General features: G+C 37.2%; 9 protein-coding genes and 1 long non-coding RNA gene across 21 annotated transcripts; 6 read left to right on the top strand and 4 right to left on the bottom strand.

Moving 5' to 3' along the window:
* Positions 1 to 1,948: 1,948 nt before the first annotated feature.
* LOC137391817 (uncharacterized) lies at positions 1,949 to 10,561 on the top strand. The gene is made up of 9 exons (XM_068078357.1): positions 1,949 to 1,957; positions 2,437 to 2,857; positions 3,207 to 3,341; positions 4,184 to 4,307; positions 4,656 to 4,722; positions 7,558 to 7,655; positions 7,815 to 7,894; positions 8,251 to 8,487; positions 10,186 to 10,561. The coding sequence occupies exons 1-9, from the start codon at positions 1,949 to 1,951 to the stop codon at positions 10,308 to 10,310; spliced, it is 1,296 nt and encodes a 431-aa protein (XP_067934458.1). The 3' UTR covers positions 10,311 to 10,561.
* Positions 10,562 to 12,112: 1,551 nt separating this feature from the next.
* On the top strand, positions 12,113 to 24,482 carry LOC137391808 (leucine-rich repeat-containing protein 74B-like). Its single transcript, XM_068078345.1, has 12 exons — positions 12,113 to 12,175; positions 12,407 to 12,553; positions 15,635 to 15,749; positions 16,179 to 16,351; positions 17,181 to 17,288; positions 18,609 to 18,752; positions 20,518 to 20,682; positions 20,989 to 21,183; positions 21,970 to 22,065; positions 22,574 to 22,849; positions 24,127 to 24,212; positions 24,306 to 24,482. Exons 1-12 carry the CDS (start codon positions 12,113 to 12,115, stop codon positions 24,349 to 24,351), a joined length of 1,614 nt encoding a protein of 537 aa, XP_067934446.1. The 3' UTR covers positions 24,352 to 24,482.
* Positions 22,127 to 22,498, top strand: LOC137385474 (uncharacterized; the record flags this gene model as incomplete). Its single annotated transcript, XM_068071942.1, has 3 exons — positions 22,127 to 22,193; positions 22,303 to 22,309; positions 22,411 to 22,498. Coding segments are annotated over 3 exons (162 nt in total), but the record flags the coding sequence as incomplete, so codon positions are not given.
* A 464-nt stretch (positions 24,483 to 24,946) lies between the features above and the next one.
* LOC137386107 (cytochrome P450 4V2-like) lies at positions 24,947 to 33,527 on the bottom strand. Of its 4 annotated transcripts, XM_068072795.1 has the most exons (9): positions 33,224 to 33,527; positions 32,012 to 32,210; positions 30,368 to 30,564; positions 29,679 to 29,875; positions 28,983 to 29,141; positions 26,460 to 26,562; positions 26,163 to 26,294; positions 25,439 to 25,618; positions 24,947 to 25,318 (listed from the first exon to the last, which is right to left on the bottom strand). In XM_068072795.1, the coding sequence occupies exons 1-9, from the start codon at positions 33,420 to 33,422 to the stop codon at positions 25,152 to 25,154; spliced, it is 1,533 nt and encodes a 510-aa protein (XP_067928896.1). In that variant the 5' UTR covers positions 33,423 to 33,527; the 3' UTR covers positions 24,947 to 25,151. The 4 variants fall into 4 exon arrangements, 3 of the variants coding, with proteins under 3 accessions (XP_067928896.1, XP_067928897.1, XP_067928899.1); XR_010977819.1 differs by lacking the exon at positions 24,947 to 25,318 and having other exon boundaries at positions 25,477 to 25,898; positions 26,017 to 26,294; XM_068072796.1 differs by lacking the exon at positions 24,947 to 25,318 and having other exon boundaries at positions 25,477 to 25,898.
* A 6,598-nt stretch (positions 33,528 to 40,125) lies between these two features.
* LOC137386108 (cytochrome P450 4V2-like) lies at positions 40,126 to 61,948 on the bottom strand. Of its 6 annotated transcripts, none has more exons than XM_068072801.1 (12): positions 61,859 to 61,948; positions 61,444 to 61,661; positions 56,176 to 56,374; positions 50,834 to 51,030; positions 50,177 to 50,373; positions 48,308 to 48,460; positions 44,791 to 44,893; positions 44,494 to 44,625; positions 44,017 to 44,196; positions 42,736 to 43,896; positions 42,553 to 42,589; positions 40,126 to 41,460 (listed from the first exon to the last, which is right to left on the bottom strand). In XM_068072801.1, the coding sequence occupies exons 2-10, from the start codon at positions 61,628 to 61,630 to the stop codon at positions 43,730 to 43,732; spliced, it is 1,515 nt and encodes a 504-aa protein (XP_067928902.1). In that variant the 5' UTR covers positions 61,631 to 61,661; positions 61,859 to 61,948; the 3' UTR covers positions 40,126 to 41,460; positions 42,553 to 42,589; positions 42,736 to 43,729. The 6 variants fall into 6 exon arrangements, with proteins under 6 accessions (XP_067928902.1, XP_067928904.1, XP_067928900.1 ...); XM_068072803.1 differs by lacking the exons at positions 40,126 to 41,460; positions 42,553 to 42,589 and adding exons at positions 42,203 to 42,279; positions 42,682 to 42,735 and having other exon boundaries at positions 42,808 to 43,896; XM_068072799.1 differs by lacking the exons at positions 40,126 to 41,460; positions 42,553 to 42,589 and adding an exon at positions 42,230 to 42,279 and having other exon boundaries at positions 42,682 to 43,896.
* A 5,216-nt stretch (positions 61,949 to 67,164) lies between these two features.
* On the bottom strand, positions 67,165 to 114,774 carry LOC137386105 (cytochrome P450 4V2-like). 4 transcript variants are annotated; one of them, XM_068072791.1, is made up of 10 exons: positions 114,732 to 114,774; positions 111,540 to 111,741; positions 110,781 to 110,979; positions 108,690 to 108,886; positions 106,849 to 107,045; positions 106,360 to 106,515; positions 101,201 to 101,303; positions 100,743 to 100,874; positions 99,813 to 99,995; positions 67,165 to 67,888 (listed from the first exon to the last, which is right to left on the bottom strand). In XM_068072791.1, the coding sequence occupies exons 1-10, from the start codon at positions 114,759 to 114,761 to the stop codon at positions 67,728 to 67,730; spliced, it is 1,560 nt and encodes a 519-aa protein (XP_067928892.1). In that variant the 5' UTR covers positions 114,762 to 114,774; the 3' UTR covers positions 67,165 to 67,727. The 4 variants fall into 4 exon arrangements, with proteins under 4 accessions (XP_067928892.1, XP_067928895.1, XP_067928891.1 ...); XM_068072794.1 differs by lacking the exons at positions 99,813 to 99,995; positions 100,743 to 100,874; positions 101,201 to 101,303; ... (4 more) ...; positions 111,540 to 111,741; positions 114,732 to 114,774 and adding exons at positions 70,015 to 70,194; positions 73,096 to 73,227; positions 73,371 to 73,473; ... (4 more) ...; positions 83,225 to 83,437; positions 84,063 to 84,128 and having other exon boundaries at positions 67,316 to 67,888; XM_068072790.1 differs by lacking the exon at positions 67,165 to 67,888 and adding an exon at positions 98,273 to 99,033.
* On the top strand, positions 89,078 to 93,960 carry LOC137386109 (uncharacterized). The gene is made up of 8 exons (XM_068072805.1): positions 89,078 to 89,132; positions 89,375 to 89,428; positions 89,667 to 89,774; positions 90,039 to 90,115; positions 90,238 to 90,382; positions 90,673 to 90,777; positions 90,954 to 90,999; positions 92,989 to 93,960. Exons 6-8 carry the CDS (start codon positions 90,727 to 90,729, stop codon positions 93,456 to 93,458), a joined length of 567 nt encoding a protein of 188 aa, XP_067928906.1. The 5' UTR covers positions 89,078 to 89,132; positions 89,375 to 89,428; positions 89,667 to 89,774; positions 90,039 to 90,115; positions 90,238 to 90,382; positions 90,673 to 90,726; the 3' UTR covers positions 93,459 to 93,960.
* A 2,680-nt stretch (positions 114,775 to 117,454) lies between the features above and the next one.
* LOC137385299 (uncharacterized) lies at positions 117,455 to 121,652 on the top strand. The gene is made up of 5 exons (XR_010977757.1): positions 117,455 to 117,591; positions 118,063 to 118,181; positions 118,747 to 118,846; positions 120,818 to 120,927; positions 121,443 to 121,652. It is a non-coding gene; the product is annotated as an uncharacterized lncRNA (long non-coding RNA).
* A 397-nt stretch (positions 121,653 to 122,049) lies between these two features.
* LOC137410562 (dnaJ homolog subfamily C member 27-like) lies at positions 122,050 to 125,295 on the bottom strand. Its single transcript, XM_068095999.1, has 6 exons — positions 125,197 to 125,295; positions 124,889 to 124,954; positions 124,320 to 124,392; positions 123,956 to 124,152; positions 123,268 to 123,338; positions 122,050 to 122,543 (listed from the first exon to the last, which is right to left on the bottom strand). The coding sequence occupies exons 1-6, from the start codon at positions 125,266 to 125,268 to the stop codon at positions 122,459 to 122,461; spliced, it is 564 nt and encodes a 187-aa protein (XP_067952100.1). The 5' UTR covers positions 125,269 to 125,295; the 3' UTR covers positions 122,050 to 122,458.
* Positions 125,296 to 140,414: 15,119 nt separating this feature from the next.
* Positions 140,415 to 142,465, top strand: LOC137405086 (tetratricopeptide repeat protein 5-like). Its single transcript, XM_068091314.1, has 2 exons — positions 140,415 to 140,499; positions 141,002 to 142,465. Exon 2 carries the CDS (start codon positions 141,036 to 141,038, stop codon positions 142,344 to 142,346), a length of 1,311 nt encoding a protein of 436 aa, XP_067947415.1. The 5' UTR covers positions 140,415 to 140,499; positions 141,002 to 141,035; the 3' UTR covers positions 142,347 to 142,465.
* The last annotated feature ends 1,714 nt before the right edge of the window (positions 142,466 to 144,179 follow it).

Genomic DNA, 144,179 nt, shown 5'->3' with positions numbered 1-144,179 from the left:
AGAACTGTACAGATGTAACTGTGATGTTTTTAGAAATTATGGATGTCATATGTTGACATTACTTCAAAAGTCAAAACAAATATTTGTTCAAATTTTATTGTGTCAAAAAGTTCACAAGAGGTTATGGTAAGCTGAGGTTTGACTGTATGTGATTTATGTATGTCTGTAATTTGGTTCAGGAAGGCAAATTTATACTACATGTAAGTTATATTGTTATATTTCACTTATAAAGGAAGGTATTAGAAAGCATACATATTATGAAAAGCTATTTTTAAACTTTCAGCGCTAGCGCAAGAAAATCATGTTCGTACGATGCTTGGACTGCTAATAGACATGCTGGTTTTAGGAGGATACAAATGGCAGAGCAAGTGGTGACATCTCCTTGAACGAAACATGCGAGATGAGACGTGACGAGCTAGTCTGTGCAGAGTTGTCTCCCCCTGATCTATCATTGACTGCCTCCCATATTATACAGGCTATCAACAGTGCTCAGCAACCTCAGCAGACTTGCTCAAGTGAAGGTTTGTGTATAATAGCAATCATATTTGCAAATAGCCCTCCAGAACAGTGAGTATATATAACTGTTTGTCCCATGCTTTATCGACTAACATTTGTGCTGTCCAAATATCAACGACATTCTATTGACTAAGATGTATATTACTATCTCCTGCAATATGCATCTATTAAACACAGACCAGGTATCATACAACAAATACTCCTCGTTTCATTGATTCATGTTGAATAGTCATACTTGCCCAGCTCAGTAATACCTACAGTTTGTTGACAGTATGCAAGATTTTAAACACATGCCTATATAGCATTAAAGCAAATGCATTATATAAAATTTTGTAAAAGAAAAACAATACCACATGTAAAAAACTAAATTTTATGTAAAAACCCAGCTATTTAAGTAGTAATCAATAAAAAGAGGTTTTTATTCTCACTTGAAAAACAGGCAAGCGGAGGAGTAGCCCCGCGATAGTAGATACAGGAAACAGCCGTGTGTAGATAGGGGTTGTGATAGAGGTGCAAACTTAGTCCAAATTAATTATGTAAACTTTAAATTAACATAGCTCACTTATTTTCATTAGCTCCCATGGGTTGGTTATTAAGTAAGAATATTCTACTCCCATGGGTTGGGTACTAAGTAAGAATATCCTACTCCCATGGGTTGGGTGCTAAGTAAGAATGTCCTACTCTCATGGGTTGGGTACTAAGTAAGAATATCTTACTTCCATGGGTTGGGTACTAAGTAAGAATATCCTACACCCATGAGTTGGGTACTAAGTAAGAATATCCTACTTCCATGGATTGGGTACTAAGTAAGAATATCCTACTCCCATGGGTTGGGTACTAAGTAAGAATATCCTACTCCCATGGGTTGGGTACTAAGTAAGAATATCCTACTCCCATGGGCTGGTTATTAAGTAAGAATATTCTACTCCCATGGGTTGGGTACTAAGTAAGAATATCCTACTCCCATGGGTTGGGTACTAAGTAAGAATATTCTACTCCCATGGGTTGGGTACTAAGTAAGAATGTCCTACTCCCATGGGTTGGGTACTAAGTAAGAATATTCTACTCCCATGGGTTGGGTACTAATTAAGAATGTTCTACTCCCATCGGTTGGGTGCTAAGTAAGAATGTCCTACTCCCATGGGTTGGGTACTAAGTAATTTGATTCATAATTAGCTACAAACATTTTAGTTGCATCTCTGTTATCTGCGGACACCTCACCACCTTCCCCAGAACTGGTTGCTAAGTGTGGCAACTCAATTAAACAGCCTTCTTTGCTATTCAATAAAAGACTCGCTGACCCAGTTGATGATCAGCCAAGAGATGCATCCCTTGTCGTCTCCTTTGACAAACTGGATGAGCAACTTCATGATTTAACTCTTAGATCCGTAGTAAGAAGCTTCTCTACTCTCTTAGTTGTACTCGTATTTCAATGGTATTTGTTTGTAGTTTTCCACACATCATAGAGTTTCCTTTGATCACTTAATTGACTTTGCAGTGTAAGATTGTTTTTAAATAGTTAGCTAGAGTTGTTTTACGTAAATTGGGTTATACAACAAAAACCTATTGTTGTTTATCAACAATGTAATGTTTGTTTGATGTGTGAGAGCTTGTTTAGCTCACATGTTTGTCTTAATTTTTGATGATTTGAAATGTATTTTGTCTTATTTTGTAAGTTTTTTTTGCTGAGCATGATCATTAGGCAGAGAAAAAAATTGTATTTACGAGCTGCATGACATGCCAAAAATTTATTTATAGATTAACCTTCACCCTCAATTTGTGGATAAAGCAGTTCACGATCATCAGTACTTATAACTCTGGGTAAAGTGAGGTTTGTCAGAGCTCACTGATGTATGCTAACATTTCTAAGGTTGTGTCAGCGGCACATTAAGGATTTGTGACAGCTCTTTGTATTTTTAGACAACTGATCTGCCAGTAGACAGTCTATGCAGCGTTGGTACTGCTCGTGAAAAGTATTCCTGGCGTGCATCTCCTCGCCCGCCTGATCAGTCCATTGATGACTACACGCAATTTCCATATGCTGATGAGAGTCTTGAGACGTCTAGAGTGTGCAGTGGTGAAGGAAGCCTTGCCCACACAACAGGTTCAACTGATCATATGCCCTCCAACTCAACACAGAAGACTGGAGGAGAGGAAGGTGGATGGAGTGAAGGATCGGTGAGCGTTAGTTATCTCGATAGTAGCGCAAGTACTGATGATATGGAGATTATAGAGGGAGGATTGGAGAAAAGGAATAATGTAGAGAAAGTGATAGTCAGCCAGTTGGACCTTGAAGATTCTGATGAGCCTCTTGCAACAGCTGAGTTTCGTCCACTTAGAGGTACTGAATGTATGTTCTTATTGATCAATGTTATATTGACTGGTACAGCACTACAATGCATGTTCTTATTGCTCAATGTTATATTGACTGGTACAGCACTACAATGTATGTTCTTATTGCTCAATGTTATATTGACTGGTACAGCACTACAATGCATGTTCTTATTGCTCAATGTTATATTGACTGGTACAGCACTACAATGTATGCTCTTATTGCTCAATGTTATATTGACTGGTACAGCACTACAATGTATGTTCTTATTGCTCAATGTTATATTGACTGGTACAGCACTACAATGCTAACTCATGGTATGTACGTGTAAGTTTTAATATGCTAATCCTTGTTTCAGGAAAGGCCAGTGAAGAAGATGATCATGTTCAGGAAGTTGAGAAACTTGCCTTTGGTGAATCAGCGGGAAGTGGGTATTCTGTTGAAGACTTAACTGTTGATGTTGACGTAGAACTTCTCTGTAGTCCAGCTGTAGGTAGGGAATCGTTCATGATGGCATTAGTTGTGTATCATCTAGTTTTATATAACCAAAGTGGGCTAAAATATATCCTATTGTACTGTGTTAGTGTTTAATAGATAACCGGGTAGCTAGACTGTTAGGAAATAGGTAGGTCTTGATTGGCTACTCACGCCTCAGCCCACCATGTCTTTAGCTGCTCAATTGACAATTGCGTGCTCAGTCAGGAGTCAGACAAGTTCAAAATAAGCGTTGCAGTCGAGGGGTTGTTTTCTTCTTGGAAAGCATGGATAACTCTTGTCATCCTATGTTGAGCAACACATCCATATTAGGTTGGCGAGAAACATAGTGCTCCCCATTTATTGTAATGGGTACCAGCGCTGATCACGAAAAATAATTAAGTGCCAAGCAGCTCCAAGCTCCAAAAATATACATATACTAGATTAAGCGCAGATGATATGTTGTGAGCCTGTTTGATTAAAACTTGTGCAGCTTGTAATTAAATTGTTTGATTGAAATCCTTGGGCTGGACTGGTTTGGTTGTTTATATTTTTAATGGTAGTAAACATACTGTAAGGAGATTGCTCAAGCAAAATGATTCTGTTGAATTACCTTCAGTTTTTATAGCCTTCGACAAAGGACAAACTAGTCCAGCCCTTTTCATTTTACAAAAACGATTTTCGTTTTTGTAAAACGATTTTCGTTTTTGTAAAACGAAAGTCGTTTACAATTTTTGTTTTACAAAAATGAAATTGATATTAGCGAACATGCTGCAGGTTGTACCTAGTCTGTACCCAGGCAACATTAGTGTTATTGACTATCATTACAAAGATATCATTTATATTTTTGTAATTTTATAGCAGAGGTTAAAAAGGACCAGAGTCAAAGTCATAATTTAAAGGTTGGAGGGAGCAGTCCTCGGTTTAAGTATAATCTCACTGCCCAGTACCAGCGCACTGACCAACGTGTTGAGGATATTCACCAGTAAGCTGTTACGCCGGCCTACTTCATATTCTTTTTACAGTCGATTAGGCAGTAGTCGTGCTGTAATGAATGTGTCAATAATTTAGTTCTCCTCGAATGTTCTTACTTTTATCATGTGCTATCAAGTAAAATTTCTAGCCATGTTCACACGGACAAGTCAAGCATCAAAACACTGTTTAACCACATGGCAGAATTTATATTTTTTCGACTGTTCCATTTCCTGGTGAAGTATCATAGCAGTCAAAGCTTTTATGATAACTTGAAGATTTTATAACATATGGCGCAAAGTTCCACTACAAATAAAAAGCGTTTGCAGTTGTTTCTTCATATACTAACCTCAATTTGTAGAATTGAGATCGTTTGCGGAAAGCAGACAACAGAGTCAGAGATGGCCAGTAATACGACAGCAATGCAGGTATTTAATGTATTCAGATTAGCATTGGTTTATTATATCCAGTAGTAGTTATTGACTATTAATACTAGTTATCAGTACTGCTAACAACAACAACTTCTCTAGCTTATAACATGAGTGCCCGCATTTGTCAGTACTACTGTTTCCCACAGTTTGTAGTGATATCGGTTGAGGTATTTCTTATACCAGGAAAGATGTATTCTGCGATAGCAATGAATAGGTATTTACTCCAAATTTGACATGGATGCAAGCTGTGGCAAATGTAATGATTTCTCTTGTAAAAAATCTAACTCATATAAAACATTTGCGAAGAGGTCTATTGCATACGCTTGTTCACAGACAAAGTGACACATATGCTTGTTCACATCATCACCAGCCATTTGTTGCTTTGTGCTGCTGTGTGCAGCTAGCCTGCTTGAGTCGGAGCTCTTGTCTTATCATTCACCATAATTTATGAGGACTTTTGCACAGATGCAGGACGATGCAGTGATTATAGTAGCTGGTTAGAAGATGCAGTCAGGTTGGAACTGAAGCTGGCAAACAGTGGTTCCCAGTCCATAGCCAAGAGACTTGGTCATTGAATGAGAGGGCTAGACAGGCTGTATTTGTTGTATAGCCAATGTAAAATGATGCAGGATTGCATAACACTGCTGTTTGTTATCTCACAGATTATCGAAAATTGAGTTTGTTCACATACCGGCAATTTCGTTTGCTCACATACAGGTTTGCTCATATACTTAAGTTACACACTGTAATGAACAAGTCAGCGGAAAGACAGGGTTGTAAGGTCATTGTTGCAAGGGAAACAGATGTAGTTAGATTCATTGAGCAGCCATGCATTTTTAATATCCACAGGCTGTTAAAATTACAACTATGCATTACACAAGCAGCTTGTTGACCTTTTTAAGATTAAAAACTTAACTTTGATTTGTGGCATTCAACAAATTATTATTTAATAATTGGATTAGAGAGATAGAAATAGTGTAGAACAAAAATTGTATGTTCCATGTTATGTAGTAAATCTACTAAATTGTCTTACACTTATGTGATGTAGCATGGCTTATGATCTTACACTTATGTGATGTAGCATGGCTTACACTTATGTGATGTAGCATGTCTTACACTTATGTGATGTAGCATGGCTTACACTTATGTGATGTAGCATGTCTTATTGTCTTACACTTATGTGATGTAGCATGTCTTATTGTCTTACACTTATGTGATGTAGCATGTCTTATTGTCTTACACTTATGTGATGTAGCATGTCTTACACTTATGTGATGTAGCATGTCTTACACTTATGTCATGGAGCATGTCTTACACTTATGTCATGTAGCATGTCTTATTGTCTTACACTTATGTGATGTAGCATGTCTTACACTTATGTCATGTAGCATGTCTTACACTTATGTCATGTAGCATGGCTTATGATATTACACTTATGTGATGTAGCATGTCTTACACTTATGTCATGTAGCATGTCTTACACTTATGTGATGTAGCATGTCTTACACTTATGTCATGTAGCATGTCTTACACTTATGTCATGTACCATGTCTTACACTTATGTGATGTAGCATGGCTTACACTTATGTCATGTAGCATGTCTTACACTTATGTCATGTAGCATGTCTTACACTTATGTGATGTATCATGGCTTACACTTATGTCATGTAGCATGTCTTACACTTATGTCATGTAGCATGTCTTACACTTATGTCATGTAGCATGTCTTACATTTATGTCATGTAGCATGGCTTATGATCTTACACTTATGTGATGTAGCATGTCTTACACTTATGTCATGTAGCATGTCTTACACTTATGTCATGTAGCATGTCTTACACTTATGTCATGTAGCATGTCTTATGATCTTACACTTATGTGATGTAGCATGTCTTACACTTATGTCATGTAGCATGTCTTACACTTATGTCATGTAGCATGTCTTACACTTATGTCATGTAGCATGTCTTACACTTATGTGATGTAGCATGTCTTACACTTATGTCATGTAGCATGTCTTACACTTATGTCATGTAGCATGTCTTACATTTATGTCATGTAGCATGTCTTATGATCTTACACTTATGTGATGTAGCATGTCTTACACTTATGTCATGTAGCATGTCTTACACTTATGTCATGTAGCATGTCTTACACTTATGTCATGTAGCATGTCTTACACTTATGTGATGTAGCATGTCTTACACTTATGTCATGTAGCATGTCTTACACTTATGTCATGTAGCATGTCTTACACTTATGTCATGTAGCATGGCTTACACTTATGTGATGTAGCATGTCTTACTCTTATGTGATGTAGCATGTCTTACACTTATGTCATGTAGCATGTCTTACACTTATGTCATGTAGCATGTCTTACACTTATGTCATGTAGCATGGCTTACACTTATGTGATGTAGCATGTCTTACACTTATGTGATGTAGCATGTCTTACACTTATGTCATGTAGCATGTCTTACACTTATGTCATGTAGCATGGCTTATGTGATGTAGCATGTCTTAGGGTCAAAATAGTTTTAATCAAGTTGGTAAAATGATCAACATATTTATAGTACATTGATTTATGTAATCAATAATTCTAGTACTCATATTAAGGGTTTGCTGCTTCAGATGGAATATTTAAAATATTACCAGGAATAGAAAAACTCTTTAATTGATCTGCAAATGCATATAGCCGACATCTTGTTTAACGACCTTCAAAATAAATGTGCTTGAAATGCTTTTCATTTTACGCGAGTGCATAACTCCTATAAGTAAGCTGAATACTTCTCATGACTCCTCTTCAATAGATCTTTACTCTCTATTTGTTAGAGTGAGTGTTCAGATGATTGCACAGATATCATCATCACAGGGGACGGTGCTCTGCCAAACTACACTGTCAAAGTTAATCGCACCCACACTACATCTTCGTGAGTTTCAGCATAAGTTCTTAGTTTTCCATAGTGTGACCATCTGCTCTTCATTTTTACACTCTGCTATTCTTTTGTTACAGCTGTTAGTGAAACAGCTTGTTGAATATAAGAGAATATTTCTTAAAGTTGTCATGTCTCCTTATTAATGCTTTGCAGCCGAGATGATGGAATTGAGATTGTGACCACCAAGCACGCCATTTCTGCTGAGTTGTCATCTGCTAGTAGTTGCTCCACAGGTAGTTAAAGATCTTGCAAATATTTATGTATGATGTGCCTGCCAATTTCCATCAGTTCAGTTTGTAGCTTTTTAAATCAAATGATTCTTCAACCTTGAAACTAGTCTATCGCATCAAATTCGCTTATAATTTACTTCTGCTTGAAGCTTCGCGTTGTGAAAATCCCAAATAAAATTGTTCACCTAGCTTGTTATATCTTTTAACTGCAGTTAATTCTATTAAATAGATATGCAGAATAATATTATGAAGTATAATATATTGTGGATACAAATATTTTCCAGATCACAGCATTTATAACAAATCCCATTCACTTCTTTAGCTTCCCAAAACATTTTTTTTTTTGTGTGCCTCTTTAGTCATAAGTGATGAAGGTGCCTTGGAGGATGTAAGCCAGGCCTCCTCTCATAGTACATCTGATAGAGTCGCAGTTGATCATCTTCCTACTATTGATGAGTTGTCAATGGAGACAGATGCTTATGATGAACAAATGAGTCCAGTTTTGCTGGTTGATGAAAATAACAACAATGAGGCCTTCTTTGATGTTGACTGTGAGCTTCCAAAAGTGGGGGCTGCTGGTTCAACAACAGTGCCAGGTATCAGTGCTTAATCTTTTCATGGCTTTTTCTTCCATATGCTTGATATCGCTGTAGCTTATTTTCTCGTGCATTATGTATTCAAAAGAAACATATTTCACTGATAAGATTTTATTCATTGAATAAAATCTTATCAGTGAAATATGTTGCAATATGAGTGAAATAAAATGTGTTGTTATAAGTGAAATATGAAATAAAATCATAGCGCCATCTTACTACACCACGTTAAACATTTACAGCTGCAACATAATTCTGCACATCATATTCGTAATATCCAGGAGTGTTAGGTTAGCGCTATATGTTTAGTGGTTGATATGTCAATCTGAAGTATGTTTAGTGGTAGCCTGTCTTGACAAACTGTTGTTTTTGCGGAGTTGTCCCCCGTCGAGCGGACGAGCAACACAACAACTTGTCACAAGACGTACTGCACCTGATGCATCAGCTGCACTTATAGGGAGTTGTTCTCTTCCGTCTATGCGGCTTAGTTGCAATGTTATATCGGTCACTCCATTGGTAATCATAACTGATTTCGCGCAAAAATTTATTTAGAAAAATAAAACGTTTAACCAAAGACTGTTGGTTGTTTACAACTCTGTTGTAAACTTTAGTAAAACTTAAGAATAAAATAAATTGAAAATAAAATCCATAAGAACAAATAAAACTGACTGATACAAAAATAGAAATTAAACTGACTGAGCGCACAAATAACGACATGTTTAGTCGCTGGTGTTGCTTAAGTTCTCAAGTTCTACTGAAGTTTACCGCAGAGACTGGTCGCTGGTTAAACGTTGTAATCTTTTTTTTTCTACATAAATTTTTGCGCGAAATCCGTTATGATTACCAATGGAGCGACCGACATAACATTGCAACCAAGCTGCATAGACGGAAGAGAACAACTCCCTATAAGTGCAGCTGATGCATCAGGTGCAGTACGTCTTGTGACAAGCTGTTGTGTTGCTCGCCCGCGCGACGGGGGACAACTCCGCAAAAACAACAGTTTGTCAAGACAGGCTAGTTTAGTGGTTGATATGTCAATCTGAAGTATGTTTAGTGGTTGATATGTCAATCTGAAGCATCAGTTCAACTAGCTCCTCATTCTATTTTACTCATGCCCTTTTCTCTTCTGATGGTATTACAATCTTGATCGTGCGCGTAAATAAAGTCTCATCTTACATTTGGATAGAACTGATCTGCCTCTTTGGAAAACATAAAACCTAAAAATAATACGCAGAGGATCCGCGTATTATCCTCGTCGATCCTCTGCGTACGCAGAGGATCGCTTGGTGTAAGGAGAAACACTATTTCATTCACTGATAGGAAATTTTCTTTGTAATGAATGAATGTAATAGTACTGAATGGGTTAGCAATGTTATATAAATTAGTCTCTGCATTGCGCTGGAATTTTGAGACAAATGCTCTGTGGTAGACAACTGAGAGTGACCAAGGTCAAGAGAGTTCCATGCATGTGTCCTTGTTGGTCACCGCAGGTCATCTTGATAAATAAAAGTGGAGACAATTCTATATGTATGGCGTAGTTGATAGTCGTGGTTATTTTAGCTGTGAAGTCATTTAACAGGTTGCAGGTAAGTTCTTGGAGACAACTTAGAGGTCCAATTATAAAGAATGCGTGTTCATTTTACGTTGCAGCTTTATTTTTGACAACCTTAATGATATAACAAATTGTTTTGTTGTTGATAGCCTTGGTACTCCCACCAATCGAAGAAACCCATCTTAGTGAAGACCAGGACTCATCCCGCTCTCGATACAGTGATGCCACTGTCTATTGTGATCTGCCATCAGTTACTCATCAGATGTCCCACTAGACATGCTATGAGCTTTAATTATGTTTTCGCCATTGTCCTTGTCACCGATATGTTTCATTGGCCTTCCACATTTTGGTGTCATTGAGCATACTTTTGTTTTTGCCAGAGTTTAATCCAAGGCTTATCCTTTTTTGGAGCAGAGATGAGCTTTTACTAGCTGTAATGATATTGCTTTCTTTTTGGTTTCGTTGCTCTGTTGTTTGTCTTCATGTTTATTTCACTAACTTTATAGTGTTGATTTTTGAATGAGAATGACCACTTTATTTTTTCCATATTTTTCCTTTAATGTGATAATACTATAGCTGCCAACAAGGATGAAATGAATAAAGGTTACAATACTGTTATTAAGGCCCTCATGTGCCTCCTCTCTCCGCGTAGTTATAGGTTGTTAGTCATCTTGTCGGTCTCTTTCTTGCACTGTTCCAATTGGCTAATGCTCAGATAGGCTATTAAGTAATATTGATTATTCTTGTAACCTAAACTAATTCAAATAAGATGTAGACAAATCTTGTTATATTAAGATGACAATCGGTTCCACTCAATGCATTGTTTCAGTCTGCAATCAAACTCTATTGTTTGTACATATTATGGCAGAACTACTTGGACATTACTAATTGTGCGGTCAGCACAGCCTTGGAGTGTACTGTACATACTGCAACTGTTTAATCAGAGTACTCATAGACCCGTTGTGTAAACTATACACTTCATTCAATGAGGTCTGTAATAACGTTTACATACCACAAAAATTAGCAATCAGTAGAGCAATTAGTATTGTGTTTAATGTTATTGCAATTCATTGCTTCTTTGTTTCACGCGTCATGTCTTGTAGCAACCCTGCCAATAGTTGCACACTATAACTTTATTGAGTCGATTCCTATAAGGTAGGTAGCAAAATATGATTGGATTTGTTTATAGTGTGTAAATGTTTCACATTGATTCACAGCGTGTGGTAAAGTAAGTTCTTGAGTGTTCATAGCCAATGATAAGTTCATTTTGATAGAAATGCAAAGCTGTATTTCTTAATGCATTGAGTTGTATTCTCTCTCGTGTTTCGCGTTGCTGTGTGCTCTTATAATATTGCTTCCAGTGTTTGATTATTTCGTTCCAATTATTCATAAATGTTGTAACTGTGAGCTCTTTTATTCTTCTCGTCTGTAATTTGTCAAGCTTTGTCTCCTGAAGATTTTTAAAACGACTGAGGGTTTGGCAAAAAAATATGAAAAGAGTAGTAAAGCATGATCCTAGATTTAGGATTAGATCCTAGATTAGGATTTATGATCCTAGGTTAGTCTGTGCATTTGTGTGTTTAGAGTTTTTGTGTTCTGATGTTCACACTAAGCTATCAAGGCAGAAGTACCGCTTATGTCCAACTGATCTATTTGGAATTTCAATATGGGGATATAATGCTGTCAAAGTTGGTGTAATAACATATACATGTATTTTGAAATATTTAATGTCAAACTGTTTTTCACACATTTCCAAAAATTGGACAGCTACTAAATCCAAATGATTCAGCACAATGTCTAGTCTGCATATCAATATGTAGTTCCAACTGAGGTTTGTGCCTTGCAGTATCATCCTTTTCACTAACTATATGCTATACTCATGGCAGCACTGATGTTATTTAAATGCTTTTAATTTGCTATGCGCAGGTAGTTCATCATCTGTCTGTCTTATCTTGGAGAATATAGGGATCCGTCTTAAGCATGACACAGACAGTCTGATAAATACATGCATATGAAAAGACAGATAAAACCGGCAGCGGGATATTTACTAGCTTGTGATCAAGCAGTGGATTGGTCATGGCTGAACAAGTAAACTCACCTAGGCCGATATCATGCGCCTCCACTCGGATTCCTTCTCAGGTAACCATGGAGAACTGATTTCGTACTGTTTATTATACTAATACATTGTATCCCGCCGCTCCTTGTTACTTATAGTATCCACGCATGATAATCTCCACTTACAATATCCAAATTTCCAAAAGCACAATGTGCAAGAATTGTGATTAATACTAGTACATGCGATGTAAGTGCATGGTGAACATGCCATATAATATATGCTACTTATTCTTGTTTGCATTGCTGATCGGGTAGACTGGATTGAGAGCCGCCTTCTCTCGGCCAGTCACTGCAGCTCTTAATAGTCCGGAGGAAGGTGACTGGGAAGAAACATCAGTTGACGAAGGCGAGACAATTGATGATGTGCTGATAACGCAGTTAAAAGAGGCGATATCTGACCCAGTAAGTGCCTGCTTGCCATGGGAAATATTGCTTATCATCATTCTGTCTCTGTTCAATGAATTCTTTTTGTAGACTTGAAGATCAATTTAATTTCTAAGGATTACCTCGTACTTAGTACCCCCACTTTTACACTAGCATTGCTGCTAATTTAAATTATGGCCTAACTGCTCATATCAAACTGAATAGTGAACAACACTATGAATTCTGTTTTATATTTTGATTTCTTGTTATGTAGTTGTTTTAGGTGATGGCGTTTCATCTGCAAACTTTTAAAAATTAATTCATTAATTTGGCGACATGAACTTTCTAAATATATCTTTGCATGAGAGTATAAGATACATAGTGTTATAGTGGCTGCTATACGAGCATCATTCTAATGGTGATGAGAGTATAAGATGCATAGTGTTATAGTGGCTGCTAGCAGAGCATCATTCTAATGGTGATGAGAGTATAAGATGCATAGTGTTATAGTGGCTGCTAGCAGAGCATCATTCTAATGGTGATGAGAGTATAAGATGCATAGTGTTATAGTGGCTGCTAGCAGAGCATCATTCTAATGGTGAAGCTTTGAAGCTAACAGACGTACTGTGTCATTGAAAATGTCCTTTAGTCACTGCACGTCACTCTTTGCAGTCCATTGGCAGCAGTTTCTCAATTTTGCCTATAATATAATGTTACATCATTACAGCAAAATAATGCGTACAGAATGTGTCATTGTTAACTCACCACTCTGTATTTTTATAGCTCACCTCTCTGTACTTTTATAGCTCACCTCTCTGTACTTTTATAGCTCACCTCTCTGTACTTTTATAGCTCACCTCTCTGTACTTTCATAACTCACCACTCTATACTTTTATAGCTCACCTCTCTGTACTTTTATAGCTCACCTCTCTGTACTTTTATAGCTCACCTCTCTGTACTTTTATAGCTCACCTCTCTGCACTTTTATAGCTCACCTCTCTGTACTTTTATAACTCACCACTCTGTACTTTTATAGCTCACCTCTCTGTACTTTTATAGCTCACCTCTCTGTACTTTTATAGCTCACCTCTCTGTACTTTTATAGCTCACCTCTCTGTACTATCATAACTCACCACTCTGTATTTTCATAACTCACCACTCTGGATTTTTGTAATTCACCACTCTGGATTTTTGTAATTCACCACTCTGTATTTTCATAACTCACCACTCTGTATTTTCATAACTCACTACTCTGTACTTTTATAGCTCACCACTCTGTACTATCATAACTCACCACTCTGTATTTTCATAATTCACCACTCTGTACTTTTATAGCTCACCACTCTGTATTTTCATAACTCACCACTCTGGATTTTTGTAATTCACCACTCTGTACTATCATAATTCACCGCTCTGTATTTTCATAACTCACCACTCTGTTTTTTCATAACTCACCACTCTGTATTTTCATAACTCACCACTCTGTACTTTCATAACTCACCACTCTGGATTTTTGTAATTCACCACTCTGTACTTTTATAGCTCACCACTCTGTATTTTCATAACTCACCACTCTGTATTTTCATAACTCACCACTCTATACTTTCATAACTCACCACTATGTACTTTCGTAGCAAATGTAAAGTTTTTGTTTCTGTATATTGACAAGATGACACTAATAACAAATCTATAGCCACAAATGACAATATGCATAGACATCGTAGATAAGAAGGACACTTGGGAAAGTTAAAGGCATTTTTTCTTTCTTGCTGTCATCACAATGTTGCTTCGAAGGAAACTGTTTCTGATGTAACAATTGATTTTGAGCAAATATCCATCGGCAATGTCATTCACTAGGATTATGGCTGCTTTGCATATCGTGCATAGGGATGCCATCAGAATCATAACTAGCGCTTTTAATTTTATTTACACTAAAAGTAAAACCTCCTATAGATTTGAAATTTTTACATTAAAATTGTGTCAGATGATCTTTGTAACAAACTTACACACAAACTCTGCTTGACATAAAATACTGAAAGATATAATAATTATAGTTTAGTTAGTACGTAGTTAGTAGTAGTTAGTAGTAGTCAGTAGTAGTTAGTAGTTAGTAGTAGTTAGTAGTAGTTAGTAGTTAGTAGTAGTAGTTAGTAGTAGTAGTTAGTAGTAGTAGTTAGTAGTTAGTAGTAGTTAGTAGTAGTTAGTAGTAGTTAGTAGTTAGTAGTTAGTAGTAGTAGTTAGTAGTTAGTAGTTAGTAGTAGTTAGTAGTTAGTAGTAGTAGTTAGTAGTAGTAGTTAGTAGTAGTTAGTAGTAGTTAGTAGTAGTTAGTAGTTGTTTAGAGTTGGATGCCTTCAGAATCAAGCATTACTAGATACATGTATATGTGTACAAATAGTTGATGGTTATTTGTAAAAAAAATAGCTAATTAAACATTGAAATAAAATAAGTTAAAAAGATCAAGGATTTCAAACCAAGATTGTCACCATAGCAACTAAATTTTTGTGTACATTTGATAAAAGTTTTTGAAAATACCATATTTGAATTACTTGTGTGGTCTATGTATACAAAAATATAACAAAATATCATGCGGCGGCTTAGTGACGCATTATTGCATTATTAATGATTTCACTCGAAGGTGCATGTCTGCTTGGTGTTGACTAAATCTATGATGATATGTAATGTGAAACAACTTGGAAAATTTAGATTTAGTCAGAAAGGGTACAACCGGTGAAATGTCTCTCATCAGCTAAACTATGTTGTATGATAATTTGTGACAATCTGTTTTTATTGTAATAACAAGAATCTAGTATCATTACCAAAACAGTTGGTATTACCACCATAATTTCTTACTAGAATTTAAACTAATTAGTTTAGTAGACAAACTAGTCGCAGTGCCTTGATCTAACTAATCAACATGTGTATACCTCTATTCGCCTTCTCATACAGTTCAGTATACCACCAAACATCTTATGTGGCATGTTAGCCACATAAGATGACAACTTCTCCCGAAATAGTTGGGAGTAAGTGCTATGTCACTTCACGTAGCACTTATAGTATAACACAACGTTGATGGATATAATATAGTTTCATCAATTAGTAGCTATAATTTTACATTTTTAGCCTCTTGAAAATCGCATAAGGTTTCGGAGATGCCAGGATAGGTTTGATGAAAGTGCCGAGGAGCCCGTAGATGTATTTGATGATGTTGGCTGGGATACAGACCTTGAGAATGATGGTAAATTATATACACGTGTCCCAAGAATTCTGTTTGTATATCACAACCCTTTGTGAGAATATTATAGCGCTTGCTGGCTGATGATCCATCAATAATGCTTGAGATAAGCACAATCTCTGTAACTTTACTAGCGGCTGAAGGAATGTATCGCTAACTACGCACTGATTGCTGTAATAAGCAATATTCAGCAAGGAAGCTGAGAGAATGTTCTCGCCATTATTAGCTGATTTCATTTGTGTAGTTTATGTAAGGAAGTTTTATTGACTGCAACTATGTGTATGATCTTATTAAGACTGGACGTTACTAGTTAAGTGGTCGCAAATATATCCATACTTATGAGCCCAATTTACTTGGATATACTTTATATACTTCTCTCTTACTTCACTGAATATTTTTAAAAGAAATACATTGGAGTTGTGTTTTTTGTAGATGAGACTGATACAACTATACAGACTTTGCCTCAGCTTTACATATCTGTTTGTCGGAAACTGAATGTTGTTCCCGTCTCTCGTTTCCTTAAACATATGGAAGACACTGTCCTAGATCTCAAACATCGTGCGCTTATTGCTGCTGAAACTGCTGCCATTGCTAAGGCGTTCAAAGTAAGCAACATTTTTACATGATACATTCACTGGGTGTCGGCGTGTAGTTTACTCAGCATATTTTGTGATTATTAGAGTTGTACCTATAGATTGTTAGAGTTGCGCCTATAGATTGTTAGTGTCGTACCTATAGAATGTTAGAGTCATACCTATAGATTGTTAGAGACGTACCTATTGATAGTTGGAGTTGTACCTATAGGATGTTAGAGTCGTACCTATAGATTGTTAGAGTTGTACCTATAGAATGTTAGATACGTACCTATAGATTGTTAAAATTGTAGCTATTGAAATCATATTATCCTACTTTTTCTATAATGTTAATTTTGACGAATCCGCTTTGGTTGAGGCTAGTTATTCTAGTCATAGTAGCGGAGCTTTATTGCTCTGTTACTAGTACGGCGTGTTTAAAAAATACAGAGACGGTTCGTCTGTAAGTAGTCACATGTCAGAGTGAACGGTAAACAACAGAAAGTAGGGGTGGAATATGAGTAGGTTGATGTAGATGATTACAGTGAGGGAAAAGACAAATGGGTGCGGAGGAAGTGGGTAAAGACTATCAGTAGGAGTGTTGGTAAATCAACAGCATCCCTTATTGTCGTTTGAGAGCTACTCATAGTCAAGTATATGATCAGTTAGCATATACATGTATGTGTGTATTTACAAATAATACAGTATGATCAAATTTATACCTGGTATAGCATATGATCAAGTCTATAACTGATATAGCAGCAACTAGTACTGGTGATGTACTATGAAGGCTAATAACGAACACGGCTAGGAAATTGTTATTTAAATGCAGTGAGAATCATAGAGGTTCCTGTTATTGCAGAGCGTGCTGTCTATAGAAAGTTTAGATCTGGGTGGAAATGATTTAGGAGACAAAGGATGTGAATACCTGTGTGAGATGCTAAAAGACAACCACATACTCCGAACACTTGTATGTTTAATACTAAGACTTTGTTATTCTGTAATAAGAGAACTTAAGACACTTTTACAAATAACGACCTTTTTGCATTATTTTCGTATTAATTAAAGTTAAGCTGGCTTTTTAGGCTTGTTATTTGTATAGTGGTGCGTTCAGACTCAGCTCGCTAGTCATTCTAGACCAGCTTTTACAATAGTTCTTCTCAGTGTTTATAACAATGGTTTGCTGTTTTTGTTTCTCCTGCTGCTACATATGGTCAATTTTACTTTTTTATAATAAGTGAGCGTGTCTAATTGAACAATTTGAATATAACATTAAAAGATTTTATGAGCTTTCAAAACATTACCGTAGCGTTACAATATAGCATAGCACATAATATATGTTTGAATTCCTTTACGATGCATGTCTATGTGTAAAAGAATTGTGTTCTTGGTCAATATTAAGTCTATATAAACTTATGTTGATATAATTGATAAGTAATAATATATTGGCGGCTTGCTGAGGTTAACCCTTGTTACATACATTGCTTTTCTGTGAAGCAATTTCTCTGAATTGCCACAAGATGTGAAAAGTTTGCTGTCGCACCATAAACCAAAAACAGCAATGCTACGGCTATGCATTTACATATTAGATCTAAAGTTATTGGCGCCGCTTATATAATATAGTAAAGAAACTTCATATCTTTGCTTGCATTTGATGAATTTTGATGAGTAGAAGAGACCTGAATCTATGCAAAAAATTTTATGTATCAGTAAACAAGTATTTTATTTCCTCCAATCAATACTTCTATGGCTACAGCTATGTATAACAAAACTCTGATGTTTTTCCTTTATACTCTCATACAATTTCCGTAGCATCTAGTCTCAAGTTACCTTAAGTCTTAAGTTACCTTAAGTCTTAAGTTACCTTAAGGCTTAAGTTCCCTTAAGTCTTATGTTTTCTTAGGTCTTAAATTTTCTCAAGTTTTAAATTTTTTTAAGTCTCAAGTTCCTTCAAGTCTTAACTTCCCTTAAACCTTAAGTTACCTTAAGTCTTAAGCTCCTTTAAGTCATAAGTTACTTTAAGTCTTAAGTTTTCTTAGGTCTCAAGTTTTTGCAAGTCTCAACTTTTCTTAAGTCTCAAGTTACCTTAAGTCTTAAGTTCCCTTAAGTCTTAAAGATTTTTAAGTCTTAACTTTCCTTAAGTCTTAACTTTCCTTAAATCTCAAGTTCCCTCAAGTTTTCTTAAGTCTTTAGTAACCTCAAGTCTTAAGTTTTCTTAAGTCTTAACTTTCCTTAAGTCTTAAGTCTTAAGTTTCTTTGAGTATTAAGTTATCTCTGTGTTATTGAGCAGAGCATTGCAGAGAATAATCTGAGCGATGCAAGTGCCTCACACATCAACAGGATGCTCGCTGAGAACGACACACTTAAGGAACTGTCCCTTGCTGGTAACCTCTTCACAGACAACTCTGCAGCAACCTTCGCTGACTTCATGGAGGTATGCATAAGCCATTTAACCCAACCTCTATGTAAAGATGTGCTGTACTGTCCATGTGTTTTAAATTTTATTTTTTGAGTTTTTCATGTTATAATAATTAATGCTTCAGAATATTATTGCACAATTGTACTTACTTATGTAAATAAAATTATATTGAGGATGTTGGAATTGAACCAAAGAAACAAACTAAGATTACCCAAATATGGTGAATATCATGGCATCATAATTAGGTGAGTCTAACTCTAAGATTTGACTTCTCATAAAAAAGTAAGATAAATTAGTAAAACTGCTAACATTAGTCAAAAATCTGTCATTGGCTAGAATGATTTGTATACTTCTATTTTAAAAATCCAAGCCAAAATTTTTTTATAAATACGATTTGAAATACCTAAGTCCATTTTCTAGTTTCATTATCCAAAACACAAATTAACTATGTGATTGGCTGGTGTTTTGTCTCAATATTGCACAGCTCTTCAAATGTTCTTTTTCACAATTGCTATATCATGACTTGCGTGAGCAATACAATTGCTATATCATGACTTGCGTGAGCAATACAATTCTGTTTGAAATGATGTCATTAAAGTTTGCATTTTAAAATTTTTTTTATACATTTAAAAAACAACCTATACAAAATTTTGGTAGATTTTATTAGACAGTATCAGACCACCTCATTAGACCTTTATTAGACCACCTCAAACATCAAACATCAAAAACAATCCAAATGATAAAAAAAAACGATATTTTCTGATAAAATCTACTAAAACGTTTGCGCAAGTTCATATTTAAAAGGGTATTATTATAGTATACAGTTAACATTTGGTAGTCATGAATTAGAGTATACAGTTAACATTTGGTAGTCATGAATGGTGTGAGGAAAGCAGAGAAGCCGATAGCAGCTTTTTAACTCTCCATGTTAGATGTAATTAAAACTGATTGATTTATAAGTGGGTCATTTGAAATACATGTAAGCAACTCTGTGACATGTTTCAGCTGTAATCTATTCACTGCCCCAGGAGGCCTCAAAAAATGCTTTTCCTGAACTATCTATAAATGGGCAAACCAACATTTTATTGACCACTCACAATATCCTTTTTTATTAAAAAATAGTCAACAGTTGGCTATGATTATCGGTTATCAACAAACCTAATGGCAAGTTTTAGCTCTCTGACAGGTAATGCGTGTTTGCTCAGAGAGCTTTAGAGTGTACTAAAATGTTGCCGCACTCACACTCCAAATGTGATGGTTTTCAAATTCGTGCATTAGAAATGTGCGGTTGTATGCAAGATAAAATCATTTGCTCATAGTCAATAGTCAATAATAGTCAATAAAACCCTTTCAAAAAATTTCCAACTTTGCCTTCTTTGTGCTAATTTTAATTGGCACAATATTTTTAAAAGCACTTTTAAGATATAAGGCAATGAAATTTGACATTTTTGATGTTATTGCGCAAGTTTTTATATTCCTTTATCATCGCCTGAGCACCTCTAATCAAGCATGCTGATATATATTTACCGTTTGCTAGCAATGTTATCTTTCTATTTTTGGTTTGTTATAGATGTCACACGTGTTTTGTTATGATAAAAGGTAAATATTTAGAATTAGGTAAGCATTTAGAATATTACAATGGTTATAATAAATGATGTTAGAATATTAAAATGGTAAGTACACATAAATAGCCCAATAGTAAGTACACATACGTGTATATAGCCTATTGAAGCTATCCTTTACCACTCTACTCCGCAGACCAGTTGAATGTGCATTTTAGGACTGCAAGTTGAAGTCACTCGACCTGAGCCACAACCGATTTGGTGCGAGAGGAGGAGTAATACTGGGGCCAGCCTTAAGCACTAATGTTTATCTCGATGAACTTGACCTTTCGTGGAACCAGATACGGGGTGCAGGCGCAGTTGCTGTTGCCACTGGCCTCAAGGTAATCTGTATTTGAGTATAAGGTTTCGCTTGCACCATCTGCCATTTGCACCAAAGTATATCTTTAAAATGTAGGCGTGTCTCTGCATTGCTATCGATGTGATACGTTACACACATTAATGTATTTTTGACAAATCAGTGAGGTTCTTGCCAAAACTTAGACCACAGTTTTAAATGAGTTCCTCTATTTCGACCAACTGTCAACTGTCATTGAACAGCTGTCAACTGTCAACTGCCGGTGACTTGTATGCTAGACCTAGAAAGTATTTTATGCTTTTCGAGTGTTCATCACCTATAACATACGCAGGAGAATGTGCACATAGCCGTATGCAATTTGGCATGGAATGGCTTCTCAGAGCTTGGAGGATTGGCTCTGGCTGATGCCCTACTCGTTAACACCAACCTGAAAGAGATTGACATCTCTTCCAACAGGCTAACCTATCCAGTGGCTGTCAAACTAGCCAAGGTTCTTGGCACAAATGAGGTGCTGGAGACACTCAAGGTAAGTTGGTTGCATTAATTTGATAGACAGTAAATGGTTAGAGTGTCTAGGATGAGTCTGTAATAGTCTATAATAGTCTATAATAGTCTATAATAGTATATCGTAGTCTGTAATAGTCTGTAATAGTCTATAATAGTATATAATAGTCTGTAATAGTCTGTAATAGTCTATAATAGTTTGTAATACTGTATAATAGTCTATAATAGTATGTAATAGTCTGTAATAGTCTGTAATAGTCTAAAATAGTCTATAATAGTCTGTAATAGTCTATAATGGTCTATAATAGTCTGTAATATTGTATAATAGTCTATAATAGTCTATAATAGTATATAATAGTCTGTAATAGTCTGTAATAGTCTAGAATAGTCTATAATAGTCTGTAATAGTCTATAATAGTCTATAATAGTTTGTAATAGCCTGTAATAGTCTGTAATAGTACCCAAGGCAGTAGATCTTTATTTCCAAATATTTCTCAGATGTCAAACTGGAATAACAAGTCAAACTATTTTCCTCAGGATGTACAACTAGTAGGCTTCATATGATCAATTGGCTAAGAATAAACCTATTTTCACAACAGCCACTTTAGTTAGGTACTTTATTTTAGACTTTTAGAGCTCAGCTTCAGAGTGTGTTTACACACACTCTGAAATTGAAGAACTGGTGCAATGTACATACGTACCATGCACCATCGGATGGAAATATTGATATCAAAATACATCTGGCTCTAATCAAAATGTACCTGACTCCAAAGTTCTTCATATTACAAATGTATATGTATAATTATAGATGGCAAATAACCCAATATCGACCAATGGCTGTCTGGTCATAGTGGAGGCTCTCTACAAAAGTACAGCAAGTGTTCTTCAGTTCCTCGACTTGAGTGTAGGTATCATCCAGCTATGTTCAAACTCAACAATCAGTGAACCGTTATTGTGCTAGTTATTGCGCTAGTTATTGCGTTAGTTATTGCGCTAGTTATTGCGTTAGTTATTGCGTTAGTTACTGCGTTAGTTATTGCACTAGTTATTGTGCTAGTTATTGCGCTAGTTATTGCACTAGTTATTGCGCTAGTTATTGCACTAGTTATTGTGCTAGTTATTGCGCTAGTTATTGCACTAGTTACTGCGTTAGTTATTGCACTAGTTATTGTGCTAGTTATTGCACTAGTTATTGCGCTAGTTATTGCACTAGTTATTGCACTAGTTATTGCACTAGTTATTGCGCTAGTTATTGCGCTAGTTATTGCACTAGTTATTGCGCTAGTTATTGCGCTAGTTATTGCGCTAGTTATTGTGCTCGGGACAGTGTAAAGTAAGTCTTACTGTACATAATTCAACATACAACTCTATAAAGCTAGTAATTATCAGAAGAACTTGAAATGTGTCTCCAGGAGAATCCCGTGGAATATGAGTTTGAAAGAATATCAGAGGCACTCGTGGAAAGGAAACCCAAATTACAGATATTCAGTGGACCAATACTACGAGCTGGCAACACAGACCAGGACATTGGCAAGCCTGCCATAGACATTGTGAGACTGCGTCAAAAGCCTGTGATGATACTCAAAGGCTCGCTCACGGTTAACAAACCACTAGTGCTTTTTAAACACCTTAAAAAGATTAGAGTCACCTCGACGTGTACAGCAGAACAGCTGACACAAGTCTTGCAGGTAATTAATTTTATTACAGATTTGTTAAGAGAGAACTCATGGCTAGCCTCCTATCATCTTGTCACAAGTTTTGCTTTAATGCTTGCCTCATCTCAATAAGACAGAGAACTTTTTGCTTCAAACCAGGCGACATGGTAGGAGTGTTTAGTTTTGACATATACAAACTAACCACTCATGAGCTTAAAATTTTGTAACCATTGGTCTGGCGCAACAAATAAATTGTGAAATATGCTGGTGGCCATTTGAAGGTTAACTTGCAACAAAATTCACATTACAGTTCTTTGATATGAAAAGATTCACCATGTCTTACTCTGTTATGTTGTAGGTGCCAAATATGTGGGAATGTGATTACAAGCTCTTAAAAGCTCAAAAACGGACAGTTAATCGCAGCCACGCGAGACCGCCGTAGTTTGGATTCTCTTTCCAAAACGGCTCAAATGTGACGTAGATGTGGTAGATGGTTTCTTTTTACACTTTCATGCAACCTTATTCATCGAAATATTTTCACAAATATACTTCACGCATTCAATAAAACCATGTCTATTGTTCTTACGCGTGTTTTATCGTCATTGTAATGCTGTCACTTTTAGCTGTGATATCTTATAACTTATCGTAAAAATTTATTTAATTTTTTAGCCTTAGCTTGAAAGAGTACATATCATTGTCTGATAATCATGACGAACCTGTTGGTCACTTGTGATAATCGAAAAGTGCTGCAGAAATTATTTGCGAAGTATTAGGCCACATGATCAGATTATGACTTGCCGATTAGACCAAACCGAAACAAAACTGTAAAGTAGCGAGCATCTATCCGAAGTGTTTGTCATAAACTAGTACTATGATAAGTTTTATATTGAGCTTTTTATTGGCCTTTCAATTCACGTGAGAACATCACGTGACAAGACAATAAATAAATTTCATGACTACGTCAGAGAAATAAAGAGATTCCAATCTACGGCGGCTTTTCGTTTTTGAGCTTTTAAGAGCTTGTAATCAAATTTCCACATATTTGGCACCTACAACACAACAGATTAAGACATGGTGAATTTTTTGATACCAAATAACTGTAATGTGAATTTTGTTGCAAGTCAACCTTCAAGTAAAACACGCGTGTTAGTAAGGTAGACTAGAATAAAAAGAATATTAAATACATGTATAAATAAATTGCCCTCTTTTTCCCTCTCTCTCCTTCCTTTTCCTCTCTCCTTTATCCTCTTCTCAAGAATTTGGCACAGAATATCAAAAATAAATTTCAAGACATTAGCCCATATTTACAGGTAATTGATGCAAGACTCACAAGCAAGCAAATCTCAGAAGCCATTGAAAAGCTGACAAGAAATGAAAAAGACAGGATTATAGTCAGGTATGCTGTATCATTGTTGATACACTCCGTAATTCCTTGAAAGGTCACGTCAAGATTTCATTTACGATATATGAACCGATCTTTTTACTTTAGTGAGATTCCTGGAGTAACGACAAGCACAAAGGCGGTTGCGAGTTGATGGATGCGCTGGATGAAGGATAAATTTAAAGTTACAGCGGCTCTACAAATTACCAAGAGATGTGCCCCGTGGTCCCCTGAAAAGGGATAATTTTTGTTCATATTATAAATCATCATGTTTGTGTTTAGTTTTTATTTTTATAGTTTATAGCAAACATAGCCTTGTGGTCATTTACTATGAACAGATAGCAAACATAGCCTTGTGATCGTTTACTATGAACAGATAACAAACATAGCCTTGTGGTCGTTTACTATGAACAGATAACAAACATAGCCTTGTGGTCATTTACTATGAACAGATAACAAACATAGCCTTGTGGTCGTTTACTATGAACAGGTAACAAACATAGCCTTGTGGTCGTTTACTATGAACAGATAACAAACATAGCCTTGTGGTCATTTGCTATGAACAGATAACAAACATAGCCTTGTGGTCATTTACTATGAACAGATAACAAACATAGCCTTGTGGTCATTTACTATGAACAGGTAACAAACATAGCCTTGTGGTCATTTACTATGAACAGATAACAAACTAAATTGTTGCAAAACTTGCTGTGGTTTGGCAAGGTGTATCCTGCGAGTGTAGACTGCAAAGTTTGACTCATCACTATTAAGTTTCTACTCCACATAACTTTTAACTTGTCAGTAGCCAGCTGAGTAAAACCTTGTGTTCTGAAGTCGCACAGCTAGTACCTTATAAGAAGTTAAGTCAATATATAAAGTAGGTAGTGAAACTAGACTCGCAACTAACAAGTTAGCTTCAATCTGACCTAGTTGATGTTTAATCATCTGTTATGACTAGTATACATTTCTGCTGGTCAGCTTGATTTTGATTCCATCACAAGGCTGAAGAACGAGAGCGTCTTCTACTCTGAGGTCAGCTTGTTTTACAACAGACTCAATGTTAAATGCTGTCAGCATCTTTGCTAATATTACCTTCAACTCCATCATAGCAAACTTCTGACCTAAAGACACACAATGAGTTGTTTAACTGAATGAAACAAAAACTTGGGTGAACAACATATTTACAAAGTATTAGAGGCTTTGTCATATTCAAAGAAGCCTATATTCCTCAAAGTACATACCGATGCAGTTTCTAGGTCCTGCACTGAATGGCACATAAGCAAATGGACTCCTTTTCAAGCAGTTTTCAGGAGAAAATCGTGTTGGATCAAACTTTTCAGGCTCAGGAAAGATTGCGGGATCTCTGTGAAGACTTGTTGTATGCAAGAAAATTGCGGTTCCTTTAGGTACGCTGTAATCCCCTGTAATAGATTGTGGTTTTTTTAGACACACTGTAATCACCTGTAATAGACTGTGGTTCCCTTAGACAACCTGTAATCACCTGTAATAGGTTGTGGTCCCTTTAGATACGCTGTAATCACCTGTAATAAATTGTGGTGCCCTTAAGTACACTGTAATCACCTGTAATAGATTGTGGTTCCCTTAGGTAAACTGTAATCACCTGTAATAGATTGCGGTTCCTTTAGGCACACTGCAATTACCTGTGATAGATTGTGGTTCCTTTAGGTACACTGTAATCACCTGTAATAGATTGCGTTTTCCTTGAGTAAACTGTAATCACCTGTAATAGACTGTGGTTCTTACAGACACACTGTAAGCACCTGCAATAGACTGGCTCCTTTAGGTACACTGTAATCACCTGTAATAAACTTTGGTTTCTTTATGTACCCTGTTCCATCAAAAAAACCAGTCATCACTTATAATTTATGTAACATATATAAAATTTTATTTCAAATAAATATTGCTTAAATGCTTCAATAATATGATTCCTGGCGTAAACCAAACCAAATGTTATTTCTTCTTTCAACTTTCTTCCGAAGAATGGTACAGTTGGAAATATTCTCAGGGCCTCCTTGATACACCAATCTAGGTAAGTCATCTTAGACAAGTCCGCATTGGAAATACTCAGAGATGAACCTGCAATAATACAATAAATATTAGTGTATCCATCACTGCTGTAAGACCTAAAGTTTAGCCTTACTTTACAGAGAATGTGTCGGCATAAGAGTCTTTAGTACAAACAGTTCATGTAATGTGTATACCTCATCCTTCAAGCTCAATGCCTTGTGAGTTTAGCCTTACCAATAATCTCATCCAACTCAGCTTGGCACTGCTTCTGGATATCCTGGTGGGCTCCGAGCAAAAAAATTGTAAATGAGATAGCTGAGGCAGTTGTATCGTGACCCTTCAAAAAGATGACCGTGATATTGTACTAAGTTTGACTTCAAGTTAGGTAAATGATTATAAAATAAAATGCTCCAACTACTTCAACCCAGAGTTCCTGCTCTTAGTAACATAGACTAACATGTCAACAACAGGCAGTTCCAGATGTGGGTTTAACACCGTAGGATGAACAATAATCTTTCAAATATCTCGTGGAAACTATCGAGTGAGAAATCATACACACAGCAAGTAGCTGATATTTGACTAGTATTACTGTTCCACTTTCAAACATACACAGGATGTAGTTGGTAGTTGACTAGTATTATTGTTATACTTTCTATCATACACACAGGATGTAGTTGGTAGTTGACTAGTATTACTGTTATACTTCCTATCATACACACAGGATGTAGCTGGTAGTTGACTAGCATTACTGTTATACTTTCTATCATATACACAGGATGTAGCTGATATTTGACTAGTATTACTGTTATACTTTCTATCATATACACAGGATGTAGTTGATAGTTTACTAGTATTACTGTTATACTTTCTATCATATACACAGGATGTAGTTGGTAGTTGACTAATATTACTGTTATACTTTCCATCATATACACAGGAGGTAGTTGGTAGTTGACTAGTATTACTGTTATACTTTCTATCATAGACACAGGATGTAGTTGGTAGTTGACTAGTATTACTGTTATACTTTCTATCATATACACAGGATGTAGCTGATATTTGACTAGTATTACTGTTATACTTTCTATCCTATACACAGAATGTAATTGGTAGTTGACTAGTATTACTGTTATACTTTCCATCATATACACAGGAGGTAGTTGGTAGTTGACTAGTATTACTGTTATACTTTCTATCATACACACAGGATGTAGTTGGTAGTAGACTAGTATTACTGTTATACTTTCTATCATACACACAGAATGTAGTTGGTAGTTGACTAGTATTACTGTTATACTTTCTATCCTATACACAGGATGTAGTTGGTAGTTGACTAGTATTACTGTTATACTTTCTATCCTATACACAGGATGTAGCTGGTAGTTGACTAGTATTACTGTTATACTTTCTATCATACACACAGGATGTAGTTGGTAGTAGACTAGTATTACTGTTATACTTTCTATCATACACAAAGAATGTAGTTGGTAGTTGACTAGTATTACTGTTATACTTTCTATCCTATACACAGGATGTAGTTGGTAGTTGACTAGTATTACTGTTATACTTTCTATCCTATACACAGGATGTAGTTGGTAGGTGACTAGTATGACTGTTATACTTTCTATCCTATACACAGGATGTAGTTGGTAGTTGACTAGTATTACTGTTATACTTTCTATCCTATACACAGGATGTAGTTGGTAGGTGACTAGTATGACTGTTATACTTTCTATCATATACACAGAATGTAATTGGTAGTAGACTAATATTACTGGTATACTTTCCATCATATACATAGGAGGTAGTTGATAGTTGACTAGTATTACTGTTATACTTTCTATCATAGACACAGGATGTAGTTGGTAGTTGACTAGTATTACTGTTATACTTTCTATCCTATACACAGGATGTAGTTGGTAGTTGACTAGTATTACTGTTATACTTTCTATCCTATACACAGGATGTAGTTGGTAGGTGACTAGTATGACTGTTATACTTTCTATCATATACACAGAATGTAATTGGTAGTAGACTAATATTACTGGTATACTTTCCATCATATACATAGGAGGTAGTTGATAGTTGACTAGTATTACGGTTGTACTTTCTATCATAGAGACAGGATGTAGTTGGTAGTTGACTAGTATTACTGTTATACTTCCTATCATACACACAGGATGTAGCTGGTAGTTGACTAGTATTACTGTTATACTTTCTATCATATACACAGGATGTAGTTGATAGTTGACTAGTATTACTGTTATACTTTCTATCATATACACAGAATGTAGTTGGTAGTTGATTAGTATTACTGTTATACTTTCTATCCTATACCCAGGATGTATAGTTGGTAGTTGACTAGTATTGCTACACTTTTAGGTGACAGCTTTGTATAAGTCAAATAATAATATCTACCTTTGGGGTGAATAAACTTCTACAATTTCACTAACATCGTCATTATATACAGTGCGTTTCGTTTACACATAGATATCACCAATGATCTGCATCTCACTAGCGTCAGTAGCTTTCTATCTTTTTCCATTGAAGATGCTCATAGATCTATGATTTAGATCGTTTGCTTATCCGTTCATATTATTCATATTAGTGTGCTGTTATGTCTGTTCTATGCCTAAAGTAACGTGTGTAATCATCTTAGTTGTAACCCACTTCAAACACCTATGAATATGCTTCATTATTGACTCTGTCATATTATATGTCATTGCATAATCAATTATTTTTCTGTACATGACCCACTTCAAACATGAAGGTGTCCACTTCCTCTCTGATCTCTTTGTCCGTTAGAGGATTTCCATGCTCATCTCGACAGTCAAGTAAAAGATCTAAAAATGGTCGCCTATTGCCTTGAGAGGGACCTTCTCCTGCCTCTTTCAAAGATCTTTTCTCTCTTATTACCTTTTCAAAGTTGAAACAATGAGACATTAAATTAGATAAGTTTCAAAAGTTATAAATCACGAAAGTTTTTAACAAAGTTGAAATTAATCAGAATAGCGTTTCTTGGAAAAGTTCTCATATTGCTCAATGATTCTTTTTAGCTTTCCAACTTACTCATTAAGTCAGCCGATTCAATGCTGGGAAATTTAGATCAATATATTTTTAGCTTCTTTTCTATAAAACTTCATTTGCACATATTTTGATTAAATATTAGCAAATAAAAATTCAAGTCCAAACACTTTCTTCAACTCACCAAACCAAACTTGGCTCAATCTCGAGTAATTCTTGCAAAACAATCAACAAAACTTTACAAATTTGTCAAACATCACACTGAGGTAAAATAAATACGAGCTAGCAATCATTTTAAAATGTTTCAATGAAAGGAAACAAACAGGATTGCCAGCAATGGATGAAAGTTCATAAAAGCGAGGAATATGTAACCATATTATGCAATTGTAGGCTTTTTGGTATACAATGGTTGACACAGAACTGTTCTACCTTGTATGCAAAATCATGAACTATTTGTATCGAGTGATTGCACTTCCTTCCATTTCTTGTGTTGTTGTAGAAGAAATCAAAGGTGTTAAGAGGGTTTCTTGTTCTCATCGCTGTGACCTCTTTGATAACAAATAAAGCTTTGATATATTCCGAGTCTCCGCGATCGAGGGCACCAATGTCTACCCCCATTGCCGTACCTTAAATATCACAATAACATCTTTAATATTTTCAGTATTGTCTGCAACATAAAGACTAAAATAACTCAACTGATTGATATATATCCAACTCAAAGAACTACTCGCATCTAGTTTCCAAACTATACAATGCTATGTATCTGTGACTACCACTCGATAGTTTACGACTTTCTATTTTGATAACTTCATTTATCTTGTTTATTGTGCTATATTAGTTTATTATGGAGTTGTCTGACGCCGCAAGATTATATCACCAATGTGATTATTATCAGGTATCTTGTCACTGGTTGTGCTGCAAATTAATTCTTTGTATAAAATGCTAATCTAAATTCACACAAAATATATTAATGGGTTCAATATATGTAGCACCAAAGCATCTAATGTCTATATCACACTAAACAGCTTTTCAATAGCCTTGAAAAATGTGATGTTAGTCATCTCAAATGGGCCAATCATGAAAGAGTATAGATATTAATCATATCTAGTGGCCCTTACTGCAAATGATGTCTAGTGTGCTGAGGGTAATAGGGCTAAATATATCAAACTGCTCTCCAGTGTCACAATGCTCTCTCCTCAATTTGTCTACTAAAAAACCTGCATGATCATTGATTGATCCCGAGAAGTCTTTGAGTATGGAGAAATGGAAACTGGGGGTGAGCATGTGCCTTCGAGCTCTCCAAGCATCTCCAGAGCTAAAAAAACATGGTAGACATTAAAACTATTAAAATATTTATAACAGTATAGTAAAGAAATGTGGCTATGCGATGACTAATCTTTCAAGCATTTTTCTAATGGTAGAGAGATAGCCTGTATATAGAGGAAATGTACTGTTAGAGTTATGAGTCTCAAATCTCAAAATGTTTGCATGTGGACATGCCACCTTGAGAGTGCAGAGACGTAACCATGGTAGCACAAATACATGCTGCTGTTATAACATGCATACATGTGTAAAGGATCCGCCGTGAACCTTTTACCGCTCCATAAGGAACCAAAGTACATGAATACATGCTTTCATAACAGCAGGAATCCATGGTGGATAGTAGACACGATCTGAGCTAAGATTCAGATTAAACAGGGTTACAGTATTATGAAAACATCAAAGTAGCACGCAATTAGGTGGTGCTGTAGCAATTATGACAGTCACTCTTTAAAAAGTAATGCTGTTGTTGTTGTTGCCAAAAGAAACTAAATACTGTAGTAACTCAGTAGAATAGTAATTAACACAAACTGTTTCTGGCAGCTATTATTGTGACATGCTGCTACGTTTATTGTGACATGCTGCCACGTTTTTCTACCTGTGATGTGGCTGCAAATCTGGTAAACTAGCAAAGTACAAACATTATTGTTAGTAGACTACTAGCTACATTATTAGTAGAGTACTAGCTATATTATTAGTAGAGTACTAGCTATATTATTAATAGACTACTAGCTATATTATTAGTAGAGTACTAGCTATATTCTTAGTAGATTACTAGCTATATTATTAGTAGACTACTAGCTATATTATTAGTAGATTACTAGCTATATTATTAATAAAGTACTAGCTATATTATTAGTAGAGTATTAGCTATATTATTAGTAGACTACTAGCTATATTATTAGTAGAGTACTAGCTATATTATTAGTAGACTACTAGCTATATTATTAGTAGAGTACTAGCTATAATATTAGTAGACTACTAGCTATATTATTAGTAGACTACTAGCTATATTATTAATAGAGTACTAGCTATATTATTAGTAGAATACTAACTATATTATTAGTAGACTGCTAGCTATATTATTAGTAGAGTACTAGCTATATTATTAGTAGAATACTAGCTGTATTACTAGTAGAGTACTAGCTATATTATTAGTAGAGTACTAACTATATTATTAGTAGATTACTAGCTATATTATTGGTAGAGTACTAGCTATATTATTAGTAGACTACTAGCTATATTATTAGTAGAGTACTAGCTATATTATTAGTAGAGTACTAGCTATATTATTAGTAGATTACTAGCTATATTATTAGTAGAGTACTAGCTAAATTATTGGTAGAGTACAGTACTAGCTATGTATATTACTACATGAAACTCTTTATCAAAAGCTTTCAACCAAGATAACCATACTTCAGAGACATTTGCGATGCGCCTACCTAGTTAGCAGCCCCCTGCCTAGCCATGGGTACAGAGGGTAATATTCCCAAGACTTTTCTATATGCTTGTTGCTGCTCAACAGCTTCTCCACATTTCCGGGCGAGAATATAAAAATCCAGGGCATCTCCAAAATTTTTAATTTGAATAACCCTTTATCTCTCACCTTCTCTGATTCAGCAATAAGCAATTTCCTCATTCCTATAAACAAATCACACAGCCATTCCATCCCATTTGACTAGTACAACTATCCCTTAGAAAACTTAATACCAGAATATTTAATCAGTGATGCTATTTGCTATTTTCATTCTCTTATATTATAATATGTGTTAAAGGAATGGTGTAGGTTCATATGCAAAAATGTCTATTAAAAGGCTCAATTAGTAAAATTATCCCAATAATTGAGCATTTGGATATTAGCAATAACTACAATTCATAACAATTTGTAACAATGACTCTACGTACCATGCAAGACAATAAATGTAAACGTCTTTGGAGCATGATCTATCGGTCAATTTTTACAAACTGGCTACAAAATATCATGCGATGCAGGCTATATATGTAAGAGGTGTCTGTCTGTTCATGCAACAAACCAGCAGCTCTAAAGTTTTACGACATTTAATGAAGATTTAGAATATCATGTATTTGAAGCGCACAAGAGCATCCAGGCATCAAGCACATCATCAGAGATTTTGAGTACCAATTGTTAAAAGACTGGCAAAGCCAGACAGTTGCTTCTTTGATATGCAGATTATGTACAGATGCTCCGAACCAGAAGGCGGTACAACTCCGGTAAGACAAAGCACTTGCAAATAGAACATTAAAACAAAGGCAATCGTGTGATCCTGACTTTCCAACTAGACACTGCTAACCGCTTGTAAGTAAGCAAGCTCTAAGCTTCTCACGCTGTTTGTAACTTTTTCTATCAGGCTGGGTGAAACACAAGACTCTACACTGAAGCCTTTTATCTTGTGTGCAATTTTTTTCTGTGTTGTCTAAATGGATTTAAAGCTTCTGGGAGCTAAATTTGCATGCAGTAAAAGTATGGCAAGCCCTGCTTAGGTTTTTCTGTAGCTCAACAGTAGAAACTGAATTTATGGTCCTGAGAGACAAGACAACTTAAAGCATCGATCATAGCACCAGTTAAAAAGCACTAAAGTTTTCTTATTTTTAAAGTGAGGAACATGACATGACTTTCACACACTCATAGATACCTTCTAGATTTGGTGGGAAATGAAGGATGTCCCCTATCAGCGGCCAATCCACATATCCAGGAATTTGGTCTATCAGCCGCTTGTTTCTAGTAGTCTTCCAGAGCAAGTAGCAAGCAATGAGGGAGGTTATTGCAGCAGTCAATGTCCAAGGAATCCAGGTGACAATATTGGGTAGCACACTCATAGTGTCTAACCTCATCTCTGTGGACAGCCCTGTTAACAATGATATGTAACAACTGATGTGTATGAATACAAACTGGATTCTAACAGGTTTAATTCCTCGTTAGTACACTGACTGTACCTCCATTTTACTACTAACACAAGTGATAACAGTAAAGGGCAGTATCTAGTGTACATATGTATATTTTTCTTTATTAGCAATAATTTCATTTCCGACAAAAATGTTTTTAAAATTATGCCATACAACAGTCATAAAACAAAATGAAAAGAGGTAAAAAAAATTAGTATTAGAACTGGATACGTTAACAGAGATTAGCCTGTAGTCTTTTAATGCAGAACAAACTGCAAAAATAGCCAAAGATCTCACAAAAGTTAAATTAGCACAACAGAACCTCACAGAGACTATATAACATCCTTATAGGCTAATATACGAGCATGGTATGATCTCACTGTAGTCTCACGCTAACACAGTAGTAATTTAATAAACTGTATGTTGGAAATGCAAAGAGCCCAAAGTACTGCAGAGGGACCTATGACTGCGCCTAAACACAGCTGTAATATATGTAATAATGCTGAAGCGCTGATCAGATGACCTTACATATTCACAGCCACTTACCAACTGTGCTGTGCCTTCTTCTGAATCAAAATGGTAATAACGGTGCATTGACATTAGCCATGGACTTGTACGTCATGCTTGCCTGCTCACGAGTGACGTAGCGCATAGTGCTGACCATATTAATCACTTTTACATGTATACAAGTATATGAGCGATCTTTATTGTGATAACCAATAGTCATATTTTACTACATGTTTTCCACAAGGTACCACAGCAAGTAAACTAACTAAAAGCTGTGTACAACAAAAAATAAAAAATAACGCAAAGAAACTATAGTCTAACTAAATAACTAATGAATAGTCTAACTAATATAATAATGTTGGAACTGAAAGCATAAAATATGTAAAAAGCAAGCTTGAGGATTGATATGAGTATTGTTTAAACAGAAAGTGGACAAATAAAAGCTCTGTGAAAATAGTTATGCATATCTATGACAACAATTTTCTAGTTATGAAAACAACCCATAATAAACAAATGTTAAAATAGGTAAGGCTATATGGTGAATGGTATTATCGATCAGAAGATAGTAGGTGTAGTTTGAGTTTTGTTTTTAAAGATTGCAGAGGAAGACTTTTTAAATGAGTGCAGAGGTTATTAAATGAATTTAGCAGGTTGCTGTTGAGTTTGTTGTGGTTTATGGCCCTAGGTAATTTAAATCTGGTTCTGGTTTTGTGACCATGGTTTACGGTTTAAAAGCTATAGCTGAGATATTTAGTGCAGTTATTGTGGAGTATTGAATGAGCAGTGAGGCAGGTAAAGTACTTTGATAGCTTAGGCAAGAACACCAGTAGTGCTTATTATTAAGATGCTAGGTGGTAAGTGATGGTTTTTATGGGGTATGTTTAGGTCTTTCCAAATAAGCCGTAAAGCTTTTTTTGTAACATAAATAGTGTGTTGGTATATTTTACAGGTGTTGTAGGGTAAAACACATGTAGGCCATATATAAAATAGGAATGGATAAAATTACATAATATAGTCTGGCAGTATCAAAGTTCATAAGATGACGAATGTTATAAAGTAAATGTAGGTTTGATAATTCAGATATGACCTGATGGTGTCAAGAAGTTTACCAGTTATTCCTATGTTTGCAAGTTTTGAAATAAGGATATTATGATTAACCGTGTCAAAAGCTTTTTTAAAGTCAAGAAAGATAATGACTAAAGTATTTTTGTTTTTGACCATGTTTGACTAAGTGGAGTAGAGATGATGAATGGTAGTGATGCAAGAGTGGTTTTTTCTAAATCCTGACTGTAAGCTGCTTATAGTTTTGTTGCTATCTAAGTGTATTTGAAGCGCAGTAAGTTTATGTCTTTCGTAAATTTTAAAAAGTATAGGAAGTACAGATATAGGTTTATAATTAAATAAATTATTTTTATCACCACCCTTGTGTAGTGGGGTAACTATAGCAGTTTTCCATAGTTCAGGGAAAGTTGCATCCTTAATAGCTCTATTATTGATATCTGTGAGCGGGATGATTATGAATGGCAGTGATATGCGAAGAATTCGAACTGAGGTATTGTCAATACCTGTAGCTTTGTCTGAACGAATGTGATGCAGTATGTTTACTACATCGGTTGTATGTATAGGTGAAATAATATCTGAAGCATGTGAATAGCTTTGCGAATTAGGAGTCCAACTGCATTCGGTTTCAATATTTAAATTTCTAGAAATGTTGACAAAATGTTTGTTAAATGCATTACCCAACGAGCGTTCAGGGGTATCAGCTTCTGATGACACATCTGGGTTAGTGTTGTTTTTGTTAGTGTTGCGCATAACTTGCCACAGCTTCCTGGTTTGCTTAGCTTTTGACTCTGAAATTAAGTTAGAAATATAAAGTTTCTTCTTTTTACGTATTAGATTTGTCGTGTAATTTTTCTGTGTTTTATATTCGTTCCATAACTGCTGACTTTTAAGTTTATCTCTCTTTTCCATGTTTTTCAGAGTTTCACTGTCCAACCAGGGAGGAAGAATTGAAGACTTGACAAATCTGGTCTTGATTTTCAAGTAATGCAAGATAATCAAGTTTAGTTTAGAAGTAAATAAGTTAAGCATAGTCTCAACGGAACGTGATTGGTAAAGAGTTGGCCAGTCAGCTCCTTTTAATTCTTCTTGAAAAGCTTGAATTGAGAAGCTTTTCCAGTCCAAATATGTTAATCTTTGACTTGTTTTAGGTCCTGTAGTTGAGGTGCCTAACTTACAAGATGCAATGATTAGATAATGGTCACTCATACCAGTTTTGAGTACACCTGATTGATGAATGTTGTCTGGTTTTGTTGTGTATATGTGGTCAATAAGTGATTGAGATTTTTTCTGGACTCGAGTGTTTTGTTTGACTAACTGAACCAGAGCCAGTTGTTTTAAAATATTACCCCATTTGAGATTGGGAGTATTTAGATTTATATTAATGTCACCTAAGATGATAAGTTCATGACAGATGTCTTTACAATTTGCTATATAATTTTCAAATGTGTCTGACCATGTAACAGGAGAATTGGGAGGCCGGTAAACAACTGAGGTGAGAAATGGTTTTGAGTATAGTTGAGAGATTTTTAAAGTAATGGGTTCAGGTAGAATGTTATCAAGATCAGGTAGCGAGATAAAGTCGATAGAAGAGTGAACATAAGTCAAAAGACCACCACCCTGCCTACCTATTCTATCTCTACGCTGTATTACATAACCAGGAATATACAACAAATTACTACTTATTGAGTTGCTTAACAGTGTTTCAGAAATATGAAAAATTTTAAAATTGTATTTATTGATTAGATATTTTACATCATCTGTTTTGTTAAGAAGTCCCCGTGTTTACGTGAGCGATGGGTAATCCGACAAATTTAACGAACATTGTTGTGTCTATTGAGGTTTGTGTTGGCATAGAGATGCTCTACTCTGAAGATCATGTTTAAGTTGAAAAGTAATAGGCTATTTTTTACTGCTTGTTTTAGCTGAAGTTCATCTTTGAATGTTATTTTCAGTGTACATAGTGGTTGCTGGTCTTTGAAAAGCCTAGAAAATGAGGCACCGGAATAAAGGTTTTGTATGGCATCAAATATTTCTGAGTCAGGTATCTCCATAGGAACTCCTTTTACCATACCAATATGTTCCAATGAGTCTTTGGGGTCGATAGTCATTCTAATAACAGAGCCACCAAAATTATCGGCTTTCCAGTCTCTGGTGATCTTAGCTGCTGTCTCTGCAGATTCGAGTTGTACTATAAATCTCGGATTTGACGAGTTAAATTTGTATCTGCTGACCATGTCTATTACGAGAGGACCATGGTTAACACATAACGTACGCCGTATCGTGTCTTGTTTAGTGTGTTTGAATAGATTTTTGTCGACGTTTTCTTCACCGGGGCTTATGACAATACAATTTTTAAGTTTAAATACTGTAGTAGATATGTTACTTCATTTGAGTTTACTTCATTGGCTTCAAGCTCTTTTAGTTTTGTACACCTAGATCACGGTAGAATATTGTTTCGTGGTGGTAGCTGATTTTCTACTTTATAGATTATTTTAGTCAGCTGACTGACTACCTTTTCCAGCTTTGAGTCATTAGGGGAGAGTGGGGTAATATGAACCATTGGGTAATATGGACCACTTGTTGATTGGCTAAATTTTGTGCCGAGTCAACTTTCTGTCTTTTTTACTTTAAAAGACTTCCTTCTTCACCTGCTTCCATGTGCAATTATACTTCACACTGTAAGTATATTAAAGTTTTCTCATTTAAAAATAAATATTTTTAATGTGCTAATATCAGTGATAACTTTGGTGCTATTTGGAATATTCAATTTTGCTTGATAAACCCCTTTAGTGCTCAGTGAAAAGAATAAGTGTCAAAGAATGAACAGACAACTCTTAAACTTTTTCAATAATTGGAGTTTCATTGAGTCTACATCCTATGGGGTAATATGGACCATCATAAAATGGGGTAAAATAGACCGACGGTCCATAATACCCTAATTTGTACCGGTTGAGTATGATGTTGGGTATAAGCAATTTAGAGGTCAGTTTCGTCGTGTTAATGTATTTTGACAAGTTTCAGACACTCATATACTCAATTTGTTGGTGTATCCAGATTTTAAATAAGCTGACATGCCAAGAAATTACAAAAGAAAGACCAAGCAATCATCGTTTACGTCAGAGAGACTTCAATCAGCTATAACTGATATGAAAGATGGTTTGAGCCGGCGAGAAGCTGCTGTAAAGTTTGGGATACCATGCACTACCTTACTGAGGTATCTAGAGCTGACATAGTTCAAAAGTCCAGCTTGGGATGTAAAGCTATACTTTCAATGGAAGAAGAGTCGAAACTGTTAAGCTACATTTTGGACTGTTCTAAAATGTTCCATGGATTAAGTCTGACCAGAACAAGACAGTTGGCGTACAGCTATGCTACAAACCTTAAGAAAGCAAACATTCCTGAAGCATGGCGTGTTGAAAAAATGGCAGGGAATGATTGGTTGGAAGGTTTTAGAAAACGCAACAGTTCCGTGAATCTTCGCTCACCAGAACCAACTAGCCTTGGGAGAGCATCTGCGTTTAACCGAACCACAGTGACAGTGTTTTTCGATAACCTAGAGAGTGTTATAAAAAATTATAAATTTACCCCTGACTCTATCTACAATTAAGATGAGACGGGGAACTCTACAGTCCAAAAAGTGTTAGCGCAAAAAGGTGTCAAACAGCTTGGACAGATAACCAGTGCCGAGCTTGGTATGACAATAACAATGGTGTCGTGTATGTATCAGTGCCTCGGGACAGAGCTTACCACCAGCATACATCTTCCCAAGAGTAAATTTCAAAGACGCTATGCTGGTCGGCGCACCAGTTGGTTCTAAGGGCTTTGCAAACCCTAGCGGCTGGATGAATAATGATCTCTTCCCAGACGTTCCGACACATTTCATTAGCCATTTTTCTGGGTCTAAAGAAAAGCAGAAACTTTTAATATTAGACAATCATTCTAGCCATTTGTCCATTGAAGTGGTGCAGCTCGCAAGAGATAATAATCTAACAGTTTTGACTTTCCCACCACATTGTAGCCATACACTTTGCCCACTTGATGTCAGTGTATTTGGCTCATTCAAGAAGTTTTATAATACTTTTCTTGACTCCTGGATGCTCCCTAATCCATGTAAAACCTTCTCCATGTACATGTATAATGTAGCAGAATGTAGCGGGAAAGCATGTATGAAAGCCATGACACCTTCTAATATTACTAATGGTTTTATGGCAACAGGCATTTCACCTTTCAATCATGAGATATTTGATGATGAAGATTTTATGTCTTGCTACGTGACTGATCGGCCAAATCCAGAGAGCACTCCCTCAAACCCAGTAGAGATACTTCCACCGTTACCCAAAGCTTCCCCAAGGAAAACTGGCTCTACCGGAAGGAAAAGGGTAAAAACTACTATACTTACGACAACACCTCAAAAACCTGATGATGTTTCTACTAGACCTGTGGATGAATTTGACAATGACCAACCTTCTACGTCTGGGCTAGTGGAGACGAGAAAACCGAGAGCCAAACGTCGACTTGACCCACACAGTGACGACGAGAGCGAAGATAGCACTGTTACCCCAGTTTCATCTGATTCTGAAGAGCCCGATGAAGAGTTAGATGACAATGTGTCGGTTGGGAGGTTTTGCCCTAATTGTTTTCCCACAAAAGAAGACATCAATATTTTATGTTAGCAAAGTTGTGGAGGTGACTGAGGATGAATTGAAAGTTGATTGCTATAGACATGTCAATGGAAGATTCACTAAGCTCGAAATACAAGATTGCAAATACGTCGATAGGGAGCAGCTGACCATGATGCTTCCTCCGCCAATTAGGAACGGAAACACCAATCGACAATTGGGAGGAATAACATTCCCACTTCAGCTTGCTACATACAATGTGAGATGAAGAATGACACTAAAATATGTGATTGAAATTCAATCAATACATGTGATATGCTAAGCACCGTTTTATTCCCTTATTATAATTAGTTATTGCAAAATATAATATGAAAAACGCAATACAAGTTTTTTCTGGAATTTCAATCTTTAACACACAAATTCCTATGTCCATATTACCCCACTATGTGGAGGAAGACGGACCACTGGTACAAATCATAATTTATGTCATAACTAGAAAAATAATTATTTGTCAAAAAATCCCAATTAGCAAGCAATAGATGTATTTATGATAAAACTGCATGACTAATGTCAGATCTCTAGGTATAAAATTCATATAAGTTGGGGTCAAACATGTTCGTATTCCTCGCTCTCCCCTACTACAGCAGTCAGCATCAGTAGGTTTTGTAGTAGTGGAACTATCTGGTAAACTAAAGCTGTTCATTGTAGAGTTGAGAGTGAGAATAGAATTGATCTTAATATAATAGCTTTCTGCTAACTAGAAGTGCAGGCGTGGTTCAATGTTCACAAATTCCAGATCATTATATTATTCTGCAAAAGTTTGTACAGTACAAACATTGTACTGTTTGAAGTAGAGTGAATCCTGATAAATACTTGTGAATTAAAACTAGGGCTAACTTAGCTAAGTATATCAACATGTTTGTCATTAGTGATGTGTCAAAGATGACAGGTACGAACAGGTTAGCAAATTATAAAAATTCATAACACAGGATGCTCGAGCATTCTTATTCATAAAATGGTCCAGCCTTAAACTATTGTGTTTGTAGATCTGTGATGGGCGCACAAGTTGTCAAAATATTGTTGGCCTGTTGAAAAGGCTGACTTGTGAAAAATGTTGAAATGTGTAAGTCTACAAATTACATGCGCGATGTGAATATGATCATTTGCAAAAGCTTTTGTTTCTTCAATAATGCTTGCATTCATCGGGCTAGCATGCCTGTTTGAAAAGCGTCTAATAGCACTTGTTTAAAGACAATCTACTCTAATATGCCATGGCTAGCATTGCCTGTCTAACCAATTACCATCACAGCACTCTCTTCAAGCTAGAGATGGTCATAAAGGCAACTGGTGCTGCGGAGGTATATGAAGTCCGCATCGTTTACAAAACATTTTAAAATTTTACAGCAAGCCAATCACATCGCTGATGAGATTTCCATTCTAATTTTTTAGCCCTGGATGCTCTTGTCTTTAAAGTCTGTGTATTTTCTTCAGTAAAAGAAATAAAAAGGTTTGTATATATGCTCATAAAAAACTGATGCTGACTAAAAAATACATAAATATAAATAAAAATGTGAAACCATAAAAATCATATTACTTGGTAAAATTTAATAAAGATACTAAATACATTTAGATCTACAACAGTGTTTGCGTAGTTGCACTCTAAATTTTATTGTGGATAGACGTTCTGAGGTTATTTTTGTCAAAACTATGATTACCAACATTATGTTGATTGAACTTGCAAGATGATCGGGGTGAGAAGCATAAGTGTTGTATTTGGTGTGAAACCAGACCATGTCCACCTGCGAGTCTTGATGCCACCAGTGTTACATGTTCACCTTCGAGACTTGATGTCACCTGTTGTTACATGTTCACCTACGAGTCTTGATGCCACCAGTGTTACATGTTCACCTGCGAGTCTTGATGTCACCAGTGTTACATGTCCACCTTCGAGACTTGATGTCACCAGTGTTACATGTTTACCTTCGAGACTTGATGTCACCAGTGTTACATGTTCACCTGCGAGTCTTGATGTCACCTGTTGTTACATGTTCACCTACGAGTCTTGATGTCACCAGTGTTACATGTTCACCTTCGAGACTTGATGTCACCTGTTGTTACATGTTCACCTGCGAGTCTTGATGCCACCAGTGTTACATGTTCACCTTCGAGACTTGATGTCACCAGTGTTACATGTTCACCTACGAGTCTTGATGTCACCAGTGTTACATGTTCACCTTCGAGACTTGATGTCACCTGTTGTTACATGTTCACCTACGAGTCTTGATGTCACCAGTGTTACATGTTCACCTTCGAGACTTGATGTCACCTGTTGTTACATGTTCACCTGCGAGTCTTGATGCCACCAGTGTTACATGTTCACCTTCGAGACTTGATGTCACCTGTTGTTACATGTTCACCTACGAGTCTTGATGTCACCAGCGTTACATGTTCACCTTCGAGACTTGATGTCACCTGTTGTTACATGTTCACCTACGAGTCTTGATGTCACCAGTGTTACATGTTCACCTTCGAGACTTGATGTCACCTGTTGTTACATGTTCACCTACGAGTCTTGATGTCACCAGTGTTACATGTTCACCTTCGAGACTTGATGTCACCTGTTATTACATGTTCACCTACGAGTCTTGAGGTCACCAGCGTTACATGTCCACCTGCGAGTCTTGATGCCACCTGTTGTTACATGTTCACCTTCGAGACTTGATGTCACCAGTGTTACATGTTCACCTTCGAGACTTGATGCCACCTGTTGTTACATGTTCACCTTCGAGAGTTGATGTCACCAGTGTTACATGTTCACCTTTGAGACTTGATGTCACCTGTTGTTACATGTTCACCTACGAGTCTTGATGTCACCAGCGTTACATGTCCACCTGCGAGTCTTGATGCCACCTGTTGTTACATGTTCACCTTCGAGACTTGATGTCACCAGTGTTACATGTTCCCCTTCGAGACTTGATGCCACCTGTTGTTACATGTTCACCTTCGAGACTTGATGTCACCAGTGTTACATGTTCACCTTCGAGACTTGATGTCACCTGTTGTTACATGTTCACCTACGAGTCTTGATGTCACCAGTGTTACATGTTCACCTGCGAGTTTTGATGTCACCAGTGTTACATGTTCACCTTCGAGACTTGATGTCACCTGTTGTTACATGTTCACCTGCGAGTCTTGATGTCACATGCTGCTACATGTCAGTGTTACATGCAAGTAAATACTTATTATTCCACAAGAGCTTTGAATCTTTTGAAGATTGAAGATCTCTTCTAGGAAAATGTGTGCTTGTGCGAGTCTCCAAAGACCTGGTAGGAAATATCCATACTTACAAATAATCAGTGGACCAATACTACGAGCTGGCAACACGGATCAGGAGATTGGCAAGACTGCCATAGACATTGTGAGACTGTGTCAGAAGCTTGTCATAGACATCGTGAGACTGTGTCAGAAGCCTGCCATAGACATCGTGAGACTGTGTCAGAAGCCTGCCATAGCCACCGTGAGACTGCGCCAAAAGCCTGCCATAGACATCGTGAGACTGTCAGAGGCCTGCCATAGACATCATGAGACTGTGTCAGAAGCCTGCCATAGCTACCGTGAGACTGCGCCAAAAGCCTGCCATAGACATCGTGAGACTGTGTCAGAAGCCTGCCATAGACATCGTGAGACTGTGTCAGAAGCCTGTCATGATACTCAACTAGTGACTGTCCTATCAACTTGTCATAAGTTTTAGTTTGTTGCTTGCCTCCATCTCAAGGCGATAAAGAAATTTTTTCCTTTAATTAGGGCAACATGGTAGGACTGTTTAGTTTCGACATATACAAAGCTAACCGCCGAGAGTTAATCATCTATATTTATTATTTGTGTATAATAAATAAATAAATCATGAAAAGGTTTGCAGCCAGCTGAGTAAAACCTTCTGTTCTGAAGTCGCACAGCTAGTACCTTATAAGAAGTTAAGTCAATATATAAAGTAGGTAGTGAAACTAGACTCGCAACTAACAAGTTAGCTTCAATCTGACCTAGTTGATGTTTAATCATCTGTTATGACTAGTATACATTTCTGCTGGTCAGCTTGATTTTGATTCCATCACAAGGCTGAAGAACGAGAGCGCCTTCTACTCTGAGGTCAGCTTGTTTTACAACAGACTCAATGTTAAATGCTGTCAGCATCTTTGCTAATATTACCTTCAACTCCATCATAGCAAACTTCTGACCTAAAGACATACAATGAGTTGTTTAACTGAATGAAACAAAAACTTAGGTGAACAACATATTTACAAAGTATTAGAGGCTTTGTCATATTCAAAGAAGCCTATATTCCTCAAAGTACATACCGATGCAGTTTCTAGGTCCTGCACTGAATGGCACATAAGCAAATGGACTCCTTTTCAAGCAGTTTTCAGGAGAAAATCGTGTTGGATCAAACTTTTCAGGCTCAGGAAAGACTGCGGGATCTCTGTGAAGACTCATTGAAAACAAGAAGACTGCAGTCCCTTTAGGTACAGTGTAATCCCCTGTAATAGACTGTGGTCCCTTTAGACACATTGTAATCACCTGTAATAGACTGTGGTCCCTTTGGACACACTGTAATCACCTGTAATAGACTGTGGTCCCTTTAGACACACTGTAATCACCTGTAATAGACTGTGGTCCCTTTAGACACACTGTAATCACCTGTAATAGACTGTGGTCCCTTTAGACACACTGTAATCACCTGCAATCACCTGTAATATCTGTACAATATATAGTTTTAGGTCAAAATAATTATTGCATCGATGCTTCAATAGTATGATTCCTGGCAGAAAACTAACCAAACGCCATTTCTTCACACAGATCCCTTCCAAAGAATGGTACAGTTGGAAATATTCTCAGGGCCTCCTTGATACACCAATCTAGGTAAGTCATCTTAGACAAGTCTGCATTGGAAATACTCAGAGATGAACCTGCAATAATACAATAAATATTAGTGTATCCATCCCTGCTGTAAGACCTAAAGTTTAGCCTTACTTTACTGAGAATGTGTTGGCATACAAGTCTTTAGTACAAACAGTTAATGTAATGTGTATACCTCATCCTTCAAGCTCATTGCTCTGTGAGTTTAGCCTTACCAATAATCTCATCCAACTCAGCTTGGCACCTCTTCTGGATACCCTGGTGGGCTCCGAGCAAAAAAATTGTAAATGAGATAGCTGAGGCGGTTGTATCGTGACCCTGAAAGAAAATGACCCGTGATATTGTACTAAGTTTGACTTCAAGTGAGCTAAATGATTATCCCTCGACCAAACAAGCGGAGCGAAGTTTGAGAGTTTTTATGATAAATGCATGTGCACACAACTTACGAAAATTATTCATCAACAACGTTGCAAACCCTTGCACCGAAATCTCATCAACAGATTTAACCATTTTTTGTAAAGCCCTTAAAGTATAATAACGATACAAAACACATAAACCTGTTTAAATATGTTACCAAGTCTTTGAAAGGTTACCGCAATATCTTAAAACTAACCCATCTGATCAGATTATACATAAATAGACGGATTAATTTGGCCAAAAATCTATATTAAAACTGGCTAAGCCTTACTTTTATCAAAATTAAGACCGGAAAACGAAACGCCGAGCGACAGAGAATAGAATCATTAAGTCGTGCGCATTTCACGAAAAAATAACGTGCACATTTCACCAGTCTATAGCATTGTCGAATTGCCGAAGGTTTCTGTAATTAACGTAGAAGTACAGAAATCATTTCTTTTTTGCCGATTTCAAAGTAACTGACCTTTTGGAAACTTTTGAGTACTTTGGTATTCTAATTGATGTCCAAAGCAGTGAAAGTAAAGGAAATGACGATGATACTTTTTTCTAACGATTCTTATGAGATTATTACAATATTTAATTATAAGTTTGGATGACTATTGAAGTCTTATAGTCACACTAACAACATCGATGATGGGTGATATGTTACTGTTATTATTTTTTCTAAATAGTTTTGTTAAATAGATTTTTTTTAAATCTATATAAATATCACAACTTCTTGATATTGTTACCTATTACGTTTTGAATTTTAAACAAAATTGTGCATTGGTTTTCTATTATTACTGTATTACTATATTAATAATATTGGTTATTCTAATAATATCAGTGCATTTTACTTCTAATATTGCATTTCTCCTATTGCAGGGGGAGAGATATAAACATATAATCTTTTCCTTTCATTATTGCTGTTTGTCATGACCAAACACTTTTTTAAATAAATTTTCTAAAAATCTATATAAATATCACAAATTCTTGATATTGTTAGCTATGACATTTGGAATTGTAAACAAAATTGCGCATTGGTTTTCTATTATTACTATAATAATAATATTGGTTATTCTAATAATATCAGTGCATTTACTTCTAATATTGGCCAATATTGCATTTCTCCTATTGCAGGGGGAGAGATATAAACATATAATCTTTTCCTTTCATTATTGCTGTTTGTTGTATATAATAACACCCACACACAGTACATTACAGCTACCACTGCAGTTATCCTATTGCACTGCAGTGCCATTTGACTGCTAATATTGCATTTCTCAACCATCAGTACCCTTTCTTTTTTCTAATATCACTTTGGTCGTGGACTGTATGACAGGGGAATTTCTAGTAAAGTAAAATGCTCCAATCACAACAACCCAGAGTTCCTGCTCTTAATAGCATAGTCTAACATGTCAACAACAGGCAGTTCCAGATGTGGGTTTAACATCGTAGGATGAACAATAATCTTTCAAATATCTCGTGGAAACTATCAAGTGAGAAATCATGCACACAGCAAGTAGCTGATATTTGACTAGTATTACTGTTATACTTTCTATCATACACACAGTATGCAGTTGGTAGTTGACTAGTATTACTGTTATACTTTCTATCATATACACAGGATGTAGTTGGTAGTTGACTAGTATTACTGTTATACTTTCTATCATATACACAGGATGTAGCTGATATTTGACTAGTATTACTGTTATACTTTCTATCATATACACAGGATGTAGTTGATAGTAGACTAGTATTACTGTTATACTTTCTATCATAAACACAGGATGTAGCTGGTAGTTGACTAGTATTACTGTTATACTTTCTATCATATACACAGGTTGTAGTTGGTAGTTGACTAGTATTACTGTTATACTTTCTATCATATACACAGGTTGTAGTTGGTAGTTGACTAGTATTACTGTTATACTTTCTATCATATACACAGGTTGTAGTTGGTAGTTGACTAGTATTACTGTTATACTTTCTATCATATACACAGGATGTAGCTGATATTTGACTAGTATTACTGTTATACTTTCTATCATAGAGACAGGATGTGGTTGGTAGTTGACTAGTATTACTGTTATACTTTCTATCATATACACAGGTTGTAGTTGGTAGTTGACTAGTATTACTGTTATACTTTCTATCATAGAGACAGGATGTGGTTGGTAGTTGACTAGTATTACTGTTATACTTTCTATCATATACACAGGATGTAGTTGATAGTTGACTAGTATTACTGTTATACTTTCTATCATATACACAGGATGTAGTTGGTAGTTGACTAGTATTACTGTTATACTTTCTATCATATACACAGGTTGTAGTTGGTAGTTGACTAGTATTACTGTTATACTTTCTATCATATACACAGGATGTAGCTGATATTTGACTAGTATTACCATTATACTTTCTATCATACACACAGTATGCAGTTGGTAGTTGACTAGTATTACTGTTATACTTTCTATCATATACACAGGATGTAGTTGGTAGTTGACTAGTATTACTGTTATACTTTCTATCATATACACAGGATGTAGCTGATATTTGACTAGTATTACTGTTATACTTTCTATCATATACACAGGATGTAGTTGATAGTTGACTAGTATTACTGTCATACTTTCTATCATATACACAGGATGTAGTTGGTAGTTGACTAGTATTATTACACTTTTATGTTACAACTTTGTATAAGTCAAATAATAATATCTACCTTGAAGTGATAGACTTCCACCACTTCACTAACATCATAGCTAATGTATACATAGTGCATGTCATTTACGCATAGATATCAAAATGATTTGCATATCAATAGCGTCAGTGGCTTTCTATGTTATTCTAATGAAGAAGCTCTAAGATCTATGATTAAGATTATTTACCTGTTTGTTCATACTATTCTTATTAGTACGCTGGAAGTCATGTGCCCCATGAGAGATCGTCATGTGTAATAAGTATGTACACAAATATTCTTAGATATATCAAGGTGATTGGGTGATGCAGCGGTAGCAGTGGTGCTTCAAATACGAATATCTGGGTTTGATTCCCTTGCGGTGCAATCATTTTTTTCTAACGCTCTCAGCGTGGACAGACGAACATACCTCTTATTATAGTAAGGATTTGTGTGATTACAGTATGTTTCTTCAATGCCTAAACTAACATAATGTATAACTATGTTAGGTGTAAACAGCTTCAAAACTGTATGGATATGCTCCTCCTGTGATCTTTTCTTGATATTATATTTCTACTGTCAAAAAGTGATTACTTATTCTCTATCTAAGAATCAGTAATAGTGACCCACATAGTGGTACAGATGTGACTGACCTCAAACATAAATGTGTCCACTTCCTCTCTGATCTCTTTGTCCGTTAGAGGATTTCCATGCTCATCTCGACAGTTAAGTAAAAGGTTTAAAAATGGACGTCGTTTGCCTTGAGATACTCCTTCTTCCTTCAAGGATCTCTTTTCCCTTATTACCTTTGGAAAGTTGGAAAAGATAATTGAAGTAATTTATGTGGTTTTCATGTATATCAAAAAATTAAAAAAGATCAGTTATTCATGGTTTTGAAGTAAATAATGGGAGCCTATTTTGCAAGAGTTTGTAGGGTTTTTATATGTTTTCAACTCACTTCTATTCAGCAGAGCAAATGCTAGTTAGACTCGAACACTGATCTTCCCACCAACTCTATACAGTTTCACTTAGACTTGTTTTGCCTATATCAATACAAATGTGGATTCCAATCAAAATATTTTCTCAATTTACCAGACCAAACTCAGCGCAATCAGAATTAATTTTTCAAAACAATCAACAGAATTTAATGAGCATCAACGCTGTTAAATATCATTCAGAGATAAACTGAATATATCTTTCCAAAATCTTGAATAAGAACTCGATGCGAACAGATGTAGGTAGGTTTCATGATAAGTGATTTAAAAAACTATGACACAGTCTTGTGTCTTTGTAATAAAATAACTTAAAATTAATTTCAAAGCTTCGGGTACGTAAACTGATTGTAGGACAGATTATCAGCTAGCTTAGATTCACATTCTCAAGCCTCGCAATCAAGCAACGCTGCATTCAAGTATCAACCCCAAAACTTCCTGCTGCCTATGCAATTAGCATGCCTGAAAAAAGCATTTAGTTGCTTCAAAAGTTGCTACTTTCTTTTCACTTAGAAAAAAATTCAAATTGGCAAAAAAATAATAAGTTCTACGCTTTGTCAATATCCAAAATGCTACAACAGCAATTCAACAAGCTTTGTAATAGTAGCAGGCTTGATTGACTGAAACATTGCAATATGCTACTAAGGGAGTTGAGTCAGTGACTGATCAGTTGCATTCAAATCAGTATTGAATGTTGAGTAATTTCCTAATATGTAGTAACCAGTCAAACACGCTGTTAGCATGTTAGTTCTTGATAATTTAGAAGACAAATCACAACTGGTAGAGTTGACAGAAGTAAAGTTAATACAAGTAGAGTCGATAGAAGTAAAGTCGATAGAAGTAGAGTCGATAGAAGTAGAGTCGATAGAAGTAAAGTCGATAGAAGTAGAGTCGATAGAAGTAGAGTCGATAGAAGTAGAGTCGATAGAAGTAGAGTCGATAGAAGTAGAGTCGATAGAAGTAAAGTCGATAGAAGTAAAGTTGATAGAAGTAGAGTCGATAGAAGTAGAGTCGATAGAAGTAGAGTCGCTAAAAGTAGAGTCGATAGAAGTAAAGTCGATAGAAGTAAAGTCGATAGAAGTAGAGTCGATAGAAGTAGAGTCGATAGAAGTAGAGTCGATAGAAGTAGTCGATAGAAGTAAAGTCGATAGAAGTAGAGTCGATAGAAGTAACCAGTTTGTTCCACAATGACACTGATGAAGCCTTCTAAATTAATTGGTGCTATTTCGAGTCTTGTCTGACTGAAAGTTATGTTTGAGTGGTGCCCAAGTTTTAATTTAAGACACATAATCTTTTAGTTATTATGTTTTCTATCGCAACATTTGATAATCGTCCGCCCTACACACAAATTGGAACATACTGCTCTCAAATTGATTAAGATTTTTCAACATTTGACAGTGAAAATAATTTTGTGATGAAACCAATTAAGCATTGTGATAATAATATTAAGCATTGTAATGTGACAGAAGAAATCGGTGTAACCTTTAAAAATTATTTTATTTTTCCAAAGTCTGCGCAGAATTGCTTTACCTTGTATGCGAAATCATGAACTATTTTTATAGACTTATTGCACTCCCTTCCAGCTTTCGTGTTGTTATAGTAGAAGTCAAAGGCGTTGAGAGGGTTTCTTGTCCTTATTGCTGTGGCCTTTTTAATAACAAATAAAGCCTTGATATATTCCGAGTCTCCGCTATCGAGGGCACCAATATCCACCCCCATTGCTGTACCTTCAATAGCGTAATGAAATGTTCAAATTTAACAATATTTAATACATCTAATAATGTCTTCAACCTCGAAACTAAAACAACTCACCTCCTACATATGCATGCAAATGACAAAACAGTTGCACATGCGATGAACCTGTCACTAATAGATGACGCTGACATACCACTATGGTTTTTGGTTTGCTTATTATGGAGTTGTCTGATGCTGGAAGAATATATTACTGATGTGATTATTATCAGGTATCTTGTCACTGGTTGCGCTGCAGTTCCATTCTATGTATAAAACACTAATCTACATTCAGACAAAATGCATTGATGTGTACAATATATGTAGCACAAAGGCACCTTGTGTCTATATCACGCTAAATGGGTGTCCAAAAGCCTTGGAATCTGTGCTTTTAATCAATCCAAATGGGCCAACCATGAGAGAGCATAGATGTTAATCATACATAATGACCCTTACTGCATATGATGTCTAGCGTGCTGAGGGTGATAGGGTTAAATATATCAAACTGCTCTCCGGTGTCACAATGCTCTCTTCTCAACTTCTCCACTAAAAGACCAGCATGATCGTTAATTGGCTCTAAGAAATCTTTGAGTATGGAGAAATGAAAGCTGGGAGTGAGCATGTGCCTTCGAGCTCTCCAAGCATCTCCAGAACTAAAAACATGAGAGATTAAAACTATCAACATACTGATAACAATATTGGAAAGAAATGTGCCTTTGCAACGATTAGTTTCCCAAGCATATTTTAAATAGGTCAAGATATAGCCTGTAGATGGAGAGAGTGAGCTGATAGAGTTATGTATCTCAACTTCTCAACAAGGCAGATACTTTATGCTTACATGATAACACAAGTGCATGGTGGCTATTCAACAACCTGGTATATGATAATGTAACAAACATAGGAATGGTAATTCTAAAATCAGGAGTGAACAATTCCCAAATGTAAACACCTCCCTTCTAAGATTATACCGCTCAGTATGCCGATTATAGGTTAACCAAAACACAAATATAAGTAAGCATTACTCAGCAAAGAAAAAGGAATGGTGTAAAAAACTAACACTTTTCAATTAAATGTCAAGGTGGTCAAGCCTCTCTGTCAACTGCTGTTAAGCAAATTATTGACAACGGGTGCCATTTTGCTGCCTGTTGGAGAAAACTCCAACTTCCATTAGACTCAGTTGATGCTCTCACTAACCTGAATTGATTACAATGAAAATCTCAAGCTGCATCAACTAAATTGTTTCTATTGGCAACACTTCTTTCACAATACCATAACATTTTAATAAATGAAGACGTCGATAACTTTGCATAGGGCAGGTAACTGTTTAATGCTTTTATGATTATGGCGGTCCCTCATTCTAACTTTATAGAGGTCTACCTATAAGCAACTCAACAGGAGACAACCCTTTATGTATGGGTGATAAACAATATGCTAGCGTTCTTGAGGGTCTGCCAATTTTTTCAAAACACTCTTAATTGTCTTGACCATTTGCTCAGCAGCACCATTAGCTCTCGAACACTTTGGTGATAATGTTGCACTCTGAAAATTGTATACGCGGGCAAATTCTTTTTATTCTTCTGATGAATATTGCGGACCATTATCGGATAGCACAAATAATTCTGGTAAACCATGATGTGCGAATATATACTCTTCGTTTTATCAATCACACAACAACTGGTTTCACTTGACGGTAGAGCAAACTCGGATAACGAGAATAATAGTCAGTTACCAGCGGAGAATTTTTTTCCCTGTAGACAAACAAGCCTGTGCTAAACATTTGCCATGGTCATGTATGTTTAGCTGTTGGTAACAACGGTTCCTTCACAGTTGGTGCATTTCTTCTACACTTGCTACAGTTCATGACCATCTCATGCATGTCTTGTAGCACGTGAGGCCACCATAATGAGCGTCTTTCTTGCCTTCTTCGTACACTATGCCATACCTAAGTGACCCTCATGTGAGTTTGGAAAGTTTCTGAATGCTCGGTATATGGTAAACTTATGCAATTCTGAAAAGTGAGCAAATCCCTACACAATGTGATATAACCACGACTCTCGAAATATGGATTCAAAATGGTATTAAGCTTGACAGATAGTGTGGTCACCCAGTATAACCTATCTTTTGACTTGTGAAAGCACCTCGAACATCTACATGAATGTCAGTACATGGTATCAACATCGCATGCTTGGTAAAATCTTCTACTTTGTCCACTAACATAACATTCTGTCCCGACAGAACATTGTGCGGATATCGCGACATCAAATTTGCCGAACAATTCTTCTTGCCTGGAATATGAAGGATAGAATACTAGAAGCGTCTAAGCGTTAGATGGAATCTTTGTATTCGTGGGATAATTTGCTAATCTCTTGGTCACATAGCAATGGTACAAGTGGTTTGAGGTCTGTTTCTACCACCTGATTTGGTACCCCAATAAGGTACCTGGCGAACCTACACATTGCCGAAGTCACCAAAGAGCCTCCTCAATAACAACATACTTGCACTTGGCTACAGATAAGGATTTACCTGCTGCTGTGACTAACCTGTGAGCCATCAGACTGTCCTTGGCTTAAAACTGCTTCTAGACCATGCTATGAGATACTATGTCTTTCTCTTAGGACCATAAGAGCTAAGAACTGCATGAATTCACAGTTTAAATTAATAAATTTAAATCCATGTCGACTAGTTACCAAGAAGATCTCTTAATGGTGGACTAAGGGAATTACTCAAGAACGCAAGTTTTTGTACTGATTCACAATAACCTATGAAGCTGCATACGTACCGGAAACATGTAGTTGAAAAATCTAACAGTGCAGTTATGCGCTCAACTGCGTGTATGCCCTCAGCGTCAATTCTGTGTCCCAAATACATGTACTCTATAGACGTTCACATGAAAGTTTGGTTGCCTAGAGTACTAATATTATTGACGCTTGAGCTAGAAGACCTGTCGCTTGAGCGTTGGTTTTTGTGTTGGGTGGCTTTAGTATTAGCAAGAACATCTACAGCTGCTCACCCTCTAACTGCTGCTAGTGCTTGTTTAGCCGACTGTTTCCTGTCTGGCTATTGTCACTGCTTCATCCAGCGTGGATCAGCGTCTGCTTGTAGCTTCTTGATTACTTGTCATCTGCCACCCAACTACTAGCCTATCTCTGATTAACTCCTTCCTCAAATCTTAATACAGTGCACCCTCGAGATACGATGTTAATTCGTTCCAGGGTTGGCATCGTATGGTGAAAAAATCGTATGTAGGGGTATAGAGACCATTGTAATTATACAATGCAAACACCCCCTGGTAGAAATCGTCAGATTTTTTATAAAAATGTGTACATATCGAAAATTAGCAACAAAATAGTATGTTAACTTTAGTAATTATAGTTACCTACAGTAACTGTATTGTATTTAGTGTATTTTAATGGTTATGATCTGCAATAAAATGCAAAATTATAATGTGTGTACCAAATGCAGTACGTACAGTAAGGAGTTCTTACCTTCAAAAGGTACGCATAACATAAACTCTGAATTCACTTCAAATAAGTTTAGCTTGCTAAACCTACACTTAAAACTAAGTTTTAGTATGTATTTTGAACTATTTTACTGAATTTCAACTTTTTATTATGAAATTTTATCCTTCAGCAGTTCCTATCTTCACTTTCGCTATAAACTTTAGTGTATCCGGTTGAAACCTTTTTCAACCTAAATCAATAAGGCTGAGCGATGCAGTTATAAAAAGCGGCTCCTCGCACACTTGACCATTTAATGGCTACCGAAAAGAAAAAGAAAATTTTATTTTCTATACAGAACGTACATACCTTTGGAGTAACGTGGCTTTAGCTGGTATATGTAGCGAGTAAAGCAGAGAGGAGGCAAAAATGTATCATTGCTAATTATGGTGCTGTACACTTGAAAATAAATTTAAAACGTAATGAATTGGAATTTTTTAGCAGGTTAAAAGAAGTTGTCCATTCCTGTCCAATTTTTCTACTGGTTTAAAAGAAAAAATTGATGGTGCAATGCAAAAAATTGCTAGCTAGCTAACGCTTGTAAAAGGATCCAGAAGGAGGTACAGTAGTTTTTCTTGTATGAAATGTGCACAAGAATCAATGTAACCATACATACAAAGTTTGTACGTACTTATACTCTAGAGGGGACAGGGCTTTAGCAAGTTTCAGAAAGTAATGTGGATGCGTCAACTATCTTGAGTAGCTAGTTATATATGAGTTACATACATACGATGAATTGTATTTACGTAGTAGAGAACAGGCCGGACTGCAAAGACATAGTTGAACAAGAAAATAAAACATAAAATCAAATGAAATAAATAAAACATAAAATGAAATGAATAAAACATGCCACACAAAGATAAATAATGATATATATTCCACACGCATTGTTTTCATGTATCAGTCCACATCAGTAAATTAAACACTTGAAATATTTCTGCCGATGTAGGTTTTTCTGTATCTTCTAGTTCCTCGGCCCTCGCCCATACTTAAGGGTTGCTCCTCTTGAATGCTGATCGCATGCATGGCCTTCCAACTACTTCGAATCGTCAGTCGTAAGCTCCTCCTTGTGCTTGCTTTAATGGAGTTCTTGCTTCAATAATAACTGCAAATGTTGATTGGTTGTAACCATATTCCTTGACAATTATTATTTTTATTTTTATTTATTATTATTTGACGATTATTTATTTATGTCCTCCAGCTTAGTTGACATGGAAATCATTTTTCCTTCGTTTTGTAACGTTTGTATCGGTCTCAGACTCCATAGCTAACGAATTAAATATAAATACTTGTAGTTATATACGTATGCTGACTAAAAGGTTATAGTAAAAGAGAGTGTAACGTTAGAAATGAATATTTGCTCTCGCTTGTCTATTTTCCACAAAATTCCCACGCGGAATGCTGTCCTGAGAGAAGTCGGTCATCGTGTCTCTTCTGAACGTTCTGAAAATGTTTTCGACAAACTGTATTTCGGTTTCTTTGTTATTTCGACGTGCGTTATGAGCACACCGACCGCCAAATTTTAACTCGGGCGAAACTTTTCTCAAATTCGTATCGTGAAATAAAATTTGTATAGCGAGGTGAAGATCTCACAATGTTCAACTTCGTAAGGTGAAAAAATCGTATATCAGGGTAATCGTATCCCGAGGGTGCACTGTACTCACAATTATGAATAGGTTATGAATAAAAACATCCATAGCCTCACTGCCCTGTGTGGGTTTTTTTGAATTTGGCCCTTTCTGCTACCAAATTCCTCCTGATGCCAGCGTAGTTATCAAAGGCATCTATAACGCTCTGGTAATTGGTCTCCTTAATACCTCTGCTACAAACAAAATTCTTCAGCTTGCTCTCCTGGGGTGTTCATCAGGATATTTATTTGTTCCTTCTCAGGTCTATGTCTAATCCATTAGCTGCTCTAAACCTACCCACCTACTATGCCATCTAATCCATCTTCCCGAGTCCGCAAAGTCAAAATTGTCAGATGAGTTTAAAGTGGAAAGCGAATAAGGAACGACTCCCAGCTCTTTATCATCTTTATCTACTTATTCTCCCAAATCTTACCACATCGCTGCCACCACTGTGCTAGATGGGTTTTAATTTATATTTGATTTGTAACGAACAGGGAGATAAAGAAACGACAATTTTTTACCATCGGTCAAGCGAATCCCATTTATTCATGAGCGGATAATTCTCAAATGTAATCCCTTGCACAACTACATTATATTATTAGCGCACATAACGCTTTATGAGGTGGTATTAACCAAGACAACCATACCTCAGAGATCTTTGAGATGTACCTACCTCGTTAGCAATCCCCTGCCTAGCCATGGGTACAGGGGGTAATACTCTGAGGACTTTTCTATATGCTTGTTGCTGCTCAGCAGCTTCTCCGCATTTCTGTCAGAGAATATAAAAATCCAGGGCATCTCCAAAATTTTTAATTTGAATAAGCCTTCATCTCTCACCTTCTCTGTTTCAGCGATGAGCAACTTCCTCATTTCTATAAAAAAGTCACATTGCCATTCCATCTCATTTGACTAGTACAACACAAGTACACAACTATCCCTTACAAAACTTAATACCAAAATATTTAACTAGTGATGCTATTTATTATCTTTATTCTCTAGTATTAGAAACAGTCAATTAAAAAATTCAATTAGTAGAAATACCCCAATAGTTAGGCATTTGGCTATAAATGATAACTAGCTCAACTTTGCATGCAGTAGAAATATCGCAAGCGATTTTTGGGTTCTTCTGTAGCTTAACAGCAAAAAAAGAGCTTGTTGTCCAACAAGACGCGACAACAAAGCATAGCTCATAGTGTGAAAAGTTGCCCTGCAACAATTAGCAGAGAGGGCGTATTAATACAATACTGGTAGTAGTGTGTGATTGTGACGCCAGCTAAGCCCAAAGCTATCGAGTCAACACACGCTGGTAGAATGGTATCGAAGGAAAAGCTAACAAACAATAGGAAACACAGACCCTGAAGCGATTACACACCGGCAAGATTGATAGCCAATATCTCTACAACAGATATCGCTACGAACAATCAACTGCTCAAGTTCGTACTTTTATGAGACATTGCATGGTACCATGGATACAATCCACAAGCGAAAAAAAGATGTTTCATTGTTTGACTGAAACACTAAGTACTATGATCTGAGAATTCACTTGAGTGGGGCTTGGAAAGGTAAGATAGAAGATAGATTGGATAAATGACTAAAAAAATTAAAATCGGGAAGCTCAAAATAGAAAGCCACGAAGTGGAGAGCTGGAAGAGGTTTAAAACAAGGTTTGAAATAGCAGCATAAACAGTTGACTTTGGAGAAAAAGTGAGGGAGACCGATGAAGATGAGAGAGAAGTAGAAATAGAAGCAAAAAGAAGGTGACGATGTTGGTGTGCAACTTAAGAGAGACGAGTATGGCAATTTTTGAGACATTTAACATTGAGGCAGGTGACCTGAGATACAAGAAAGTAGTGGATAGATTCGAAGCCTACTTTGCAGGAAGATAGATCAAGACCACATTGTGGCACCGGTTCTTGAACTTGAAACAGCAGTTAAGAGAGGAGCTTAGCGCATTCACTCAGAAAGTAGCATCATTAGCTACATCATGCAGATTGGAGAATTTGGAAGAAGATTTAATCATACATGTCATCATCATCCAGGATGAGAGTTTGCGCAGCTCGATTTTTCAAATGGATACAATCCATTTAACCAGAGTATGGGAAAAATTTACACAGTATGAGACAGCTACACAAACCATGGATGCGCAGCAGAGGAAAGGGTGTGAGGATTTAGGTGCAATTAGGGGGAGCAACCCAGACGTGTTGAAACTGCAGCAAACCAGTGTACTTCTAAGAGCATTGTCCTTGAATACTGTGCTACGAGAAAAGGCATCTGAGCTGAGATTGACCAAATGAGAAAGCTACAGAAGAAAAAAATAACATCTCATGCTGCTCTTGTGGAGAAATAGGACATCTGTTGCGCAATTGTCCAAGAAGGCAAAGTGCCACGAGGGGAAGAGGAACAGCCATAAAGAACAGAACAGCTGAGGTTAGAAAATGAGGATCAGCACAGTAAGGAGAAGCGAAGATGGTGAGAAGCAAAAAAGGAGCGATGTGTTATGTTAGAAAGTAGCAATGACACCTTTATCTTGTTTAAATGAATTGCGCAATATAAACATGATGTCGTTTCAATCCGGTATTCAGGGCGAATGGCCAAGCAAATTGGTTTAGAATCGACTCAAGGGCTGATGCAACCATCTTTTATGCAACCACAAAAAGGACCAGCAACCTCTGACAAACACAGCAGGGAGGTAAATGGAGCAATCAGAAGTGGTGAGGATAAGAAGGGAGAAGGAGAAATTGAAGCGAAGTGCCGAGTGATCACGGAAGCACCACAGAACTTGCTGAGTAAGCCAGAACCCCATGCATTAGGGCTACTGAAGCTACAAATAGCTAAAGTCAATGTGGGGGAACTAAAAAAATAGGAGAGTTGTTCGGCGGCCTAGGTCGGTTGCCAGACAAGTTATAAATCAAGATGCAGGAGAGCGCAACCATGTGCATTGGCTATGCCACATCAACTATTCTCTGGGCTCCGAGAGGTAGTTGCAAATAGAGCCAACAAATAGAGCTGAAATAAATGGAAGGTCTGGAGTAATCGAAAAAGTCGAGAGTGCAACCAACTGGTGTGCGGGGATGGTAAAGAAGAGAAATAATGAGGTGAGGATACGCATGAACCTAACAGTTCTGAACAGGAGTGTTAGGAGAGAGAATTGTTTACTACCAAGGAGAATGGAGGTGTTGACAATGTTGGCAGGAGTGAGATGATTTAGCAAAATGGATGCCAATTCCTGCTTTTGACTGAACGAGTCGGATAAAGGGTCTTGTCATCTAGCCACATTCATAACACCCTTTGGGTGATTTCGTTTTGGCAAGATGCTATTTGGAATCTCTGCAGCGCTGGAATTTTTCAAAGGCAGATAATAAAGATGTTTGGAGTAAAGAGAATTATATGTATGATTGACGACATGCTAGCATTTGGACAAACAGTAGCAAAGCCCAATAAAAGACTGAAGGCAGTGTTAATGAGGACTAAGAAGGCGGGAATGACATTGAATAAAAAAAATTGTGGGTTTCCTAAGACTAAACTTAGATTTTCAAGTCACATAGTTGGAGAAGAGGGAGTAAAGACAGACCCTGAAAAATTGCAAGCAATCAGAGACATGAGACTGTCAACCTACGAGAAACAACTAAAAGCTTTTTGGGAATAGCCAATTACTTGCACAAGCTTGGGCCATATTTGGCTGACCTCCAAAGGCCACTTAGGGAGTTGTTGAAGGGGAGGAAGAAGTGGGTATGGACTGCGGAGCACACCCAAAGATTAAAAAAAATTCAAGATGAAGATATTTTCGGCGCCGGTGCTAGCCAAATATGACATAAGAGTGCGGCATCAAGTTATGGTTAATTCTAGCAGCTGCACAATAAGGGCAATAGAGGGCTTGCGGCATTTGAAATGCGGAGACTCACAGACGCAGATGGGGAGATATGCATAAATCGAAAAGAAGCCCTAGCTATTACCTGGGTGTGTGAGCGGTTTGATTTTCACCTGGTGGGACCAGTGCTTGAAGTCAAGACAGACCACAAATCATTGACAGGGTTGTCAAGAACTGCTGACTTGACAGATATGCCTCCTAAAGTCCAGTGAGTCAAGCTAAGACTGATAAGGTAAAGCATTGCGATCCACCATACACTGGGAAGTGATTTATATCTGGCTGATCTTTTGTTATGACCAGCTCAGGAACCAAGCAGCAGAGAACGTAAAGACTAAGAGAGTGGAAATACACAAAGCAGCATTGTCAGAAAGTACAGAAAAAATAGACGGCGAACCACTGGAACAGCTTTGTAATAGAGGAAAAGAGGATGATACGTATAAAAAAGGTAGTGGGAGAGATAAAAGGGGGTAGCCGAAGCACTTCTTTTTACAGAAGTACATATGGGAGAGACGAAAGTATTACTCAGTCAAGCACCAGCTAACATTGCGAGTGGGCTTGATGCTAATGAACCATCAGTGGGTGATACCCATGGTGCTGAGAGAAGAAATGTTGGAATGCCTGCGCAGAGGACACCAAGGGGTGACGCAATGTGTAAGAAGAGCATTAGACAACCTTTGTTGGCCCAAAATGAAGATGGAGGTAGAGGCGTACATGGAGAGGTGCAAAAAGTGTGTGAAAAGCTAAAAAATTAAGCACTATCCCCTCCAATCTACAAAATTACCAGAGTAAGGCCTGGCAGATGCTAGGTTCATATCTTTTTCAGTTCAGGGCAACAGACTATCTGATTCTGGTAAACTATCATTGAAGATAGGTAGAAGTTTTGGAGCTATCAAACAAGACAGTAGATGCGACAGTAAAGAATATGAAAGGAGCATTTGTGAGATTTGATGCACCACTAAAAATTTGAACACACTATGGGCTTGTCTTGTGAGAAAGAAGTCCAAGCAGTTTCTGAAAGAGCAGGAAGTGGAGGAAATACCAGCAGCCCACACTATCCAGAAATCAATGACCTAACAGAGAGAAATGTTCATACGGGGAAACAGATGTGGGTCAGAGAAGCAGAAAAGAATATGGCATTGATGGTGTACAGGAAAAAGGCATTGGAGAGTGGGCCCTCACCAGCACAATTACTTTTGGGAAGGGTAGCGCGTACTAGCATTCCCAATGGATAGATTTTGGAGCCAGCACCAGAAAAATATCTGGACCTAGAGCTAAAAACGAGACAAAAACATTACATCGAGAAGGGTCGACATAGGAGAGCCCAAGAGTTACCAGGGCTACAAGCCGGAGACACAGTTTCGTACAAACTGTCGAACCAAGACCTAAACATCAGGGTGTGATATAAGGCGCTTGTGACTACTCTCTGACTTGTACCAAGTACGAATAGGAAACAAATTGGTGAGGAGGAATCAAAAGCCCTTATGGAAGCAGGAAACACAAGAAGTGGAGACGGAAAGTGAAAGGGAAGCTATGGGGATGGAGGCAAAATAAAAGGCAGTGGAAACAGTAAGTGACAATGAGGAAAAGACATGGACACCAGAGCGATGGAGCTATGGAGGTCAACTAACACTTGTACAGCGCCATCAACGCCCTATGAATATTACTAGGAGAGAGGCAGCGAGAGGAGGAGGGAGTGGAAAAAAGGGCAATGCAAAAACAACAACAAAAAAAGATGAGACAAGTGGATATGAAGAGTTGTCATGCGGATTATTAACGGAGAAGGCGTATTATTACAAAACATATGATTAGCATGTGATTGTGAAGCCAACTAAGCCGAAAAATATTGAGTTGACACGCGCAGGGAGGACGAGATTTCAAGGAGAAACTGACAAATGATAGGAGACACAGTTTTAGACCGACGAGATTAATAGCCAATATTTCTACAACAAATATCGTTATGAACAATATTCTGTTCAGGTTTATACCTTTACAATACATTAGTCATAGCGCTAGTCAAGAAGCACTAAAGTTTCTTTATTAAATGAGACATGACTTTCATAGACTCATAGATACCTTCTAAATCAGGTGGTAAATGAAGGCTGTCTCCTATCAGTGGCCAATCTACATATCCAGGAATTTGGTCTATCAGCCGTTTGTTCCTAGTGACTTTCCATAGCAAGTAGCAGGCAGTAAATGTGATAATTGCAGCTATGAATGCCGAAGCAGGCCAGCTGATGGCAGTCACACTCGTCGTCTCCATGAGCAGACCAGTAAGTAATTTGTGTTGCTGGCTGTATTGGTAGTGATACCGAGTTTATGTATGGAATTCAATTACGGTTACGACACGTGCTGCCATGGTGGACAAGCAGAAGAAAGTCAGAGTATATGACACAACTTTATACAATCTCAGTAACTTGTGCAAATGTTGTCAACAAAACACACCTCAAACTTTAAGTCAAAACCTTTGCCACTCACTTTGAACGCTTACCTCTTCGGATAGCCGTAGACTAGCTCATACAGTTATGAGCTTGACAGCTTGACACGGCAGTTTTAGGAAGACCAGGCACATAGATGCGCAGTCTGTCAATGACTGCAAAGCCATCGGATTTTAATAGATTGCACCGTGTGCAAAGAGGATGACCTTTCAACCTCGTTATTGGATTGGTTACAAACATTTGGTGTTTGTAATCAATTACATTTGATTGGTGTTTGTCTTAATGTACACGTCAAAGTGCTTAGCCTTTCCCATTCGACACGGTTCATAGTTCGTGCTTAGTACTTGGCCATTGCCTGACTTCTATTGTACCGCCACAAACAGCTCTCAGCCAAACTGCTTATCCTACTCATACCCTGAAACTTGAGAATAGCTGACATCACATAAATTTTACCCGTTTTATCGTTATGAATGCTCAACAATTGGAAGCTTTCTGCTAACTAGAAGTGCAGGCGTGGTTCAGTGTTCACAAATTCCAGATCATTATATTATTCTGCAAAAGTTTGTACAGTACAAACATTGTACTGTTTGAAGTAGAGTGAATCCTGATAAATACTTGTGAATTAAAACTAGGGCTAACTTAGCTAAGTATATCAGCATATAGGATCTCATGGGTGTGTACGCCTCGCGTGTGTGTTTTATTTCACCATAAGAAACGCAAAGGTCAAATAGAAAGAAAAGTAAGTGCTCAATGGTTATAAGAATACCATGACAAGCATTTGAAGACGTCTGCGAACCATGAGGTCGGACTGTGTAATAGTACTGCAACTAGTTGAGAGGCTGAAACCTATATCGGCTGATATATGCAGTTAGGAGTATTTAGAAAAATATGAAATAGTAATTTTGTTATTATTTTGTTTTTATAACTATTTCTGTATTGTTAATTATTATTGTTATTATTTACAATTTTTGATAAAGCATGGCTAGTACATTTTATAACCAAATAGTATAGGTGGAGGAATAATATGAAGGTTCGCTCTTGGGACGATCAGGATGAACACCACTTCCTAAACTGTAGAGGCGATAGCGAGAGCAGCAACTCTTGGCTAGTCTAGCAGGTATCAACTCTCAACTAGTAGATCTGGCTATGTTCAGCTTCTTTAACAATAAATCTGTGTAGGAACCGTCCAAATCATTCAATGGAAATCCTGTCCTTTTCACAGAAAGATTATACCGCTTTCCAGGTTGTCACGTACAGCTGAAATTGAAAGTTTGAAATTGAAGCCGAAGGTTTTAGCTAAAGGTGCCTCTATTAGTGTAAGATATTTAATAAAAAATTTGATTAAGTAGAGTGCGTCAGTGATGCTGACATTCTTGTCCAAAATTACTTTTGTAGCTTTGCCATACGTGTAAGTCATTAATTTATGCTTACTCGCATCTGTAGTAAATTTTACAAATATTTCACTTTTACAGGTTTCTTGTTTATCAGTTTGTGTCAAATTTAGAATTTATACCATAGCCTGTTATTCAGGAGAGAATTTAAACAGATTGAATAGATAATCGGTTTTTCAGTATCTTCCCGTTTTCGTTGTCAATCTGAATTTTTCAGTAATTGGAGCGTGACTTCGGTAAGCCTCAAAAATTTGTGAATACATCAATAGTAGCTTTGATCTTTGTACCAATTGCAGTTATCTCTCAACGATCACAAGTTCCTACACATCGCGAGATGTAGACACTTACTAGAGTGCATTTCATGATGTACTATGGTATTTTATTATTGAGCCTTTTTCAACTAAAAATTTGTACCATTACCCAATCTCCATATCATATTATGTGTCTGTGTGGTTGGCACACTTTTTGCCTACTAACTCTGTAAGGCCAGGTCAGACAGTGATTGATTGTATTATGTATTGTATTATGGGCGTCCATCCAATGATTTCTATCAGAAATCTGATAGTCCGACCTCTCTGACGGGCTCAACCAGGTTGCACCAGTGGAGTCAGTTTGGCCGAGATCTGGAAGATGTTTATAGATGTCTCAAGAGGTCTTGAGCTCTAGATCAGGGGTGGGCAAAGTTTTTTTTTAAAAAGGCAAATTTCAAAGTTGCAAGATTTTGGGAGCTGCATAATACGTGTATTACGGTATAACATTTTATACTGATAATACAAGTTTGGTAGTTATAGTGTAATTAAATTTATTCTCTAGAATACTTTTACAATAACATTGAATAATGTTGAAGTAAGCTTAAAGTGCTTTGTATAACTTAAAGTTTAGTGAGATACATGTGCAGGGAATTGTTTATGGCTATTTATTATCACTTGGTAATCTGGCTCTCTACTGCAGCATGCTATTCTTAGGAGCTGACGCAGAAGATCTTGAGTCAAAGTGGATCTCAACTTGCTCTGGATATTATTCATGTATGAAAATGCTGATTCACATATATATGTGGCAGCAAATACAGTGTGTAATCATTTTCCTAGTTGAGCAAGCTGTGGATATTCAGCCTTTGTTGAAGCTTTCAAGTAGAAGCCCTCCCCAATTTCATCTACATCTGTACCTTTGAGGTTACGCAACTCCAGTTGCAGAGATGAGACATTAACACTCTTCAATGCCAACTGAGTAACCCACTCCCATTAGGCTTTGTCTTCTGAGGTGCTTTTATGAGTTGTATGTTGTGTTTCAAAGATTGAAATTGACTAAATCGATCGTTAAACTTTCGTTGCAGCTTTTCTATGAAGTGAGTGTAATCAGCTGTACAAGAAGTTATTTTTTCATCCTCATTTAAAAATGGTTATAAGGTAAAATACTGAAGCATATCACCTTGCACATCCACCAGAAACAACTCCAATCTAATTGAGAAGGCTTAAACAGCTAGTAGTGTATCAATGATAGTAGTCTTGCTCTTCCCTTGAAGCTTGAGGTTCAAATCATTCAAATGGCCACATATGTCAACAAGGAAGGCAAGGTCACTCATAGCTTTAAAAGAGCTCATCATCTTTTGAAACTGTTTGGAATTCAGGCTCGTGCATGTATTTAAAAATGAGATTAACTCGTGACAAATACTTCACAACCTCGACAGAGCATTTCCCTTGCTTAACCATCTAATGTTATTGTATGTTAGTAAATCTTCACAAGTGGCGTCGCTTTCTTTGAGAAACTTCCTTAAGTTTCTGTGTCTGAGAGCTGATTGACTTTTAAGGAAGTTGATCGTCTTCATAGCCTTACACATTAGTTGTTAAAAGAGATCATTTAGTTTTCCGCATAAAACAGTTTGGTGGATGATGCAATGGAATGCTAGCACTGATGGCATATTCTTCTTCAATCTGACTATGACACCTTGCTTTCTTCCAACCATGGTTGGTGCGCCATCTGTCGTTACAGATATGCATTTGTTGAAAGGTATCTACATGTATCTCCATATTATCAAGTCCTTTAGCCAGGGCATCATAGGTCGGCATCATAGGTAGCCTGGCTGGGGGTTTCACCTTTCTAATCCAACCAAAGTGAGAAGCTCCTCCTTCATTTCCTCACCATCAAAGAATTTGTAACACGGAGTATAGGACTAAAGCATAATACTATGCCTTATAAAGAAACATGCTGATGCTTTATAAGGAAGCATGTAGTGTAAATGTGTGGGTTACTAATTTTGAAACAAATATCATAAAATTGGTGCATCCTTTTCTACTTGGAGTTGTATTCTCTCTTTGCTGTCTCTTAAAATGCACTTTTATGACATCAGCTTGCAACTGCATGGTAAAAATGACATTACCCATTGTTAGTGTACACACAGTAGCCTACATACCTTACAAAGACTGCTAATTGAGCTACATCTATTATATTAGTAGATTCATCAATAGCGATTGAAGAGTAATCTGCCCAGTCTATATGGGTTAGCTAAGTCATTCTGAGATGATCATTAATGCTTTCAATTCTACCAGTAGCAGTTTTCCTAGAAAGTGGTATTGCCTCGACTTTACCAATTACATCACGCTTATCAGGATAAAAGTGTTTCCATAGCTTTAACCATGCATTCTTTTACAATCTCAGCATGAGAATAGGGAAGCATTGCTTTTACTAGAATCTTTGACACTCGTAGAGAAGCTTCTGTAGCGCGTTTATCAGCAGCTGTAAAAAAAGCCAGCATATTTTCTGAAGAAGTTAGTGATTTTTGAAGTTTATCTAGTTTTGATGTCTAGCTACAGATCCCAGTAGAAATGTAGTAGTAAACTCTCTGTGCTTCGTCTCATGATGTCGTTTGATGTTCGTCTTCTTGTTAGCGGAGATCGTTTTCTGGCACAATAGGCATTTCGGTTTGCCATGCCTAAAGGTGAATTCATATTCCTGGGCCGGCTCATCTTGGAATTCTCTTGTAGATTTTGTTTTAGTAGATTTATCTCTAGTAGACTTACCGTAGTTTCTATTTTGTTTACTTTGTGAGGCTCCCATTGTAACTCTGAAAATGGTTCGTTTTGTTGAAAATTTCATTGCTACCTCCAATGCATTAATTAGCTTAATTACAAATGACATGTTCAACTAAGACACAGCATCTTATATAAGCCGGCATTATGAAATCATGATGAAATTATTCTCCTGCATACTACGGGTGTGTAAGTATCCCATACACCTACCGTTGATTACTTTTACAAAAGCCTCTGGCAGCTGTAACACAGTTATAAACTCTTATGTCTATTCTTGCTAAAACTATATTATATTTATTCCAACATTTGTGTCACAGTTTTCTTCCCCTTTACTAGTTTACCAAGGAATAGTTAAGAGTTTGTCAGCCAACAGCTCCCTGATATCCACCAATTAGAAACTTTTGATCTGGTCTGCTTCAAACAACTGGGTGGTCAAAGAGTATTGCCAAAGAAGTTCCTCACATGACATTTTAAACTGCTGTGACCTTAGCAGTGGCTCTAATATTTTGTATGAGTAGAAGATCTGTGAAAATTTATTTTTGCGAAAATTTTTATAAGGAGCAGCGAAATACATTGCCTATATCAAGCGCTAAATTTAGTTCCGCAGTTAGCAAACTAAAACACTAAACCATATCAGTCCCTTATTTAACTAAACCATAAGGGTCCCTTGTCTAACTACCGGCACATCTTGCAGTATTAAGTCACAAATTCTCAGGTACTAAAGAGGTGGTGTAACTGACAATTCCTTTTTGGGTTACCAAGACAAGATAACTCTCAATTTTCAGCTTTGTAACCATGCCATATTTGACCTTGGTTCTCTGAACAGAAAACGAAAATTTCTCTAAACCAATATGTTAACCATTAACAAGTCAAAAATGTTTAACACGTATTAATAGTTTGTCATTCGATGTATTAGCTACAGCAGGTTAACTTCAAGTAACTTCTGCCAACAGAAATAGCATTTCTTAATTGAAATTGTTGTATGATGGAAAGGCTAAGGAATTACTTTACATATCAAGTTTTTACAAATTACTGTTATGATTTGTTAACAACGATGCTTTGTACAGAGCTGTAAGTATGGTGTAGTTAGTGTTTCCAATCTTTCTCTTTGTCAAACAATATTTTCAGCCTCCGCATTACTACAAGAGCTTATAAGTTTAGTTCTAGTCTGTCATGGAATAGGTGAACTCTTTCATGACATAAAAATGACAGACGACAGAAAAAGGCACTTTATTTATTCTTAATGTATTCTTAATAGTATTGTAATAATACAATTAGCATTTGAAGATACATACCGTAACTAAATACTTGTATAAGCTATCATGGGACTCCCATAACTAGTAATGCCTTTTACTTTGAACCTGCGGTAGGCATAGGACTAGTGAACCAATGAGAGTGAGTATTTTGTGTCTTTTGGCAAAGCTATACTTTAGCTCGACAGCTCCAAACAGTTGCTTTGCTTGAGGAAGATTTAAAGCCTTTACCGTCCCTTATCTAGGCGACTATCAATTTCTGCTCGTCAGCTTGATTTTGATTCCATCACAAGGCTGAAGCACTAGCGCAGCCTGCACTCTGAGGTCAGCTTGTTTTACAACAGACTCGATGTTAAATGTTGTCAGCATCTTTGCTAATATTACCTTCAGCTCCATCATAGCAAACTTCTGACCTATAAACACACAAGGATTTGTTTAACTTAAGTGAACAACATACTCATTTACAAAATACTAGAGGCTTTGTCATATTCAAAGAAGATTACCGTAAAACCTCTAATTGAACGCTATGGCACTCTATTTTTCAACCCTTCCTCTATAGTGGCAGTCAATTAGAGGGGCCGTTCAATTAGAGGCTGGTGGTGTATTTTTTAAATGGCTCGTCAAGATTGTGGGAAGATAAATTTAGCCCTTTTACTGGTGAAGCAAATGTCACCTATATTTTGCCCTTTCCTCCCGCTGGAGCAATATTAAACCTTTTGAATGCAATAAATCTACTAACTTACTTCTGCCTTGTCAAAGATCTTCTAATAAATATGCATTGAAAAACTGAGAAATATCTCTACCAGTTAATATCTATTGCTTACAATTAACCTGCGATGATATTATAGCCTGTGTCCTGCTTTGCAATTTGGTGAAGCTTTCAATTTTCATTTCATTTTAAATTTGAAGACACTTATTTTATATTTATATTTACTAATTTTGCACAAAAACACATTGCACTTATTTATATGTTTGCTACAGTTTTCAGCCAAAGCTAGCTTTGTATGTGCAGTAGACAAGAAGTTACGAGAGTCGATCAATTGTAAGATTATATCATCGCAATGATGCTATCAAATAACATGTTATAAATCTGCAAATTTATAAATTATATAATGATAATCTATCAAATGCTACAAATATATGTTCATGAACAAGTGACATAAACGAACCATACTTATATTACATGCAGAAACAAAAAATAACGTTTTGAAAACAAAATATTTGCATCGTTTGCACGAATAGCTGCGTTCTGATTGTTGCTTTCGATGAAATGAACGTTTTCTGGTTGTTCAATACTTTTCACACAATGTCTTCTGACCTCTACGTTTCTTTTGCACTGCTGAACTAGTCGATATTAGATATTAGCAAAAGTTTTGCTCGCTAATCGTAACCTTTGGCCTAAAACTAGTCATTCATCTACCATCATAAATGTAAACTTTTTTATATACAGTGGGACCTTGGTTCTCAAACGCTTCGGTTCTCAACCAATTCAGTTTTCGACCAAAAAATTTGAGATTTGTTCGTCTCGGATCTCGAACATAAATTTGGTTCTCGACCAAATCGGAGCATGCGCATTTGAATTAAACGTTCGGAACAGCTCCGGAAACAGCATGGAAACATTCATTAACAAAGGGAGAAGTAAGTTATGCTTCATAAATTCTTTACAAAAAGGAAGGAACCATCTGGGACGGCGTCCCTCTACCGAAGAAATTTGCTAAAGAAACTCCTCCTGTCGAGTTACCCTAAATTGTTTTGGAGGATGATTCTCCTTCAATGATGTAAAGTAAACGTGCCATTGCTGTTTATGTTTTCTTTTTCAAACGATTTTTGATGTACAGTAACTGATCTGTTGTATTTTTTGCTGTTTTGTTACCAATTTCTGCAATTTTTGTCATTGTATCTTAACGTAGAATGTTTTCGATGTTTTAAGAGCAAAACATACGAAATGTTAACTTTTTGTTTTCTGTTTTCATCATCATAGATAGAAAATCTTATATTAATAATAAACACAATCTATATTTACCTGTTTTTATTTATAGTATGTAGTTTACATTACAGTTTATGGTGTTAAATATTAAAAAAATACTTTACCAAAGTTGGTATCTCGGCTTGGAACGGTTTAAAATTTACATACATTAATTCTAATGGGAATAATTGTTTCAGATCTCGAACAACTCGGTTCTCGAACAACCTTCTTGAATGGATTATGTTCGAGAACCAAGGTATGTACATGTATTTCGAGTATCAAGACCGCGTTAAACAAGGCACTACTATTAGCCTGAGACAGTTATTAATTACTTCTATGGTGTTGCTTTCAAAGTTTGAATGAAAAAATTGCGAAAAACTTGTGGAAGAACGAGTGAATTGATCGTTATTGATTTAAACGGTTCATTATTAGCACAATTTTATGGATACTTTTCTACGGATCACTTGATATTATGGGTTCAAAAAGATCAAAGTGGAGGTCAAATGGAGGTGACGTTCAAATAGAGGTAGCGTTCAATCAGAGGTTTTACGTTATATTCCTCAAAGTACATACCGATGCAGTTTCTAGGTCCTGCACTGAACGGCACATAAGCAAATGGACTCCTTTTCAGGCAGTTTTCAGGAGAAAATCGAGTTGGATCAAACTTCTCAGGCTCAGGAAAGACTGCGGGATCTTTGTGAAGGCCCATTGAATACAAATAAACTGTGGTTCCTTTAGGCACACTGTAATCACCTGCAATAGATTGTGGTCTCTTGAGGCACATAGGTAGGTATCACTTGCAAACACAGCTAGAATATAGTGCGCCCTCGCCATACAACTTTAATCCGTTTTAGGGTCGGCAATGTAGAGTGAAAATACCGTATAGAAGGGTATAGTAACTCATAGTAATTACCCTATATAATGCAAACATCCTAAGATAAAAATCAAAACTTTATGTAAGTATTATACATAATAAAAATTAATAACGTGAATGAATTTAGCTAACTAACCACCCACTTGAAGGTAAGTTTTAGTACAAGGATGTACATATTGTGAGGGAAGAGCATCGTGAGCAAAGCCGGTGCCAGCGTGACGGTCGATGGCAAGGCCAGGCCTCCCCTCTCGCCCGGAAGCTGGGTCGGCAATAAGGATAGGAGTGACGCGAGTCACGTAGCCACAAAACGTTACGGCGAGAATCGAGACCGAAAGTGGGCGGAGCCAACAAAGAGCAAAGCAGATAAACGAAAGGACGATTGGAAAGGCAGGCCGAGCAGCGCAGCTCCTTGCATACGATCGACACTATATTCCCATACTGTTTATTATTTATGTATGCATGCTGGACCTTGTTGTATTAATACAAATATATTTATCATGTAAATATACATTGTATACTCAGATAACAACTCGGTCTTCGTGATTTACTCGGCTTGTGGGTAACCGTGAAAGGGGCACGGTAAAATCCTTCACAATATTTTAAACTATTTTACTGAGCTTAATCATCGCTAAAATTTTAAGCCTCATTAAAGCTTTTCCAACCTAACTTGACAAGGAAGCCTGAACAATGCTGTGTGTGGTCTTGTGTGTAGTCTGTCTGTGGTTTTGTGCGCTGCCTTAACTGACTCCACATTAGAAGACTCAGTGCTACGAGTATACATATATTTCTTCTTATTTCATAATGTGTACAGTGTAAGACATGCAACCACAATTAATTGAGTGCAGAACAACTCTGTCCTTCGTCTTTCTCACCAGTCCTTTCTATAGCTGTGAGACCACGCCTCCTTGTATAGGGCGGAGCTAGCTTGGCACGGCTTGATCTGGCTTGGTACGGCTTGGTCTGGCTTGGCACAGCTTGGCACGGCTTGGTCTGGCTTGGCACGGCTTGGTACGGCTTGGTACGGCTTGGCACAGCTTGGTCTGGCTTGGTACGGCTTGGCACAGCTTGGTCTGGCTTGGTACGGCTTGGCACAGCTTGGTCTGGCTTGGGACGGCTTGGCACGGCTTAGTCTGGCTTGGTACGGCTTGGCACAGCTTGGTCTGGCTTGGCACGACTTGGTCTGGCTTGGCACAGCTTGGTCTGGCTTGGCACGACTTGGTCTGGCTTGGCACGGCTTGGTCTGGCTTGGCACGGCTTAGTATGGTTTGGCACGGCTTGGTCTAGCTTGGCACAGTTTGGTATGGCTTGGCATGGCTTAGTCTGGCTTGGCATGGCTTGGTCTGGCTTGGTACGGTTTGGCACAGCTTGGTCTGGTTTAGTACGGCTTGGCACAGCTTGTTCTGGCTTGGTCTGGTTTGACACGGCTTGGCACAGCTTGGTATAGCTTGGCACGGCTTGGTCTGGCTTGGCACGGCTTGGTCTGGCTTGGCACGGCTTGGTCTGGCTTGGCACGGCTTGGCACGGCTTGGTCTAGCTTGGCACGGCTTGGTCTAGCTTGGCACGGCTTGGCACAGTTTGGTATGGCTTGGCATGGCTTAGTCTGGCTTGGCATGGTCTGGCTTGGCATGGCTTGGTCTGGCTTAGTCTGACTCAATGTCTCACGACGGACTACTTTCCGTCACAGTTTTTCTCGTAATGAAGTAGATTTTTGTTAGTGAACTAAGAGAAGTTGTTTAGTCTCTGACCGTTTGTTTGAAGGGATTACAATGTAAACTTTGTTACTAGTTTCGAAAATAAATTTTACATACCATTTTTCTTCACATGGGAAATGCTGAACTGAGAGAAATCGGCCATCGCATGTCTTTCAAGCATTGGGAGGTTTTCGGCGAACAAAATATTGACATCTTTGTTATTTCGACAAAATAAGCACACTGACAGCCAAATCTGAATATCGAGGGATTTTTGTTGAATTCGTATGACGAAATAGGATTCGTATGGCAAAGACAAAAAATCATTGTGTTCCACTTCGTAAGACAAAAAAATTGTATCACAAGGTCATCGTAACTCGAGGGTGCACTGTATGAGCAATTTGTAGAAGCCATTCATTATATAACAGTGTCTACTCTTCTCTTCTCATGCAATAGAGCTACTGCACACATTTCTGATCAGACACGCAACAGTAAGTGACTACGATATAGCCTTTCTATGGAACAGTAAAATATCTTCTATACATACATCTAAAATAATAATAACAGGCAGATACGAGACTCCAACCCACTACTAGCTACTATTAGCTACTGCTAAGGATCCCTCCAACAAGTTGAAGTATTCACAATGAAACATGTTCACCCACTCTCATGTAACTCATGTCAACATATACAGTTCTGAGATCTAAGGTGTAAAATAAGATTCTGAAAGTGATTGTGGTGCACACAATGTCTTTGATTAACATTTATGGATAAACGTATATGCAGTCTTAGAATCCACAAGTACTACAAATGCCTCTCAACATTACGGCTTTACAGATCAAAATACCGTTCACAAGATTTTTTGTGCCCGTCACCCATGTTGGTTGTTCGAGACTCGGGACACACTGCTAAAAAATATCGGTGGCCCTGCTGACGTTCTGCTGGACACGTCTGTTCCGGAGGTTTCACAAGCGAGGCAAGCACAAGCTCTTTGAATGTTTGACAAAATAGATTTGTGATTTATCAAACGATGCAAAATAAAATGATTAACTCTCTTTAACTCGATAGCTATAGCATTATGTAAAAACAAACCGAAGGTTGCTTCCTCATGCAACTCTCTTGCAAAAAACGGTACAGTTGGAAATATCCTCATGGTCTCCTTAATACACCATTCTAGGTAGGTCATCTTAGCCAAGTCAGCGTTAGAGATGCTGGTTGAGGAACCTTCAAATACAAGGTATGCTGATAGCCGTCTCATAAAAGTTATCAGGCATTTATCTATAACTTAATGAATCCATAAAGTTATCTGAGTGGCCATAGAAGTATGACTTAAAATATGAAAATCATATCAGTGGTGTTAATCTTACCAATAATCTCATCCAACTCAGCTTGGCACTTCTTCTGCACATCCTGGTGGGCACCAAGCATATAAATGGTGAATGAAATAGCTGAGGTAGTTGTGTCGTGACCCTGCGGAGAAAAATGCATTTCAGATCTACCTAGAAGTAACGGTAGCCTAAATAAATTCCTAAAAGAGTAATAACATTTTTAATGATATTGCTTGCTGGTTTATTCTAGAACAGCTATGACCAAATGGCGGATCTAGATCCGAACGCGGATTTCTGTAGTTTTTTTGTGGATCTTTCAAGTTGACTGTCAAAAAATGTTTTAGAAGTATTTTTTGAAAAATTTGGTTTAAAAGAGATTTTTGTAAACTTTTCTTAGCATTTTTGTAAATTCGTTGTTTTCAGCAATGAATTTTGTAAAAAACAATCAAAGAACACGGCTCACAAATACTCCTTTTTATGAACTTTAAGAGTCGCTGTAAATAGCAGGGAACCCCATTTTAATAGTATTGTGAAGTCAAAGCCCAGTCATCATTTTTTCACTGATATCAGACATATTTATTACAGCACATTCATTCAGTGATTTTTAGTCAAATTATGTGTATAAATGAAGTTTTTAAAAATCTTATTTGAAGCTTTGTTTTGAGATGCACACAAATAATTGCATGTTTATATGTGGTAAAAAAGGAAAATGCACATCTTCAGCTCATTGTGGATCTTTAGTTTGTCAGATTTGGCTGTAGCGGATCATGACCAAAATCATTTGGCCATCCCTGTTCTAGAAGTTTATTGATTAAATTATCTACTAATATATTTAGCTCAGATTCACAACTAATTAAAAAAAAGTTCAATAACATCAATTAGGAATCGTTTGCACATCATTTGATGTTTCAAAGATTAGATTGAAGTAAAATCAAATGAATACGGTACATTTGCGTTGTTCTATTTATTGTTTGTATAATTTTTTTTCATCAAGCAAGATGGCTTCAATAAAAGTTTTGTTATTTGCCAAAATGCCATGTTCTTTTTTGCCAGTTTGTGTGCCTGCAATAGGCATCCTTTGCGTTTATCTACAGAGCTACCATATTAGTTATATCTAGTGTTATTATTAGATTAAATTGTTCGTGTCCTTTCCTTGCCTGTTAGTTCATCTAGGAATGTGGGACTGCCTGGCACCATGTCTAGGAATGTGGGACTGCCTGGCAACATTGGACTGCCTGGCACTAGCCTGGGCATGGCTCTCGTGGGGGATTGGGAGAGAGAGCCTGGGACACATAGCAAAAAAAGGCAAGATAACTTCTGCAAAACTAGCAACATATGTTACATATGAGGCTCAGACTGATACTAATGGAAGCGTGTCGTGAGATTCAGATCTCACGATATATTAGACGTGGAGTGTTTAAAAGTCTATCGTCACGGTCACGTGACTCGATCTAGTAAAAGGCAGTAGTTCAACGTTTGCAGTTTCATTACATTTCTCTGATAAAAAATGGAGCGATTCAAAGATCATCTATCAAAGCTAGGCATAGTCACACTGAGACCAGAACAGTCTCAAGCTTTACAACATGTTATCGCAGGTTTTGACCAATTTATGGTTCTCTCTCCCAATCCTCCACGAGAGCCATGCCCAGGCTAGCATGGCACCATGTCTAGGAATGTGGTACTGCCTGGCAACATTAGACTGCCTGGCAACATTAGACTGCCTGGCACCATGTCTAGGAATGTGGGACTGCCTGGCACCACTGGACTGTCTGGCACCATGGTGATTGTAATGAAAGTCATCTGTATTTGGCTAAACAGCACAGCAATTATGTGGCAATAAATTTTATTGCTGTGGTACCAATTATTGTTAAGATAATGAATAATTCATGTTTTCTTAGAAGTTTGATGTATTGTTTTAACTTTTCAAGACACCAGCGTTTGAAAAAATACATCTCTGTCGCCATTTGACAAAGAACTTTTTAATTGTGTTTGAATTGCACCTATGCCAAAGTGGGAAGGTACAGGCTCATTGACACGCTATCAGTGAGATGGGCCATGCTTGATGTATGAGGGATGACTTAGATGCAGATTTTGATAGATGAAAAATGTCAGAACTTGGATAAAATAACATGTCTCTGAAGTCTTTACCAATCCGTTTATTGCATAAACCATTTTTTAAATTTATCCTCATTGTGACGCAAAGATTTTAAAAGCAGAATTTGCACGTATCTGTGAAAGTACTCAACAGAAAACTCTCCATGCTGATAACTTGGCTAGAAAACGAAAGTAATAAGATATGCTATGTCGTGTTTGTATTATGATTGACCATTATTTTTAATGGCATCAGTTGGCAGCGAAATTTTAGGAGTGGAACTTCTCTGACTTGAGGTTATTTTAAAAGACATGATGAAAAATGGTTGTCTCTCATTATTGGTAAATGCATAAGCAGTCTAACTGTGTTATGCATGTACATATATGTCGTATGGTGGTATGATTATATTAGTATATGCATGTTGTATGGTGGTATGATTATATTAGTACATGTATGTTGTATGGTGGTATGATTATATTAGACATGACTAACCTCAAACATAAAGGTGTCCACTTCCTCTCTGATCTCTTTGTGTGTTAGAGGATTTCCATGTTCATCTCGACAGTCAAGCAAAAGATCTAGAAATGGACGCCTTTTGCTGTGAGAATTACTTTCTCCTGCCTCCTTCAATGCCCGTCTTTCCTTTATCACCTGTTGTGTGTAACGTTACGTAGTAGAATAAACTTACAGTTATTTGATATCAAAAGATTCACCATGTCTTACTCTGTTGTGTTGCAAGTGCGAAATATGTGGAAATGTGATTACAAGCTCTTAAAAGCTCAAATACGAACAGTTAATCGCCGCCATCACGAAACTGCCGTAGATTAGGATCTCTTTCCAAAACAGCTCAAGCTGGACATAGCTGAACAAGATGGCTTCTGTTTACACTTTCGTGCAACCTCACTCTTCAAAATATTTTTACAAATATACTTAACGCATTCAATAAAACCATGTCTATTGTCCTTACGCGTCTGTTTCACCATCATTGTAATGCTGTCATTTTGAGCGCTGATATCTCAAAATCCACTGTAAAAATTCGTTTTAATTTTTTAACCTTAGCTCGAAGAAGTGCATATCATCCTCTGATAAACATGACAAGCCTGTTGGTCACCTGTGATAGTCAAATATGCGGCAGAAATTATTCGCGCTGTTTGGCAGGAAGTATGGGTCACATGATCAGATTACGACTAGACGATTAGACCAAGCCGAAATGAAACTGTAAAGTAGCGATCATCTATATTTGATACAGGCTTTTCGGTAAAACCCAAAGTGTTTGTCATAAACTAGTGCTACGAGATGTTTTATATTGAGCCTTTTATTGACCTTTTAAATTCGCGTGAGAGCGTCACGTGCAAAACAATAACCAAATCGTTTGACTACGTCAGAAAAATAAATTGATTCCAATCTACGGCGGTTTTGTGATGGCGGCGATTAACTGTTCGTTTTTGAGCTTTTAAGAGCTTGTAATCACATTTCCACATATTTTTCACTTACAACACAGCAGAGTAAGACATGGTGAATGTTTTGATACTAAATAACTGTAACGTGAATTTTGTTGCAAGTCAACTTTTAAGCCTTTTCAACAACAGAAAAGTGTTCGAGTAGGAAGCGCATTGAGAGTTGCTTTAGAAAGTATCGTTGAACATTTCAAGCGCTAAAGCGAAAAAGAAAGGTAGTTTCCATAATAAGTTAGTTATCAGTATTGTCATAGCCAGTACTACGACTTGGCTACTAGCGACTTCTAACTGTGTAATGAAAGGTTTCCAATGTATAGATTGCACCTGTCAGCAACTGATCTCGACAAACATCAATGCGTCTAAATTAACCTTGACCTTGCTGTACTCATACCTTCTGGCATGCGGTGGACTAGCAGTATTCTCTAGAGTCACACTGTCAAGTCACACACAAGTAACACTCAAGTCACTGCTGGTGCAGACTGTTGAATTACTTTGCTTACAGCACAGATGACAAACACTGTAATAACTTACATAACGTAAAACAATTCCTATGTACTATAATCCCAACTTGTAAGGTGCTAACTACAGTATGGGTGCCTGCGTTACACTATACACAACCTGTTCTTAGTCAGAGTTGTCTTAAAGAAATACATAGTTGGCACTCCTCACCTTGTCTGCAAATTCGTGTACCAGTCTGATAGACTCATTGCATTTTCTTCCTATGCTTGTTCTGTTATAGATAAAATCAATGCTATAAAAAAGGTTTCTTGGTCTCTTCTCCGTGGCTTCCTTGATGAGTAAGAGCGCCGTCACATATTCAGAACCAGTATTGTCTAACGCTCCCATGTCGACGCCCATTGCTGTACCTGTTATAAGGTATATATTCGTCATTGTTCTTCTAACTTTTAAAAGCTATAATAACAATACAATAACAATACAATAACAAGGGCAACAGAGAATAATAATAATGATAATACTAATAAGGGAAACCGAGAATTACTGGTAGGGATAGCTCAGCATTGCCCAACATTTTCATTCCCAGAGTCAACGTGTTCAATTCCTGAAGTCAACGTGTTCAATCCCTGAAGTCAACGTGTTCAATCCCTGAAGTCAACGTGTTCAATCCCTGAAGTCAACGTGTTCAATCCCTGAAGTCAATGTGTTTATTCCCTGAAGTGAACGTGTTCATTCCCTGAAGTGAACATTTTCATTCCCTGAAGAGCTGGGCATAGCAATGAGAGAAGTTTCCTCATCTTTATGCGTGTGAGTAATTACCCCCTCCCCAACCTACCCTTGTAAATTGTACTATGTTACGGTCTCTTAGAATTGAGTAGTAAAATACCTGTCTTGCTGACAGGTATTATCGTAGCACAGCATAGTATCAATACCTATGCTAATAGGTGAATCACCAGATCCAAACATGCTACTTTGGTTTTCTTCTAGACTAATGTATATGCAGTGTGAACACCTACACATGTAATCTATATGGTATAGTATATATCTACTACGTGAAAGAAGAGTGAGGAGAGGATTAAGGCTTTAAAATAATAAAAGTTCTGCTACCGGTAATCAGTCGATTTTTCTAAACATGCTGTTAAGTGTTACGACATGAGCAAAAACTGCTGCAGAATAAGTTTTAAGATGAGTTTACACTTTTAATCACATATCACTAAAGTACAGTGTCAATTATTATTTTACTAATCTAACTTTCAAATCTAGCTTTCTGCATAATTTTATGTAATGTACTAGCCGAATGTCCGGCGTTGCCTGGGTAACAAAAAAACAGCCTATAAACAGTGGCTGGTAATGTAGCTGCCATTGGCTAGGCTGACTAATTAGCCAATGGCAAAATTAGCGAATTTGCTAGTTTTGAGTAAATTAAGCTAGTAACTTGAGCTTGTCTAAATTTTTACTATAGTAAGAGCCAGCTCTTGATGAAACCAGTTTGTAAACATTACATTACCCCTCATGACTTCTCATGTAATCAATCATGATCTTCAAGAGTGCTAGTAGTAACCAATAGTCTTCAAGAGTGCTAGTAGTAACCAATAGTATTTTTGCAAGCACTTCAAGCATGCGTATTTTAACTGGTGTAATGACTATGTGCACAATTACTCTATTGTATAGCAATGCAGCTACTTGGCCTAGTGATTAGAATGTCTGCCTGCAGATCTAGAGGTTCCAAGTTTAATTCCTGTGTGAAACGGATTCCTAGATGTTAATCACTATAACTGGACACACGAATGGCAGACAAACAAACAATGATAATTGTATATATACTAGTTAAATGTCCGGCGTTGCACGGGTAATAAAAGTTTTTGCACAGAAAACTTATTTTTATTTAGCATATGACAGTAGTTACCATTCTAACCTTCAAACTTCATACCACGAGAAAAGTGTTTTATGCAGTTTAAATAAATTGAGAAAAAATAAAACAACTGTAAAGGTTTTCAAACTTTAGCAAACAACTGTAATTTTCAAACTTCATATTTTGTGCAGGTCAAATAAATTAAGAAACAAAATAAAACAACCATAAAAGTGTTTAGATGTAAATGTGAAATAATTAGCAAGTAATGCTAAATTAAGTTTGTTTTGCTACGATTACAATAAAAGATGATTTGGTATAAAATTAATACGAACTAAGGAAATGAAACAAAAACTCGGAATATGTTGAATTAATAATAACAAGCCATACATAGAAGTGTGTGTATAAAAAAGGTTACTGTTCCAGCAGAAGCTATCCATCAAAATTTTGAATACAACGATACTGGCACCTCTTGATACTGACACAAATCCAATAATGAGATATCGGACTGTCTGGTACTTTGTCTGACCGAATGGAGAGAATGCAGAGGCTTTTGGCTACTCGAGATAATGCAATTATCCGTGTGAAAAATATTAGCCTTTACCGATTTAGCAATCGAGCCTCACAAAAACCAGAAATACAAGTGTAACGGCACATTCGAAATTGAAACAGCACATTTAAAAATTACAAATTAAAAAATTATGTAATGGTAGCAAAAAATCAGTTTTTAAGCAGTTTCAAAACAAATGCAAAAGGTAACATTAGTTAATAATCAAAAGTGCACATTCAGCATGTGCATACGGTACCTATATGATAAGAGTGACAGAATGTTAAGGACTGTATAGCTCAGTGGTTAAATGTGTGGTATGAAACTTGTGGTTGCAATCTCCATGAGTTCAAATCCAGCACGGGATGAACTTTTCATCCAAGATTTTAAAAGCCAAAACTGGACAAAAGCCAAAAACACACAAACATTGAGACTTATGTATATAAAATTAGTTTTGAGGCTCCATGTAATTACTGCAAGCATTTATCTTTGCCTTTTACTCTGGAAAGACTCACACCAAATACAATATTCTTATAAGCATATTTGATCTAACATATGATGGTTTCGACATATGATGGTTTCGACATATGAACTTGTTCTGTCAAGGCTCAACTGTAATACTATATTATCCCTCAGCATTGCAAAAGAGCTCATCAGACGAGTACATGTACGTATTTCTTTCATAGAGAAAGACTTGCTAGTCATGAATACCGGAGGTAACTTGACAAGCAACATATTTTGTTAGCGCTATAATAAAGTTCATCAATACCTTCTATTCTCACCGCTAACGCCCATGTATCACCTACGGCAGCGTTCTGCTCGCTTATTGTTTTGTATTTTGTGAATTAGCGACTGATTCATTCATCAATTGAACTTCACCTAGTTCACCTGTTTATCAATAGTTATTGCAGAATAAATGACGTACATTTGGGTGACAATGACGAAGCATAAGCTAACTAACTAAAAACTAACTAAAACTACTGCTCAATCATACACCTTGAATAGTCAGTAGGACCTAGTTTATCATGGTGCCACGCTGTATTTTTAAGTCTACGTAAATGGGAGAGACAGCCAATCATGCGCTAAGTACAAGCAAACACAGGAAAGTCACTTGATAACTTGGTAGCCTAATATCTTTAGAAAATTGGGAATGAATGCTTTGAAAATCTAGAGTGTCCCACCCAAATTGAAGGACTTCGCTCGTGTATCGATGGCAGACCTTACGCATAGACTATGTACATCCATCCTTGTTAGATTTAGCATTTCTCTTTAATATTTACAAATTCAAACGGCGAAAAATCTGTTATGTTGCCAATACTTACTGCATATGACATCTAACGTGCTGAAGGTGATAGGGATGAATATATCAAACTGCTCTCCAGTGTCACAACGCTCTCTCCTCAACTTGTCTACTAAAAGATCTGCATGATCATTGATCGGCTCTAAGAAATCTTTGAGAATGGAGAAATGGAAACTGGGGGTGAGCATGTGCCTTCGAGCTCTCCAAGCATCTCCAGAGCTGTATAAAATGTGGCTATTTTAGTACTTGGGTACTAGAAGAAAGTGAATGAAGGCCCTTCTAGGTGAATATAGTAAGCCCAAAAGTTCTTATAAAAAGGTATAGACTCTAGCATGTTTGGAACACTACTTGACAAGCATAGCCAATGTACCTAGAACTCTACTTCAGTCCATTATATAGACTGCACAGCCAGTCTATAGACCTGCTGCTTTATGTCAACATTACATTGAAAATGGAGTTTACCAAAAAATCACATGGGAGTATATAAGCCGTGACTGATAGATCATCATGAAAGATCCAGGGTCTCAGCAAGCGTCTTTCTAGTCCCCATGCTATCCAGGGTAGCAAGAAATGAAAACTTCATGCTTGAGCAGTCAGTAGGGTATGAAACCTAGGTCGTCATCAATTCTATAAACTCACAGGCAGATGGCAAAAGTTGTCAAGTCATACCTAGTTAGCAGCCCCCTGCCTAGCCATGGGTGCAGAGGGTAATATTCCCAGGACTTGTCTATATGCTTGTTGCTGCTCAGCAGCTTCTCCGCATTGCTGTGAGAAAACAGGACTATCCAGGGCCACTCGAAGAACTTCACTTTAAACAGCCCCTTGTCTCTCACCTTCTCTATTTCAGCACTCAATGTCTTCATAAAACCTGCAATAATTAGATGCACACAAGGGGAGCACCATGTACTTCTTTAGCCAATCTTTTTGACCCGGTGCAGTAGATGTGCTGTGCGGTAGAGACCCGGTGTGGTAGATGTTAAGTGAAATTCATGGCTGCTCGCAAATAAAACTTCTAAAACAGAGATTTTGGAGAAGCAATGAATATTTAAACATGGCAAATGTTTAAATATTGGAGATAGCTGGCAAAGCTCGCACAAGCTTTGCCAGCTATCTCCAAATGGAACAGCAGCGCATTACAGGAATATTTACTTCTTTCCACTAAAACATTTTTTTCGGTAGAACAAAAGTAGGTTCCACTGAAAAAAATTCAGCCATTTTTTGAAAAATTTTATTCTTTCGCTAATCACTCTATAACCAAAGAAAATAGCTTACAAGAGTAGGCCTATGGATGAGAGGTAATAAATTGACTTTTTGGTATCAAAAGGTTCACCATGTCTTACTCTGCCGTTGTAGGTGCAAAATATGTGGAAATGTGATTACAAGCTCTTAAAAGCACAAAACGAACAGTTAATCGCAGCCATCACAAAAACACTGTAGTTTGGAATCTCTTTATTTGGCTGAAGTACTCCAACAGCTTGGTTATTGTTTTGACATGTGATGTTATCATGTGAAATTAAAAGCCAATAAAAGGCTCGGTATAAAACGTCTCGTAGCACTAGTTTATGACAAATACTCCGGGTTCTACTGGAAAGTCCATAACAAATATAAATGCTTGCTACTTCACAGTATCGTTTCAGCCTGGTCTAATCATCTAGTCGTAATCTGATCATATGACCCATACTTTCTGCCAAATCGCGTGAACAGTTTCTGCAGCATTTTTGATTATCACAGGTGACCAACAGGCTCCTTGTGTTCACCAGAGGATGATATGCACTCCTTAGAGCTAAGGTTAAAACATTAAACGAATTTTTATGGTAGGTTTGGAGATATCAGTACTCAAATGACAGCTTTACAATTATGATGAAATAGACGCGTAACGACAATAGATATGGCTTTATTGAATACGTGAAGTATATTTGTGAAAATATTTCGACGATTGCATGAAAGTGTAAACAGAAGCCATCTTGTTCAACTACGCTACATTGAGCAATTTTGGAAATGGATTCCAATCTAAGGCTTTTTTGTGATGGCTGTGATTAACTGCTCGTTTTTGAGCTTTCAAGAGCTTGTAATCACATTTCCACATATTTTGCACCTTCAACACAGCAGAGTAAGACATGGTGAATCTGTTGATATCAAATAACTGTAATGTGAATTTTGTTGCAAATCAACCTTTAAACTGCCACCAGTACCTTCAGCCTCCTGCGGCATTTGAAGGATGTCCCCTAGCAGCGGCCAATCCACATATCCAGGAATTTGGTCTATCAGCCGCTTGTTTCTAGTAGTCTTCCAGAGCAAGTAGCAAGCAATGAGGGAGGTTATTGCAGCAGTCAATGTCCAAGGAATCCAGGTGACAATATTGGGTAGCACACTCATAGTGTCTAACCTCATCTCTGTGGACAACCCTGTTAACAATGATATGTAACAACTGATGTGTATGAATACAAACTGGATTCTAACAGGTTTAATTCCTCGTTAGTACACTGACTGTACCTCCATTTTACTACTAACACAAGTGATAACAGGAAAGGGCAGTATCTAGTGTACATATGTATATTTTTCTTTATTAGCAATAATTTCATTTCCTACAAAAATGTTTTTAAAATTATGCCATACAACAGTCATAAAACAAAAGAGAAAAGTTGTGAAAAATTAGTATACCAAACTAGATACGATAAAAGAGCCTGCAGTCCTCACAGAGGACTGAGTCCTCTAATGATTGAACACAAGCTACAAAAATAGCCAAAGATCTCACAAAAGTTATGTCAGCACAACAGAACCTCACAGAGACTTTATAACATCCTTATAGACTAATATACTAGCATGGTATGATCTCACTGTAGTCTCACGCTAACACAGTAGTAATTTAACAAACGGTATGATGGAAATGCAAGGAGCCCAATGTACTGCAGAGGTGACTATGGCTGCACCTAAACACAACTGTAATATATCAACATAGTTCTACCCTCGCATCCTTTCAAGGTTCACTTGAGCGCCAATCAAATGACTTGACCTATTTTAACCACTTACCAACTGCGCTGTGCCTTACCCTGAATCAAAATGGTGACAACAGTGATAACAGGGCGTCTACGTCACGCTTGCATGCTCATGAGTGACGTTGAATATAGGCTTGTACTTCATGCTTGCCTGCTCACGAGTGACGTAGAATATAGTGATCTAGTGATCGCTGGTATGTCATGCTTGCCTGCTCATGAGTGAATACCGGTATAGCGATGACCAAGGTATTCGCTGGCTATGTTGGAAGCATAGACAACTGATTCTGTGTGGGACAGCTTCTGATAATCCTATAGAGTACTGAATACATCTGTTAGTACTTGTATGGGACTCTATAATCAACCGTGGGGCAGCATCTGATAACCCTTTAGAGTACTGAATACATCTGTTAGTAATTGTGTGGGACTCTATAGTCAGCCGTGAGACAGCTTCTGATAACTCTTTATAGTACTGAATACATCTGTTAGTACTAGTGTGGGGCTCTATAGTCAGGCGTGGGACAACTTCGGATAACTCTATAGAGTACTGAATACATCTATTAGTCCTTGTGTGGGACTCTATAGTCAGCCGTGGGACAGCTTCTGATACAGCTATAGAGTACTGAATACATCTGTTAGTAATTGTGTGGCACTCTATAGTCAGCCGCGGGACAGCTTCTGATACCGCTATAGAGTACTGAATATATCTATTAGTACTTGTATGAGACTCTGTAGTCAGCCATGAGACAGCTTCGGATAACTCTATAGAGTACTGAATACATCTGTTAGTACGTGTATGGGACTCTATAGTCAGCCGTGAGACAGCTTCTGATAACTCTTTATAGTACTGAATACATCTGTTAGTACTAGTGTGGGGCTCTATAGTCAGCCGTGGGACAACTTCGGATAACTCTATAGAGTACTGAATACATCTGTAAGTACTTGTATGGGACTCTGTGGTCAGCCACCACAACTGTGGCTATACCTTATTCATGTCAGTGTAGGTATAACTTACCTTACAGCTATTATAGCTATACCTTATTCATGTTAGCGTAGGTATAACTTACCGTACAACTACTACGTATATAGTTTACTTATGTGAGTGTAGGTATAACTCACCCTACAGCTACTAAGTATATAATTTACTTATGTGAGGGTAGGTATAACTCACCCTACAGCTACTATGTATATAATTTACTTATGTGAGGGTAGGTATAACTCACCCTACAGCTACTATGTATATAATTTACTTATGTGAGGGTAGGTATAACTCACCCTACAGCTGTGTAAAATGTTATCTTTCACTTTTGCTGCTTGATACTCTAAAAGCAAAGCTGAAACAAAGAAAAGTAAACAATAAAATATTGCATAAAAACTAAGAGAAGTTATTCAGATATAATCATGTTTATATTGAATGATGGAACCTATTCAATGGTAACGTTTTATACCACTAGTTGTTCTACTAAAGTTGCCAACATCAATGGCAGTTGCCAACAAAATATTGGTAGACCAGTCCAAAGATCATAACAAACTAAATAGTGAAAAAATCAGTAAGTTGCTGTAATAATTAATTCATTTCCCAGCTCAGCTGTTTGGCTACTGTTTGTATCGCGGAATGTCTGGCGACTGACCAAGGAATCATGATCCCCTTCAAACGTTAGACTTGATCATATCAGCAGTTGATATAACAGCGATTGATGAGCTCAAATGAATTGAATAGCTGCATACTTGTACTTGATGTGGTCATTTCTACAGCACTTTTTATCAGTTTATTCATTTTCACTTTACAGGCAGCATGTTTTTAACAGCTAAAAAGTAATTATCATATTACTTTGAAATGACTCTTGAGCTGTCTGAGACTTCTCTCCAAGGACTGAACATACTGTTGCAAGGACTGAACATACTGTTGCAAGGACTGAACATACTGTTGCAAGGACTGAACATACTGTTGCAAGGACTGAACATACTGTTGCAAGGACTGAACATACTGTTTCAAGGACTGAACATACTGTGGCAAGGACTGAACATACTGTTGCAGGGACTGAACATACTGTTGCAAGGACTGAACATACTGTTGCAAGGACTGAACATCCTTGAAGGTCATTGCAACAGTAACTGTTGCAAGGACTGAACATACTGTTGCAAGGACTGAACATACTGTTGCAAGGACTGAAAATACTGTTTCAAGGACTGAACATACTGTGGCAAGGACTGAACATACTGTTGCAGGGACTGAACATACTGTGGCAAGGACTGAACATACTGTTGCAAGGACTGAACATACTGTTGCAAGGACTGAACATACTGTTGCAAGGACTGAACATACTGTTGCAAGGACTGAACATACTGTTGCAAGGACTGAACATACTGTTGCAAAGACTGAACATACTGTTGCAAGGGCTGAACATACTGTTGCAAGGACTGAACATACTGTTGCAAGGACTGAACATACTGTTGCAAGGACTGAACATACTGTTGCAAGGACTGAACATACTGTTGCAAGGACTGAACATACTGTTTCAAGGACTGAACATACTGTGGCAAGGACTGAACATACTGTTGCAAGGACTGAACATACTGTTGCAAGGACTGAACATACTGTTGCAAGGACTGAACATCCTTGAAGGTCATTGCAACAGTAACTGTTGCAAGGACTGAACATACTGTTGCAAGGACTGAACATACTGTTGCAAGGACTGAAAATACTGTTTCAAGGACTGAACATACTGTGGCAAGGACTGAACATACTGTTGCAGGGACTGAACATACTGTGGCAAGGACTGAACATACTGTTGCAAGGACTGAACATACTGTTGCAAGGACTGAACATACTGTTGCAAGGACTGAACATACTGTTGCAAGGACTGAACATACTGTTGCAAGGACTGAACATACTGTTGCAAGGACTGAACATACTGTTTCAAGGACTGAACATACTGTGGCAAGGACTGAACATACTGTTGCAAGGACTGAACATACTGTTGCAAGGACTGAACATACTGTTGCAAGGACTGAACATCCTTGAAGGTCATTGCAACAGTAACCGTTGCAAGGACTGAACATACTGTTGCAAGGACTGAACATACTGTTGCAAGGACTGAACATACTGTTTCAAGGACTGAACATACTGTGGCAAGGACTGAACATACTGTTGCAGGGACTGAACATACTGTTGCAAGGACTGAACATACTGTTGCAAGGACTGAACATACTGTTGCAAGGACTGAACATACTGTTGCAAGGACTGAACATACTGTTGCAAGGACTGAACATACTGTTGCAAGGACTGAACATACTGTTGCAAGGACTGAACATACTGTTTCAAGGACTGAACATACTGTGGCAAGGACTGAACATACTGTTGCAGGGACTGAACATACTGTTGCAAGGACTGAACATACTGTTGCATGGATTGAACATACTGTTGTAAGAACTGAACATACTGTTGCAAGGACTGAACATACTGTTATTCTTGTATATTTGAAAGCTAAACAGCAACTGACTTACTACATAAGTGAGACAAAAGAGTAAAAGGATTATTACATAAGAGTTACATAACAGATGAGTAAGTCATTATGAACAAAGAGTCTGACAACGGCTATATACAAATACAAGATAATGACTGTGGACAATGTCAGCAACTAGTACATATTCAACACTTCCACATAGTTTTGACACGTTGAGCCTGGCTTACATACTCCTCAATTCAATAGCGAACCGGAGGTCTCCGTTCGCGAGCAGATAAGCGTCGCTGTTGCCCTTCACCAATGCATTGTCCAGAGAAGTTAGGAGTTGTCTGTTCATTTACTGAATGTTCAACAACAATAGATTTCTGCTTTGTATATTGGTTACATGATGGTTTAACGGTGTTTGTAAAGTTCGTTTCATCAAATACCACGTCTCGCCTAGTAGTGACTTTACCAGTCGATTCATCAAGCAGGCGGTATGCCTTTGACTGTTTGCTGTATCCTGTAAACCTTAGCTTCTGGCACTTCTTGTCGGGTTTCTGTAGCAGTTGATCTGGAACATGAGCGTAAGCAATACATCCAAACACCCTTAGATTGTCTATGTTGGGTTTGCGTTCATATCACTTCTCATATGGTGTGAGATCATTCTTGTGTGAAGTGAGAAGCCGATTTCTAACGTAGGCAGCAGTAGAAATGGCCTCAGCCCAGTATTGCTTTGACAATTTAGCATGGCACAACATCGAACGTGCTGTTTCACACAGAGTTCTATTTATTCGCTCAGCAACACCATTTTGTGCTGGTGAGTAGGTTGATGTGAGTTCATGATAAATACCTTTAGATTTCAAGCAGTCAGTGAATTCTTGAGACAAGTATTCACCACCTTTATCTGATCTCAGTATTTGAATGGTTTCTCCAGATTGGTTAGCTGTATATGCTTCAAACTCTTTGAACTTCTCAGGCACCTCAGATCTGTTTCTAAGAAAATACACAGCACAGCGTCTAGAAAAATCGTCTATAAAAGTAAAAAAATATTTGCTACCTCCAATTGATTCTGTTTCCATTGTACAAACGTCGGAATGTACTAGTTCTATACTCGATGTTGGATTAAAGATGCTAGTGGTCGAGTTAGGGCCATGGGATCACTAGCTAATTAGCTGTTCAGTTTGTACACAGTCTAGACTGAACAGCTTATTAGCTAATGATCCCATGGCCCTAACTCGACCACTAGCATCTTTAATCCAACATCGAGTATGGCCGAACTGAACAATGTGGTCAGATATAAAAAAGATAACGATTTGTGAGTTTCTAGACCGCAGTTCCTAACTCGGTTTGAAAACTGTGTAGCTGTGTTGGCGATTATATGTAATCAGTAGTACCATTGACGTAAGAAAATAGTTTTGTATAGTTTTTAAAAGAAACCTTTGACATCAGTGTTAAACGTCCTGCTCTAGCGGGCAATATTTGTTTCTTTTTTGCATTTTTAATGCGCGCGGCATCGTGGGCCAGCATTGTGCTGCACGCTTGCAGTCAAAACTCTTCTTCTTGTAAATTAAGAATGATTACTGGCATTAAAGAATGGTTACTGGTGTTTTGCTGGTGCTGGAAATGTCTAGATTTATTCTAGATACTAGAAATATAAGGTATACATATAAAAGAGTGATAAAAACATAATACATTGAAAAAATACCAAAAAGGTTTACTGTTCTTAATAAAATGTTACGCTGCTAAAAATAGATCCTAGACAGATGTTTTATAAGCAACTATGTTCTTGATGACAGTTTGTGTGGCAACAGTGTCTTCTAGTGCAGTCTGTTAAATTTCTAATTGTAATTTTCCTTCGAAATATTGGATCAAGTTTTAGATTTTATTTTAATTATTTTAGGTGGTAGATGTTGGCATAGAACTGGCGATTTCCAAGTCGAAATCAACAATCAAGGTATGTCTTTCTGAGGTTGTGATCTAAAGTTGATGTGACGTGATGCTGTCAAAGTATCTCTATTTCATTTAATCAGCGGTAAAAGTTCATCATGGGATTAATTTTATCATAATTTTTGCTACATCAACAAAATATATATTTTATAAACTTATTATGCAACGCTTAACGGAGCAGAAAAGATTTTGCCATATTGTATTATTCGTTAACTTTTTTATCTTTATCAAATGTTTATTTTCAGTTTCATGCTCTACTGATCCATGATAGTCTCACTAACGCATTAGACCAGCCTGCTGACATTATTATAGTACCAAGACATGATTCTGAGCGAAGTCATTACTCCCTAATGGTTAGTATTCTTATGCTGCACTTTTATACTAAAAGACTATGTCAAGATATTAATTTTGAGAACAATTAGTGTTGCATGGCTGTGCATAGTTATTATAATTGTTTTAAAAATTTAAAACAGCACATCTTTTATATAGCATGTAACTTGAATAAGGTAACTGTTTTGTAGACACGGAAATACTTGCTCTGCGTGTATCTATAACATGCAACTTGCATTAGCTTGCATAGCTTTATATACAAGTTGTATACGGTACTCTGTTTGCAGCTGGTAGATAGGAAACTTTGAAAAATTCATTCAATGGACTCTCTTTCTTACAAAGGACAACAGACCATTGAAAAAAGGTGAGCATGAAATTCTTCACTAGGTTTGTCGGTAAATCTTACAAAAAGCAACAGTTATTGCCTTTGCATTCTAGCATAAATGGTTTAATCCAAAAGCTCACTGTTAGCAACAATATTTACAGGAAGCTTGTTTCTGTTGATGAGAGGTTTGCTGATTATGCTGTGACAGATAGTGACAACATGCTGTGACGGCTATGCAACAGAAAGATTGTGTAAGCTGTGGACTGTATGTTACCAAGGTGAAGCTGTGGACTGTATGTTATCAAGGTGAGTGACACTCTCATTCGTAGAGGTCTCAAGACTTCAACAATTATTAGTAGGAAATGTCTGGTTGGATTATTTATCTACACATTAACTATTACTAAGGAACCTAGTCCTATTCTGTCAATTTTCACTGTTAACCACAATTTTTTTTCACCAAAATTAGTGTGATTCCTTGTAGGGGGTTATGCAATAATCTTGAACTTTCTAGATATTCGGCACATTTTTGTTGTTGTAAACTTACTAAAGAATAATTCTAAGAATCTCCATTTTTATAATGTTATTAATATTTTCAGCATGCGCAACGATATGTTGAATCGTTTGAGCTAGAAAATAGAAAAGATGGTGATATGTCTTTAAATCCTTCCACATACCGTAAAGAATTATTGGCAAGTATAAAGGTATGTGAAACAATAACTATTCCCAGCAGATTTAGCACATCTGTATATCTTGTATGTAAATAGATGTTAAGATACTTCCTCACTTATTTGGTTTAATTTTCTCAACCTGAACTAACAACTTTTTAACATTTTTGCATTGAATTTCGTTTTTAACCAGTTGTCTTTATTTATGTTAGGAAGATGGTCGAGCATTGGCGGATATCAAGCTCTCTATTGAAGCAGGTAGGTTGAAGATGTAAGTCACATTCAGGCTAACAAGTTTTATATTTGTATCATAATAATACATAAAAATTATTTTACTGTGTTCACCAATCTAGAGCATGAGAATACTATTCTGATATCTTTAAATAGTATAGTGTTGGTATCTATGGACATTACCTGCTTTATATATATCTAATGCATGTTCTTAACCCTTTGGCTACGGCGCGCTTACGGCCGGGAAAATACCACCGTACGGAGGCAATTACTAGGGCGATTTGAGCCTTCGGCATGACTGCATAAAAACTGCAGTAACTTACATCACTATTCTGATAGTTACATAAATTAATATGCATAGGAAAGCTGAGAAATTTCTCTACAAGCTGATATTTTTCTATGCAGATAGCTTGCAAATGCTTTCCAGCAAAAGTCTCAATTTGTTGAAGCTATTAATTTTTTTTATACACCATTTTCAATTGTATTTTCCTAATTGATAAAGGTAATTGGCAATGTTGTATAAATAATACATGCACGGATTCATAGGTTCTCAACAATTTGCAAAAAAAATTGGTCGTCAAAGAGCATTGAAAGTGGAGTTATGAGCTCCGATGCATTGCGGGAGCACCACTCGAAATTCTCAGTGCGTGACCCAAAAGACCAGCGAAAAATGGAGGCCTGACAATGTCGCCTAAACTTCGCTATAACGTACATGCAAATTGGAATAGAGCTATAAATGAATATGCATTTGAAAGCTTAGAAATTTCTCAACAGGCAGCCATTTATTCCCTGTAGATCGTCCCTGCAAAGTTATTCGTCTGTGAATATTTCTATCAACATTGTGATGTGTCAATGTTGCCACCTTTCTATCATAAAACATCGATAACAAATACATTTTTGGAAGCAATAACTCTGTGAAAATGGTTTATGATAAGCATCTGCACAGTGTCATATGTTTGCAAGAGTTTGCAAAGAAACTGGTTGTCCAAGTCATCCTTTCCAAGCCAGCAAGCTTTCATCTATAGATATGAATTTACCAGGCAGTGAAACAGAATATAACCGGTCGCATATCATGGCAAAAAGATCTTCTAACTTGAAAAATCTATTGCTAGCAGGCTGTTCAAAATTGTCAGCAAAATGCACAGTAGAAAGTAAACTTGCTTCTATTTTTCTTTCTATTTTTAATTTTATTAAAAATCAGCGTAGATAATAAAGGATTGTGGACCAGTAAGACAACAGAGTAGGCTTTTTAAAAATACTTATATGCAAAACTAAATAAATAACTCGCCAAATATCTTTACCATCAACAGGCTCCGAAGCATCGCAATGTTTTTGGAGGCCATGTTTATTCGTTTCGTTAAATATAACATTTATAATGGCCGATGTTATAAAAAGCTTTAAATATTAAAAATACTTACCTGTTTAAAAATTCGAACTTACTCCTGCCAAGCTGTCAGCAAAATGTAATTTTTTTGTTTTAAGTCAGCTCCTCTTTGAAATCCGTAAATACTCCCGGTTTCATCGCCGGCCGTTTCACTCTCACTTTTGCAATCCAATTCACCCTGTTGATCTTATTTTTCACTTTCATCGTCTACCCCACATTATTCCAACCTGGTATCCTTTTCTTCATTTCCAAACCAGTCGATGTCTTTCTCTAAACAAACTTTTTTAGCAGAGCTTGAACAACCGCGTGTGTTCATGATGAATAGATTTCCATAAAAGAACACATCTTTGCAAAGTGTATTGCTTGCACATGCGTATTAGGTATTATTTATAACCTCAAAACAGTATTACAAAGCCGACGGAAATTGATCAAATTACTCATTTTAATGCTGTTTTTTTAATAAATAATATATTTTAAAAAAGGTCTATCGAAGGCCGAATTATTTCGAGATCCGTACGCTGAGACAATGCTCGTATTCCGGGCTTTTATGGATTTTGGAAGCAAAGGGTTAACTAGATCAAAACTTTGTGGAGTAGTCTGTAATGTTTTCTATTTATTTATTTGTGTAATAGCCAAGGAAGAATCCACCAGAGTTGGAGCAGTGAAGTGTTTCACGACAACAGAAGATCATGAAGCTACCAACTGGAATGGCAAGGAGCTTACAGAAAACCCTGTGGAATTTCCTGCTGTCTCACTAGATGCTCAGCTTATGTATTATAAAATCAAGTACCTGAAGCGCTATAAAACACACCATACTAGTTATGGTGTATTTAATGTAGTTCCAGCCGAAGATTACGAACATTGTCGACAGGAGCATATATCTGGAACATATTATGGTATTCAGATGGTAAATGAGACCATTTTATATTATCTTAAAGAGAGTAGCTCTGACTATCCGGTCATTAGTCGGCAACTTATTAGACTGAGTCCAGCTGTACTAGAAGCTTACGAGTCATGGTGTAAGAAGTTGACTCCAAAAGATGACAATAGTAGGCCATCTCCAGCATATTATGGTATGGAAAAATCCATTACGCATAGCTAAACATATGCTTTCCTGTTATGCTTTCCAATGTACACATGTATGTGGATAACTGGCATATCTTCAATATGTTTTAAAACAAAATTTTATTGTTTGTTCACACTGGACTATTATAGTGTATTACCTTTTATTTGATGCCCTGATCCAGTAGTAACTACTGTTTTATTAACTTTTATGTTGCATACATTTATATAGTTTAGCCATCCTGTATTTCTAGTCAGTTTGTTTGCATTAGTGGAATATGCATCAAGGCAGTGTGTACTCAGCTGTACTCAGTGTATACTTTTTCTTTACACAATTTTGCAACTTGGTGTATTCAACTTTTTCAATGGTTTTTCTATTTGGTACATATTATATTTCGTTGAGAAATGCTATGTAAATCTAAATAGTATATAACTTTTACATACAACATACAATGATAATACCTTCTCATAACTCTAAGCTTTAGTTTGTATAATGTCATAAAACTTTTATGTAGCCAGTCTAATACTTGCTCTTCAAGTCCATGAAGTTGAAATAAGATAACTGTTTTGTAGCCAGGCTAATAATTGCTGAAAAGTTAGGTTTTAACATGTATTTAATAGAAATATAACTGTTTTGTAGCTAGGCTAATATTTGCTGAAAAGTCAGGTTCTAACATGTATTTTATAGAAATATAACTGTTTTGTAGCCAGGCTAATATTTGCTGAAAAGTTAGGTTTTAACATGTATTTAATAGAAATATAACTGTTTTGTAGCTAGGCTAATATTTGCTGAAAAGTCAGGTTCTAACATGTATTTAATAAAAATATAACTGTTTTGTAGCTAGGCTAATATTTGCTGAGAAGTCAGGTTCCAATATGTATTTAATAGAAATATAACTGTTTTGTAGCTGGGCTAATATTTGCTGAAAAGTTAGGTTTTAACATGTATTTAATAGAAATATAACTGTTTTGTAGCTAGGCTAATATTTGCTGAAAAGTCAGGTTCTAACATGTATTTAATAAAAATATAACTGTTTTGTAGCTAGGCTAATATTTGCTGAAAAGTCAGGTTCTAACATGTATTTAATAAAAATATAACTGTTTTGTAGCTAGGCTAATATTTGCTGAGAAGTCAGGTTCCAATATGTATTTAATAGAAATATAACTGTTTTGTAGCTAGGCTAATATTTGCTGAAAAGTCAGGTTCTAACATGTATTTAATAAAAATATAACTGTTTTGTAGCTAGGCTAATATTTGCTGAAAAGTCAGGTTCTAACATGTATTTAATAAAAATATAACTGTTTTGTAGCTAGGCTAATATTTGCTGAGAAGTCAGGTTCCAATATGTATTTAATAGAAATATAACTGTTTTGTAGCTGGGCTAATATTTGCTGAAAAGTCAGGTTCTAACGTGTATTAAATAGAAATATAACTGTTTTGTAGCTAGGCTAATATTTGCTGAAAAGTTAGGTTTTAACATGTATTTAATAGAAATATAACTGTTTTGTAGCTAGGCTAATATTTGCTGAAAAGTCAGGTTCTAACATGTATTTAATAAAAATATAACTGTTTTGTAGCTAGGCTAATATTTGCTGAGAAGTCAGGTTCCAATATATATTTAATAGAAATATAACTGTTTTGTAGCTGGGCTAATATTTGCTGAAAAGTCAGGTTCCAATATGTATTTAATAGAAATATAACTGTTTTGTAGCTGGGCTAATATTTGCTGAAAAGTCAGGTTCTAACGTGTATTAAAAAGAAATATAACTGTTTTGTAGCCAGGCTAATATTTGCTGAGAAGTCAGGTTCCAATATGTATTTAATAGAAATATAACTGTTTTGTAGCTGGGCTAATATTTGCTGAAAAGTCAGGTTCCAATATGTATTTAATAGAAATATAACTGTTTTGTAGCTGGGCTAATATTTGCTGAAAAGTCAGGTTCTAACGTGTATTAAATAGAAATATAACTGTTTTGTAGCTAGGCTAATAATTGCTGAAAAGTCAGGTTCTAACATGTATTTAATAGAAATATAACTGTTTTGTAGCTAGGCTAATATTTGCTGAAAAGTCAGGTTCCAATATGTATTTAATAGAAATATAACTGTTTTGTAGCCAGGCTAATAATTGCTGAAAAGTCAGGTTCTAACGTGTATTAAATAGAAATATAACTGTTTTGTAGCTAGGCTAATAATTGCTGAAAAGTCAGGTTCTAATTTGTATTGTAATTAGAAGAAAAAGTATAACTGTTTTATGGGCAAGCCAAAACTTGCTGTAGTCATATAAAATAACTGCTTTGCAATGTAGTACATATGTAATAGTTTGTAATAATAATAGTATCAATGTACAAGCCCTATTCAAGAGTATACTAAAAACCATTTACAACAACAGCCTCCTACAACTACGCGGTACAACTAGCATTAGCAGTTTTGTAGTTCCGTAGAAACGACCTTGTCAACGTTCAGTTATATTGTAGGCGCCAAAATTTATTTTTGTGTACATTCCGCAACCGATTTAGGAATTGCGGCTAGAAACTCACAAATCGTTATCTTTTTTATATCTGACCGAACAATGTAGCCTTTCTTAGTGGCAGCTCGAACTGAAAATAAATTGCTAGCTAGCTGAGGGACATAAAGTACATTGTAAAATACAGCTGCGCATTGAACTCTATGATTGAGCTTTAGCATCACCTTTACAACACCAACTCCCACAGCTTCAACTGTTCGACCATCACCTAGGCCGACCATTTCTATCTGTTCTAGCTTCTTGTAGCTATTAAAACTTTCCCTGTTAGGTGACATATGACACGATGCTCCAGAGTCAATTAGCCAGGGTGAGCAACTGTGCAATGAAAATGTGTTGCCACGATGAGTGATAAATGTAAATTCATTGCCTACACAGTCATTGCCACTTTCACATACAGTTTTTCTACATTCACTTACTAACTGCGCGTTCTGTCGGCGTCTGTCCTCTGAGCATTCTGGTGACTTGTGCCCAGGCTTATTACAGTTGTAGCAGATAATTGGTGTTCTGGCTCTAAGTTGCTTTCTTGACACCAATGCGGAGACAGATGCACTGGCAGAACTAGATTCATTTGAGGTTTGCTCATTGCGTTTCAACTCTTCATTTATCAATGACTGCTGAGCAAACTTAAGACTCAAGTTGTCTACTCTTGCTTCTAATGCTGTTACAAGATGAGCATAGCTGTTTGGAAGGTTGCCTAAGAGCGTGACTACTTGATCTTCTTCAGAAGTTGGTGCGTCGATAACGGCGAGTTTATCTGTAAGTCCTTTCATGTGTTTCAAGTGCTGTTCTACAGGTTACCCTCCTTCATTACTGTTCTGAAATATTGTTTCTTAAGAAATAACTTGTTTGCTAGTGTATTACATTCAAAATGGTTTTGAAGCCGCTTCCATGCTACATCAGGTGCTTCTGTATCTGTTATTAAGTAGAGAAGTTCAGTATTAACAGACAGAGCAATTACTGAGAAAGCCTTACGATACCTGGATTTAAAAGCAGTTTTCAGCGCTTGATCAGCCGAACTTTCTGGTGCTTTCTCAGTACCATCCACGATATCGTATAGATCCTTTACCAGCAAAATGTGTTTCATCTGGTACTTCCATGTCTGATAGTTCTGACTGTCCAACTTATCTTATCTATTTTCCATTTATCACTATCCATTGTAGAATGAGAGATAGAATCTAAGTTCTGATTCAGTTCCAAGGTATCGAACTCATGTACAGCTTCTTTGGTTGCCTGACTGGGCCCATAACCTGTTATTCTTGTATATTTGAAAGCTAAACAGCAACTGACTTACTACATAAGTGAGACAAGAGTGTAAAAGGATTATTACATAAGAATTACATAACAGATGAGTAAGTCATTATGAACAAAGAGTCTGACAACGGCTATATACAAATACAAGATAATGACTGTGGTCAATGTCAACAACTAGTACATATTCAACACATACTGTTGCAAGGACTGAACATACTGTTGCAAGGACTGAACATACTGTTGTAAAGACTAAACATACTGTTGAAAGGACTGAACATACTGTTGCAAGGACTGAACAGACTGTTGCAAAGACTGAACATACTGTTGTAAAGACTAAACATACTGTTGCAAGGACTGAACATACTGTTGCAAGGACTGAACATACTGTTTCAAGGACTGAACATACTGTTGCAAGGGCTGAACAGACTGTTGCAAAGACTGAACAAAATGTTGCAAGACTGAACATACTGTTGCAAGACTGAACATACTGTGGCAAAGACTGAACAGACCGTTGCAAGAACTGAACAGACTGTTGCAAGAACTGAATACACTTGTTGCGAGGACTGAACATACTGTTGCAAGGACTGAACATACTGTTTCAAGAACTGAACATACTGTTGCGAGGACTGAACATACTTATGCTCATATGTATTCGATTTTGTAAGGATTTTTTGTGCTGCGTTTATCAAAAATATGAATTGGAAAAATCACAAGAGAGCCCATAAATGGCACAGCAATTGTTTCGTTATAACGCATATCGCTTTTGCTTAAACCTTGTGATGAATCTCCTGTCAAACATCAGTTTAAAAAGTTCTTAGAAACACATAAAAAAGGTTAGTTTTATAACTAATAGACAATATATTTTATTTACTACCGATGTTAGCTCACAATGGGTAAAACTCTTCTCAGTTATGGTAGTTGCCAGTTATGGTAGTAGCCAGTTATGGTAGTATTCAGTTATGGTGGTAGCCAGCTATGGTAGTAGTCAGTTATGGTAGTAGCTAGTTATGGTAGTAGTCAGTTATGGTAGCAGTCAGTTATGGTAAGTGTCAGCTATAGTAGTAGTCAGTTATAGCAGTAGTCAATTATGGTAGCAGTCAGTTATAGCGGTAGTTAGTTATGGTAGCAGTCAGTTATAGTAGTAGTTAGTTATGGTATTATAGTAGTCAGTTATGGTAGGTGTCAGTTATGGTACGAATCCTCTATCATAGTAATGAAAGGCAGCATAGCAAGTACGTGAAGATGCAGTAGCATAAAAACAGGCTTTGGCAATCATTTTAGATAAATCACAGAAATTTAGACAATATAGATGTCAAATTCTAAATATTAAAAAGATCATCCAATTTATGGACAACATTATCCGTAGCTGATTAGCTACTGACTCCCATCTATTTAATCATTTAATAAAAAAGGAATGTCAACTCCTGTACGCAGCAGCAGCAGCAGCAGTGCACAAGAACATTAGCAAACCTTCTCACGTGTCTCTCCTAGTTAGCTGATCATCTGACAAGGAAAGCCTGGCAGGGCAACTATGTGGTTGTCATAAGATAAGGCAGACGAATGATCTTATTGATCACAGGAGCAGAGTGGCCAACATGCGCGACGGAAAACAATCCTACTAAAGTACACTTGTGTGTATTGCAACGTGTGAACTAAGCTATAGCCTCATGAATTAGTCATGTAGTCTTGGTGTGAGCTCCACTAAAACACCATTGTCGGGTTGAAGGACCAGCCCAGGATTTAGCTTCAATTCGCTTTCAGTTTGAACAGACTTGATCTTGAATGCGAGTAAAATAGTTGTCATCACCACTTTCAACTCCATCATCGCAAATTTTTGACCTAAAAAGAGTTGAGCTGATATTACATCGAAGAATGATGTGAAACATTTCTATGAAAGCTGAAGTGTCTAAAATTTGTCCACGTGATAGCAAAGCCTGATCCAAACAAAAAGTAGAACTCAACAATTGCCAGCGCTGCCACCCACACTATATGAACTTACTGTACTCATTGTACATGTATTTGCTTGTCATGGTTAGCTTTTGAACATTACCGAGCCTGAGATGAAGATAAGCTAGCAACCCTCATAAGACCTAGTGGAGGTCTTGTAAAGTTCTTCAGAAAAAAGACAATTTTGCTAATAACATATTCTAGGCAAACTCAGTTTTTATAGCAAGTTTGCATGACTTAACTAATGCCCATAATATACATGTATATTAAACTATATGTAATATAGTTTATTATATTGAGTAACTTACAATATACGTAAGTTACTCAAATTCATTAGGGAATTATGCTATTACTCGTGCAACGCCGCGTATTCAGCTTGTATATATAGATGCTGAGCTTTCAATGAATTTTTACGGTCACATTTTTGTTCATATTGCTGCAAAACCAGCAAGAGATTGAAAGAAAAGCCTGCGTTGGTATTCCCCAGACCATTGCGTGACAAGTGTTCAAGAAAGCATGACAGTTAGCTAGGATCAATTGACCGCTACCTAAATGCCTATTGGAGTTGAAGAGATTTTAAACAGGTTTTAAAAGATTAATGATGGCCATGAAATGTGAGCAAACGAGGACTCCAGCCTTACCAGAGACAGTAATGAACAAACGTAACATACCGATGCAGTTTCTTGGTCCAGCACTAAAAGGGATGTAGGCATACGGGTGGCGATTAGCGCTTTCCTCTGGAGAAAATCTGTGTGGATCAAACTTGGTAGGTTCAGGAAACACGGATGGGTCCCTGTGCAGACCTGATATGACTACAGCGATCGCACCAGCACCTTTTGGAATTTTATGTCCGGCTAAAATAGACGTAAGAATTCAACAACATTTCAAGTAATTCCAACCGAAATATGCTCAGGTGCTTGTTATATGGCTGTTGTAGAGTGGTGCTGTTAACTCTCATCAACGACACATCTATAACATATCTCTTACACATATCTAACAAGTTTAAAACATATCTGTAATATATATCCAACATACCTATAACATATTTCCAACATATCTCCAACATATTTCCAATATATCTATAACATATCTCCAACATTTCTATAACGTATATCCAATATATCTACAACATATCTCCAACATATCCCCACCATATTTCCAACGTATCTATAGCATATTTCCAACAGATCTGCAATATATATTTAATGTATCAATAATATATCTTCAACATATCTACAACATATCACCAACATATCCACAACATATCTATAACATATCTCCAACAGATCTATAATATATCTCCAACATATATCCCACATATCTACAACAGATCTCCAACATATTTCCAACATATCTACAACATATCTCCAGCATCTACAGCTTATATAACGTATCTACAATGTATAACGTATATATAACATATCTGTAACATATTTATAACTAACCACAAACCGTACACTTTCAAATGCTAAAATTTAGTTAAAAAATTTTTATGGTATACGAGTTTGAGATAAGCTTAATGGAAATTATTTTACAAATCTCAGTTTGACTAAACCTATCTGATTAATAAATGAGTTGGCTTCAAGGAAACAACTCCGCACCTATTTCTATATCAGCTGCTGTGTCTCGTGCAACAAATGGTACGGGTGGATAAATCCTCATCGACTCCTTTATGCACCATTCAAGGTAAGTCATCTGGGAAAGGTCATTCATGGTAAGAGTTCTTGGAGTCCCTGTAAACATCAATAGCTTCTTGTTATGTAAGCTAGGCACACCCCAAGAACTGAGGTTATCATATTGGACAGCAGCAGCATGTTGCATATATACTACATATGAATAGCAGCATGTTCCAAATACAGCAGCATGAACTTGCAGTCTCTTTAGAGTTTAGACCTTCATATCACAATTTCTAGCCAGTATAGAAAAATTTATCTCGACAAAGAGACGAGTAGTGGTAGGTGCAATTATCACTAGTAAGGGGCCTCACGAAGTTTGTGCAACCTCTATATTAACCTAAAGCGAATCTCTTTTAATGGAAAAAAGAAAAAATAAAACTCACCCACAATATCCAATAGCTGCTGATAGCATTTTTCTTGTTCTTCTAGATGTAGACCAAGGAGGTAGGTTGTAATGCCAAGGGCAGATGACACGGTGTCATGACCCTGAGTAATATACGATGAGAGAATTAGTCACCGTTCACTATGCCTAATGCAGTAATTATAGTTTTTCTTTGCACTACAACAGTCATACATCTTACAGACACTAAGTATCCTCTAGATTAACCTGTCAGATGATGCATAAATTTTGATTTTACAATGTTAAGGAAACTTATCATATGGTGGTGGATGGCGTCCACCTGCAGCTAAGCCAAGCCAAAGCCGAGTCAAGCCAAAGCCAAGCCAAGCTGAGTCAAAGCTGGGCTGAGCCAGGCCTAGCCAAGTAGAACAGAGGCGGGGCCTACCTGCTATATAAGCATGAACATTTGAGTTAGAAGGCAGAGCTGTTCTGGGCCTGTACATTGCATGTGCTTGACTATTCTTGTACTCTTATGAACGAAGCAGAAAATATATGTATAAACTCATGCACCGAGTCTTGTACTAGTGAAGGAAAGTAAGGGTGGCACAAAACCTTTACATTGGTGGCAGCAGTGGGATCTCTGATGATCCCAAGAACTCCACCACGAGACTCGCATCGGATCACTGGATTCTGGATTAACTGGGCTTGCCTGAAAAACGGCAACACTGCTCCTACTGGAGGAACTTCCTGGCAACAGGAAGAAACCCAGAGAGAGCTGTGGAAAGCCCTGCAGCAACGGACCCAATAGATGCACTGCTCTAAGAGCAGAAACCTACTGAAGGCTTCGACAGGACTTGCCTAAGGAGGCCGCGCTGCTCCCACTAGAAGAACTTTCTGGTAACAGGAAAAACCCAGGAAGGAGCCGACGGCCACAGACTCAGTAGAGGTACTGCTCTGGGAAGGGAGCAGAAACCTACTGAAAGCCAAACATGGCCAATAGGAGAGCACGAAGCGCCGATTCAGGACCCGACCGACTAGTCGAAGCACTAGAACGGGTGCTATTGATGCCAAGGGCTCAGGACTCCCCAGTACACAGGAAAGGGGATGTAGAGTATTTTATTACTCGCTTTATGGAGGTAGCCGACGCCAACCGGTGGACGGAAGGAGCAACCCTGTTGCACCTCCGAGAAGCACTGGGCGGACAGGCTGAGGACTGTGGACGGGCCGAGGATCAGGAGACAATCTTCAATGCCCTCCGGGCAAGATTCGGGCTATCTGCTAGGCAGGCACTAAGCCAGCTTAATGCCCTTAGACGGGAGGAAGGAACGATACTTCAGGAGCATGCTATGGAGGTATAGAAAGGCTAGTACGCATTGCGTACGGAGAAGGGCCTGTGGAGACACGAAATTACTATCAGTCCTTGAGTGAGGTCAGTCCTTGAGTGAGGTCAGCCCTGACGCTTTCCTGATCCAGGATACCGCCTACACCCCTCTGTGTGAGCGGCAAGGTTGTAGCCCGAAACGAAGGAGGATGACCCCCAAATCTCCTCCACCCCAGACATCGAAAACCATCCCCACCGGACAGGACAGTTGGAAGCCTGCCTTAAAAGCGGCAGGATCGGCACCTTCCCCACCTTGGGAGTGGCAATCGCAAGAATCACGGGTCTACCACAGATGTGGGACAGCCCAAAGGACTGGTCCCGCCCCACTGCAAAAAGAAGGTCCTCCAGGCCTCATGGAAGACGTCTTGGAAAACACCACTAGGGCGCAAGCCTTCAGCCGACCTCACTCCACTAGCTATTTCCTTCCAGGAAAAGTGGAGGGGCGGCCCATCCAGTTTCTCTTAGACACGAGATGCACTACAAACCTGATAAATAAGCAGGTCTTTGACCGACTGCTAGAAACCGCGCAAGACCGGCTCAAGGAGAGTGACAGCCACAGTTTACTGGCTGACGGAACACAGCTCCCCTTCTATGGGATAATCCGGTCGACATTTCGTCTGAGGGACGTGAAGACGAAAGAGGTCTTTGTAGTCAGTCGTCTAAGCGAGGATGCCATATTGGGAATACCATTCTTCATGGCCCATCAGTGTTCTCTCGATTTTGAATAACCAGTGGTCCGAGTGGATGGCAGGCAGCTAGTCTGAACGGACAACTGGACGACTGCTACGGAGTAAAGTACAGGTGATCAGGGGGTGGTGGTTCCAGCCCGAACGGAGATGGCAATACATTGTCGCATCACCACACGGAATTACTGCACCATGGGGCTGATTGAAGGATTTCCCGACAGACCGCCAGTGGCAAGTAGCCTTAATCAGCCAGGACCTAAGGGAAAGGTCATCACCCGTTGTATGAACACGACGAACTGGCCAATGACCTTCCGGTTTGGAACCACAATTGGCACATACACGGGGGTGAAGACCCCACAGGTCGAGGAAAACAGCCCCTTGATTGTACGAAGCCGGTCCGATTTCAGCCAATGAAATTCCGGCTCACCTTAAAAAGTTGTTTCAGTCGGCCCAACCGCACTGTGAAGGGTGAGTCAGACGGAGAGGTTGGCCTCCCTGCTGAGTCGGTATGCCACGGTGTTCAGTACGGACATCGACGACGTAGGAAAGACCTCTGAGGTGGAACACTCCATTCTACTTGGGTAGGGCACTCGTTCGATCCAGGAGCCCCCCGGCTCTTACAGACACAACCATAACTTTTCTTTTAAAGCACTCACTTTCTTTGGACAACGTTAGAGCACTCGAGAAGATGGATAGCGAAGGAAACACATCACTACAGGAGCTACTGACTTCGGTCACAATTAACTTGTGATTGCGAACCTGGAGAAGGGATGGATAGGCCAATGTCGGCAAACGTGATGGCCTACAAGGGGGATAGTACGGAGTTCAACATAGCACGAAGACTGGACTCTGCCATACTGGAGATCACAGAAGAGGGAGTGGAGACGCTGCTGAATGCAACCTTAATAGAGGAGGGAGTGGAGGCCTTGCTCAACGAAACCTTGCCGGAGGAAGAAGAGAAGTGCTGGGTGGCTGCTATACGCACCAAGAGGAGATGGATCAGCCCCCTCACCGGAGTTGTCTTCTTCTCCACCAGCTGTTGCGATTAGGGGGAGTACACCCGTGAGGGAGCCGGAGGAGAACAGACCACGAAAGAAGACAGGGGTGAGGACAATCAAGTATCTGTCTGCCCGGACTGTCACGCAGGTGGAAGAGCAGGTGAGGGATGGGAGCTGGCGGATCTGCCAGTTTGCGACCAGCACCCGGCGGATCTGCCTTCATGTGCTGCAGAACTACGCCGTGTTTATGTGCCCTTGTGATTGGCAGCACGTGTCACGAGACCAGATGCTGATACACGACGCTACTCACCGGCAGGGGGGAGTAGAGCCGGTGGTGTATCTGGTCGACCAGGATACCTGAGAGCAGTTCTGTTAGGAGAACATGCGGGGCTCCCTGACGATGGCTGCCTGCACTCCTACGATAGCGTAAGGAGACGCCGCAGCTCACGAAGAGGAACCCAGCAGGCCAGAACGCAGCCTCATTCCCCGGCCCGGATTTGCCCAGCCTCAACCAGGAGGAGCCAGACGGCCTTGGACCGATCCGGACACCGCATGCTGGTCGAGATAGTGGGACGGACCCAGGGTAGCCAGACTCTCCTGCAGACTCAGTGCAGCTGAGCTTGGCTGTTGGCCCAAGACACACAGGATTGGATGAGGGCTGCGGAAACCATGCAGACAATCCTGAGACAAGGACACCTGGAAGGCCAAGAGCGCCAGTTGCTGCTGGACGAAATGGAGCGCCTCCGCTACGGAGCCCACCAACATGAGGCCCTGGCACAACTGGTGCTCCCCAAGATGTGAATTAGAGACCCTAGTCGCTAATGGGGAGAGTGTGTTGTGGATGGCATCCACCTGCAGTTAAGCCAAGCCAAAGCCGAGTCAAACCAAAGCCGAGCCGAATCAAAGCTGAGTCAAAGCCAAGTAGAACAGAGGCGGGGCCTACCTGCTATATAAGCATGAACATTTGAGTTAGAAGGCAGAGCTGTTCTGGGCCTGTACATTGCATGTGCTTGACTATTCTTGTACTCTTATGAACGAAGCAGAAAATATATGTATAAACTCATGCACCGAGTCTTGTACTAGTGGAGGAAAGTAAGGGTGGCACAAAACCTTTACAATATTATTTCTAGAGCAATTTCTAGGAGAGAGGATAACTCATAAAACTATTTGCGTTGCGAATAAGAGAAAATATGATAGAGCTGACCATTGGTCACTAGCTAATGTCCTTGGATGAACTAGGCCAAATGATTCAGTGATGGAGAAAAATAACAAAGCTTGGTTATTCAGAAGGCAATACACTACGTAATCATTACTACTTCCTGACTTCAACTATCGAGGCTTGACTGTATTGCGGATCTCGCGACAACTTGAGTTTCTTCATCTAATAATAACATATATTTTCAATTTGTAGTTGTCTTTTTGTTTGGAGAGTAATACATTAAAAATTCAGTACAGTGTACAGCAGTACAGTGTATTTCATTGTCACCATGTGACTCTACAGCAGTTCTCTCCTCCATCTGTGGCCTTTATTTAGATTTGTATAGCAATACACTAGCAATATCGTCTCTAAGACATGAATGGTAGCGTATAGTCTATTGATTTGAAAGTCTCCTAGCAATGGGTTGGATGATGTCAGCGATAAAAATATTATATATTTTAGGAATAGCTTGAGACCACTCTTCAACTATTGAATGGAATTTCACTATTCCTCCTCCTTCATCTGCAGAGAATCGCTAATAAGCGCTTTCCATAATTTTACTATCCTCAGGCTGAAAGTAGTTAGCATTGATGTTTACTCTTTGATTCTTGCCCAAGCAATTCACCTCCATTCAGTTCTCATTATTCCCCTACAGATCTCAGCATTATATATACAATTTAGTGTACAAGTATATGACATGTAGAAGGACATGCGCATGTACTTCATGTACTTCATGTATAGCAATTGTGAAAGTTTAGAAAGCAGATTAAGCTTTCTGAACTTTTAAAATTAAGGACAATACTTGGAAAGAAATCTAGTTTCTATTTCATGAAAATTTCCAATTAGTGGAATGTTTCATTTCACACGTTGTTCTGGAACATACCGACCGTGAAGGAAGAAGCATGATAAATCCAAGTAACAGCAACTTAAAAACTCTACCTCAAACATAAATGTATCAACTTCCTCACGAATGTCTTCATCTGATAGAAGGTCCCCATTCTCATCCCTACAATCCAAGAGTGTGTCAAGGAAAGCCTGATTTCTTAAGGTTTCGGTAGCAGAGCCTGACATGGCTGCCCTCCTTTCTCGTATCACCTGTGGAAAAGGTAGGAAGTTTGCTAGTGCCGCAATCCTACACTGGTCAGAAGTGAGCATACGACTACTCAATCTGTATCTTATGGAAAAACATGAGGAGCAAATAAAGACAGACTTGAACAGCAGAGATACTACATACATGTAGGTGTGCTGCTGTATGAAATGGGGGATTCTGATAAATTAACTTACCTTATGGATGAACAGATACAATAACTTACTTTATGGATGTACAGATAAATTAACTTACCTTATGGATGTACAGATACACTAACTTACCTTATGGATGTACAGATACATTAAGGTACCTTATGGATGTACTGATCTATTACTTACCTTATGGGCGTACTGATGCATGAAGTTGATACAACGAGAAGTTCGTCGCCCGGAAGGTGAATTTTCAAAAATTACATTAGGAAAAAGCCAAGGCGTCCGTGACCTCCTGGCAATAGCATCTTTGGTGTACAAAACAGACTTGACATATTCGGATTCCTTGCTGTGTAGGGCATCCATTTGGACCCCCATGGCCGTTTCTGTAACAGGTCTATTTAGTCTGTAAGCAGATTAACTCAATTGGTTCTGAATGCACCAGTTGAGTTGCAAGGAGTTGACTGCTTCAACTCAACCATTTTCACAAAATAGTTTAGGTGTGTTATTCTGTTTAAGTTTAGCAGTGCTATTATTAGCGGTGTGTTATTCTCTTTAAGTTTAGCAGTGTTATTATTAGCGGTTTGTTATTCTCTTCAAGTTTAGCAGTGTTATTATTAGTGGTGTGTTAGTCTCTTTAAGTTTAGCAGTGTTATTATTAGTGGTGTGTTATTCTCTTTAAGTTTAGCAGTGTTATTATTAGTGGTGTGTTATTCTCTCTAAGTTTAGCAGTGCTATTATTAGTGGTGTGTTATTCTCTTTAAGTTTAGCAGTGCTATTATTACTTTTTTTAAGAGCTCAAAGGACCCGTGTTGTAACATTTTAGCATATACCTAACAATACGCGGTGAACATTTAAACTAAAAAACTTTCAGACAAGATAAATGGTGAAAAAATAATTGGGGAAATATATTTCAGTTATCAAAAAAAAACATTTACCATAATAAAACCTTTCTAAAACCTTTTATCATCCACATAGTGAAATATGTGTAGAGATTCATTTGAAGAATAGAGTTTTTAAATGCTTTTACCCTGATAAAAACAGGTGAAAGGATGAACCTGATTAAAACAATTTGGTTTCATTTCTTTCTTAAAGACTGGCGAACATTCTCAACAGTGTTAACTCAAGTTGAGAAATTGCAAAAGTAGAGACATTTGTAAGTTCCAAAGCAACTTAAAAAAAGGAGAGAAATTATAAAGATGATAAACTTTCTATGATCAAATATTATTGTAATGGAGGACAATTTGCATGGAAGTGTTGAAATATATCTAACAACTGAAACATTAATCTATTAAACTCTACAAAAAATATGTTTGATCTAGTTAGTCATTCATTAGTTTAGTTTTCTAATTAATATTGATGATCCATATTACCACATTTGTGAATACAGGAGAGTGCCAGCTATTGTACAGCTGTCAAATCTGAGTACACAGCAGCCAGCGAGCTTAACTGAAGCCCAAATTACACAACTATTCAAATGCTTCTACAACACATTTCAGCAGCTAAAATTATAAAATAAAAAACTTAAGTTAAAAACCAAAATTTCTTCCTTGCACGAACAAGGATCAGCATCAAAATTATGCATAAAATCTGAGTCAATACACTGTTAAGATAAACAGTTGATATAAAATACAGTGTAAGAGTTATCAGAGTCAATCCACTGTAAGACAGACAGTTGATATGTGGAATACAGTGTAAGAGTTATCAGAGTCAATCCACTGTAAGATAGACAGTTGATATGAAATACAGTGTAAGAGTTATCAGAGTCAATCCACAGTAAGACAGACAGTTGATATGAAATACAGTGTAAGAGTTATCAGAGTCAATCCACTGTAAGACAGACAGTTGATATGAAATACAGTGTAAGAGTCATCAGAGTCAATCCACTGTAAGACAGACAGTTGATATGAAATACAGTGTAAGAGTTATCAGAGTCAAACAGTAGCTGAGCGTACTGTTGAATATAAAAACAGTGACTAGCGCAGAGAAAAAGAGGAAATAAGGGATATAACCGGTTTTGTGTCGTTCACCTCCAATGATGTCCAGAGAAAGCAGGGTCAGAAGAGGGAATATATCAACCACCTTGCTACTCTCAAAAACTTCCTCCATCAAAAGATCTCGAAAAGTTGTAGCGTGGCTGTTCATAGTATTCAAGGCATCTTTAAGGATATTGAAGTGAAAACTGGGAGTTAATATTTTTCTTCGCGATTTCCACTTCTTTCCTGAGCTACAGAAAAGGTTAGCTCTGATGCAACTTTAAATCCTCGGACTAATTGGATTTGCTCCATATAATATATATATATAATATATATATAATATATATAGTGTCTGAAGAGTGTGATACTTATTGTACCACATGAAACTATTAGTAATAAAACGTTTCACTTATAGAGTGAAGTTCCACTTTGACATATTTTATACATAATATATATATAATATATATACATTTAATTCTAAAAATACCGTGACAGGTAAAATATTGCTCGATGCTGTTGATGGTAGGGAATGAAGATTGCTGTAAGGATTAACCTACCAGCATTAGTTGGTTACAGCACCAGTAGCATTACAGTTCAGGAGAAAGAATATACATACACGGTTGAGGTGCTATAACACCTAGGAGGGTTAGTAAGATGCTATAACACCTAGGAGGGTTAGTAAGATGCTATAACACCTAGGAGGGTTAGTAAGATGCTATAACACCTAGGAGGGTTAGTAAGATGCTATAACACCTAGGAGGGTTAGTGAGGTGCTCTAACACTTAGGAGGGTTAGTGAGGTGCTCTAACACCTAGGAGGGTTAGTGAGGTGCTCTAACACCTAGGAGGGTTAGTGAGGTGCTCTAACACCTAGGAGGGTTAGTGAGGAGCTCTAACACCTAGGAGGGTTAGTGAGGTGCTCTAACACCTAGGAGGGTTAGTGAGGAGCTAAGGCTAGGGAGGGTTAGTGAGGAGCTAAGGCTAGGGAGGGTTAGTGAGGAACTAAGGCTAGGAAGGGTTAGTGAGGAGCTAAGGCTAGGAAGGGTTAGTGAGGAACTAAGGCTAGGAAGGGTTAGTGAGGAACTAAGGCTAGGAAGGGTTAGTGAGGAACTAAGGCTAGGGAGGGTTAGTGAGGAGCTAAGGCTAGGAAGGGTTAGTGAGGAGCTAAGGCTAGGAAGGGTTAGTGAGGAACTAAGGCTAGGGAGGGTTAGTGAGGAACTAAGGCTAGGGAAGGTTAGTGAGGAACTAAGGCTAGGAAGGGTTAGTGAGGAGCTAAGGCTAGGAAGGGTTAGTGAGGAACTAAGGCTAGGGAAGGTTAGTGAGGAACTAAGGCTAGGAAGGGTTAGTGAGGAACTAAGGCTAGGGAAGGTTAGTGAGGAACTAAGGCTAGGAAGGGTTAGTGAGGAACTAAGGCTAGGGAAGGTTAGTGAGGAACTAAGGCTAGGAAGGGTTAGTGAGGAACTAAGGCTAGGAAGGGTTAATCAAGTTTAAGCACTTTAAAGATGAACTTACACAAGTATTTAGTAGATTTTATGAGAAAGTGTCGGTATTTTCTATCGTTTGTGACTGTTTTTGATGTTTGATGTGATCTGACTCCCAGGATGTTTTTAAAGATTGAAATCGATAAAACTTGATCACGAGTAAATCACCAAGAAAAAGCGTCATAACGACGCCACTCATTACGCGACTGCCCGTCTCTCTCGTTATTCATATCAGCTAGTGCGTTCAATTTGCACCGTTGTGAGTTTCTATTCGGACAGTCTCTTCGCCGAAATGCAACTATAGACGTCATAATGGCATCTCTGCTTAAATCTGAGCGTTCCAAGAAAAGATCTCATTCAAACTAATATATCTTTGGACTGAGTCGGTCTACAAAGACAAAAATTACGTCAAATTGAAGCTTGATGTATTGGCTTTATATTGATATCTTTGATTGATAGATTGCATCACTTAAATGGGGTAAGTTAACTTTTCACTAATGTGTTGGTGAAAAATAAGAATATCCACAGGGCAATTGGTGTCTTTTTGTAGTTCCAGCTAATTACAGAAGCCAGAGCCTTACGGAGAAGAGTCTGAGCTGCATATACTATAACAATAATCATACCCGGAGCTGGCTGGTCGCAAAACTTCAGAGCTAAAATTTTACCTTGTCAGAAGACCAAAGTTGAGCCATTTGTGCAAAAATTGATAGCGATGAGACTTATCGAGGAAATCGTAACTCCTCAACAATTTCTCGACCTGCCTAGCCGTGTAGATTTGTATGTTGTATTCATTTCCTAGTCGCAAAAAGAATGCCTCCTCCTTGCGAAACTTGTCACACAAAGACGTCATCTGATTGAAGAATTCTGAAATACACGAGCAGATTGCTATGGTATTCAACCATCATTATTAAGCAAATAGTTTTTGCTTCATTTCTCAAAAATCAGATGAAGAGTACAAACTAGCAATGACATTTATTGATACTTTCTAATGTTTATCTCTATGATGAGGTGTTCGAGTAGTAATACATCTCTGTACCCCTTCCTAGCAGCAACAAACTTCAAACCGAAATGATGGTTCCATGTTACACCTAGTTAGATTATCAAGTATTACCTAAGCTTTAGATCCTAAGGTGCGCGATAAAGTTACACCTAGTTAGATTAGGAAGTATTACCTAAGCTTTAGATCCTAAGGTGCGCGATAAAGTTACACCTAGTTAGATTAGGAAGTATTACCTAAGCTTTAGATCCTAAGGTGCGCGATAAAGTTACACCTAGTTAGATTAGGAAGTATTACCTAAGCTGTAGATCCTAAGGTGCGTGATAAAGCTTAGCAAACACAACTGGCTAAGGACTTGCTACTGCATTGACTTACTGGCAAACATATTTTAATATTATTTTTAGAGCTATTGTATCCAACTGCCTACCTGTAGGTTCTCTTTCAACTGCTGGCATAGCGCCAATAAGTGGCCAGTCAAGAAGCGATGGCATGGCAGAGAGGTGTTTCACTCTATTTCGCTGTCTCAAGTAAGCAAAAAGCTGGTAGAAAGAGAGAGATATGGCGACAGCTGACAGCAGTGAAGTGAAGGATGGAGCTGTGAAGTGAAACAGTACCGCTTCCATGTTGTCCTGCAACATGAGTGGAGCGTGAATAAATTTCACCCTCCAATGTAATGCTATATAAGTACTAGAACCCTGCACTCCCCGATTCAATTACAGCTCTTCTCCTTTGGTCAGATTTTGCTGAAATGTTAGAAGGTTTGATATAAGTTTTGTGAGACCATAAATTGTAGGACTTCATCAATATGCCGTTAAACACCGTTGCGTACATGTCTGAAGAGATATTGTGCACATGCAATGCAAATGCATCAGTGATATCCAATACTCATACAGTCAATGCAATGTAACAAAACCCTTTCAGCTGTTTAGAACAGAGGTGAATGTAGGATAGGATGCACTAGCCAGCAGTGTATATATTAATTGCCCATAAGGGCATGATAAGAGCTATTTGTTTATGATCGTGCCACATGTTCGGCGACAAATGATAGCCCAAGTACATGAGCACTCGTAAGTCTACTTGAAGGAGTGGCAAAGATGACTCCCCATTCACACCTTTTTTGTGCTCTTTTGGTGTGAGTCTAAGGGAAATGATTGAGCGTGTCCAGTTTGAGTATCAAATGATATCGTTCTGCTTCAGCTTCCCCCATGTCTAACCATTTAGACTCACAAACATGATGCACCTTTGCATGGACATACTGGCTGTGCTCAATAACTACCAACTAGTATGATATGCTAAACTTATTAATATTGTATAGAAAAATTTAATCATTTGAGCGTGCAGATTTAGGTAGAAGCCAAAAATATCACAATAAAACAATAAGATCGTATCTTGTGCTCATCAGCTACTTCTGCAACTATTGAGATTTCCTGTTCACAATATTTGTTACACAAAATGTATTGTTACATTAAAACTGTTTTATGGTATGCTAGCACCTCACTTCAAAATTTTCCAGTTTGATTGTTATGATAAATTCAAATCAAAAAAGATTTACAAACCCCTCTCATTTTCTGCCACCCCTGTTCCAGTAACACTGCAAAACACAAGAATCAATGTAAAGTCATAGTAATAGGGCCACTGAGGTTATGCCTAATTTCCGGTATCTCTGCAGATATGCACTCGTGAGCAGGGAAGGCAAATAATTTTTCTGCAACATGTGTGAATTGGAAAAGCCATGCAGATCAACTAGAAAACAAAGCTCCTTGTAGCACTAGTAGCTAGGCAGAAAACAACAAGCAAAACAATGTATAACATAGAAATTTAGTGATGATGGCGAGTCAAATAAAAGTTGTGCTTTCAAAGAAAATCTTTTCAATGTGATACTAGCAGAGAAAGAATCAACTCCGAATCAACTACCCCAAGTATCTGACGGCTAACTTTAGCAATGAACTATGTGCAAGCCGCAGCAACAGTTTGCTTATCACTACTCCTCGTCACCCAGCTGATGAATGGGTATTATACTCACATCAACTAATGGAAACAAGCTGCAGAACACCTGCACAAGAAGCTTCGAGCTACTTCGCCCATTGCATAGCTTTTGAACAGCATGTTACTCTGAGAAAAAGCCCAAGCTTCTTCATGAACTGCTGTTCAAAAGGCTGACAACAAAAAATAATGAAGTATTTTTTGCAACCATTTAGGCTTATACCAATGGTATAAAACTTCCACAAGTTATAACCTAATAAACCCATAACTAGTCATATCTATCAGTGCCTGCCTTACAACCTGATGACTAATTATAAAATTCAAACTTGCAGCAAAAATAACAACTGAAAGTGCAATGTTTAGAAGAAGCTGGAATACCTGTCAGTTAACTGTGACAGTGTTTTTTTTATTCTCTGGGCAGACATGCACAATGGAATACAAGCTGCTAATTTTAAAGCTGCAATTTTATCAGGAGGGATGATAGAAGCGACCAAACATCCCCAAGGCATAAATGGGTGACTTGAATACATTTTAAGACCAAGTTTAAGATGCAAATAATAAAGTAAGAAAGCATAAAAAATAAGTTGACATACACCGAAATGGAGTGTGGGCCAGTTGCAAACGTTCTCCTTAGCCAGTCCATGTTAGGACTACTGCTAAATTTTTACATAAACAGTTGAAAAAGTAATTGTAAGAAAATGCTTATTTAATCATTACGGTATTACGTTTCAGAAACAAGTACCGGGTACGACGAGTGAGCAGCGGTAGATCTTTCCTTTGGAACAACCGCTGCTCGACCTGTCCGTAAGTACACAATCAAATGCTCCAGGTATCTTTATGCCACATATGATAATACTGGATTCGGTATAAGTAACCGCAGTACCTAAGACTGGTTGGTATGGTGTTAACTAATCGCGGCACATATTTTAAGAGGCTAAGCTTCGCTTTATTTTGTGACTCCAAGCAATAAAATTGACTACGTATTTGTAAAAAATATTTATAATGTCACCGCATTCTGCGTGTATCTTTTTTGTCATATATACTGCAAAATTTTATTTGACATTGCTTTTTATTCGTTTTTAACTACAACAAACTAATTATTGACACAAACGTCATAGACATATAAGGGGTAGAAGTGCTACAGGTGCAGAGGGTTCTATCAGTTACTATTGTGTATTCAATTACTCGTTTATTCATTTATTCAGCACCTGTGTGTATTTGTGCTACACACCTAAGTAGTCATTACATTTATGTACTTGGTCCTATACATGTTGCTATCTACATTATGGTTACCAGGTGAGTTAGACTATTTTTATTACTCATGTATTTTCTTCCAATTGCTAATTATGTTACAATTTCACCAATAGCTAAAGTTCTTACAATGCTTGTCTGTGTTTAGTTCTATTCTTTTTTTATATAAGATGCTATCAGGCTTTAGAGAGCTCTTCTTTCTATGCAATACAATCACAAAACTCACTACTAGCTCATATCTTCTACAAGTACTACAAGTAATATTACAAGCAGCGTAGCACCAACAGGATTCAGAATACATAAAAAATTTATATGCTGCACTATATTTGATTGCACCAGCAGACCAATTATGCAACAGCATAGATCTAAACCCCTGTGCACTTACTTGTTTTCCTACACACCAGGAAACTCGCATTGCACCAGCTGTCAGTTTTCCATCGTTTGGTGTTTGCACTAGCGAAGTGCATTAGTTGCACCTTACTGCTTGGCTGGCTGCTATTGGCTGTTTTTTTGACAGACCTAGGATTAATGACATCTCTGATTAGTGGGACTAGTAGTTTGGAGTTGCCCTTTCTTTGAAGAAAATATTAGAGAGCAATTAACTATTAACTAAAAGAAATAAAATTTATTCTATTGGTAGTAACAATGAGATAAGAAGGCAAAAAACAAATAACACCATGCCAAGAAAGAAGTGACAAGTACAGCCAAAGAGTTCCAATAACTGAATAAAGAAATCAGAGACAGAACTCTGGATTTGGCCTTACCAGACCAACCAACACGAGACACAATCATAAAAAAGACTTGGTCAGACAGAGGCCTCCACTCCAATTAGCCTAGATAAACATAGGACAAATGCGGTTCCCACCATCCAAGTTTAATAGAGACGTAAACGTCGAACTGTTCATTACACAGCTCTGCAACATGGCCACTGCCGACAAATGGGATGACTGCAAAAACCACCTCATACTTTAGAGCCAACTTAGATGGACCTACACCCAAATCAGGCAGAGAATGGAATTCTACAGAAATGTATGACAGCTCAAGGATGTACATTGAATTGGCAGTCGGAAATCGGCTGGACCAAGTATATCACGAACCCCCAAACATGACCTCCATGATTACAGTGTGGAAATCACTCAAGTAGTTAACACTGCATACCCCAAAATGGAGCATGATTTCTGCACTCAGACTAAACATGCGACCACATTACATGGGACTATATCAACACGTAGTCACTATAGCACACAACACCATAGCTGAGGCTGTGAGCATAGCCAGCGTGTTTTTCCAGTTTAAGCACAAAGCAGATGTAAATTTCATCTCAGACATGGACCACAAGTCCACCCTCTCAAACTATATAAATCCCCAAACTCAATCTTATAGTAAAAAGTCTTAAAACTTCCATCACCGCTCAGATTGACTTAATCATTCAGACCAACAAGCCAGCCAGAAACAATCCCCAAACAATCAGTTCCTATCCTACTTCTACTATGAAAAGAATGGTCATCTCAAGAAGGACTTTGAAAAATTAAAAGCAGAACAGTCTGCACAGGCAAGTGAACAGCCATTTATACATTAACTGGTTCTACTCAGCTCAGACCACTGGAACCGGAACAGCCAACACAGGAGCTGAATGATTTACTCACTCACCATACCTACATGTACTTACTCGGGAGCTAAAGGCAAAATGTTTAGCTCATGTGAGTCACTGATACATTCGAAACATGCTGAAAAGCAGCAAGTCAGTTTGTAACTTGCTAAATACAGGATCCAGTGACAATATCTTATACAAAAATGCTTTCAACTACCTACCCTCGAAACTTAAATAACATCTAAAAGGACAAAGGATCACAGCCTTTATAGCCAATGGTAGGGGTTCCTACTTGACAGAATAATCACTTAGCAGTGTAGAATACACAATGTACTGGCGGACTTCTCTTTTTGAGTGGCCAACACTGCTGAAGATGCAATACTCGCCATGACGTTCTTTATGGATAGCCAGTGACACCTACTGCTAAACAGACATATGCTCGTGATAGGACAATGCCTCATCTCATGCACAAACTAGTATGGCGATCCCATGAGTTCCAGGATATAAGTGACCCAACTCACCCGCATCCCATCCAACTGCCTTCTGATCACTGAAACAGGAGCTACAAAGAGTCGTCAAACACTTCAGCAAAAAATACATTGGTATGAGAGTCATCTCCACGCTCATTAAAATGTCAGCAAACAACAGACAGGCCACAGTCGGCTGCATCAACCCTCACTCATCTTCAGTAAGTATCCTCCCAAAAGACTGTCCGACTATTTATGAACCAGAAGGAAGATCAGATTATCACTACAACAAACCCTTTACCGTGGGCATCTATTAAGTCAAATCCACTATTGGCAGTGAGTCACAAATTTTCCCACACATGCAACCGCTATTCGACCAAACTTAGAAGGATTGTGTGAACTCATAACAGCAGATGAAACTAACTCAGTTACCCATCAAGTATGGCAGTGTCTTCAGAGTTTTTTTAGGAAATATCCATTCCACCTAAAATTCAGCCTATCAAGCGGGCCTCATAAAGGATAGGATGTTAAATGGTCAGGAGGTAGAATAACAAGTACAGTAGTTGACGTATTGTGATCTAGTGGAACGTCGACAGCGCCTGGAACTCTCTGGTAGTGCTAGTAAATAGAGAGGTGAACCTTGGAGCCTATGAATAAACTAATTACATGTACCATGTAATGTAATTTGAAGCCATGTAATGTATCATCACGAGTAACTGAGTCATGTGATGTATCATCACTAGTAACTGAATCATGTAATGTATCATCACTAGTAACTGAGTTGCGTAATGTATCATCACTAGTAACTGAGTTATGTAATGTATCATCAATAGTAACTGAGTCATGCAATGTATCATCACTAGTATCTGAGTCATGCACTACTTCACTCTCTGAGCTCATAAAAAGTAAATAATAAATCAAGAGTGTTTTTACTGCTATGGCTATTAGAGTGTTTTTTGGGAAGACCTGCTTATGGAATTTACGAATAGAAGAAAACCAACTTGGTTTAGTAAGCTCAAACCTGTTCAGCTCATTTACCAAAATGTTTTAGTTGAGAGGCGTGAAAAGTTCACCAACATGAAAAGGGATGCTAATTTCATATACTCTGTTCAGACACTTGAAGATATCGGGATTGCTCTGGATGTACTACAGACAGGAGACCAAACTGTTCACCCTATAGACAAAAAGTACTTGTCACTTAAATGTAACCATAACATGCCTGTTTTTTAGCCTTTGTAGTCAGTAAAATTGGCACCCAATAGTGTTGGTCTATTGTAGAGTTTCAGCCAATGAAAAACAGGAATGTAAAGAGGGGGCATTCTAGTTTAAATGGTTGATATCACTAGAATTTTCACTATAACCAGTGCAATATACCGTATACTAGCTTTGTAGCCAATGAGCTAGCTGATTACATTGTTCTATACAATTGTCAAAGTGTAATGTTCAAGGCGTCTGATGAGAAGAGACAGCTAATTTTAAAGTGCTAAATTAGGCTCCAAGCTCTATGATACCTGGTCATTGTTACATCCAACCTTTAATTTTTATTACGTTGATTTAGTATTTTTTTGCAAGTTTAAAAAAGAGTCATCGCTGACTCTTACAACTGTTCATCAACCATCGCAACTGTTTGTCATTCACATAATTTTATAATTTTTTAGCTACTCAAAGAGTATTGGCGAAACTCGCACTACTCCAACCGTAGCCCTTATTCCATAGAATTGTTGGACATATTCAATTGCGAAAAAAATCAGCCATCGACACCAGACGTCGGCAAAAAGTTCGTCACATCTCCAATATGTCATAGTAGCCTTATTTCATGTATATGTCTGTTGTTCTTCTATATGTATATGCATTACGAGTATGATAACTATTCCATATGTCAATGTATTACATGTATGATAACTCATCTATATATCTATGTATTACATGTATGATAACTCACCTATATATCTATGTATTACATGTATGATAACTCACCTATATATCTATGTATTACATGTATGATAACTCACCTACAATATATCTATATACATGTATTACATGTATGATAACTCACCTATATGTCTATGTATTAAATGTATAATAACTCATCTATATATCTATGTATTACATATATGATAACTCATCTATATATCTATGTATTACATGTGTGATAAATCACTTATATGTCTATATATTACATGTATGATAACTCATCTATATATCTATATATTACATTTATAATAACTCATTTATATATCTATGTATTACATGTATGATTGCTCATTTATTTAATTATGTATTGCAATACGAGAACTAATTATTTATGGCTGACATTTACTGACACACGTGTAACTGTGTAGAATGCTGCTTTGGCATGACTCCAGGCTTACTAACAGAGTTGGAATTCTTGCTGAAGGCCTGAGAATCGCACTCCCAGAAGCTCCCGCTACTTGTTACATGGTGAGTAGGTCATGACAAAGATTTGTGTTACACTAACAACCATTTATAATTAGACGGATTTATAGTTAGTATGTGTCCTTTGATCATGGTTAAATTGCGATAGCTTGTTCATGCAGTATAGCCTATTATGCATTATAGCTTGTTTACGCTTTATAGCTTTTGTACGTTTTATAGCTTATGTAGGTTTTTTGTATATTATAAGGTGTAGCTCTACCAGTAGCTCAGTGTTCATATCATCTGTAGGTTGTTGTATATTATAGGGTGTAACACTACCAGTAGCTCAGTGTTCATACCATCTGTAGTTTGTTGTATATTATAAGGTGTAACACTACCAGTAGCTCAGTGTTCATATCATCTGTAGTTTGTTGTATATTATAGGGTGTAACACTACCAGTGGCTCAGTGTTCATATCATCTGTAGTTTGTTGTATATTATAGGGTGTAACACTACCAGCAGCTCAGTGTTCATATCATCTGTAGGTTGTTGTATATTATAGGGTGTAACACTACCAGTAGCTCAGTGTTCATATCATCTGTAGGTTTTTGTATATTATAGGGTGTAACACTACCAGTAGCTCAGTGTTCATATCAACTGTAGTTTGTTGTATATTATAGGGTGTAACACTACCAGTAGCTCAGTGTTCATATCATCTGTAGTCTATTGTATATTATAGGGTGTAACACTACCAGTAGCTCAGTGTTCATATCATCTGTAGTCTATTGTATATTATAGGGTGTAACACTACCAGCAGCTCAGTGTTCATATCATCTGTAGGTTGTTGTATATTATAGGGTGTAACACTACCAGTAGCTCAGTGTTCATATCATCTGTAGGTTGTTGTATATTATAAGGTGTAGCACTACCAGTAGCTCAGTGTTCATGTCATCTGTAGGCTTTTGTATATTATAGGGTGTAACACTACCAGTAGCTAAGTGTTCATATCAACTGTAGTTTGTTGTATATTATAGGGTGTAACACTACCAGTAGCTCAGTGTTCATATCAACTGTAGTTTGTTGCATATTATAAGGTGTAACACTACCAGTAGCTCAGTGCTCATATCATCTGTAGGTTGTTGTATATTATAAGGTGTAACACTACCAGTAGCTCAGTGTTCATATCATCTGTAGATTGTTGTATATTATAGGGTGTAACACTACCAGTAGCTCGGTGTTCATATCATCTGTAGGTTTTTTGTATATTATAGGGTGTAACACTACCAGTAGCTCAGTGTTCATATCATCTGTAGGTTGTTGTATATTATAGGGTGTAACACTACCAGTAGCTCAGTGTTCATATCATCTGTAGTCTGTTGTATATTATAGGGTGTAACACTACCAGTAGCTCAGTGTTCATATCAACTGTAGTTTGTTGTATATTATAGGGTGTAACACTACCAGTAGCTCAGTGTTCATATCATCTGTAGGCTTTTGTATATTATAGGGTGTAACACTACCAGTAGCTCAGTGTTCATATCAACTGTAGTTTGTTGTATATTATAGGGTGTAACACTACCAGTAGCTCAGTGTTCATATCAACTGTAGTTTGTTGTATATTATAGGGTGTAACACTACCAGTAGCTCAGTGTTCTTATCATCTGTAAATCGTTGTATATTATAGGGTGTAACACTACCAGTTGCTCAGTGTTCACATCATCTGTAGATTGTTGTATGTTATAGAGTGTAACACTACCAGTAGCTCAGTGTTCATATCATCTGTAGTTTGTTGTATATTATAAGGTGTAGCTCTACCATTAAGTCAGTGTTTAACTCTCTGAAGATCGTGCAGACTCCCTTACCACGTGGGAGACACCAATCGGAGATATTGAATAACCGATTATGTCATCTAACAACAGCTCATCTGTTATTAATGTTAACATCTAGTTTATCCACATGTACTCACATAAACTCAATCTTGTTTACTGCTCATCCACTTTTATTTGTCATTTACTATAGTATTTCTGTTTTTTTCAGTTTGGCAAAGGTGTCTATTCTGCTGATTGCTCCAGTAAGTGGCAACTATAATTGTTGTGCATCAAGGGCAAAGGCTGTTGGACTACTCCTTCTTAATGAAGTTACACTTGGTAAGTTATATTATGTAGATTGTCTGGATATGCGAGTTCAGTCCTGTCGCCATTCATGAGAATCAGGCTATTTTTTTAAAGCTGCCTGAGTTCTCGCATCATGACTATTAAGTGAAAATAGTTGGCACATGTATTATTTTTGTGCAGGGCAACAGAATGTCCTACTCAACCCTAACTATGGCACTAGTAAGCTGCCCACTGGAACCCACCCTAAGAACAATCTAAACCTACGAGTGTCACCCCTAATTTCTTGCTAAGTTTATATTTAACACACAAGAGAAAACAATTGCAAAACAAATTGTGCATCTTTTAAAAATATTATATTATGTAAACCTTATATCATAACAAAGCCTGGGATGTAGGCCAGACATGGAAGGACTGTGATACCAAAGATACCAAATGTTTATGAACTTCTTCCGTTATCAGAGAGCTGTTAAAATTAAAATAGCTTTTCATCATTATCATGCCATCACTGATTATGAGTGTATTTACCATGTTCAACTAACTTCTTATAGCAGTATACTGAAGCGTATGGTACGGCAATGCTGCAGCAATGGCGTAATTGTACCATGCGGAAAGATTGAGAAGAAGGGTATATCCATCCCATCAGGATACACACTCTTATACAACGAGTATATAGTCTATAACTCCGAGCAGATCAAGATGAAATATCTTCTCAAGGTCAAGTTTGGTTTTGACTAATAACTCATTTCATAGCAACGCCAACTAGTACATAGTCCAACTAGTATATAGTCCAACTAGTATATAGTTCAACTAGTATATAGTCCAACTAGTATATAGTCCAACTAGTATATAGTCCAACTAGTATATAGTCCAACTAGTATATAGTCCGCTAGTATATAGTCCAACTAGTATATAGTCCAACTAGTATATAGTCCGCTAGTATATAGTCCAACTAGTATATAGTCCGCTAGTATATAGTCCAACTAGTATATAGTCCAACTAGTATATAGTCCAACTAGTATATAGTCCAACTAGTATATAGTCCGCTAGTATATAGTCCAACTAGTATATAGTCCAACTAGTATATAGTCCGCTAGTATATAGTCCAACTAGTATATAGTCCGCTAGTATATAGTCCAACTAGTATATAGTCCAACTAGTTCCGCTAGCTCTAGTTCTTCTTTTGTCATTTTTTACGATTTCTAGCTTTACTCTTTTTATAGATGCTGTAATTTTTATCTTTTTAGATTATATTTTAGGCACTAATGCGCCTCATTCCATACACGTCTGCGTAAAGGAGGCTAACAATTAGCAGGCTGGCGCTGCCAGTCGCTGTTAGCTACCAACAGTAAATATAATCCAAAGTTCTTTTAACCAGAGTAAATCAAAACTTGCATAAATGCTTTGCCATCTTATTATGTTGTATCAAATACATGTGTGTGGGAAGACTCAATACAGTGGGTCGACTGAATGCTGCCCTCACTATTTGCTAGTTTCACACAACCTTGACCTCTAGTCTTCTGCGCGAATGATGGCACCATTAGTTCTCTACTAGATGAGGATTGGGTCATCGTTTGTTCATGATGGATGCTACGAGTGCATTGTACATGGCTAACACATTCTCTCCTGTCGCTGCCGATGATTCAAAGTACCTGCTCATACAAATGTTACACTCATCAAGTACCTGCTCATACAAATGTTACACGCATCAAGTACCTGCTCATACAAATGTTACATCCATCAAGTACCTGCTCATACAAATGATACACGCATCAAGTACCTGCTCATACAAATGTTACACGCATCAAGTACCTGTTCATACAAATGTTACACGCATCAAGTACCTGTTCATACAAATGTTACACGCATCAAGTACCTGTTCATACAAATGTTACATGCATCAAGTACCTGTTTATACAAATGTTACACACATTAAGTACCTGCTCATACAAATGTTACACACATCAAGTACCTGCTCATACAAATTTTACACGCATCAAGTACCTGCTCATACAAATGTTACATGCATCAAGTACCTGTTCATACAAATGTTACACACATCAAGTACCTGTTCATACAAATGTTACCCGCATCAAGTACCTGTTCATACAAATGTTACACGCATCAAGTACCTGTTCATACAAATTTTACATGCATCAAGTACCTGTTCATACCAATGTTACATGCATCAAGTACCTGCTCATACAAATGTTACATGCATTAAGTACCTGTTCATACAAATGTTACATGCATCAAGAACTGCTTTCATCAACACAAGTGACACATTCTTTTCTTATAGATAGTGTTTAAAAGCGCTACAGGTATTTGACTAACAATTCTGGCATCTAGGATCTCTTCTGACGAAAAAAGACTCACCCCATTTTGTGCTGTTTGGCCCACTCCTCGCCCCTCTCTTTTGTTATGATTCGCTTCTGCTTTTGGTCCACCTGCAGCAGGAGGAGTATTTGATAAGATAGTTAGCTAATAAATGCTACAACTAAAGCTAAGAAACCACATGAACTGATGGAATTAAAATACTCTCCCACATAAATTCATCCCAAAAATGTTTAGAATTCCTTTAAAAGAACTTTTGTGGCAAGATAAGGTATGCTTAATAACATAAAAGAGGTAGCCTGAGGTCTGCGTTTAGCTGGAGGGTTTTAATGACTCTTTAATTGCACTAGTAACAAGTGTTGATGAGCTGGTTGCCATCATTCCATCTTGACAATTATTTTCTCTCTCGATTAAATGATTTTCAAAATAATTTTGAGAGTTTAGTCACAAATTTTGGTCTACGCATAAACTTTTATTGAATGTTGCTAGTTTACAGTATCCAGCATCAGGTTGATTAAACACTCAGCATATTTCATGGATATGACCAAGTTGGTATTCCAGTAAGAGATAGCACGATTCCAGTAAGAAATAGCACACCAATTTGTACAAGACACTGTAGAATTTGGTAGAAGAAAAAGACACACAAATTGGGGTACAAAACTCAAATAAGTAAAATAAAACTCCAAGAAATTTTTTGTGTACACAATAGATGTTGGTACGATACACATGCCTTGCATGCGCAGAGTATGATGACTGGTTTAGGAACACAGGCTCGGGTGATTTCCTCGTACCACATGTTAATTCCATCGAATGAGCTCTGACTCGTGACGTCATACGTAATGAATATTCCATCTGTTTTCGCATAGAGCTCAATTCTTGTTTCGTAGTACTCATCACTTCCTGACAAGTCCCACAGGTGAACTCTCACTACGAATGACACATTACCTGTACTTGAAGTGCTAGTAACTCATCTTAACTACAGACATGTAATATTCAAAATAGTAGCCTCGATTCTCTAAGAAAGCTTCACATATTCATACTTTGTTATGTTTCAAGCAATGCAGTTCAGACAGATGTTTACTGTTATGACATACCTTCTTTACCACCTATGGTCTCTATCTTAAAGCCATAATCCACGCCAACGGTTGGCTGATATCCAGGAGAGAACTGCAAAATAACATGGATATCTATTTATCTTTTGATGAAAATAAACTATTTCAGGACTCTGCAGTACAAATCATATACAAGAAACTTTTGCATATGTACTGCTCTATATTCACAAATCTCATTTGTACAAAAAGCATAGTATTTGACACTTCTATAAATATATAAAATCGCGGCTGTGACTTGACCACGAAGCTCGGCTTTGTGAGCGCAAATTGCTGCTCTATGTATAAATGCTACACTTTCTTGTATAGAACAAACTGCTAAAAAGCACCATTAATAGTTGTCTTCACATTGAATATGCTGTAAAATCAGGCGCGCATTTGCTAGCTTGAAACTGACATCCAAATGAGAATCTTGGGAATATTTGAATCTAGCATAACGAGCAAAAAACTTTACCGCAATAACAAGAATATATTCTGTAAATGATATGGCCTGCAAATATCAAATGTTTGTAAGTTTAAATATATTGTATTATTTTCAATGAGCTTCTACCAACCTTGTTCTCACAGAAATATTTGATGAGGCATGTTTTCCCTGAACTAGTATTGCCGACTCCCACGAGCTAAAATGGTATATCAGAAGAAAAAAAGTCATATGTCATAATATCAGTGGTCATAATGTCAGCGGTCATGAGATCTCATCATAGCTAACATAATCTCAGTTCTTGCGAGCTTCTCTTTACAATAAATCTCCATTTAACTTGAACATTTAAGTATGAAACTGCTTGATAAGAGGCCATTAAAGAGCTGTTTACAGCATCCCGAACAGTGCTAGAAAGCTTTGAAATATAAATAACCAACCAACCTTGACCCAGTTCAAATTTTCAAGCGTTGTTGATATCTTTGCGTCAATTTCATCAAGCTTATCCGTTATCATTTTATGGGCAGATAGCCAATATTCCACCTACAATAAAGCCATGGGCTAGAAGTGCTATAGTTTACTATGTTTTAAAGTAAAAAATAAACGCATGTAGGTATGTTTTATTTAATAACAAAAGGGGTTTCATATTATTCAATAACTTTTAATACTAGTTAATGTCTAACTGATTTTTTTATTCTCATAAAAAGACTAGCATCTCTGCTGATGGAACTTTGTGGTATAGCCATGTCATCTGAAAATCTAGGTGTTAAGATTTGTTTAAATTTTAGCAAATGGTTTTCAGCTACTGAAGCATTAAACAAGTAAGCCCTATAAAGGTCTTCAAATTTGGGGGTAATTAAGATAGTGGCTTGACTCAGAAGCTACAATTTCTTCTGCTTCACAATACTGCACCAGCTTAGTCGATGCATACTGTGAGATAGTAAATAACACAATCAGTCACAAGATATAATGTGCTAAATTTACTTAATGCTGACTAGCATAAATAAAATCGTGCAACAAATATAAGACAAAAAAATGCATTAAAAATTGATATGCATCTAGATATCATTGCAACACATCAAAGTGAAGGGAAGATGTGATCAAGAGCTGAGAATAGACACAACAGCATGCGCAACAATAGTACTAGATATAAGTAAAATATATAGAAATAAAAGTGGTTATTTGATCACAACTAATTTGTTTACATAAATGTAGGGGGGAGAAGTTTTCTTTTAAAGAGTTTCTGGTAATGATTAACAACATCTCAAATATTGCTTATTGATTCAAACTAAATATAAATGAGAGTGTTCAACAGCCAACTCACATGTCTATGTTAGTATAAAGTGTAGTAGGAAAAACAGTAAGCTAAAATAACTGTGATATGTGCTAGATGAGTCAGTTGGTGCATTTTAGCTAACAGCTGCCTACAAATTACTTGCAACATTTTATTTAGAAGTTATTTTAATCAAAGTCCCTTTCAATGAAACTGGTCAACTCATTTGCTCCCAGATATCTACATTGTGTTTTAGTGATATTCATGTCATTGACAATCATGTAAATATTTCCATTGTCATACACATATATCACTTACATCCTCCTAAACCAAAACTATCTTTGCTTACCAGACAAGATAAAAAGTGTAGTTAAATGATTGGTTGGTATTGTAACAAAGTTCAGTAGAAGTCTGATCTCACAATCATGCAATTAATAAATTTTGCCTTGCCGCAGGCATCCCTTTGTAAGTATTGCACTGAAGAGGATAGGTAGCATTGATGACCATATAAACAGTTTATGCGCCACTTTGATTAGTGATCTCAAATATGCATTGCAATAAACAAGAGTGGTGTACATCAAACTGTTTGTTGTGTGTGCTTTTGTCTTACATTTATATGTATATCGGTATATGCATTGTGCATACAGGTTTGTTATTGCCTGTTCCTTAGTCACATAAAGATTGTGATGATAAGCAGGGTTAGCGACTTAGCGTGCACTGCACCTAGTTAATTAAAGTATGTATGATAATCTAAGATGAGATGCTTGGCCAATATTACAGGTATTAACAGACTGTTGCGAGAGTGCATAGCTCCTATTCGAAGAAGGACCCTGTGATTATCATAATCGCTACGAAAGTATTCATTGAACCTGAGCTATAATAAAAATGTATGGCAACCCATTTTGTTGCTGTAAAACATAAGGTCGAGTTGAGGTGCGCTATCGCTACATTAAAATAAGTCACCAGATTTGTTTACCTGTTAGCAAGGGACAAAAACTCACAGAATAACAATTGCTACACGGCATTGTAACACGTTAGATTGCAGTTAGAATAAGTCACAATGTTGTAGTTGAGTATTACAGAGCTCAGAGTATAAAATAATTAGCTTTTGTTGAAGATGCACACAAAAACAATAGTACAGTTCTTGTTTAATAAATGGTGTTTATATTAAAAAAACTTCAAACGACCAACATCTCCGAACAGTCGAGTTCACATTAGACAAAACCTGAAGAAATTGTAACAAATTATATATATATATATTCGAATCTGTCCAATACGCCCGAGGGCATTATATGAACATAAAATTTGAGATAAAATGATTGATAAGAACGCTAAAACCTAATTTGTTGCAACACTAAGATCGTATTAAAAACTGAGGGAGTCATCAACGCCCTGACCCACAACATTCGGTGCCATTCTATTATAAAAAGAGTGCCTATATTGGTCTATCCTAAAATGTGGGTGGACTACTCCATGACGGGTTTGGTGGGATGGGTTAAAAGAGATATAGTTATTGAGGTCTAGTTCATATAGACCAAACTCAATTCTTTTTAAAAATTTCAAATCCAAATCTTCTCTTCTATCTTTTAGTTCTTGGATGTTATTTACACGCATGCACTCTGTGACACTATCCATAGGCCCGAGTCTGAAAATCCATCGAACCCCCCGTCTTTGAATTGTTTCTAATTTGTCAGTTAAGCCTTTTGCGTGCGGTGACCATACCTGACAGGCATATTCGAGCAATGGTCGAACAATTGTGTTATAGGCGACAATTTTTGTTGATATGCTTGCATTAAAAAGGCAGCGTCGGATAAGTCCGAGTGCCTTATTACTTTTCTTAGTAATGTTTAAAATATGCTCGTGCCACTTGATGTCGCTTTGTATGAAAACCCCCAAATATTTCAGACCATTCGCCTGTGGTATAAAAATTCCGTTCATAAAAAGTTTAAAATCTGGTGTCGACCTGCCCACCTGCATGTGGATACACTTTTCTGGATTAAATGTCATGCCCCACTGTGTGGCCCAATGCTGTAATGCTGTAACGTTAGTCTGCAAGGCCAGCTGGCTGGTGTTTGTCAAATCCATGCACAGCAGAGTATCATCGGCATACAGTCGACAGTCAGCGTCCTTCACACAGAGTGGCAAGTCATCGATGTAAAGAATAAACAATAGGGGTCCCAGCACTGAGCCCTGAGGTACTCCTGATTTAATACTAAAATTATGTGATGTATAACCATTCACTTGAACCACAGAAGCTCTGTTTCTGAGCCACGCTTCTATCCATTTGAGGGTACCTGTATCAAATCTGTAAGCCTTCAATTTGTGTATTAAAAGTTGGTGGGGCACCTTGTCGAAGGCCTTTGCAAAATCAAACGAGACTATGTGATACTCTCGGCGTTCTGCCAGTGCTTTAGAAGCAAAATGTGTAACATCCAATAATTGGGTGGTAGTGCTAAAATGTTTGCGAAAGCCGTGCTGATTGTCACTTAAAAGGTTAAGACTACTTAAATGCTGCCACATAGAACTAGAGATAATGTGCTCAATTATCTTTGAGGTTATTGAGGTCAAACTTATTGGCCTGTAGTTTTGCGGTAGGTCCCGCCTACCACTCTTAAAAATTGGGACAATATCAGCCAGTTTCCAGTCGAGAGGCACATAGGATTGCTCTAAACTGGCCCTCAGCACCGAAACAAAAACGGGTAAAAATTTTGGAACGTTCTTACTGAACTCTTTAAGACAATAAGATGATATTTTGATGATAAATTGAAAAAGTCTTCGTATTAAATGCATATTTGTTTGCTTGAACCATTAAAAAGTAAAGTTTCTATTGATCTTGTAACACTCAACGTACAATAACTGTTACACACCGCAAAATATGAAATGTAGCGTCGTAGCAACCATCGTAAATTTTCCAACCTTGCCTGCGATTCTTTATTTATTTACTTATTGGTTAATTTCGTTAGCAGTTTATATTTTGATTGCCGAAAGGAATTTAGACCGAAAGCTATACCGCGGATCGTTTGCGCGTTTCTTTAGATCGCCTCTGATAAACTAACTGCAATTTACAAGTGAAGGATAACGGTTAATACACTGGTCTTACCAAACCTGCATTAGGTTCACAAACTATTTGAATCGCGGCTTCTAATATTGTATTTTCTATGTTTGCACTACGATAATTTTATTTTAATCGCAATAAAAATACTACTCAGGTTTATACTATAAGAAAACAGGAAATAAAACGCTGCTTGTTTTGTATCCATCTCACGCATTTTTGTTACATTAGATATATTACACAAATATGTATTAGCTCGACAGCGGTTTTTAGGAAATTAAAATTAAACTTGATTTCATCCTCCCAATCTTAAAATATTCGCCTTTTGTTCGTGTAGTGTTTTTGTATTTGCCTTTATTTAGCACATTTTGCACAATAGCTTTTTTTCATGGTGCTTTTCACTGTCTGTTATGAACTTCTTCTTTGGCTTTCGTCTTGTTATGGGTGGGTGTGGAGAAATTATGTTACGCATAACTAGTCCGAATCCATACGTGTCATGACTTAACAAGTCATTAATAAGTTGGTACATTGAATTAGTTGCAAGAGAACATATATTTACAAGTTATCTTCATACAGGCATGAACAAGAAGCCCCGCTGCGCATGTGCGCATATAACGAGTCTAATTAAAACTACAACACATACGCAACATCAGTGTTGAATTTGCTTTGTCATTTCATTCTATTCTGACTATGTGCAGCTTGTGCACTTTTGCTTAGCTTGTGTGGGAACTAATTTGATTATTACTGGTTCAGCTACAAGTGAAGGTGTTAAGCTATTGTAAGCAATACTGATATTTACCAGTAAAAGTTAATTCTTTATTCTATAAGTTCAACAAATAAAATACACTACTAGCAAAATTCTAAACAATAATATTAATGACAAAAGGTTAAAATAACCAATAAAGTTACTCCTTACTCAAACGGTCATCCATATATGCTTGCTCGGTCCATACGGCTGCGAGTTTCAATAGTCAAACAAAAGTGATGGCAGTCCTTATGTATAGAGGCTCGGTAATTAAGATAGGGAAGTGAAAGCAGATCAGCCGATAATGGAGAAGGAGGCTCCATAGGTAATGGAAAGAGAGAGGGAGGCTCCAGAGGCGGGGAAGAAAGAGGGAGGCTCCCAAAGCAGAGGAGCACGCCTCAGCAGGCAGAGGGAACCTTAACAGGTTCTTGAGAAGGAGAGATAGATCGATCCGATTAGTCATTAGAGCTGTTCTTTTTTATAGATGTTTCTGTTAGCCTTTGAGAAGGTGTTTAGGCGCTCAGGTTCTGTTCTTTATGTTGCTGAGGGTTAGCAATTGAGTGAACTTGTCTCAAGTACATCATGAGAGTATAATGATTGGAAATGATGACTAAGTCCAATTGTCTTGGTCGTGTCTGGTACAGGTCTGATATCGTTCGATGGCTTTTTGATGTGTCAATGGATGTCTCTCTCCTCATGAGCTACTTGCACAGGAGGTTTCTAAGCTGTTTGTAGATGAGTATATGATGACGGTCTTTATTGTCAGTCCTCTACTGTATTAGGTGTGTCATGTTCATTGTAATATTGCATGTCTCCAGTGTTTAGGCGTTTCTCCATTATGCTATCTGCTTTTGCTAATATTTCTATACAACATTTTTACATTTATGCTTTACAACTTGCGTGTTATATCCGCTTCTTCGCTTTACCTGTAACGTTTTAGTTCCTTTGTTTCATCCTATCTCTTGAACGTCTCAACCGGCGATCTTGCAAAAGTTTTTCCGTGTTATGCTCTTCTGCTTACAGCTTTTTCAAGATTTCATATTGCATCAATGTAGGTTGAACAACACACAAATTATTGTTTTTATTGACATCAAACACAAAAACCAGCTTGGACGCTCATGCAATCATATTTCTTTTTTATTATTCAAGTGTCATTTTATTTTTAAAAAACACAGACAAGTAGTAAATTAGTAAATACGTTTTCCTGTCCAACGCATGTACTTCATTGAACACAGCTGAAACATGAATGTAATGATAAGTATTGTAGGCAATTACCTGTATATCGGTATTGTAGCAAGCGTCAGAGCATATCAGGAAGACTAGGACAGGGGCTGGCTGGCCAGGGGGGTACCAACTGCGAGACGAGATCAGAATCTAAATCATGGTCGTGTTTTTAATCTACTTGTTTATTACTCACACTTCTACTGCGGCTGTCCTTGGCGGTCTGATGTGATCATGAGCATTAAAATGTCATGTGCGCTTAATTAATACTATTACACGTAAAATCACCTTTCCTCAATCATGTAGTTTGCATCAGATAAACTGTTGAATGGTAAGATTTGCTTAGGCTTTATCTTAAATTCTCAGATTTTTGATGGCTTTAAAAAGTTTCATAAGTGATATAATTCCAACTCTGTCAAGTCTAGTTTTTGTGTGATAATATTATTAAGTAACGTGCAGGCACCTATCTGTGTCAACACTAGAATAAGGCCGTCTGTTGGGTCTTCCATTGCCTATATGCCACTAGTCCCTAAAAGCCATGACACCGCCATAAAACCGTTAATCCTATACCGTCATTATCTGATAGCTTCAACACCATCGCAATATTGTCATTGGTCTTGACTCCTAGTAATGTCTCTCTATTGCCATAGACATCATTACACTACATAAGACTTCGCAAAACAATTACACACCATGCCCCTTCTCCTAGAAAAAGGCCAACTCAGAAAATCTTAATTTCACAATCTATTTCAGATATTATCATTTCAAAATCCAAACCATTTAAGTTACAATTCGCAAAATTCCAAATTGAAATTACAGAATTTACCTCTCTTCTACTTGGTTTACTTATTTCTACTTTATATGCTCATTTCGAATCTTCAAATTCCATCAAAATTTCCTCTATGTTACCAACTGACCCATCATCTTTTTTGCTTCCCCAAGAACTCTTCTTCTGCAGATAGGTCAAGGGTCTCAGACTCCTTGCCTCCTCTTGACCAGCAAAGGCATCTGTCACACTGACAGGCTTGCTGCTTTTAGACAACTCTGAGGCCTCAAGAGACTCCTGCAAGGGGTTTCCAAAAGACCAACAGCTTCCACCCTGGCCTTCTCCACAATGAAGGTCTCCTCCTCGGAATCGCCCTTCGGGCTTGGATTGCAAGAGTTGGGTCTAGCAACTTTTTCTGCTTCAGCACAGGCGCCGTCAAAAACACTATCTATTGCGGGCCTATCCTTCGCAGATCTAGCGAGCAAATGGGCTTTCACTTTGGCTATTTCAGCCAAGACACTTCGGAGGGTGACAGAGCTCTCATACTGTTCTCTCAACTTCACTTTCTCTAACTCTCATCTGCTCCTCAAATCTGCGCTGTAATTCCTCTCTCCTTCATCAAATATTTTTCCTTTGTTCACCAAATTTACCTTCATTCAAGAGGTTGTCAGTTTCTACTTCATCCAAAAACCCAGTAACTTTACTCAAGATTGAAATTTTCTTAAATTTTGTTTTGCTTCTTACTACGTCGGCGTAACCAGCGCAAGATCGAAAAACTGACCCACTAGGCTTGTTCACCTATTTCTTTTGATTTTTATTACTGGATCTATAGAATCTATCACCTCCATTAGGGCTCTCTAAATAATGGTGTCCAAAATTTTTGCACCAGTTATATTTTATTTCTTGGTCGCAATTTTTAGCCCAATGACCACCCTTTTACACTTGTTACAAAAGTTTCTAGGGCAGGGTACAGCTATGTTATCTTTTTGGCATTACATACCATGCACCATTTAACACCTTCATTATCCCAAACCATCTTTTTTATTTTTCTCAATATCCTTGCTATTTGCCTTATGATCACTGGCTTTTCCTGGAATCACACCGGTCCTTTCTTGGACTCCTCATTTTTCAGTTTAGCTTTCGACTTCACTGCCCACAATCTTTGTCTTTGATGTTCTTTGTTTTGATTTGTCTACAACAGTATTAGCGTTTTAAAAATGTAACATATCCAGCTCAGTCTTCTCTATATTCCGTCTCTCAGACCTAGTTACAACTACATTCTCTTCTACAGGCTCCAAGTGTCTAGCTTCAGTAATATTGACAGCATCATTATTAACATCCTGACTTGAGTTGGATTCTTACTCGATATTATCAATTTCCCCTTCTAAATCATCACTTTTACTATCATATGCAATACAGTGCGCACTCGCCGTACGATTTTAATTCATTCCACGGTTGGCATTGTATAGCAAAAATATCGTATAGAGGGGATGTAGAAACCCATAGTAATTATATAATGCAAACATCCTCTGGTAAAAAGCATCAAGATTTTATATAAGTATTATTAAAAATTAGTAACATTAAGTAAAATAGTACAATTAGTAAAATTACATATTAAAAATTAGTAACAAAATAGCATGCTAACCTTAATAACTATAGTTACCTACAGTAACTATAGTGTATCTAATAGTGATGATCTGCAATAAAATGTAATACTACAATAAACTATGTGCAGTAGGTACCGTAGCGAGCTCTTACATTCGAAACTGACATATAACATAAACTTTGAATTTAACTTCAATGAATTTAGCTTACTAAACACACATTTAAAACCAAGTTTTAAGATATGTACATGTATGTATTTTCAACTATTTTACTAAACTTTAACTTTTTCATCACTAAAATTTTCTCGCTTATCAATTTTCGACTCTTTTTTACTATAAATTTCAGCCGACCTCATTGAAACCTTTTTCAAGCTAATTCAACGAAACAGCTCGAGCAATGCTGCTCTTGTATTAAAGTGGATTTTTGTTAGCATAATAAGAGAAGTTGTCTGATACCTGACCTTCTGTTCGAAAGAATCACAACTCCAACTTTGCTATTGGTTTTGAAAGTAAAATATTTCGTACCACTTTTCAGATGAGGGATGCTGAACTGAGAGAAATCGGTTGTATTCCTTTCAGGCATTGTGCGAAGGTTTATGTCCTCTCATCGCTTAACTCTTTTTCCCGGGAATTCCCGATGTCTTTACTCAGACTAGACTACTGGGACAGAGTTTTGGTAACTGACCAATTTGATATTTCTTGTCCCATTTTTCCTTAATTTTAGATTTCCTAAGTAAATCATTATTTTCAAATTCTTCATAATTTACATGTATACCACTGTCATACAGCACACCTAGACTAAACCTATTTAGTCTACCGAAAATGGGTTCATTAGGTGAGTACCCAGAGGACAATTGATTTGTCCTATAAGCTAACAAAGCTGAATATTTATCTGCACAATTTGTCCAAAGTCTTTTTACAGTTTTTACAAAACGGTCTGCTAACCCATTGGATTAGGGATATGTAAGGCTACTGGTAACTACTTGCAATCCATATGATTCATCAAAATTTCTGAATACTTCATCGTCAAAACATAGTCTATTATCAGAACAAACCATTCTTGGTATACCAAAATTCAAAAATGTTCTTTTCATAGCTGAAATAATCGCGTTAGATGTCTGAATAGCTTTTGAAATAGCCTCGATCCACCTCAAATAATAGTCCATAATTAACAAGTATTATTCATGTTCAAATACAAAAACGTCATATTCAACCATTTCCCACAAAACAGAGAGTAGTCCACTGACATACATGTACATAGGTTTGTATTTAATATCCGTATGCATAGTAAAAATATTACAATTATCCACAAAGCCTTTAATACCATGACTAAGACTATGCCACCAAATATGCCACTGGGCTCTCCTACGACATTTATCAACACCTTGATGACCTTCATGACATTTCTCTAGATAAGAATGTTGTAAAGATTCAGTATGTAAATTTGAGATTCGTAAAGCAGTAAACCGTTAAAAATGCTCAACCTTTCTCTACTTGTGATAAAATTTACTTATCTCTCTAAGTTTGCACTTGACTCTGGCCATCCTTTCTCCACATATTTTATTACAGGTTTGCCTCCTTCATCATTAGCCAAAGTTTGCAATATCTTCTCCATCACTATTTATCTATTCGGATGATAATACTACATCACATCTGCGTACTGTTCTACTTCTGCCCAATTATCACGATCAACTGTACAAACTTCAGGTTTATTTAGTCTCCTTAAAGAATCTGCTAGAAACATCCCCTTTCCAGGAGTATGAAATATGATATAGTCACATATCATAGGTCTCGATCTAAATTTCTGTATCCTAATCGGCAAATTAGCTATTTCCTTTTCGCCCAGAATTGGGATCAGCAGTATGTGATCCATTTCAGTTTCAAATTGTCTACCTACAAGGTAGTGATACAATTTCTTGCATGCCCAAGTCGAGTGCACCTCATTTCAGCATTGAATTTCTTGCATGCGTAAATTATGGCCTATGCCTCTTTCTCAATTTGAGTCCACCTAATTTCAGCCTATCTCATAGTCCTAGAAGCATATTCTACAGGTTGCCACAGATTGTCACTATTTAACTGCTACAAAACAGCACCAATAGCACTCTTACTAGCATCAGCTGAAACTCGTTGTTTCTTAGCAATATCAAAAGCACACAATGTAGGAGCTTCAGTCAACAAATTTTTAATTTTCTCAAAACCTTGTTGTTATATACCCCAATACCATTCAGATTTGACCCCGTCACAGCATATATCGGAGTGCAATATTCTGAAATAAGATTACTGAATTTACTCAAGTAATTGACCATTCCTGTGAACCTTCTTGCATCCAATTTGTTGCTAGGAGATAAAACGTCTAAAATTGCCTGGATTTTGTCTGGGTCAGCTCTAACACCAGCACTGGATACGATATGACCCAAAAAATTCATTTCAGTGCAACCAAATTCACATTTCTCCTTTTTCAAAGTCATGCCAGCTTTTTGTATTCTTTCTAGGAATTTCCTTAAACGTAATTAGTGTTCACTAACTGTTCGACCATATAATAGTACATTATCCATTAAGCGTAGCACCCCCTTTAGTCCTTACAATGTTCTTTCCATAGCTTTTTGAAAATATTCAAGTGCTGAAGAAATTTTATAAGACATCTTATTGAAACAATATCCATGCCGAGGGGTGACAAACGTTGTCAACAATTTACCCTCAGAGTGTAAATTTCTTTGCCAAAATCTAAAATTAGCATCCAATTTCGAAAATATGCTACTTTCAGATAAATAACTTAGCATATCAGAAATTCTAGGTAAAGGATATATTTCCTTTTTTACATTTTTGTTCAAATTTGTCAAGACTACACACGTTCAATATTACCACCAGGTTTTGGTTTGATAATACTACTAGGCAACTTTTTTTTTTCCTACTTTTTAGCTTACTCCTCAAGTCTACCCACAATCGGTCTGGGCGTAAATAAACACTTGGGTTCTATATTTTCCTTCTCGTTGATTCTAAAAATACCTAGTATAGTGCCTAAACCCTGAAAAAATGTCAGGAACTCCCTTATAGAATCAAAATCATCTTTGCACATACTAGTTACCATGACAAGCAAGTTTCGCTGTCGTAACTCATGTACTCTTAAAATATTTTCCTAGGAGCTGTTTAAACATACATTGGAGTGTCGGCAGACCTAAAAGTACTTCTGATTTCAACTGTACACACTCCGGCTACATATAGAGAAGATCCATCTGCACTAAATAAGTTACATTCAGGTTTATCCAAATTCAGACCAAGTATTTTACTCGTCTCTTCTGTTACTGTGGAGACTACTGCTCCAGTATCGAATATAAACTTGATATCTTTACCATTTACTTGCAAAACTTTAGTTAATATCACTGCCATATTGTCAATCTTTGTTGCTATTAGTGAACCCCACTCTTAGATGAACTTTCTTCGACCCAACATAACACCTAGCTCTCGAACAATCTCTAAAGTGATGTTCTTCATTTCTACAAGCAAAAGCAAATAATACTTTTAGCAGGGAAATTATATTGCTTAGGTGAGGACCCTTTATAATAATGGGTCCTCCGCCTATCTCTCCACCCAAATGAAAGGGTGTCAGACCTATCACTACCTGAACTATCTCTTCTAGACAGCCTAAAACTAGAACTCTCACCACGAGATTTCTCACTCTTCTTAGAAACTCGGCAAACAGATGCAACACAATTACTACTGTCATTAGATTCATTTTCTGCTCTCACATTGTCAACTTCTACGATGATATCTCTCTTAGCATCAGTAATAATAGACTCTGATTTGCTAGCTAAATGTCTAGTTTTCAGTTTGTTAGATATTTGGTCCTAAGTCAAGTAAATTTCTTGCATTAGCTTTTTCCTAGCACTGGAATCACGCTAACCATTCTCTGCTACAGCTACACAAAAGCATTGTCTCAAATTGTCATTAAATCAAAATCATCAAAATCCATGTCTCTACTCAGCTTTTCCACTCTCACTAAGTACTCTCTCTTTCTCCCCAAAAGCCTGTAAAACCGTAACAAATCTCATCATCTTTACTAAAACACTCCTCTCTCTCATAATGACCTCTCAACAATGTTAAAGCAGTCTAATAAGCATAAACTGCATGGTTCGCAACACCAAACTCTAAACTCTTCAGCAACTCCATTCCACTGCTACTAACAGCACTCAATAAAGCTAACAGTTTAGTCCTTCCTGCAAAAGGTGGGGCACCACCATCAGTACTACACTGTTTGTTTCACTCCCGGTCATCCTTCACCATTTATTTATTTTATACTATGGCTCTTTCATCAGTGAAACTCTTTTTGACTATGAATTTGACTATGAACTATTTTTGACATAGGAACTTTGCTTAAATTTATGCATCCTTTTAGCAACAAAAATTTCTGAGTTTTTTTGTGAATAAACCCCTTTTCTTCAATATTGTTTTTAAAGCAATTGTTTCTACTGAATTAAAAATGTAAACCATTTAACAGTTCTCTACAGATAAAACCAGACTTTGTTCCTAGTGCGGGTAAAATTAACAGTTAGTTTTTGCATCATTGAATCTCACTATAATTTTTATGGAATTCCGGTCTACTGTGATAATGAATACGTCGCATGTTGTTTGTTAAGTGCACTGGAATCTCTACTTACAAAAAAACTCCCCATACAAAAGTTTCAAGTTTCGAAATATATTTTAGTAAAAATTTTGCTTCACCTCATGAAAAAGCTTTTTTTAGATACAAAAGGTTATTCCTATTTTGAGCTGTCTGTATGTTTCATATTATGGCCCATTTACTTCCTGTTGGTACGACGTGCAACAAGCCTGACTCAGTTTCATTTGCTAGTGAAATTCAGTAAACGACAAGTGAAGTGATGCATTTTTTGTTCATAGACTAATGTGGAGTTATCTATTATATGTCACATAAAGGCTAAGACAACTTAAGTTTTTAGCAATTCAGGCTCTGCATTTTCTGTCTTATGACACCTTTTGTTCAGTTTCTGACAATTTAAATAAATTTATAACTTAAGCTCTTAAAACATTTATTTTGCGGAAAATAAAACCAAGAAAACAAAAAACATCCACCTCCGACCGCCGTCTTCCTACTCCCGCGGTTTTTACTTAGCCTCATCTTGATGACGAATGTCAAAGATAAACAAACATACCGTTTTTAGTTTTCACCCTCATTTTACTGTTCTTTCTATGCATATTTATGCTATTCATTGTGTAGTAATATAATAGTATAGTTCTAACATGTATTCTCATTGTGTAGTAATATAATAGTATAGTTCTAACATGTATTCTCATTGTGTAGTAATATAATAGTATAGTTCTAACATGTATTCTCATTGTGTAGTAATATAATAGTATAGTTCTAACATGTATTCTCATTGTATAGTAATATAATAGTATAGTTCTAACATGTATTCTCATTGTGTAGTAATATAATAGTATAGTTCTAACATGTATTCTCATTGTGTAGTAATATAATAGTATAGTTCTAACATGTATTCATTATAGCTTTTAACCATTATATGTATTTATAATTCGTACAAATGTCATGTTTGAGTTTTGGGGGCTTAGAGCAGATTAGGTCGTTTATATGGTAAAAGTTGCTGAATGTCCAGAGTTGCTCGAGTAATAAAAAACAGCAAACAATTTTAAACAGTCACAGCTTACGTAGTTGTCAATGGCTGTTGGCAAATTAGCCAATGTCTAATTGGATTAACTGAAGCTAGTACCTATATTGCTAAAATCACTGTGATGCCTATGATAAGAGCCGTGAAGCCCGATTGTGTCATGCCACGCATCACACAACATTATTGTGCATATTTTACCCTAACTGATGTAATTAGTATGTGCCTAATTAATCCATTGTATCAGAAGTATCCCATGCCACTCAGTGGATAGAACGTGTGCTTGCAGACTTGAAGGTTTTGTGTTCAAATCCAGTGTGAAGCAGATTTGTCGTTTCTGAAACGTTATCGTTATAATTGGACAGATAGACACACACAGATTTCTATATAGATGGATTTCTAAATAGAAATCTTTATAGTTACGAAATGGCTTCTGGAACAAATTAATTTCATAAGTAGATGTTCTACTGTATCTGTATGTTGCTTTTTGGAAAGATTTTTTATGTCAATTTTAATGTGTATTTCTCTTTCTTTGGTAGTTTTAAAGGCTAAAGGCCAGATTATAAGGCTAAAGGGTTGATTATAATTCAGCTATTTTCGAAACAGGGATTGTGTTTAGCCGTAGTAATGCAAAAATGCCAAGAATAATCTGAGATTAAACTATTACATTTTTTGCAGTTTTTATTAACAAAATGTTTTATCAATTGCATGAGTATTTATTTATAATGTTGTTGAATATGGTGTTACTTATGTAGGAGTTGTGAACACTATATTTAGTAATTGCGGAGTAATTTATTGCAGTATTCTGTTACACGGGAGTAATTTGTGATTACAATTGTCTCTAGAGATTTAGTAGATTTCCAGCTTGTGCTTAATCAATCAAACTGGTAAGTCTGAACAATCTAGCGCTTTCTGATAATTTCTCAAGCAGAAATAATCAAATTAAAGAAGAAATCCACAACATCTATGAAAGACTATAGAAATGTAAAGGCATAAAAATATATCTGGTGTTTGAAACTCACCACTAAAACATTATTGCTCCGATAGCTTCATGCTTTATATAACAAGATGTTCAGGTCCACACAAAGGTTATTGTGAGTGATAGCCTAATCAATGCCTAATCAATACCTAATTAATACCTAATCAATGCCTAATCAATGCTCAACTGAGCAGTAAAACCCATAACTCAAGCATTGTGCATTAGTCGGTCAAGATAAAATTTTTGCATAAATTCTTAATAAGTTTTGTACTGGTCATACAGTTTCATGTGACAAGAATAGGATTTCTTTGGTTGATAGTATCAAAGGTTTTATGTTATGTAAGACAGATAACTTTACGTGTTTTGCATTGTTTGTATTCTTAGCGATCGACAAGCATAGACTGCAGACACCATATCTTGGAAGCGATCAACTAAACCAAAACTTGATTCAGATTGGAAAAATAAAAGGTAGGATTATGAAACGTGTTAATTTATCAAAGATAGCAAGTCTAACAGGCTGCTTAGAACGCACAGACTATTACTAACAACTTATGTATTATCCTTGTTTAAAGCTTTGCGCAATAAAATATTATTTCCTTCGGGATTCTGCAAGAGCACAGGGATAACAACTTTAAGCTAAAAAGTAATATTTTATTTACTTTGCTGCATAATTATGTTCTTTTAGCAAGTTTCAATTATTTGGAGGGTGTCGTACTTTTGTCACAGACTACAGAGAAACAATGTTACATTTACTTGTCACATATTCATCACACCAATCATATCACTTGACTGCTTATTAAATTTTATTTTGTAACACGCCTAAACTTCAGCAACATGTTTATTTAATTGCATAATACCGTAGTTTTATTTACAAACATTGGTCAAAAGATGGCTACAAAAAAATGGTGATTTCTAGCTCTATAGGTAGATGAACGTTAAATATGTTGAGATCTCCCGTTCTGTGTTGCAGGATTTCAGCGTCGCACAGTAGTTAGAATAAAGCAATGAGTTTGGATCGAGAAGAAGTTATTGCCAAAGTGGACAGCTTGTATCGCTTCAGAGACTTGTATTTTGAGGAGCATCCGCTCTCGCAGGCTGAACAAAAACCAATCGATGTTGAAAAAAAAATGAACGAGGCCTTATTAGTTGTGGAACAAAATCAAACAAGCTTAAAAAACAAAGCTGAATATCTTCTTTTGAAAGCTAAGTGTCTAAATGTCAAGGCCAATTTTGACGAGGAGGCAGAGGAAGCCATGTCTAAAGCTGTAAAATTAGATCCCAAGCAGGTAGAAGCCTGGAACATTCTTGGCGAATGTTTCTGGAAGAAGGGTGATATCGATTCCGCCAAGAATTGTTTCTCAGGAGCTCTGCAACATTCCAAGGACAAGGTTACTCTACGAAACCTTTCTATGGTTCTGCGTCAGTTTGGCTCTTCAAGGGAAGAAAAATTGCAGTACATCACTGAGAGCGTGTCCAAGGCAAAGGAAGCAGTTAATCTAGACATCACTGATGGAACTTCATGGTTTGTGCTTGGAAATGCATACTTATCTCAATTTTTTGGTGGAACTCAAAATGAACAAACTCTGCAGCAATGTTTAAAAGCTTACACACAGGCTGAAAAGGATGCTGTTGCCAAGCACAATCCTGACCTCTACTACAACCGCTCCATGTGCTACTTATACCAGAGTGATTTCAAGTCAGCTCTCATCAATTTCAAAACGGCTTCACAGCTAGATCCGTCTTGGGATTTACCCATTGCAAAAGCAAATATGGTTCGAGATTACCTGCGGTCTACCAGCTCCATGTTGTCTAACATGTGTGGCTTGCTTGGCAAAAATAAACTGCAGAAAATCATGTCTAGCATCACTGATGACGATCTTGGACCCTACAGTGGTGGTTCGTACACAAGCCCTTCAGGAAAAACTCTGGCTCTGAAGCCGAAATGCTTAAATCAGCTTAGCCCAGGTTCTAATGCTGGTATAGTAATCAATGGTAAAGTTATTGGCGGGCTTTCAACGGATGCCGCTATTCCATATACATTTTTTCTGGTAGATTCCAAGGAAAACTGTATCGCTGTATGTCTGTACAATGTTTCAAATGCATACGGTGTTAAAACAGCAGACTCCATCGCGATACCTGAACCTTATGTGATGTCGGTAGGTATCGAATCTGGAGAGGGTCTAGTAGACAGTAATGAGATGAAATACAATTTCATTAGAGTTGCGACTCCCATGGTCATGGTTGTCAATGGTAAGAAGCTGGGCATAGATAAGCAGGCACCGACAGTCCTCAAGGTCACAGCTCTAAGTGAATAGTACATCAATCATCAAGATGAATTAGTTTTTTACTCTTTTGTTTTCTAACGAGTTTGTTGTTCATTGCCCTATTTTTCTGTACTAGGTATGTCTCACTGGTAATACATCCTTCTGCTTGTCTTCTATTCTTGTTCAAACTAAGTGAGTACGTATATTGGCCTACGAACTTCAATCCCTCCAAAGGCTGAGTCATGACATTGATATGGGAATATCTTTTTATGGAGGGAAACTAGTCTTAGCTCATACATATGCGTAATGCAACAATGGGGGTTTGGTAGCAAAGCTACAAATATAAATATATGGGTGATGTCCCATCATTTACACATGTTGCACTTCATAGCTCCGGAACTACTATTTTGAAAACAGTAAATTTTATATTATTTGAAAGCCAAGAAAATACTGCATCTAATAATTCAAAGAACTTTATTATGGGAGCAAATGTGCATGTGTAGTTGGCATCAAATAACTCTATATGTCCCAGCATTATTTATGAACACGCCCATATACAGCTCAAAATGTAGATAAGTTAATAAAATTGTCTATTGTTGTTTTATGTAGTTGTGGTAAGACAACTTCATGTTTGTTCATGTTTTACACTATACATTTGCCATAATAGTTTGTTATCTTCTCAACGCCAGTTTCGTTTGCTGAACTCCTTCTCTGGCAAGTGATTGGCTACTCACTGTAAGTAAGCATGCTTTAGTCGTGTTTTGTCTGTTTTCACTTGACTGTAGAGCACATTATAAAATTGAGTCTAACAGGAAGGTATCTTTTCTGGCTCTATTATTTTAATGTATAAATGCAATGCATTGTTGTGAGCTTGTTTCAACAAGCTGACAACAATGCATTACAAATTTTTAATAGTGAACTGCACAACAAGTAGTTATCTACTCTTGTTCTTCAGCATGCTCTTCATACCAAGGAAGATAAATAAACAGCTTTTTAGTTATTTTAAACATTGTCATATCGATACATAACTGTTTTCATGTAAATCTTGAAATATCTTATAGAAAATATGGGGCCTACAATTGCTTTTCATGCAAGCAATGCTGCTAGGCTTAACTCAATTATATGTAGGTAAATAGTCTTGAATGCTATGACCATTGCCTGGGCTATTAGGAAGCAATAACTACCAGAGCATCACTAAAACAACTGCTTATTCTATATAGAATTTTAAATGAATGACTTCTCTAGGAGCCATGGTCAATTCAACTCCTAGTCGCAGGTTTAGCTTTGGGCAAAGGAAAGCTATAAAGAGTCGGTTAATGTGTATGTCGGCTATCAAATGATAGCATCAAATAGTGCAAGCCCATTTCATGTCATCAGTATTGTGTCATAGAATTTCACCTCTGCCATTAGGAAATATGAATGGGGGCTGGTTCAATAGCTCTACAAAGAAGATAAATATTCTAATGGTGGTCCCTTTTGTTCAAATAAAGCCTACATTTAACCTCTGAACTGACATGTTTTGATGATGTTCATTTAGTATAATTCAAGCATTGTCGACACATCCGTCTCAGGCTTTTAATGCAAGTTAGGTGCAATACTGTGTGCCCCTTAACTGCTCTGTGTATGTCTGTCTGGTGCTCTATGTGTGTCAGTGTAGTGCTCAGTTGTATGTCTGTGTAGTTTTCTGTGTATGTCTGTGTAGTGTTCTCTGTATGTCAGTGTAGTGCTCTGTGTATGGCTGTGTAGTGCTCTGTGTATGTCAGTGTAGTGCTCAGTGTATGTCTGTGTAGTGTTCTGTGTATGTCAGTGTGGTGCTCTGTGTATGTCAGCGTAGTGCTCTGTGTATGTCAGCGTGGTGCTCTGTGTATGTCTGTGTAGTGCTCT

Source organism: Watersipora subatra, chromosome 1 (assembly GCF_963576615.1).
Source record: "Watersipora subatra chromosome 1, tzWatSuba1.1, whole genome shotgun sequence".
In the NCBI taxonomy this organism is placed as follows: domain Eukaryota; kingdom Metazoa; phylum Bryozoa; class Gymnolaemata; order Cheilostomatida; family Watersiporidae; genus Watersipora; species Watersipora subatra.
The sequence above is the reverse complement of the archived record's forward strand: the minus strand, read 5'-3'. Positions and strand labels throughout refer to the sequence as shown.

Coding starts and splice junctions, on each gene's coding strand:
- LOC137386107 (XM_068072795.1), bottom strand. CDS start 33,422: ATGAGGTTAGACACTATGAGTGTGCTACCCAATATTGTCACCTGGATT. Junction 26,563..28,982: donor TGGACACCTTCATGTTTGAA/GTGGGTCATGTA, acceptor ATCTTTTTGAAG/GGTCACGATACAACTGCCTC. Junction 25,319..25,438: donor AGGACCTAGAAACTGCATCG/GTATGTACTTTG, acceptor GTGTGTCTTTAG/GTCAGAAGTTTGCTATGATG.
- LOC137386108 (XM_068072801.1), bottom strand. CDS start 61,630: ATGGAGACGACGAGTGTGACTGCCATCAGCTGGCCTGCTTCGGCATTC. Junction 48,461..50,176: donor TTCATGATTTCGCATACAAG/GTAAAGCAATTC, acceptor AACTTTCCAAAG/GTAATAAGGGAAAAGAGATC. Junction 44,197..44,493: donor GTGTGAAGAAATGGCGTTTG/GTTAGTTTTCTG, acceptor AGTCTATTACAG/GGGATTACACTGTACCTAAA.
- LOC137386105 (XM_068072790.1), bottom strand. CDS start 114,761: ATGCGAGTTTCCTGGTGTGTAGGAAAACAA. Junction 111,742..114,731: donor CCTGGTGTGTAGGAAAACAA/GTAAGTGCACAG, acceptor CTCATGTTGCAG/GACAACATGGAAGCGGTACT. Junction 100,875..101,200: donor GCAGCTATTGGATATTGTGG/GTGAGTTTTATT, acceptor TGATGTTTACAG/GGACTCCAAGAACTCTTACC.
- LOC137386109 (XM_068072805.1), top strand. CDS start 90,727: ATGTCTTTAAATCCTTCCACATACCGTAAAGAATTATTGGCAAGTATA. Junction 90,778..90,953: donor AATTATTGGCAAGTATAAAG/GTATGTGAAACA, acceptor TATTTATGTTAG/GAAGATGGTCGAGCATTGGC. Junction 91,000..92,988: donor CAAGCTCTCTATTGAAGCAG/GTAGGTTGAAGA, acceptor TTTGTGTAATAG/CCAAGGAAGAATCCACCAGA.
- LOC137391808 (XM_068078345.1), top strand. CDS start 12,113: ATGGCTGAACAAGTAAACTCACCTAGGCCGATATCATGCGCCTCCACT. Junction 21,184..21,969: donor AGGTGCTGGAGACACTCAAG/GTAAGTTGGTTG, acceptor GTATAATTATAG/ATGGCAAATAACCCAATATC. Junction 22,850..24,126: donor AGCTGACACAAGTCTTGCAG/GTAATTAATTTT, acceptor CCATATTTACAG/GTAATTGATGCAAGACTCAC.
- LOC137410562 (XM_068095999.1), bottom strand. CDS start 125,268: ATGATAACGGATAAGCTTGATGAAATTGACGCAAAGATATCAACAACG. Junction 124,393..124,888: donor AATATTTCTGTGAGAACAAG/GTTGGTAGAAGC, acceptor GTTATTTTGCAG/TTCTCTCCTGGATATCAGCC. Junction 123,339..123,955: donor TCATACTCTGCGCATGCAAG/GCATGTGTATCG, acceptor CTCCTGCTGCAG/GTGGACCAAAAGCAGAAGCG.
- LOC137391817 (XM_068078357.1), top strand. Junction 2,858..3,206: donor TGAGTTTCGTCCACTTAGAG/GTACTGAATGTA, acceptor TCCTTGTTTCAG/GAAAGGCCAGTGAAGAAGAT. Junction 3,342..4,183: donor TCTCTGTAGTCCAGCTGTAG/GTAGGGAATCGT, acceptor GTAATTTTATAG/CAGAGGTTAAAAAGGACCAG.
- LOC137405086 (XM_068091314.1), top strand. CDS start 141,036: ATGAGTTTGGATCGAGAAGAAGTTATTGCCAAAGTGGACAGCTTGTAT.